At 44.9% G+C, this 144,179-nt stretch overlaps 1 protein-coding gene and 1 long non-coding RNA gene across 2 annotated transcripts; both read left to right on the top strand.

The window, feature by feature from the left end:
* Window positions 1-68,614: 68,614 nt before the first annotated feature.
* Window positions 68,615-72,586, top strand: LOC147115703 (uncharacterized). Its single transcript, XR_015078586.1, has 3 exons — window positions 68,615-68,742; window positions 68,833-69,059; window positions 72,166-72,586. It is a non-coding gene; the product is annotated as an uncharacterized LOC147115703 (long non-coding RNA).
* A 3,471-nt stretch (window positions 72,587-76,057) lies between these two features.
* On the top strand, window positions 76,058-102,301 carry chrd (chordin). The gene is made up of 23 exons (XM_085990184.1): window positions 76,058-77,045; window positions 77,395-77,498; window positions 78,926-79,052; window positions 79,163-79,312; window positions 79,413-79,527; window positions 84,463-84,559; window positions 84,652-84,793; window positions 84,894-85,034; window positions 85,387-85,469; window positions 85,948-86,095; window positions 87,818-87,924; window positions 89,122-89,238; window positions 89,334-89,490; window positions 91,460-91,701; window positions 93,344-93,457; window positions 93,917-94,123; window positions 94,239-94,332; window positions 95,107-95,157; window positions 96,490-96,593; window positions 97,347-97,449; window positions 97,827-97,981; window positions 99,194-99,287; window positions 100,935-102,301. Exons 1-23 carry the CDS (start codon window positions 76,904-76,906, stop codon window positions 101,015-101,017), a joined length of 2,877 nt encoding a protein of 958 aa, XP_085846310.1. The 5' UTR covers window positions 76,058-76,903; the 3' UTR covers window positions 101,018-102,301.
* The last annotated feature ends 41,878 nt before the right edge of the window (window positions 102,302-144,179 follow it).

The following is a 144,179-nucleotide window of genomic DNA, read 5'->3' as shown; positions in this document are numbered from 1 at the left end:
TTTTAGGCCAAAGTTACATTGAAAATATTCATATTAGCATATTTTAATTTAAGGCACTTTTACTAGATTGGAGTGCTTTGGACTGGTGATGCATGGTGCTTGTACTGCCAGTAACATTCCTAAGTGGTAGATATGCTTAATATTCTGCATTCTTGGAAAATGTGATTGACTCTTCATACCTTGCCTAACCTGGTAAGGTTAGTAAAAATTTCTGGCATGGAGTGTTGCTGTGCATGGAGTGGCTGTTTGAACATTGCCTGTCCTGGTCACTTCCTTCATTACCCTGTGTTCATCTTGGTGCTCTCTTGGGACAGTGTCAGCCATGGCTCAGTTGGTAGAACTCTCCACTTGGATTCAAGTCCAGACATTCCAGTGCGGTACTGAGTGCTGCGTTGTCAGAGGTGCCGTCTTTCGGATTAGACGTTAAACCGAGGACCCGTCTGCCCTGTCAGGTGGATGTAAAAGATCCCGTGGCACTAGTTCAAAGAAGAGCAGGGGAGTTATCCCCCAGTACCTTAGCCAACATTTATCCCTCAACCAACATTACTAAAACAGATTATCTGGCCATTATCACATTGCTGTTTGAGGGACATTGCTGTCCGCAAATTGGCTGCCACATTTCCTAGATACAACAGTGACTATGCTTCAAAAGTACTTCATTGGCTGTAAAGTGCTTTGGGAGATCCTAAGGTCATGAAAGGCACTATATAAATGCAAGTCTTTCTACTATTTTTGAGGCAAATAAGCCTTCTGTTCTCTTCCTCACTTGCTCAGCTAAATCCAAGAACCCAGTGTCTCTCTGCCCTCCTGTAGACATGCCAGATATTACTTAGAAAGTGAACTTTCTGCTTTGGTGCAAATCTGTTTACTTGGATGTCTGACCCTTTAAGCTGCTATAAGCCTTTAAATCCTTCAGCACGATATTGTGCCCCCAACAGGCGAGCTCCAAATCCGATGCATGAGCTAGCCCTAAATATGTTAATGACATCCCTGAAACTACAAAGGTGGCAGCTCACTTGACATCGGACATGCATAAAATGCGATCTATCCTACTTCTGCTCAGGACTTAACCCGCATGAAAAATCGAGTCGAATATTTTTATCTTCTCCAGTGTTCTACAAAATATCAAAGCTTCTACCAATCATACAACACTCCTAGGGGGTAAGTTTAACTTGTATTACTGGGCAATAAAAACGTATGATATTAATTCGGCAGCTCATCTCACACCCTTCTGGTGAAGTGTAAAACGAGCTGCCGATTCGCAATCATCTGTTTTTCTCCCGGCGATAAAAGTTAAAATTACATCCCTCCTCCCATTGAAAATGAATCAAACCAGGTTACTCTCTCCTGATGTAGGACCAATATTTTCAGACAATGGATTATAAATAAAATCAATGAGTGGCCACAGATGAAACCAGCCTATGCCACACGTGGAATACCTATTAAAAACCATGGGTGGGGGAGTTTCATTGCATTGTTTTTCCAATTTGAAGTTACGCTTCGTGTTTCCGCCGAAATCATTTGTATAATTGCGACTGTAAAATGTCCCCTGTATCAGCACTATGGAGCAGCGTAAACAAGCGTGACCGGGAACAGAGCCTATCAAAATCACTGAAATAAACTTTCCTTCAGAGTGAGGCAAAAGATAAGGGCCTAGAAATTCACTGGCCTTAGCGCCGCTTTTGAGGCGCTAGAGGGTCTAGCGCCAGAGTTATGGCCAGTTTAAAAATTCCCTGGGGCCCTAAATCGGCGTTGCACCGGTAGCGCTGCGCCGGCACCGATGACGTCATCGGTGTGCGCAGCGTCCCGGTTGCCGTGGTGACGGGCCCCAGCGCCGAAATTCAGTTGCGGCCGCCTCGCCTGTGGCAGCCGCAACTAAGACTCTGGCAACAGAGTCTTACACGACTTTGCGCCGGCGCATAAAGGTGGAGCGGCGGCCGGCCGCTTTCCCGCCGGCCGCCTGCCCGCACCTCCCTCCCCGGACTCCCCCACGGAACAGATGCTTCTCGGCTGCGAGCCCGGCACTTCCCCGAGGAGCCGGGCTCATTTTTGTGGCGATTTAACCGGCCAGCGGGCGGGTGCAGGCAGCTCCTCCTTAACTGAAGGAGGAGGCCTGCACTTCCCGAGCCTGCCGCACCGCATCGGGCGCCGCAGCGCCGGAATAGCGCTGCAATGCGGCGCGTAGCGCCAGTTTTCAGGCACAAACAGCCTTCAGTAGCGCCGGCAGCCGTTTGGGCGCGGCGCTACTGAATTTTTGGCGCGCACAGCGCGACTTAGCACCGGCGCTAAATTTCCGGCGTTAAGCCCCGGCGCAGCGCAAACTCAATTTCTAGGCCCCTATGTTACCTGCACTAGAATACACACCTCCCAGGGTTTTCTGATTCTGTGCTTGCCAGCCAGCAATTTTCCTGCCCATTAAAATGAATAGGTCAAAATTAGGGGCTGATGAGCTCACAAGTAGAAAACCCCAGCCATGATATCCAAACTAAGTGTGAGATAGATTCAGGGGGGGAGAAATTGGGTAAGTAGCATAGAAACATAGGCCTAGAAATTCAGTTGCTTGCGCCAGCCGGTAGCGCCTTAGGAGGAGGAGATGTTGGGCGCTAGGCGGCTAGCGGCCGGGCGCAGCGCGATCTGCGCCTCTCCCCAACTTCACTAGAGATTTTGCGTCAGCGCAAAGTCTTTGCGCGCGCTCAGCTGCGCGCGCAGATCCTGACGTAATTTCATCGTGCAACGCCCTTTGTGCGCCCCAAACTGGAACTTCAGTGGCGCCGCCCTTCTTTGCGCCTGGCGCCCCCAGCGACTGGTAGAGGGGAACGGTTCCCAGTCGCTGTGGGGTGCGGGGGGCGCTATTTAAAGGGGACTCCTCCTGCATTATAAGTGACAGCCATTTTGTGCCAATCCTTCTGTGTGAGAGACAAAGGCAGAGAGCTTTCTGCTTTGACTCAGCGCTCGCACAGGTACTTCTGGCTTCAGGCCAGAGCTTTGCATTCGGATTTCACTTTCAGTGCCATAGCCTTGAGTCGCCACATATACTGCAATGGGGGCTACAATGGGTGGAAACGTTGGCTTTCTGCATTGCATTCAAAGGGATCAGAGACGCCGTGAGAGAGTGCCAGTCATGGCCAGACGGAGAAGGGCCAACAGGTGTCGGCAGAGGAGGCCTTACCCACCCAGGTTATACCGCCAGCAGTTCTCATATCTGAACATGTCTGAGGAGCAGTGTGTTCGGAGGCTGCGATTCAGAAGGGAGGTGGTCACTGAGATCTGCCACCTGCTTCGCAGAGATCTGCAGCCACAGCGGAGGAGCAGGACGTCTCTGTCGGTGGCAGTGAAGGTGACGGTGGCTCTCAACTTCTATGCCACCGGCTCCTTCCAATCCGCTACTGGGGACATTGCCAACATCTCCCAGTTCGTGGTACATTGTTGCATCCGACAGGTGAACAATGCCCTTTTCAGAAGGAGACGTCAGTACATCTCCTTCCCCATGACCCTGGACAAGCAGCAAGAGCGTACAATGGGATTTGGAAGAATAGCAGGCTTCCCCATGGTCCAGGGCGTAGAACTGATGAACCAGCATTGGTCAGGCCTTGCTTCAGGGCTGCAGTGCGCAGGGCATGGCAGCCAGACAAGTCCACCCTCCCCCTTTAAGAGCTGACCGGCGCCAGAGTGTCTGCCGTCAATCAGCAACTCGCCGCACCTGCGCTGCGCCCGCCCTCGGGGGTATCACCCCGGACCGCCAGCTTAGCGCCTAATGATAGTCGTGCATCGCCTGTTTTAGCGCAGCAGCAACCTCTTGGGGCGATGCGACTGAATATCGGCGAAGGTGGCGCGAACTTGCGCCGGGCGCAAACTTTAGCGGCCGCCCGACTGTAGAGCCCTGAACGTGGCTATACTGAATTTCTAGGCCATAGAAACATAGAAGATAGGAGCAGGAGTAGGCCACTCGGCCCTTCGAGCCTGCTCCGCCATTCAATGAGATCATGGCTGATCATCCAATTTCAGTACCCTGTCCCTGCCTTCTCCCCATATCCCTTGATCCCTTTAGCCTTAAGAAATATATCCAACTCTTTCTTGAATATATTTAATGAACTGGCCTCCACCGCCCTCTGTGGCAGAGAATTCCACAGGTTCACCACTCTCTGGGTGAAGAAATTCCTCCTCATTTCAGTCCTAAATGGCTTACCCCTTATCCTTAGACTATGACCCCTGGTTCTGGACTCCCCGGCCATCAGAAACATCCTTCCTGCATCTAGTCTGTCCAGGCCTGACAGAATTTTATAGGTTTCGATGAGATCCCCTCTCAATCTTCTAAACTCCAGTGAGTATAAGCCCAATCGACACAATCTCTCCTCATACGTCATTCCTGCCATCCCAGGTATCAGCCTGGTGAATCTTCGCTGCACTCCTTCCATGGCAAGAATGTCCGTCCTCAGGTAAGGCGACCAAAACTGCACACAATACTCAAGGTGCGGTCTCACCAAGGCCCTGTACAACTGCAGCAAGACATCCTTGTTCCTGTACTCGAACCCTCTTGCTACGAAGGCCAATATACCATTTGCCTTCTTAACCGCCTGCTGCACCTGCATGCTTACCTTCAGCGACTGGTGCACAAGAACACCCAGGTCTCTTTGCACTTCCCCTTCTCCCAATCTATTGCCATTCAAATAATAATCTGCCTTCCTGTTTTAGCCACCAAAGTGGATAACCTCACATTTATCCACATTATAGTGCATTTGCCATGTTTCTGCCCAATAGTGCATTTGACATGTTTCTGCCCAATCACCCAACCTGTCCAAATCGTACTGGAATTTCACGACATCCTCCTCACAGCTTACCCTCCCACCCAGCTTTGTGTCGTCTGAAAATTTGGAGATATTACATCCAATTCCCTCGTCCAGATCATTAATATATATTGTGAACAGCTGGGGTCCTAGGACCGATCCTTGCGGTACCCCACTAGTCACTGCCTGCCACTCAGAAAACGACCCGTTTATTCCAACCCTTTGCTTTCTGTCCGCCAACCAGTTCTCTATCCAAGTCAATACCTTGCCCCCAATCCAATGTGCCTTAATTTTGCACGCTAATCTCTTATGTGGGACCTTATCGAAAGCCTTCTGAAAGTCCAAATACACCACATCCACTGGTTCTCCCTTATCTATTTTACAAGTTACATCCTCAAAAAATTCCAGTAGATTACTCAAGCATGATTTACCTTTTGTAAATCCATGTTGACTTTGTCCGATCCTGCCACTTGTTAGCGCCTAAAGAGGCAGGCAGTGGCTGTAGCGCCACTGGCTGCGCCTCCCGCAATATTGAGTTGGGGCGATAATGGTGGCGTTAGTCTTTTGTGCTGCGCCGCCACCGATGACATCATCGGTGTGCGCAGCACCCCATTCGCGCCCCGTTCGTGATATTTGGTAGCGAACGCCGCAGTTGCACCGTTCGCTACCCACGCCCGGTTCACGGGGCCTTACTGTGCCGGCAGCGGCGCAAGTTAAGGTGGAGGTGCGGGGCGGCCACCTGCCAGCACCTCCATCCCCGGCCTCCTAACCAACCCCCCCCCACCGCGGCATTGCCGGCTGTTTCCCGAGAGCCCGGCACTTCTCCTTGATGCTGGGCTTGTTTGCCGGCACTCGCGATCGGGGTTCGCGCTGTTGCAGGCACCTCCCCCATAACAGTGGGAGGAAGGCCTGCAGTACCACAGCGTGCCGTGCTGCAGCGTGTGGCGCTGCGGCACATTGCACTGCGATATTCAGTTTCAGCGCCCTAAGAGGGACGCGGAGCGCCTCGAGCCTCGCCCCGTGTCCCTTGAGGGGCAATGAAACTGAATATCGGACGATCGCTGAAGCCGCGAACGCTGCACTAAATCCTGCGCTCAGGCGACTTTTGCGCCACTTTGGCGCCCCAACCCAATTTCTAGGCCAGGGTATATTATACGGTGCCTTTGCGCCTCCCGTTAGCGCTGACATCGACTCCTGCCATATTCGGTGGGAGTTTTGCGACATTGCTACAGAGTTGCACCCCAATCTCTTTTGCTCGGAGATCATGATGTCATCGCCATGCGCATCACCCCGGACCCGGAATTGACTTCCGCCCCATGCAGCAGCGCCAATCAAAAACACTGACAGCTGCAGGAGGCGTGCATCGGGCAGCCGGCTGCTTCGGGGGCGATGATTAAAGGTGAGGTGGCCGAGGTAAGTAAAAAAAAAAATTACCTTTCTTGTTCTAGTTTTTTTCGCGGGTTCTTGCCCACGATTGGTCAGCCCGGCACTCTGTTTGAGTTCTGGGCTGATTACACGGGATCGCGGCTGCCTTGATGGTCCAGGTCGGTAATTTTTCCACTGCAAAGCCTGCAGCAATGGCCCTTCCCTTTAAGGGAGGGAAGGAGCCTTTGATTGCGGCAGCGCTGGATGGCCCAGTGTACAGCGCTGCTGAAGTCTCCGCCCTGCCTGCTGCCGACTGTGCTCCAAGAAAGAAATGGAGCGTTTGATTTAGCACTACACTTCCTTCCTGGAGCGCAAACGGCAAATTTTTCAAAAGTTTGAAATCGTTAGCACCTGGTGCTAACTTTTCAAACTTTTAAAAATTAGCATCCCAAATGGTGTGATAGTGGATTTCTCCCCCAAGGTATTTTATATTGTTAATGTATCAATGAGAGAGCTATAAAAAGTCTTTTGTACCAGAAAGCACAATATATCAGAGTTCAACAGTAACATTTCTTGATAAAATTGATAACTAAAGTTTACATGTTGATAACTTGTGATTTGTTAACTAAAGCATTCTGGGAACCTTTCAAATTGTTCCACATGTGAAATATTGCTTTAATCCCTTTGCTGGTTTGTTAATGGACAAATCCTTCTGGTTTTGAGTTATCCCTGCTGTGAAGTAATGTTTGATATACGCAATTATTTTTTGATTGACTGAGCTTTAACAAATGATTACTTATTGAGCCTAATCTGTTTCATATGTATTTTCTTGGCATACAGATGTGAAATTTGATTGTTTGCACAGAAAGGAAGATGGCAGTGCTAAACCATCCTGGAGGCATTCTGTTCTGATCTTGAACCTGTATCGCACTGTCCCTACTCCCTGCCTGCTACTTCCAACCAATTACCAACTCACTCACAAGTTTACCTCCAAATCCGTGCGCATTAATTTTTGCTAATAATCTTGTGCAGAACCTTATCAAATATCTTCTGGATGTCCATATAGACAACATTCATAGACACTCCTCTATCCGCCATGTTAGTGGCTTTCTCAAAAAATTCACCGAGATTAGTCAGCCATGAACCTACCCGTCACAAATCCATTCTGACCCTCGTGATCAGTTGATACTTGTCCAAGGGCTCAGTTACTTTGTCTCTGATGATAGATTCCAGCAACTTCTCCACAATTAATGCTAAACTGACAGGTCTGTAGTTACCTGGTTTCCCCCTTCCTCCCTTCTTAAATAATGGTGGGCTGCTCATAGAAGGCCTTACCCAATCCACAGGGTCTATAGGCCGAGTCACTTTCCTTGATATGCCCCCTTCACCACTCCCTTAATCCCACCATAAAGAAGATCAAAACCATTCAGCTAACAGGAAGGATGTTCCCGATGGCGGGGGAGTTCAGAACCAGGGGACACAGTCTAAAGATAAGGGGTAAGCCATTTAGGACTGAGATGAGGAGGAATTTCTTCACCCAGAGAGTGGTGAACCTGTGGAATTCTCTACCACAGAAGACAGTTGAGGCCAATTCATTAAATATATTCAAGAAGGAGTTAGATATATTTCTTAAGGCTAAGGGGATCAAGGGATATGAGGAGAAAGCAGGGACAGGGTACTTAATTTGGATGATCAGCCATGATCGCATTGAATGGCGGAACAGGCTCGAGGGGCCGAATGGCCTACTCCTGCTCCTATCTTCTATGTTTCTATGTTTCTCTGTTTACGTGACTGACATACCAACAATGCAGACTCAGAAAAGACACTGTTGCTGTGAAAAGACACTGCGGACCAATGTGCGAAATGTGATGAAGGTGCAAAATTGAATGCCAAACACAACAATCTCTCACCCAAGCGCCAACCCATAGTGCTTGTATTAAAAGAAGGTTTTACTAACTTTACGACTTCTATGAGGTGCTCCGGCAGTGGTTTCACTAAAGCATAGTGGAAGGCTGCGGTTACTCATGTTGGCATTCTGAGATGCTTGTGGCTGGCAACTTCTGAGTGCTCGTATCTGTGAGGGCCCCGGGTGCAGACTGCAGCACTAGCCCAGCTGGCTTTCGGACACCATGGCGGGTACTGGCTGAGGGGACGGTGAGGGAGCAGACATGTTGACATCCTGAGAGAGGGCAACATGCACTGCTCCCATTGCGCCAAGGTGGTACCCAGACTCTGGATGGCAGCCGTTTGAAATTTCTCCAAAGCTGCAACGGCTGGTCACATGACCTTCTGCTGCGAGGGCCCAGCTGCAGCGTCCCTGGAGCAGGCCATATGCTCCAAGATAGACTGCAGAGTGGTGAAGCTATGCGAGATGACAGCACACAAGCTGGAATCGGACTCCTCCATACTTTCAGTGATGGAGCTGAAACTCCTTTGCAGACCTTCAAATACCTTGTATAACTGCTTGCAAGTGGTATTTGCGGAGACCTGGCTGATGGTCTCTGCAGCCTTTTCCTTTCCTTTGCACCTGGGGCATTTCCAAGGTGCATGTAAGAGGAATAACCCGTGAGTGGAAGACTTTTCATACTACAGGGTAATTCCTTTTAGCCAGCTCCTGTCAGACTAAACTGAAAAAGAGGATCAGAAATCAGCATGTCGCTGATTGTCTGATATTGCTTGTGATATTCATCCTTTTCCAACTGAGCTGCTAGTTTTACTGCTTAGAAAATCCACCCCATGTTGTCACAGTGGTTCAAGAAGCTGATGCTATACATCAACAGCATGCTAGTCATTTAATTGCTGTTTTATACAGAAATAGATAGCAGATCTGTACTTGCAAAAATACATTTTCATATTCTTTCCTCAGACTGCCACAGCTAGGCTGAATTTTCTTGTAACAATTACTAAACTTACAACAAGCCACTTGAGACAATTTATTTCTTTGAGGATAGTTCATTGAGATTGCACACCTCTTTTTTTTTATCTGGGGGTGCTGGGGAATATAGAACTAGGAAGCTTTCCTCGGAGCAAAGCCAATCAGGACAGTGTGATTACCACCTACCCTTTATACTCAGGTCTATGAGATTTTTGTCATCTATCAGAATAATCTGAACTGCCAACAGGAATATTTATGTTGCATGTAAGTGACTGTCGAATATTTCTTCAGTAATTTAGCCTATAAAGGTGTGTTCATCTGCAAACTTGGAAATGCAATGCAATTCAAAATATATGTAGATACACTGAATATATTTAATTTAGACAGTGGAGAATAGGTAGCAAATATAATTTCCAGGCTTGATTATAAACCTAAATGTTGGTGGCGATTGGGGAGGTGAAAAAAGATGAGACTGACGGTGCATCAGCAGATGTTGTAAATCTCTGCTATCCGTGGAGCTCTCAGAATGACCTGATTGTAGCGGTTCGTGTAGATTGCCACTAAATAAGAGAGTTTGACTTCGACGAACTATAAATAAGTTGTTTATTTACAGGAACAGGCTAATTACAGCAGGTAAGATAGCAGGTAAGATGGCTGACTGTAGGAGCACCGTGGTGTAGGTCTTGCCCCAGCAGGGACTCCACGAGGACTGAGTTCGCAGTCCTGTGGGGAGCGTGATGACGTCATCGCGTTTGTGTTGTGGCATCATCACGTTCGCGTTTCCCACGCTTAGGGCGTCACATGATGCGCGTCATTGCGTCGCTGGCCGTTGAGGCCGAAGTCTGGAGGCCGGGCTGTCCGGTGCTTGCCGCGGGAGCGGAAGATCGCGTCGCTCCCGTCGGCTGGCCGTTGAGGCCGAAGACGCTAGGCCGGGCTGTGCCGGCGCACGCACATCACGTTGTACGTGACGTGACGTCAGCGCGCTAGGGTGCGTCTTAAAGGGGCAATGGCCCCAACAGGTAAGTTAAAAGGGCAACGGCCCCAAAAGGTAAGTTAAACATACAGTAAGGTAAGTTAAAGGGAATTATGTGTCTCAATGTAAGGGACAACCAGTGGTACCGCCACATAGGCCCCCCCAGAATTCGCTTTAACGAAAGTCCAAGGATGAGATGGTCTGACGAGCTGGTGGTCACGGCGGGCGTGCTGTCTCGACTTGGTAGGCGAGGTATGAAGATGCTGCTCGTGAGCGGATCCTTACGCGCGTCGTGGCGAATAAAACGTATCCGTCAGGCGAAGGACCGTGGAGACGTGCGAAACAGCAGGCCTTGTCAGAGTGACAGGCAGGTTGGGCGGACGCGGGCGCTGTCTCCGTTGATGTTGAAACAAGTCCTTGTTCCGACGAAATCTGCAGGAACGCCGGCGGGCGATCCAGGAGGACTTGACTGGTGAGGTCGGTGAACTCACCGACAGGTGAGCGAAACCTTCGGGAGGCTGGAACGCACGGAACGGTGCGTGCCATAGTGCTACGACGATAACACAACAGAGGGTGAAGAGTTGCTGCGTTGATCAGTGATCTGTGAGGCCAGCAACTTTCACGTGGCTGATCACAGCCGCAGGATGCCCGTTGGACCCGTCCTCGATGTGTGCAGCGTCAGTAGATGTTTGCGTTTGTTAAAGGGAAAACTGGAGAAAGGGCGGCAATGGTCCAGGTTGTTGTTGCTTTCGGGTGGGGTAAATTCTGCCTGGAGGGCGGCAACACTTGAAACTGTTGTAGATTTAGGAGAAAACAGCCGGGAGGGCGGCACGCTTTTGTTCACGCCGAATCGTGTAGTAGGTAACACAACCAGCAGGCTGAAGGGCTGGTGCGTCGTCGGCGGAGAAGGAGTCGGCGTTTTTCATGAGGGATGGGTCGTCGTGGTTCGCGAGGGATGGGTCCTCGTGTTTCGCGGGGGTGAGTCCTCGGGGTATCCCCGTGGGGCGCGCTCCGATCTTCTGGGCCCGAACATGCTGTACCCCGTGCTTGGAGAGATGTATATTTGCTGTTGCTTTGGACGTAGAGGCGGACGATCCGTGTGGCGGCAGAAGAGTCGAATACGGAGACCGTGAGCACGTGCGTGGTCTGTGCCGCATCGATGTTCTCGGCGAACGGGGCTTCTACCGTCATAAAGCACGAGGGAGACCGTGGCTCCCTGGATTGCGGTAGCGACAGCAGAACGGCTGATGCTTCCATAGTGTGCTTCGTTTGTGAAAGACGTTCACAAACCCACCAATTGTAGCGCTGGTGGACGACGGTTGCCGTTGGTCGTGCTCTACCTCTGTGAAATCGTTCGTGAAAAACGGGCTCACCTCCAACCTGCGCTTCCTTTGCGAAGACGTTCGCAAAGACGGGGTCGCTTTTGGTGGAATCGGTGTTAGGCGGTTGCTGTTCCGTGGTTGTTCGTCGGTTGTGCGTTGGTCGTCTTGTGGGAAGACAAGGGTCAGGCGCGCGTTGCTACCGTGAAAATCGTTCACGGATACGGGTTCACCAATTGTAGCGTTGGAATTGATGAGCTCCCGTACTCACGTCGTTGGGTCACCAATGTAGCGGTTCGTGTAGATCGCCACTAAATAAGAGAGTTTGACTTCGATGAACTATAAATAAGTTGTTTATTTACAGGAACAGGCTAATTACAGCAGGTAAGATAGCAGGTAAGATGGCTGACTGTAGGAGCACCGTGGTGTAGGTCTTGTCCCAGCGGGGACTCCACGAGGACTGAGTTTGCAGTCCTGTGGGGAGCGTGATGACGTCATCGCGTTTGTGTTGTGGCGTCATCACGTTGTTCGCGTTTCCCGCGCTTAGGGCGTCACGTGATGCGCGTCGTTGCGTCGCTGGCCGTTGAGGCCGAAGTCGGGAGGCCGGACTGTGCCGGTGCTTGCCGCGGGAGCGGAAGATCGCGTCGCTCCCATCGGCTGGTCGTTGAGGCCGAAGACGCTAGGCCGGGCTGTGCCGGCGCACGCACATCACGTTGTACGTGACGTGACGTCAGCGCGCTAGGGCGCGTCTTAAAGGGGCAATGGCCCCAACAGGTAAGTTAAAAGGGCAACGGCCCCAAAAGGTAAGTTAAACATACAGTAAGGTAAGTTAAAGGGAATTATGTGTCTCAATGTAAGGGACAACCAGTGGTACCGCCACATGATTAACATTAATGCGATTTTCCTACGTTTTTGCCTATAACACCATTCTAACTTCCAGTTAAACAAAAAGTGAACGTTAGAATTTTTTGCACAATCATTACTCATGTTTGATTGATCAAGTCTGGGTCAGCAGGGGTCCTTTAATATAGGGAATACTCCGCACTCGAGAAACTGATATATTTCAAATCTCCTGATATTTTTTCTCATTTGTATCAGTTCATTCATTTTTCAAAAACACGTTGTTATAGTGTCTAAGGGAAGTAAGAATGCTGTGTTATGACAGCTGCAGAGAACGTACGTAAACACATGGATAATTAATCCAGAGACCCAAGGGAAAATAAACTGAGCTAGACACAATAGGAATAAATGGTCATAAGCATGTAAAAATGAGGAAAGGGATAAGCAAGTAAAATCAGAGCTGAAACAATTTCACTGAGCAATGCAAAAATATACACGCACAGAATCAATGCATCGACAACAGTGAGAAATCTCAAATATGGAAGTAAAAGGAGGAGGAAGATGGATCAGACAAAAAGAGAAACCAAGGACCCAACAGAGTAAAAAGCCAGAAGAGAAAAACGAATGAAACTGGGAAAGTCCCCCAGGGTCCCTAGGCCTGGAATTGTTCATTAAGGGCTGATCCAGGAAATGACAGGGGCCCCGACTCCTGGAGTGCCTATTCCCTGGCTGACAAGGTTTGTCAAGTCTCTGTTCTCTTTCTATGTTGTCTTGGGATTTCTGGGGTTTCCCTGAGGAGCAGGGCAGCGCCTGCACCAGGCCAAGGGCTGCTATAGAAATGAGGTGGAAGGGGGCATTTCCGGCCCTCCCGCGTCACTTTCCTGTCTTTGTCTTGGAGAGGTGCCCAGATACAGGCGCAGTTGAACAAGCTAACAGTGGGCCTTGTGGCTGGGCCCCCTCAGATCAGTTGGTCTGAGGAGACCAGGCAGTATGACAAAAGAGGCCCAAAAGGTGATTCATCTTTTTTTGTTGCAAGGACCCTTTGATCTTCCAACCTGGAGGCCTTCTGACTGCTGTTTTTCAACAGCAGTCAGAAGGGCAGAGGCTGTCAGCCTGTTCCACTTCTGCAGGACTCTCGGGTCTGCAGCTGTGCTTCTGTTTCTAGGTACAGACCCTGTTGGAATCCCCATCAATTTGGGTTTAACTAATAGCCTTTTATGAGGGACTTTGTCAAATGCCTTTTAGAAGTCTAGGTACGATATGCTGTCAGGATTTCCACTGTCTACTTAGGGCATTACTTCCTCCAAGAAGTTGCGGAGGTTGGTCAAGCACAATCTTCCCCTTCTGAATACAGGTTGGCTACCATTCACTTTTTCCACTTGTTTTTTACTGGAATATATTTTATGCAGGGTAGAATTTGTGGATGTGATTTTAGAATATTGCCCTTTTGGGTTGAATGTTTTTGCGAAATATGCAAAAAAATAAACTGATGCTTGACCTTTTCTTTCAGCCAACTGTGTACCCAACAAAAACCCAGTATAGTGGTCAAAAGTAGAGTATTAGTTTATTACATAATAACATACTTTGTTAAAAGATTATACCGCTGCTGCCCTGGAATACACATTATAGCTATGCAGTTAAATTAGATAGGCATTAAGGTCTGGAGTTAATTGATTTATTCAGTCATTAGATAAGCTAATTCAAATTATCAACAAATGTTTATATTACGGAAAATCCTCTTTACAATACTATGTACTTGGAAGTTTGCTGTAATGTGTTTTGTATGACTTTCAAATATACCATCTTCAGCCAGAAGTGCCGAGTGGTTGATCCATATCGGCCTCCTCCTGAGGTCGTCACCATCACAGAAGCCAGTCTTCAGCCAATTCAAGTCATTCCACGTGATATCAAGAAATGGCTGAACACATTGCATATCGCAAAGGCTGTGGGCCCCGACAGCACCCTGGCTATAGTGCTAAAGACTTGTGCTCTAGAACTAGCCTCACCTCTAGCCAAGCTGTACCAGTACAGCTACAACACTGGCATCTACCCGACAAAGTGGAAAATTACCCAAGTATGTCCTGTCCACAAAAAACAGGACAAATCCAATTGGCCATTTACTGCCCCATCATCCTACTCTCAATCATCAGCAAAGTGATGGGAGGTGTCGTCGATAGTGTTATCAAGCAGCACTTACTCACCAATAACCTGCACACCAATGCCCAGTTTGGGTTCTGTGGTGTATGTAACAGTTCCACCTTTAAGAGAACTATTTTAAGAGATGCACTACTTTATCTTGGCTGCTGTATACTGTAATACCGGTGGTGACCACGCAGGTATATAAGTGCTGTGTAATGATTTATTGGGCGGTTCAGCCTGACCTCCGACTAGTAAAGACCTGTTGAATTTACTCTTGTGGTCTGTGTGCAGTGATTCTTATTAACAATAACTAGAACACACAGACTTAACAGTGGCGACGAGGATGGGATACTGTTAAGTCTGTGTGCTCTAGTTATTGTAAATAAGAATCACTGCACACAGACCACAAGAGTAAATTCAACAGGTCTTTACTAGTCAGAGGTCAGGCTGAACTGCCCAATAAATCATTACACAGCATTTATATACCGGTGTGGTCACCACCGGTATTACAGTATACAGCAGCCAAGATAAAGTAGTGCATCTCTTAAAATAGTTCTCTTAAAGGTGGAACGGTTACATACACCACAGGTTCCACCAGGGTCACTCAACTTGAGACTTCATTACAGCCTTGATCCAAACATGGACAAAAGAGCTGAATTCCAGAGGTGAGGTGAGGGGAGAGTGATGCCCTTGACATCAAGGCAGCATTTGACCGAGTGTGGCATTAAGGAGCCCTAGAAAATTGAAGTCAATGGGAATCAAGGAGAAAACTCTCCACTGGCTGCAGTCATACCTAGCACAAAGGAAGCTGGTTGTGGTTGTTGGAGGCCAATCATCTCAGCTCCAGGACATTGCTGCAGGAGTTCCTGAGGGGAGCGTCCTAGGCCCAACCATCTTCAGCTGCTTCATCAATGACCTTCTCACCATCATAAGTCAGAAGTGGGGATGTTCGCTGATAATTACACAGTGTTCAGTTCCATTCGTAATTCCTCAGATAATGAAGCAGTCTGTGCCCACATGCAGCAAAACAATACCTGAACAATATCCAGGCTTGGGCTGACAAGTGGCTTGGGTTGAGTAACATTCGGGCCACACAAGTGCCTGGCAATGACCATCTCCAACAAGAGAGAGTCTAACCATCTCCCCATGGCATTCAATGGTATTACCATAATTGAATCCCCCACCATTAACATCCTGGGGGTCACCTGTACCAGCCACACAAATACTGTGGCTACAAGAGCAGCTCAGAGGTGGGTAGTCAGTGGCAAGTGACTCACCTCCTGACTCTCCAAAGCCTTTTCACCACCTACTAGTCAGGAGTGTGATGGAATACTCTCCACTTGCCTGGATGGGTGCAGCTCCAACAATACTCAAGGAGCTCGACACCATCCAGGACAAGGCAGCCCGCTTTATCGGCACGCCATCCACCACCTTAAACATTCACTCCCTCCACCACCGGCACAACGTGGCTGCAGTGTGTACCATCTACAAGATGCACTGCAACAACTTGCCATGGCTTCTTCGACAGCACCTCCCAAACCCGCGATCTCTACCACCTAGAAGGACAAGGGCAGCAGGCGCATGGGAACACCACCACCTCCAAATTCCCCTCCAAGTCACACACCATCCTGACTTCGAAATATATCGTGGTTCCTTCATCATCGCTGAGTCAAAATCCTGGAACTCCCTCCCTAACAGCACTGTGGGAGTACCCTCACCACTCGGACTGCAAAGGTTCAAGAAGGCGGCGCACCACCAGCTTCTCAAGGGCAACTAGGGATGGGCAATAAATGCTGGTCATGCCAGCGTCTGCCATATCCTGTGAATGATTTTTTTAAATGACATATTATTGAGAGGTATTATAGCTTATCTACTGATGAAATACCATAAAATGTCTATTATACTGATGTCGTGGTACATCAAAAAGAATAAAGTTGCATTTATAAAGCACCAGGACATTCCAAAGGACTTCACGTTCAATGAATTGCAATTAAAGTAGTCATTGCTGTTATGTGGGCAAATGTGGCACCTAATTTGCATAAAGTAAGGCTCCACAAATAACAAATAAGATGAATGATCATTTAATCTGTTTTAGAGGTGTTGGTTGAGGGAAGAATGTTGGCCAGAAAATCTGGGAGTACTCCCCTGCTCTTTTCAAATTGTGCCATGAGATCTTTTTCTGAGATCTGAATTGGCAGATGAGATCTTGATTTAACATTTCATCTGGAAGAGAGCACTTACAACAAATCCAGCACTCCCTCAATACTGCACTGATGCGACACCACTGATTATGTGCTTGGATGTGCGAATCCCAGAGTGGATCTTGACAGAACAAGGTGACACTTCAGAAAGTATCATAGTGAGGTTCAATTGTAGTTACATTTGAAAGTGAGAAAGAGGATAACATTTTGAAATATAAACCTTTCTTTCTCTTTCTGAAGCTGAATGACCTGCTATGTATTTCCAGCATTTTCTGTTTTAATTTTAGATTTGTAGCACTCCCAATTTTTCCTTTTATCTATTTTATTAAAATTTTCTGAAAAGTTGCATTGTAATTGACACACTGCAGTATTTAGCGTTGAGAACATATGATTCATTAACAAAACAAATTACTTTGTGACATTTTGAAAAATGATGCACTACACACCATGAAATATTGCATTAATCCCTTTGCTGGTCCAATTTGGCAATAGACAAGTTCTGGTATTAGGTTATCCCTGCTGTGAAGTAGGGTTTGAAGTTCACAATTATTTATTGATTGACTGAGGTTTAATAAAGATTCTTTTAAATTACTTATTGAGCTAATCTGTTTTACATTTATTTTCCTGGCACACAGATGTGAAATTTGATTCTGTGCACAGGAAGAAAGATGGCAGTGCTAAACCATCCTGGAGGCATTCTGTTCCAACTTTTATCCTCTATAGCACTGTTGATGAAAGAGTTAATAGAATTTACTTTCGAAAAGACAATGTAAGGAAAACAACAACTGGAACGTTTTAATTAAGTGCAATCCTAATGAGATCAAAGAAAATATTTCATCCAAAAAATATTCATCTTAACAAGGATTCAATTTTATGAGGAAATGGAGTTCAGGATTTGACTTTATTGAAGCTGATTTTAAGCAATCAGCAACTATATTTGCAATTAGTTCAAGGGTGAAGTGGGGATCATTTATTTATAGGGAATAAAGGCAGTTTGAATTTTAAATATATGTGAACAATGCATGTTTACTGTTAAGCGTGGAATATTTTCCACATGGTAAGCTTGGTGAAGCCATACTAATTAAACATTGCATCAAATATGATTTGCAAACCAAAAACCTGTAGATAATGGTCTACTTTTATACGATTCTCTCAAAAATAGCTAGCCAAATCAGTGTTTTAATCAGCATGAAATATTTTATTAAAGTTCAATTTAATATATTGCAGTGGAGTGGTTATTAAATATTGGATTGCATCCATGGCAACAAACTGATGTACAGTAAAACTGTAGTCCAGGAGTTTGTCTCTTATTTCACACAATATCTCTTTTAGTTCTCTGCTAAAGTTCTGATTTCTCAAACCTTTTTTCTCTATCGAAAACTCTTCATGCAATAGTGCACGTTTTAAGCTCATTGATGAATCATTTATTGTAATCTGACAGTATAGCATTGTCTTACATATTACATGAATATATAAGTAGCAGCCTTACAACATGTAGGATGTGGGCTCATATCCTCACTGGGTCAGAAGCCAATTATAGAGACACAGGCATTACAGCAGAGGTGCCCAACCTGCGGCCCATCAGCTGCATGCAACCTTCAGCCCTGGTGATCCAGCCCTTGAAGCTCAGGCCTACATTTCTTATTTGCTGGTTTTCCTGTTTGAGTTCTGAAGGCTAAGGGCTAGAATTTCCCCAGGGCCGTGGAGGCAGGAATGGAGGTGTGTGGGTGTTAAAATCTTGAAATCTGGGGGCACAAACCCTTCCTGTCCCCAACCCGCCTCCATGCCCATTTCCCAGGAGGCGAGTACCCAACCTGTGCTGGGAGCCACCTCTCTGAGGCGGGAAGGGGATTAGTACCAATTAACTGCCAGTTAACAGGTAGTTAACTGGCAGTTTTTGGCCTAATCCCTATTTTTATCCCTGACGTGTGGGCTGCCCGACGGCTCCAAACCACGCCAAGTTAGAGAGGCGGACCGTCGGGCTGAAGGACTTGGAGGGTTCGAGATGTCCGTTGTTCAGGTGAGTGATGGGTGCATGAGTGCAGAGGTAAGTGTGTTTGGTGTGTGTAAAGCATTTAAATAAGTTTTACTTTACTTACTAATGCAGGTTTCCTTCCTTCAGGTCTCAGGAGTCCCTCATCTCACCGGCACAGAAAGCAGAATGGCCGCGAGTTGTCAAAAGTTGCAGCATTCAGCTTTCTGTTCTGGAGAGATTTCTAACTGAGTCTGTGGAGAAGGACTCAAGTTAGAAGTCAGATTGTCAGTGTTTGACAGCTTCACAGAGCTGTCAAACGTTGATATTTCATCTGTCAAAAGCTCTTGACAGATGAAATGTCAATCCCTGACGTCACCTGTAACCGGGTGTCCCTTAATTGGCCTGCTGAGCCCGCTGGGCGGGTTCAACAAGGTCAATCAAGGGAAAATCGCGTGGATTGGCCACAAATCGATGGAGGCGGGAGTCCCGCCTCCATCACGTCCCCATTGACAAAATCCAGCCCATCATGTTTGTGCATGAGTTTTTATTTTAAATTTTTTATTTAAGATTTATATTAACCCTTACACAGGTGAAGGCAGGCCCTATGCCTGCTTTTACCAGGCATAAGGGTTTTGTGGGCATTTGTCGGGCAAATAGCCCAACTCTGCACCTGCGAAAGTGATTTTTGGGTCAGTGCAAGTTCCGGGTTTTCACGCAGGTGCAGCGCATTTGGAAACCCAGAAATTGCGGGGTCTTTTACAAGGCTTACGACAGCATACACTCAGTGTACGCCGTCATGGGGAACACAAAATCCGGGCCATTGTTCTTAGCACTGTTGACTCATTGTTGATAAATGGTAAATTGAACACTAAGATCTGTTAGTATCAACAATTTGAGATAAATGCAAATGAAATAGAAAGTGGGTTTTAAATTTATAGATGTGTCCCCTGAGGCTGCAAGGTATGTGCCTATCTGGTCCACAAAGACTAAAAGTTTGCATACCCCTGCTTCACAGTTTCTCTATTATAGTGGTTACCAATAAATGCTGGGCCTCTTTTTGGTACATCTGTGCGGGGGGGGGGGAAGGGGGAGGTGACACTGAGGTGCCCCAGTGTCACCGAACGGAAACAATAAACATGAATGCGGGCACCACAAATACAATAAATAAACGATAATGTTAGGGTCTAATTGGAGCCTGAGCGGGCCAAGTGATATACGAGGTCGACGCATTACCCAACTTAGACTTACGTGAATAAACTCACACAACCAAATAGTTTGAGAGAAGTAAAAATGCACAGTTTAATGTACAGAGCGCTCTGGGAGAAGAAGAACAGTAGACCCCGTGGTCTCAGCTGCCAGCTTCTCGGTTTTACAATAGTAGCCGAGCTTCTTTTATACAGTTTAAAAACAGGAAAGGTACCATATCAGCAGTTATTACATTAATTCCTTGGCCAATCTGGTACTTTAGCATCCTTCAACTTTGGCCAATCCGATACCTTAGCAACCCTTAATCACATTCTGTCAAAAACAAGTTAATTATGTTATTATACCGTTAGCTAGCTTCTTTCACAAACAACTTAATTATATTACTGTTAGCTAGCTTCTTTCATGTGACATGTTGGTATTTCGCAACCCTATTCTCACAGTGATACCTATGTCCTGCCAGTTGCGTAACCCCGCCCTTAAACACTCTTTACCTCCCTTGTTCTTCCTAAACATAATTTTTCGCTCTTACAGTTTTACCCCAACAGTTGACTAGCCGTTCCTGTCTTACGTCTGTACAAGTGATATCACAAGTTGATGCAAGCAGATCAAGACAGCTGTCTGTTATGCCAGTGTCTGCAAAATGTCAATAAATGTCAAGTATTTCAGCAGGCGCTACGGTGCCATTTTAAATTTTCCTCCAACAGCCCCTCCTTTTGGTCCTGGAGCACGATCCTCTTGCTCCCAGATGACCATCATTCTTCGTTTCTTCACAGGGTTGGTTTACAACCACTGACTCATCTCGTGAGAACCGGCCGTCCTGGCCACGTCATCATACGTTTCTTCTTCTTCACCCGTATTTCTGGGCAGGAGGTCGGTATATTCTTCGACAGAAGCTACTGGCAGCACAGCTTTCACAGCAGTTTGACAGCACATTTTAATGATACTCAATGCACAGCACAGCAGTATACATATCACAACTATGATCAATATCATTTGCATTAGCCAAGCACCCCAGCCTGATCCTCCCAGTAACCAATCAAACCATCTGCCTCCAATATTGGATTGATGGAGCAAAGCTACTTGTTTTTGAATATGGTCCGCTAGGTTGGTAATATTTTCAGAACTGTCTGGGATATATGTACAGCATTCTGCTCCGATCATGGCACATGTACCTCCCTGTGCAGCTAGTAGGTAATCTAGTGCCATTCTATTTTGTAGGGCAACAGTTCTTAGGGCTACCATTTCGGCACTCATCTCTATCATGGATTCAGCCGTGTCATTGGCTACTCCCTCAATTATGGTTGCCAATAACCATATTTCTTGAGAAGTAAACACTATTCCAGCCGTGGGGAACATAGCTCCTGGTACCACCTGCCAGGTGGGAAGTTCTCTTTTAGTACGACTATGCTTGTGGTGGTCTTTCAATTCCTTTATGTGGTGTACGTATGGTATTACACACCCCAAATAGCATGATCCTGCCCAATTCTCTGGTAGCCAGGGGTATGCTCTATGACCGCATATGAAGTATGTCCCATTATAGGCTGTCATTATCTGTCCCAGTTGTTCGGGGTTTATGTTGGCGTGGAAGATGGTAAAACCCATCTGGTTGTCAGTATCTGTTCGCCTGGTCCCATTCCATGGTTTATTATTGGTCAAATTCATCAAATTGGTAGTATTGAACCATCAGCTTTCCATGGAATTTCCTGCATTATATGTGGTAAAATTTTGTATACAATGACTTTTTCCCACATCAATTCTGATCCCTTCAGTCTGTTCTGTACCGCGCTCCCAACATATCTCCCCGATCGGCTGGCCCTTTCCTGACGTATTGGTAAGGACTAAAAAGGGGGGTTCTTTCGTATAATCATAAGTTGGCTTATACCATTCTTTAAAATTTTCTAACGAATATCCTCCCCCCCGGAACTCATTCCTTAGGCTAGTCCATTTCTGTTCCCATGTTTTTCCGAAGGTGGATAAGGTGGTATTTTTCTGTTTCGTATGATTTTTATTAATTATCCATTCTGCAATATCTGTGAGGTTCAAGGGTATTGGTCGCAAGGGTATCCCTCCTTTCGCATGAGTGGGAGTATGGCTACATACCCAACAGGCATCTATCCCACTCAGTTTGGCATACTTATATGACATATATAAAAACGTATTTACATGCAGCTCCCTTTTCTTGCGGGAGTTAAGTATACCTTCCGTGACAATACCAATTAACGCAACTATACATAAAACACTTAACAGCCTCGTGTTGTTTTGGGGCTGTCACTTTTTGCTTGCAGTATTCAATCTGTAGGTTTAAATTACATGGGTTTTTTCTCTCGGGAACAATTTATGGGTTATAGACTTTTAATTGGGTCCAATGTTTCCACTTTCCTACACCCCTTATGTCCAGACAGGCACAGGTGTCTCCACTGATTATAACCTCATAGGGTCCAGACCATTTTGGGGCAAATCCCGGTATTCCAGGTAAGTTTTTTAACATTACCTTAGATCCAGCGGGTGGAACATCGGGGAGCATTTGTAATTTCAGCTCCTCGTCCCTTTCCTGTTGACGGTTCCTAACCCCCGCCCTCATTTCTTTTAGTTGGTTACTTAGTTCCAACACATATTGTTTTAGCCTGTCTTTTAAGGGCCCCACATCTGCTCCACCTGTTATAATGCCTTCTGGTAATTGCATTGCTCGTCCTGTCATTAGTTCATAAGGGGTTAGTCCAGTGGTACGATTGGAAGTTGCTCTCAACTTCATTAATATTATGGGTAACACCTCCACCCATTTTTTCCAGTTTCGGCTATAGCTTTGGCCAGAGCTAATTTCAAAGTTCTGTTCATTCTCTCTACCATCCCGGAGCTTTCGGGGTGGTAGGGTATGTGGAATTTCTGTTTGATTCCCATCAATTTGCAAACGGTTTTTACCACTGTTCCAGTAAAGTGCGTTCCTTGATCAGAATCTATTTGCAATGGTACTCCCCACCTTGGGATAACTTCTTCTGCCAAAAAACGCGCAACTGTTAATGCGGTACAATTTCGGGTAGGAAAAGCCTCTACCCACCTTGTAAACTGATCAATTATTACTAAACAATATATTTTTCCGTGTGATGATGGCAGGGGGCCAGTAAAGTCAATTTGTAAGTGTTCCCAAGGTCCCCTAGGTCGAGGCTGATGTGCCATTCTAATTTTTACAGGCCTGCCTGGATTATATTGTGCACACGTCACACACCGGTGACAGTGTTTTGCTATATCTCTTCCCATTCCAGGCCACCACCAATCTCTTGAGAGAGCTTCCTGCATGGCATCTCGTCCTGAATGCGTCAGGCCATGATGCAGATCCAGTAACGTTAACCTTACACACTCTGGTGCTAATACTTTAGTATCCTTCCTCCAGATTCCATCTGATCCTTGTACTGCCCCTTTCTGTTTCCATTCATCCTTTTCTACTGGCGGGGTATCTTTCTGCAATTTCTGTATTTCAATTTCTTCCATTTGTACGCTCCCTACGGGATAACTGTCTTCCTCTTCCTCTAATTCTAGAGCTGTCTTGGCCGCCAAATCGGCCGCCTGATTACCCTGTTGATTTAGCCAGTCAGGGTTACCCTGTTCTGGGGCCTTCTGGTGTGCCTTTATTTTTATAACGGCTACCTTACTTGGTTTTGCCGCCGCAACTAAAAAGGCTCTTATTCGTTGTTGATGTTTAATAGGTTCCCCAGTAGTGGTTACAAATCCACGTCTTCCCCAGGCTGTCATATAGTCGTGTACTACCCCAAAGGCGTACCGGCTATCTGTATAAATATTGACAGTTTTTCCTTCTGCTAATTCAAGGGCTTTGGTTAGGGCGACTATCTCCGCAACCTGTGCGGATAGTCCTCCTTCTAATCGCCCGGATTTTACTGTTTTAAGAGTATTGTCCACTATTGCCCAGCCTGTTCTAGGTAAGCCGTTAATATATTTGCGGGATCCACCTACATAAAAGACCTCTTCTGTCTGTTCCAAAGCTTCTTCCTTAATCCAACTTTCCTCAGCTTCCTCATCTATATCCCCACACTTATGTGGTTCTCCTTCGTTTAACATTCCTGCGGCTGGGTTAACTCCGGTGTCCCGAATTATTCGTACTGATTTATCCGCTGGTACTAATACGGCTTCCCATCTTGCCCTCCTCATATTTGAAACTGACCTTAATCTTCCGGTATTTAACATTTCTACCAAGGTGTGTTTGGTATGGAGGATAATTTCTCCTGTCATTATGATGGGCTCACTAACCTTTATCGCCCATGCTGCACAATCCAGGGCAGCTACACACCGAGAAAGTCCAGCTGCTGCCGGACATCGTCGTGTGGAATAATAGGCTACCGGTCTATTATCACCCCCGTGGTCTTGAGTGACTACCGCAGCGTAGAAGCCTCCTTCATTTTCACAATAGATGTGAAATGGCTTACCTATATTGGGTAATCCTAATCCTGGAGCTAATGTTAAGGCAGTTTTTAGTTCGGTATACGCATTTTCTTGTTCCGATCCCCATTCTATCTGATCGAGGGCCGCTTTCCCTCCTTTTACTAATCTTTGTATTGGCTCCGCTATTTTAGCAAAGTTGGGGATGAAGTTCCTACTATAGTTAAAGAGTCCTAATACTTTCCTAACTCCTCTAACTGTACTGGGTCTGGGCATAGCCCGTATAGCTGCTTTTCTATCTTCTGGCATTGTTTTAGTTCCTTGCGAAATTTTATGGCCCAAATAGGTTACTTCTGATTTCCCAACTTGCGCTTTTTTGGGGTTCACTTTAAACCCTTTACTATTTAGTGCCCGTAACACCAAATAGAGTGCACAATTGTGGTCTTCCTCCTTCTCTGAAGCAATGAGGAGGTCATCCACATATTGTAGAATAGTACTTCCCTTCGGGAGGTCAATTGTCTCCAGTAGTGACTGCATGACTCTATGGAATATAGCCGGACTGTTATGGAATCCTTGTGGCAAGTGGGTCCATGTGTATTGCGTATCTCCTATAGTGAACGTATATTTCTCCTGGGATTCTGGGTCCAAAGGTAATGACCTTAATCCATTTGCAATATCTAATACCGTGAAAACTTTGTGTTCTGCGCTTAACCCATTTAATATTGTCGCTGGACTTGCTACAATAGGATGTAACTTTGGTGTTACTTTATTTAAAGCGGTATAGTCAATAGTTAATCTCCAAGTTCCGTCGGGTTTTCCTACCGGCCAGGTAGGGGAATTGGTTGTGCTTTCCGTTTTATGCACTACTCCCTGTTCTTGATTTAATCTACTATAACATTTTTCCCATGTGTGACCTCTCTTTTTACAAAATGAGCATTCCTGTCGCAGGGCTCTACATTCTTTAGCAAAGTGTCCTTGTTTCCCACAATTGTGACAATTTTCCTTCGTTTTGGGTCGTGCTTCCTGGCCGTTTCCTTGTACGGCTGCTACCTTTTCTTGCTTGATACGGACCGCGTGGGATTGTTGGGCCTCCAGGGCATCTACAGAGCATGCCCATTGGACAACTGCATCATGGGTATTAGCAGCCACAACTCCCATTTTTAGGATCCTTTGGTGTTCGGTTGTCAACCCATCTTTAAATAATTGTACAAAGGCAGGGTCTTCCATTTGGGGGTTAATTTGGCCCGAACTCTCTTCGTATATCGTAAACAATCGTTCACCAAATTCAGAAGACCCTTCTCCTTTTTGTTGTCTACAAGCTGTGATTTTATTCCAGTTTGTCTGTGCTGCCCCCAACACCCTTTGTACTTCTGCCTTAAATGGTATAAAAATTGCCTGCAATGCATTTACTTCAGTAGTGTGAGGCAATTGAAGTGCCCACTGGCCATCCCTAAATTGGGTAGGTGGTGCGGCTCCCTGCCCCATAAGTCTCCATCTGTCCGCGGGACAGGCTGCTCTCACTAATTGATGTACATCTCTAGTATGTAATTGGTGACTTTGCCATGTTCGTTCTAAGTTTTTCCAGAACTCTGTATTATTGCTACGGGGTTTTAATGATCCCAAAAATTGCATTATCTGTTGTCTATCACCTGGCGTGAATGGTGTCCATTTTGCAGAGGGGGCGGCTATCGTGCCTCCCCGTGCCACAGGGGCCATGGCAAATGTTTCAATTCCTGCCTCTTCCCCCGTAATTGGGGCCGTGGCGGCTGTTTTTTCTTCATAGGGTGGGATGGGTTCTCCCATATCTCCCAATACTGGCATCATTCCATACGTATTTTTACTTGATTCTAAATACTCGAGTTTCTTCTCTAGTTCCCTAATTTTGACGTCTTTGGCTTCTAACTTACTATCTCTTTCTTTTATTCCAATCTTACATTTTTCAACGGCTTCTTGTAAGCCAACCAATTGGTGGACCAAGAGTATTCCTGCCTTTTTAGTCTTGTCCTTTTTCTCCTTTTCCCACCATTCTCTTTGTGCTACCAATGTCTGACTCGTATCCCATCCATCTCTCCGCATTTTTTAAATTAGGGTTCTCCTATCAGCCATATACTGATTACTAAGGGAACCCGAAGGCCCCCATGTTTGACCCTTACCTGTCATCTTGTAAATCCTCTCCTTACCCTGTGTTGTCAGAGGTACGTCCTCCTCACGAAGAGAAGCGAGCGTACGTGCAACCTATGTATCGGTGGTTCCCCGGGACCTTCTGCCGGTCCAACCCCGAAGGTAGTAAGCGACGTCTACGAGTTTTACCTTATGATCCTTATAAATGCCCTACGAGATTCAAACAAACAAAGAATACCACAAACTTTCGGTTAACTGTGAATTCTCACCTCTCGTCAAACCCCTTTCTTGTTCTTTTGATCAGTCAGTGCTCCGGTGTCACCCGTCTAGCATCGCTAATTGATGGATGGTCAAAAATTTGACTACTCGCCCGAGATCACCTCTGGGTGCTCCGGCGCCCTCCGAGCTGATCCTGCCTGACTACGCCAATTTGTTAGGGTCTAATTGGAGCCTGAGCGGGCCAAGTGATATACGAGGTCAACGCGTTACCCAACTTAGACTTATGTGAATAAACTCACACAACCAAATAGTTTGAGAGATGTAAAAATGCACAGTTTAATGTACAGAGCGCTCTGGGAGAAGAAGAACAGTAGACCCCGCGGTCTCAGCTGCCAGCTTCTCTGTTTTACAATAGTAGCCGAGCTTCTTTTATACAGTTTAAAAACAGGAAAGGTACCATATCAGCAGTTATTACATTAATTCCTTGGCCAATCTGGTACTTTAGCATCCTTCAACTTTGGCCAATCCGATACCTTAGCAACCCTTAATCACATTCTGTCAAAAACAAGTTAATTATGTTATTATACCGTTAGCTAGCTTCTTTCACAAACAACTTAATTATATTACTGTTAGCTAGCTTCTTTCATGTGACATGTTGGTATTTCGCAACCCTATTCTCACAGTGATACCTATGTCCTGCCAGTTGTGTAACCACGCCCTTAAACACCCTTTACCTCCCTTGTTCTTCCTAAACATAATTTTTCGCTCTTACAGTTTTACCCCAACAGTTGACTAGCCGTTCCTGTCTTATGTCTGTACAAGTGATATCACAAGTTGGTGCAAGCAGATCAAGTCAGCTGTCTGTTATGCCAGTGTCTGCAAAATGTCAATAAATGTCAAGTATTTCAGCAGGCACTACGGTGCCATTTTCCTCCAACAATAATAACAAAATAAAACTCAAACAATAACTGAATTATAATGTTATTATGAGCATCCGGGATGCAATCTATACCCTGTGGCGCCCACCAATCATGGAAACCAATGTATTCTGGGCCTAGAATGAAAAACAGGATTTCCTCATTTTACATTGTGCCATTCTGAACAAACTGTGCAGACTCCCCCACTGATGAACCAACTTATGACATTCAGTCTGGTCAATTGTCTTATTAGGTGTGTTGTGATTGGCTGTTGCTTTTTCGTAAGTAATAACAACATTGCTTTCTCAGGTATTGCGCTTTTCCAAGCTGCACATTCCAGCAGTTTCATTACAGACCATCAACTACAGGAAAATGGACATTTCTTCTGATTTTTTGAACAGAGGAAAACATTGCTTATTAACAAATTTCTATTGTTTATATAGTGGATTAGGTTTTGCACAAGTTAATGATCTATACAAATAGTACGCCTGTCAGGAAAAGGGAAAGTTGTGTTTAATTATACACAATGGTTTTAAATGGATGGGGACAGTGCAAAGGATTGAACTTCTTGATTAGTTTAATTAAAGGGAATATTGCTTGGGAGTTTTATTTTGTAGCAGTAATGATCTGGCTGGGGATTTGTTCTTTCTGTTTCTGTCTCTTACAGAGTTTTAAGTGACATTGATATCTTGTTTCTGCTTTTACAATGTCATTGGGTTTTATTTTTTCTTTGCTCTGTGGATGTAGAGATTGCTGGCAAGGCTGCATTTATTGCTCATCCCTAATTGCCCTGATAAGGTGGGAGGGGGCCTTTTGCTTGAATAGTGATTATTTGTGCAATGAGTGGCTAAGCTGCTTCAAAGGGCATTAAGAATCAAAAATGTAGGCCGGAATTTTCTGTACCTGGGCTGGTAGGGTGTGGGCGGTTGGCGTGGTGGGTCGTGACCCCGTTGTTGCTTCCATCCAACTGCAGAAATCGACTTTGCGATAATGGGGCCTATTAAGCCTGCCCTGCGCGTTACCCGGCCCTATTAAATGGTGTGGGTTTGATGACATCATCCATGACGTGTTTTCAGCTGGGATATTTAAAGAAGCCATGGCCACATTGCATTTGAAGGTTCATCTAGGAAACATAGAAACATAGAAGATAGGAGTAGGAGTAGGCCATTCGTCCCCTCGAGCCTGCTCCGCCATTCAATGCGATCATGGCTGATCATCCAAATTCAGTACCCGGTCCCTGCTTTCTCCCCATACCCCTTGATCCCTTTAACCTTAAGAAATATATCCAACTCCTTCTTGAATATATTTAATGTATTGGCCTCTACTGCCTTCTGTGGTAGAGAATTCCACAGGTTCACCACTCTCTGGGTGAAGAAATTCCTCCTAATTTCTGTCCTAAATGGCCTACCCCTTATCCTTAGACTGTGACCCCTGGTTCTGGACTCCCCGACCATCGGGAACATCCTTCCTGCATCTAGTCTGTCCAGTCCTGTCAGAATTTTATAAGTTTCAATGAGATCCCCTCTCATTCTTCTAAACTCCAGTGAGTACAAGCCCAATCGACCCAATCTCTCCTCATACGTCATTCCTGCCATCCCAGGTATCAGCCTTGTTGGATCCGTGGTTCAGTGGATATGCTATTATTAAATAATCACACGGATGCTGTACATGAACAATAAACAGGTCTTTACTGGAGGAGGGTAGTCTCTAGACTGGGGGTACAGAGGCATGCGCAAAGCTTATATACCGGTGTGGTCACTGCCGGTACTACAGTATACAGGAGCTGTAAAAGTAGTTCTGACTGAAAGGCACATACATTACAATTCCTCCCCTTTTAGATTAGTAGTACCCCTAATATTCAAATAACAATTAACATTTCAACATGTACATTAAACAACAAAAGTCCATTTATAGATTCAGTCTTTGGGGCGGCTTCCTGACCCTTTCGGGATAGCGCCTTTCCGGAGGTTCTTGTTCTTGGTGCAGAGGCGATTCTGACCCCTTTTCATCGGGTAGTTCATCGGGTTCCACTGCTACTGGGTCTGAAGTAGATGCTACCGGTATGTCGGGTACATCCCCAGGTACTCGATACATGGGGTTGACACGTTCCTATGACGCTAAGATCTGATCGACGTGGCATCTCACAATGTTCTCCCCGACATCCACTGTGTACATTAATGGCCCCTGCCTTGTACATATCGTTCCGGGTTGCCATTTCTCTGTTCGATAGTCATGGGCCAAGACTGGTTGCCCTACATTGAAGCTCCTTGTTGGCTTCTCATTGATGTGCTGGAATTGTTTGTCCTCAACATTTCTTCGCACATTTGGTCTGAGCAAGTCCAGACGAGATCTCAACCTTCGGTTAAAGAACATCATGGCTGGGGTCTGGTTGGTAACTGCATGTGTCGCGTTTCGGTAGGCTAATAAGAAATTGTCCATCTTATGCTGTAGTGGAATTTCATCGTCGCACATGGCCTTGATCGCCTTCTTAAAGGTTTGTACGAACCTCTCAGCCAATCCATTTGTGGCTGGATGATACGGGGCAGATGTGTAATGCCTTACCCCATTCCTTCTCATAAATTTTTGGAACTCGTCGGACACAAACTGTGGTCCATTATCAGAGCAAATCTGCTCTGGCAAACTGTTTCTGGCAAATATGGTCCGTAGGACTGCAATCGTTTTCTCTGTAGTGGTTGAAGACATTTTTATCACCTCAGGCCACTTTGAATGAGCATCCACTGCTATTAAGAACATTGAGTCCATGAATGGACCAGCGAAATCAATATGCACCCATTGCCATGGAGAGGAGGGTCACTCCCATGGGTGTAGAGGGGCATGTGGTGGTGCATTTTGGACCTTCTGGCATCCTAAGCAGCTCTTAGTTAGGTCTTTGATTTGTTGATCGATTCCCGGCCACCACACATAAGCCCTAGCAAGGATTTTCATTTTCACTCCCCCCAGATGACCTTCATGTAGCTCATTTAGCACTCTCTCCCTTAACTTGGGTGGAATCACCACTCTGGATCCACACATCACTGTCCCCTGGCATACTGACAGCTGTTCTCTTCTGGATGAGAATGCTGGCAACAGTGAGTCGCCATGTGTTGGCCATCCCCTCACCATCAATTCATATACCCTCGACAGCGTCGGATCATTGCGGGTCTCCTTCTCTATATCCGCGTTTGTTACTGGCAATCGTTCAATTATTGATGAATAAAATATCTCGATAGGGCCCACTGCTGGTGCTTCCTCCACAGTAGGCAGTGGCAGGCGCGATAGCCCATCAGCGTTCCCATGCTGTTTCGTGCCTTTATATTCTATATTTCATATTGATTCGGCCCTAGAAACAGGGACCATCTTTGTAACCGCTGTGCTGTCATCACTGGAACGCCCTTCTTAGGATTAAAGATGGAGACAAGTGGTTGGTGGTCAGTCAGCAAGGTGAACTTCTGCCCATGCAGATAGTGGTTGAATTTTTTTACTCCCCATACTAGGCTGAGGGCCTCCCTGTCAATTTGGGCGTAGTTGTGCTCGGCTGAGGTTAGTGACCAAGACGCAAAGGCTACTGGCCTCTCCAACCCGTCTGGGAATTTGTGCAACAGCACCGCTCCAATACCATAGGGTGATGCATCACATGCCAAACGAATTGGTAGTGCTGGGTTGAAATGGGCCAACACCTCTTTTGATGTGATCAATTCTTTACACTTCTGGAAAGCTCGTCTACGTTCATCATCCCACTTCCATGGTACCCCTGTTTGCAGTAGGGTGTTCAGCGGGTGTAATACCGTAGACAAATTTGGTAAGAACTTGTGGTAGTAGTTTACCAGCCCGAGAAACGACCTCAGTTGTGACACATTTTCCGGTGCTGGAGCCTTGACTACTGCCTCAATCTTGTCAGGGGACTTATGTAACCCCTCTTCATCGATGACGTGGCCACAATACGAGATCTGTTTCTGGAAAAACTCGCACTTGTGGCGATTAGCTCGTAGCCCATACTCCTTTAATCTGGTGAGCACCTTCTCCAAGTTGGCGAGGTGATCACCGTCATTTTCGCCCGTGACCAAGATGTCGTCCAAATAACACTGGGTCCCTGGAATCCCTTGCAGGACCTGATCCATCGCCCTTTGCCAGATAGCCGGAGCCGAGGCTACTCCAAACACCAGCCGGTTGTATTGATAGAGACCTTTATGAGTGTTGATCGTAAGGTAATGTTTTGAAGCTTCTTCTACCTCCATTTGCAAGTACGCCTGGGCTAGATCAATTTTGGTGAAGCGTTTACCTCCAGACAGCGAGGCGAAAATATCCTCAATTCGTGGAAGCGGATATTGCACCGTGTGAAGGACTGGGTTCACTGTCACCTTAAAATCCCCACAGATGCGGGCCTTCTTTGGTTCCCCAGGCGTATTACTCAACGACCTCTTCATTACAGGAACGATGGGTGTAGCCCACTCGCTCCAGTCCACTTTGGACAGTACTCCTGAACGTTCCAACCCTTCCAGCTCTGCTTCAACAGCTGGTCTGATCGCATAAGGCACTGGTCTGGCCCTCAGAAACTTTGGGCTTGCATTTTCCTCTATTTTAATCGTTGCTGTTATTCCTTTTAGTGTTCCTAGTCCCTCCTGGAACACTTCTTTTGTGTCAGTTAGCATTTTTGACAGTCGTCCAGGTGTGACGTCGTCATCCTTTTTGGCCTCAACCTTTAGTGCCTGTATGGAATGCCAATCTAATTGTATCTTCTGGATCCATTCACGTCCTAGCAGTGGTGGTCCTCCATTTGGCAATACATATATATCCATTTTAGGTATTTCCTGGCCTTTATATGTCACTTTCACCCTTATTTTTCCTTTGGGGTAGACTTTTTGCCCCGTATACGTCTTCAAGACAATCTCTGTAGCTTTCAAGGGTATGTGTGAAAATAGCCGCTTGTAGTCGCTTTGATTTATGACTGTTAGAGCTGACCCTGTGTCCAATTCCATTTTCACTTGGACTCCGTCTATCTTGAGTGTAACCCAGATAGTCTGGTGATCCTCCATTTCTGTTACTTTATGTAGTTTCAGACAACCCAGCTCCTTGCTTCCGGAGTCTGTGTCACTTTTCTGTTCGTCTGAACCACTGTCCATCACCTGGTGTACCTTTTTGTACTGTGGAGATTTCTTACTGTTGGTTTTCTTCCCAGGCCTGCAGACTCTTGCTATGTGTCCTGCTTTCCCACACTGTCTGCACACTTGGTCCTTGAACCAACAATCTTTCTGGTCATGTGTTGTTCTGCCGCAGCGATAGCACTTCCCTGTTCCATAGGACATTTCATTGGTGCCATATTCTTGCGGTCTCCGTTGTATCTCTGCAGCGCCCCTTGCGGCTGCTTCGTGTGATACTGCCATACTGAAAGCTTTGTCCAGCGTAAGGTTCTTTTCTGATAGAAGCCGTTTCTGGGTTCCTTCACTTTGTAGCCCACACACAAACTTGTCCCTTAACGTATCTGCTAGTCCCGCTCCAAACTGGCAGTGTTTCGATAGCTTGCGCAGTTCCGTTAGGTACTCAGCATTGCTTTCGTCTTTGTGTTGGTTCCTTTTATGGAACTTAAATCATTCTGCTATCAGCAGTGGTGTGGGGTTTAAGTGGTCCTGTAGGATTTCTACTATGCTTTCAAAATTTTTGTTCACCGGCTTCTCTGGGGTTATTAGATTTTGCAGTAACCCATAAGTTTTTGCACCCATGGAATTTAACAGAACCAGTGTTTTATTAGCATCTGGCACTTCATTCGCCCTGCAGTACACCTCAATACGTTCCATATATGTCACCCAATCTTCGACTTCATTGTCGAACGTAGAGATACTGCCACTCTTCGGCATCCTTGGGTGTGAGTTAACTGTCACAAATGGCGCCTCCCGCGCTTTCCTTCCTTCCCACGCTCGCCCTTCTTCTCCGCTGCGGCTTCTAAAAATGGCGCCTCCCGCGCTCTTCCTTCTTCTCCGCGGCTCAATGGCATCTCCCCTTTCTTTGCCCCGCGGACCCTGTTCAGCCCGTGAGCCCTGGCTATGCTCTGCGCGTTCTTCTTTTTATATTTTTCAACGCCGCTCAGTCTAGAACCTGGCTGTTTCTTAACCCTCTCTCTCTCCGGTTTGTTTTCTTTTTCTCGACGCCGCTCGGTGTTCAACCCCCGGCTGCACCCTGCGCTCTTCACCCTCTGTCTTACCCCGTCGACGCTGCTCGGCTTTCTCTCCGCCGTCGGTCGGCTCCAGCCGCCGCTGCTCGGGAAGGGTCTGCGCTGAACCTGTCGTCGGTCTCTTACTGCTCATCGTGGTTGGGGAACAAAGCCCGGCTCTCCACAGCCTCCCCTGTGAAGTTCAATCTCTGCCTGACTGCTGGGCGGTTGCTCGTGGTCGACGCCCGTGTTCCTGACCTCGACTATTTTTTTTATTTTTTATGTTGCAGGTAGATTCGAATCGACACTCGTCGCCACTGTTGGATCCGTGGTTCAGTGGATATGCTATTATTAAATAATCACACAGATGCTGTACATGAACAATAAACAGGTCTTTACTGGAGGAGGGTAGTCTCTAGACTGGGGGTACAGAGGCATGCGCAAAGCTTATACACCGGTGTGGTCACTGCCGGTACTACAGTATACAGGAGCTGTAAAAGTAGTTCTGACTGAAAGGCACATACACTACAAGCCTGGTGAATCTTCGCTGAACTCCTTCCATGGCAAGAACATCCTTCCTCAGATAAAGCGACCAAAACTGCACACAATACTCAAGATGTGGTCTCACCAAGGCCCTGTATAACTGCAGCAAGACATCCTTGTTCCTGTACTCAAACCCTCTCGCTACGAAGGCCAACATACCATTTGCCTACTTAACCGCCTGCTGCACCTGCATGCTTAGCTTCAGCGACTGGTGCACAAGGACACCTAGGTCTCGTTGCACTTCCCCTTCTCCCAATCTATTGCCATTCAGATAATAATCTGCCTTCCTGTTTTTGCCACCAAAGTGGATAACCTCACATTTATCCATGTTATATTGCATCTGCCATGCTTTTGCCCAATCACCTAACCTGCCCAAATCATCCTGGGGTTTCACGGCATCCTCCTCACAGCACACACACCCACCCAGCTTTGTGTCATCTGCAAATTTGGAGATATTACATCTAGTTCCCTTGTCTAGATCATTAATATATATTGTGAATAGCTGGGGTCCAAGGACCAATCCCTGCGATACCCCACTAGCCACTGCCTGCCACTCGGAAAAAGACCCGTTTATTCCAACTCTTTGCTTTCTGTCTGCCAACCAGTTCTCTATCCAAGTCAATACCTTGCCCCCAATCCCATGTGCCTTAACTTTACACGCTAATCTCTTATGCGGGACCTTATCGAAAGCCTTCTGAAAGTCCAAATACACCACTTCCACTGGTTCTCCCTTATCTATTTTACCAGTTACATCCTCAAAAAATTCCAGTAGATTAGTCAAGCACGATTTACCTTTTGTAAAACCATGTTGACTTTGTCCGATCCTGTCACTGTTTTCCAAGTGCTCTGCTATTACATCTTTTATAATGGACTCTAGCATTTTCCCCACTACCGATGTCAAGCTTACCGGTCTGTAATTCCCCGTTTTCTCTCTACCACCTTTTTTGTATAGTGGGGTAACATTAGCTACCCTCCAATCCATGGGTACTGTTCCAGATTCCATCGAATGTTGGAAGATGATCAGCAATGCATCTAATATTTCTAGGGCCACCTCCTTAAGTACCCTAGGATGTAGATTATCAGGCCCTGGGGATTTATCGGCCTTCAATCCCATCAATTTCCCTAACACCATTTCCCTAAAAATACTGATTTCTTTCAGTTCCTCCCTTTCATCAGACCCTATGTTCCCCGACATCTCTGGGAGGTTATTTGTGTCCTCCTTTGTGAAGACAGAACCAAAATATGTATTTAATTGGTCTGCCATGTCTTTGTTCCCCATTATAAATTCCCTGATTCTGACTGCAAGGGACATACGCTTGACTTCACCAATCTTTTTCTCTTCACATATCTATAAAAGCTTTTACAGTCAGTTTTTATTTTCCCTGAAAGCTTACTCTCATATTCTATTTTCCCTTTCTTAATTAATCCCTTTGTCCTCCTTTGTTGAATCCTAAACTGCTCCCAATCCTCAGGTTTACTGTTTTTTCTGGCCATTTATATGTCCTCTCCTTGGATCTTATGCTATCCCTAATTTCCCTTGTTAGCCACGGTTGAGTCACCTTTTTTGTTTTATTTTTATGCCAAACTGGGATGAACAAATTCTGTAGTTCATCCATGCGGTCTTTGAATGTTTGCCATTGCCTATCCACCATTAACCCTTTGAGTGACATTCCCCAATCAATCCTACCCAACTCGTGCCTCAGACCATTGTAGTTTCCTTTATTTAAATTTAGGACCCTAGTCTCTGAGTCGACTACTTCATTCTCCATCTTAATGAAGAATTCGATCATATTATGATCGCTCCGACCCAAGGGGCCTCGTACAACAAGATTGCTAATTAATCCTTTCTCATTACATAATACCCAGTCTAAGATGGCCTGATCTCTGGTTGGTTCCTCGGCATATTGGTGCAGGCAGCACACTGGAGGTTTTCATTGCTCCAAACAGCTGGAGAGATGGCTGCACAGAGGTAGAGAGCTGCACCCAGGTTCTCCGATGACTCCCTCCATATGCTTGTGGAGGGAGTCAGATCACGCAGGGAGGTCCTCTTCGCTTTCAATGGGCGAAAGAGACCTCCCTAGGAGACAAAAAGAACCTGGCTCCAAATTGCAGAGGAGGTGAACAGCAGGGATGTATTCAAGAGGACCTGGGTGCAGTGCCACAAATGTTTAAATGATTTCATTAGATCTGGAAAGGTGAATACAAACCACACTTAATTCATCCTGCTGTGTCTCTCATCACATCCCCATCACTCTGCCTTCCCAACCCTACTCCTGCACATCTTTACTCACACCAACATACCTTGCAAGTCCACCCATCCCTCTCTATCTACATTATCACATCCCCATCTCACTAGCCACCTCTCACACTCACCCTCATCCTAATGCAATCATGCCAACTAACAAGACGCAAGGAGGCCACTTGGCAATGGCACCCCACTCCATCATACTCACCCTCTAAAGATGTAACCCATCCATTCCTTACACTCATTCCATCAGTCTCATTCAACCTTTTCTTCTTTCCCTTGCAGGAGAAGAGAGCGCACAACAAGAGGGAGAGGGAGAGAACTGGAGGCGGCCCTCCATCATTTGCCACCCTCACAACAGCAGAGGAGGCTGCGTTGGGAATATCGGGAGTGGCAGAGCAGCTGGAGGTGGGAGACAGAGAGAGGGAGACATCTCAGCAACTTGGTGACAGAAATACATATACAACTACATGGCATACATCAGTCACTCATATGGTGACTGATGTAGTCAGCCATTGAATGGTCATCAAGTGCATAATGGTATCTGTACCCATTCTTGATATGACATATCTAACTCATCTCTTTACTCTCCCACAGGTCCATCAAGAGCACCGCTGCCCCACCGCCACTGTCCAGGAGAAATAACAAGACAACTCCTCAGAGGAGCCTCCAGCATCTGAAGGCACAGCGTCACCAGACATGAGCGCACCCAGCATCAATGCAGGGACGCACACCTCGGTGGGTCCCACGCAAGATAAAGTAGTGTTGTCACCAGGTCCGTCACATGTCACAAGTGAGCAAGAGCAGATGGTGGAGACAGGGACATCAGTGGAGACTCCTCACCGGAGGGTGCAGGACACTCCCAGCTCTGCTCAGCTGCATGTAAACGCTGAGCCTCGGGGGCCGTCCAGAAAGAGGGCGATCCTGGAGGTGCAGGAAGAAGCGTAGGAGGCTCTGACAAGTTTTGCGACCACGATGTCTTCAAATGTTCAAAGAATGGAGGAGTCCATCTCCAACATGAGCACCACCGTGTCGCAGGCGATGGTGACTGTAGGCTCTTCCATAGATAGGGTGGGCACCTGCATGGAGCAGCTAATGCGCCATTCACAGGAGCACATGGTATCTATGGATAATAGATGGCTATCTATGGAGGATAGATGGTAGATGCTCATAGACCTCCTGTCTAGGAGGGACGTCAGCATAGACGTGGGTCCTCATGGCCCCACTGCTGTGTAGCAAGATGCTCTCCAGCTTCTTGCTAGCAGGGAAGTGCGGGTGGCCCATGACAGGGATGACGGCGAGAGGGGAGAGGGAAGTGTGGGCTCTTCTCAAAGTGCTCACACTTCTCCCCTATTGCCACCCCCTCAGAGAGAGCCCCAGATGGCTCCTGGGATCGCGATGGCCGAGTCGGTCCCTGCACGGTTGCAAGAGGAGCAGACTTTGGTTGGGCCATCACTGGCTCCAAAACCCAGAGGACATCTGCCAAGAGTGTCTAAGCAGTCGCAGCAGGGAAGTGAGCAGGCGGCCTCTACCTCTGCTGAAGCTACAGGGGTAGCACTTCATAGAAGCACGCATAAGAGAAAGAGGACACACAAGTAGATTCAATAGGATAGCCACTTGGGTGTTTTGGTCAACGTTAATGGCAAAATTCCGTTAATGTATTGTCAACCATTAAAATCTTTATTTTTACCACTTTCCCATCTTGAACACATTTGTGTGCACTTTTGGAAGTGGCTGAGTGAGTTGCAGTAACTGGTGAGACATAACGGAACCTCCAGCAATGGTGGTCAGTGTGAAAGGAATGGTTTGGTTATTGTAGGGATTCTTTATGGTGTTGCTGTGGGGTGGTGCCAGTCTGGCGCAGCCATATGGGTGTACTGCATAAAGTTAAGTAAATCAGGAAATGATAAGGCCTCTCTGGCAGCAATGTGCTCGGGTGCTGGTGGGATCTGGGCCACAGGTTCCTCCAGCTCCTGCTCCTCCTCGTCTTCCAGCTGATGCCCCTCCTCTTTCTCCTCTGAAGAGTTTGTGCGCTCAGTGCCTTGCTCCTCAGGCAGTGTTAACCCTCGCTGCTGTGCTATGTTGTGCAGGGCGCAGCAGACCATGATGATTCTGAAGGCCCTGGCTGGTGCGTACTGAAGGGCTCCTCCAAATCTGTCAAGGCATCTGAAACACATTTCGAGCATGCCTATTGTCTGCTCTATGACACATCTGGTGGAAATGTGGCTTTTATTATATCTCTCCTCGGCCTCCTCAAGGGTATCATGAGCAACGTCTTCAGTGGATAGCCCTTGTCTCCAAACAGCCAGCTGGAAAGTCTGTTTAGAGCAGCGAAGAGCTGAGGGAGGGTGGACTGGCACAGGATGAAAGAGTCATGACAGCTGCCAGGGAATTTGGCACAAACATGCATGATGATCTTCGTATGGTTGGAGACGAGCTGCACATTGAGGGGGTGGAAGTCCTTGCGGTTCACAAAAACTCCTGGGTGATGATGGGGTGCCCTGATGGCCACATGTGTGCAGTCGATGATGCCCTACATCCGTGGGAAGCCAACTAGAGTGGCAAAGCCAAGCACCTGCTCAGTAACACTGGCTTCATCAGTGGCAAAGTTGATATAATTGGCTGACTTGTCAAACAGGGCACCAGTGACTTGTGTGATGCATCTGTGGGCAGCCAACTGCGAGATGCTGCAAATGTCTGCTGCAGATCCCTGGAAGGAGCCTGAGGCAAAGAAGTTGAGGGCGCTGGTGACTTTGACAGCCATTGGAAAGGCATGTCCACCCGCTCATCTGGGCTGCAAGACTTGCAAGAACAATCTGCAAATATCTGCAACAACCTGGCGCAATAGCCTGAGCCAACTTTGGCACTGCTGTTGAGGAAGCTCCTCCTCTGCCTGTATACCCTGTATTGGGGGTATTGCCTCTGGTGCAGTGATGCCCTCTGTCCTGTGCAGCATCAGGTGGTTGAGGAGAAGGTTAGTGGTGTTGTTGCTGGTGTGTCTGTTGCTGCTGGTGTTGGGGCTCATCGTGGTCTGATTCTGAGGACCAAGGTGAGACAGTATAAATGGCACCCATGCTGATGGAATAGATGGCAGATCAAGTAGAGATCAGAGAAGCAAACTGTCAATGGAGTGATAGGTTGTAACAATGAGGTGAGACTGGATGGCAACTTTGCTGGAAGCGCTTGCAGCCTGTAGAAAGCAAAGTCTGTGCTGCCAATGCAGTCAACAACTTCTGCCTGAGGAAAGTGATCAGCTGTGAGGTGGGAGGTTTTATAGTACATTTCATGCTGACATCTAATCAGCTGGAGCAATGGCTAGACAACTCCCGTCTCAGGCTGACAGACGTGGTTCCCGAGCGGCCTGATTCCCGTGGGCAGCCAGGGAAATTCGAAAGGTAGGCTCAAAAAGGCTCTTAAGGGTCTGACAACCACCTCTTAATGATTTGAATTAGGTGACCCGCCCCGTCGGGTCACTGCCACACCGACAAACACGCCCGAGGGAAATGCGTATGGGGGTGGGATGATGGTGGGTACCCGACTGCTGCAACTTTTTTCAAATTTCCCACCCGACCCACCTCCGATCGCTCCCGTACAGACTCCAGCCATATGCCCCAATATTCACGGGATGCATATTCGGTGCAGTGGGGGGAGAACATTAGATTAGGAGCAGGAGTAGGCCATAAGGCCCCCCGAGCCTGCTCCACCATTCAATAAGAACATGGCTGATCATCGAACTCAACTCCACTTTCCCACCCGATCTCCATATCCCTTGATTCCCCTGGAGTCCAAAAATCTGTCTCAGCCTTGAATATACTCAACGATTCAGCATCCACAGCCCTTTGGGGTAGAGAATTCCAAAGATTCACAACCCTCTGAGTGAAGAAATTCTTCCTCATCTCAGTCTTAAATGGCTGACCCCTTATCCTGAGACTATGCCCCCAGTTCTAGATTCTCCAGCCAGGGGGAACAATGTCTCAGCATCTACCCTGTCAATCCCCCACAGAATCTTATATGTTTCAATGAGATCACCTCTCATTCTTCTAAACTCCAGAGAGTATAGGCCCAATCTACTCAATCTCTCCTCATAGGACAACCCTCTCATCCCAGGAATCAAATCCAGTAAATCTTCATTGCACCACCTCTAAGGCAAATATATCCTTCCTCAGATAAGGAGACCAAAACATGTGCACGGTACTCCAGGTGTGGCCTTACCAAGGCCCTGTACAATTGTAGCAAGACTTCCTTACTCTTATACTCCAACCCCCTTACAAATAAAGGCCAACGTGCCATTTGCCTTTCTAATTGCTTGCTGTACCTGGATGCTAACTTTCTGTGTTTCCTGTACGAGGACACTTAAATCTCTCTGAACACCAACATTTAATAGTTTCTCACCATTTAAAAAATATTCTGTTTTTCTATTCTTCCTACCAAAGTGAATAACCTCACATTTCCCCACATTATACTCCATCTGCCACCTTACTGCCCACTCACTTACCCTATCTATATCTCTTTGCAGGCGCTTTGGCCGGGATCTTACCTGAGGAGGTGCATTGGGGGCAGGACTGCAGGTTTCTGGGTTCTAGTCCCGCCCCTGACAACCTGACGCTATTTTCCCCTGATTGGCCTTGTTAAGCCCGCCCTGCGGGCTTGCCGGCCAATTAAGAGAAAGCCAGTGTCAGACAGTTAACAGGTAGTTAATTGGCTCTAATCCCCTCCCCGCCACTAAGAGACGGGTCCCTGCGCGAGTCGGGGACCCGCCTCCCGGGAAGATGGTTTGGAGGCAGGTTGGGAGCAGGGTTGGGACCCGCTCCCAATTTTTTCCATTTTTCCAGCAGTCCTGCCTCCATACTCGCCTCCTCAGGGCTGGTAAAATCCAGCCCTTTGTGTCCTCCTCACAACCTGGGCTTCAACTACACAATTACAACCTGACTCGATTGGAAAATCCAGGCCTAGTGTATGTCAGTATCTGAATATTATGCAAATGTTCTATTTAAGGATGGGATATCCACCGCAATCTTTGGTCATTTTGTTGTCTTCTTGTAAGGAATGAAGTAAATGTTGGAAGTTGCTTTCGCGTCCAAATCACTATCACAATACATATAACGTGTTGTAGTTAACTACATAGGATTAGATAAGATTACATAGGATATACGGCACCAAAACAGGCCATTCGGCCCAACCAGTCCATGCCGTCGTTTATGCTCCACTCAAGCCTCCTCCTGTCTTTCCTCATCTAACTCTATCAGCATAACCCTCTATTCCCTTCTCCCTCATATGCTTGTCTAGCCTCCCCTTAAATGCATCTATACTATTTGCTTCAACCACTCCCTGTGGTAGCAAGTTCCACATTCTCACCACTCTTTGAGTAAAGACTTTTTTTTACTGAATTCCCTATTGGATTTCCTGTTTACAGCCTTTATATTATTGGGTGGAGTAGTGGATTGCTTAATATTTGATTCCCAGAGAAAGTTGACAATTTATGTTCAATGTTCCCAGTCAATTATTCAAGCGCCATTTAGTGTAGGAGTAGGAACTCCTTCTGAATTCCTCACTTTTCCTGCTTATATGACTTTGGCCCTCTTTAAGTGAATACAGGGGAGTTTCGTCTCCCAAAGTTCCAGGTTTTGTTTCATCTTCTGTTTGGCTTTATCACTTAAACCACATGGTTGGGATTAGACTTGCCAAAGTGTGCAAATCCTAGTTTTTATTGGGGGGTGCTTTTGAATGCAGTGTTCCTTTTGATTTTACAAGAATGGTTGAAGAATTGATGGGGTACTTTATATCAGAAATATCTCCTTTCCTAATTCAAAATCAAGTGGTGCAGGCATTGCGTCAGAAGTTCCAATTGCAGTGCATGCTGTGAAATTTACTGGTTTGGGTAATTCACCCCTTGCATCTCTGATTGTGGGTATTTTGAAATGACTTACATGCAGCTTCCCCTCCCCCGCCATCAGCTCTATAGCTTGGCAGTAGTATTTCTGTGAATGATTTCTCTCTCTCTGTTGCTGTGATTGAGCTTCTAATATTCCTTTCCTTTCACAAAATGTGTCTCTAATTTTATATATTTTTTAAAAATATGATAGCTGATGGGGGTTTATCAAACAAATCTCCACAATTCAACAAAATTCAATCTTGATTAAATTGGTTCCACCATTGAGTAGACAGGTACTCTCTAAGCATATTGTTATCCCTCATATATGGCTGAATCCTGAGTTGAACTAGGAAATGCGCCATGGTAAAGAAAACCAACCTTGATGAACCTGCAAAACATCAGGAAATGAGTTGTGGAACAAGAAAATATCCTGGTTTTGTCTTATTAATCCAATGATCTTGATTATGCACAAGAGAAACATTTTTACACAGAGAGTTGTAAGGGTGTGTTTAAGATTAGTTGCTCACATGGAGGATAAATGCCAAGGCCGACTGATTGGGCTGAATGGTTTGTTTCCATGCTGTAACTTTTGTGTATTTCTATATTTTCCAGGGACAAACTGGACTGCATTAATTAGGTATGTGCATGTTCAGAATAATGGTTATGGTTGGATTATATGCAGTTACAGCATTCAGTTCATATATAATATTGTACAAAAGATTTACACTCAAGATGTGTTCAACATGCATACTATTTTGTTTCTATGTATGTGGGGGTTTCATGTGTTTTGCATTAGATGTTATGTTGTGGTGTTGATCATTTATTCCCCACATCTAGGGCTGTTGGTATGTTAAAACACCTTTTATGCCTCTGACCTTTGGCTTTTGTGGCTTGGCAGGCAGCCATAAATTTACTTCTCCAAACCAGTTGTTTACATCTACGTGTTTCTGAAATTCTACCTTTGTCTCAGAAATTAATTAAATGGGTTATTTATGATTGTACAGTTTTTACTTGAAAAAGTCCCTCATAATAATAGATATAATTAATTAATTTCGATTGAGTATTTGTTATTTTGTGGCGGTACCCATCCCAAAATCCTTTGATGTTTTGAAGAAATTGGCTGAGAATGAAGACATCCTGTGCAAGTTGATAACTTTCCAATCTTCCCTAGATGCGGGGGAGGTGCCTAAGGATTGGAAAGTAGCAAATGTGACACCATTGTTCAAGAAAGTGTGTAAGGACAATCCTTGTAACTACATGCCGGTCAGTTTAAAATCAGCGGTGGGTAAAGTTTTAGAAACAATAATCAAGGAAAGAACTAACGGGCACTTGGAGAATTTAAGCTAATTAAGGAGAGCCAACATGGATTTGTAAAAGGCAGATTGTGTTTGACTAATCTAATTGAATTTTTTGATGAAGTAACAGGGAGGATCGATGAAGGGAATGCAATGGATGTTGTCTACATGGATTTTCAGAAGGCGTTTGACAAAGTACCACATAGAAGGCTGGTTAACAAAATTGAGGCTCATGGAATAGGTGGGTCAGTGGCAGCTTGGATAAGGAATTGGCTTAAGGACAGAAAACAGGGAGTTGTGGTAAATGGCTGTTTTTCAGACTGGAGGAGTGTAGACAGTAGTGTTCCCCAAGGGTCAGTGCTGGGGCCACTGCATTTTTTGATATATATAAATGACCTGGATATTGGAATACAGAGTGGAATTTCTAAATTTGCCGATGACACGAAACTTGGGGGTGTGGCAAACAGTGAGGATGATATCAATCGACTGCCTCAGGACATAGAAAGGCTAGCAGAATGGGCAGACAAGTGGCTGATGGAATTTAATACAGAGAAGTGTGAGGTGATGCATTTTGGCAGAAAGAACAGGGAGAGGCAATATACACTTAATGGCACATTTTTAAAGAGTGTGCAGGGACAGAGGGACCTGGGAGTTAATGGGGGAAAAATTCAGTTGGTTGCGCCTCCCATTAGCGCCTTAAGAGGGCGCTAATGGGACGCAAAGCAACTAGCGCCCGGGCGCGGCACTGCCCATGCCTCCCGCAAAATTCAGCGGGAGATTAGTGGTGGCGCTAGCCGGTAGTGCCCTGCGGTGCTGCGCCGCTGGCGATGACGTAATTGGCGTGCGCAGCACCCTGCTCACGCCCCGGCCACGATCTTCGGGAGCGCCTCCTGAATTACCGCCGGACGCTATGTCCGACGGGGTCAGGGGGGCGTACCTGCAGCCGGGGAGGCGCAATTTAAAGGCGAGGTGCAGGGCAGCCATTTTTGTTGCTGGCCGCCTGCCAGCACCTGCCTGCGCTCCCGTCCCAGACCTCCTGAAACGCCCCCCCCCCCCCACCCCCCGCGGAGTGCTTGCTGCGCTCCAAGAGCCCGGCACTTCTCTTGCGTGCCGGGCTCTTTTGCCTGCACTCCCGATCCCCGGGGCCCAGCTGGGCCCCAGATCGCGCTGCACAAGGCCCCTCCCCTTTAAGAAGGTGCAACATGCCGCAGCGTGTGGCACAATGGCACATAACACCGCAATATTGACTCACAGCGCCCCAAGAGGGATGCGGTGCGCTTCCAGTAGCGCCCCGCTTCCCTCTTGGGGCGCAACCACTCAATTTCCGGCGAGGGGACACTAATTTTTCTGGGGCGCTACTTTTAGCGTCCCGGTGAAGTTAGCGCCCAAGGGGCGCTACTCAATTTTTAGCCCAATGTGCTTGGGTCCCTGAAGGTGGCAGGACATATTGAGAGAGTGGTTAATGAAGCATATGGGATCTTGGGCTTCATAAATAGAGGTATTGAGTACAAAAGTAGAGAAGTTACGCTGAACCTTTATAAAGCACTGGTTAGGCCACAACTGGAGTATTGTGTCCAGTTCTGGTCACCACACTTTAGGAAGGATGTGAAGGCCCTTGAGCGGGTGCAGAGGAGATTTACCAGAATGGCTCCGGGAATGGGCGATCTTAGCTACAAGGACAGGTTGGAGAAGTTGGATTTGTTTTCATTAGAGCAAAGGAGGTTGAGGGGTGATTTGATAGAGGTGTACAAGATTATGATGGGTTTGAATAGGCTAGACGGGGAAAGGCTGTTCCCACTAGTTGATGGTACAAGGACTAGGGGACACAGATTTAAGGTTTTGGGCAAGAGATACAGGGGGGGCGTGAGGAAAAACATTTTTATGCAGTGAGTGGTGAGGACCTGGAATTCGCTGCCGACGGAAGTGGTGGAAGCGGAGACACTCAATGTTTTCAAGGGGAGACTGGATAGGCACTTGAGGGAAATAAACTTGCAGGGCTACGGGGATAGAACGGGGGAGAATGGGACTGACTGGATTGCTCTACAGAGAGCCGGCACGGACTCGATGGGCCGAATGGCCTCCTTCTGTGCCGTAAGACTCTATGAAGCCCCAATTTTTTCATCCAATCATTGTGTGAATAATGTTTTGAAAAATATTTAAAGCTGATTTTTCAAACTGCTGCGTTAGTGTGAAGTTTTGCAGCAGTGCCGATTTTATGTAAACAATTGAATATGCTTGTTGGATCGCACAATAGCTTTATCTGGTGAGTAGCAAAGCCATATAGATTAGAAAGGCGGCAGGTTAGATGCCCAGACTATGATGAATTAGCTCAGCTCAGCCAGGTGATGATAACACTTCTACAGCTGGCTTCAGTGGTCCTGGGCAAGGTGTGGTGGGGTGGGGGGGAGGGAAGGAATTAGCCAGGATTTCTGCTACGGATTGCTGCCCAGTGACGCCTGGAGAAAGCGCACATATCTGGACATCTGGTGAGGTCAGGATAGGGCCCGGTTGTGATGCCCCTCGATGGTCAGACAGCTCACCCACTGTCAAAGCTAACAAGAGAATACGAGAATAATGGTCATATGGATGAGATGAAGAGTGACAGCGTATTCCAGAACGGAGGCAACTCCCTGAGGAGAGATGGGGAGAAAATTTGAGGGGAAAATACTTGTATGTCCTTTTTTTATTTTTAAGGGGCAAATATTGCACCCACGTCTTTGTAAAATCAAAATTGTAGAATCTGTAACTGATTTAAGACAATACAAAGCTTGCCATGTCTCATACTAAGCTTTCTGAGGAGTAAAATAAACATTTAGGCCGTGATTTTGCCATCGGAGGTGAGTTTGCGTTGGGTTCGCTGCTCAGCGGTTTCTGGTCCCACCGCCGGCTTCAGCCGCACTACGATAAGGATTTTGAGTTAACTGGGCTTATTAAGCCCGCCATGCACGTTACCCGGCCCAATCAGTGGGTTCGGGTCTGCTGCTCGCCTCTGCTGATGTCTTTGATTCAGCTGCATTTAAGGGGCCCATGCAGCCTTGGTGTTTCATTCACATTCTGATGCTTCTCAGTGTTACTGTTAGCGAGACGACTGCTGCAAGAACCAAGGTTTCTCCCCGATTTGATGATGTCTCTCTCCATGCTCTTGTGGAGGGAGTAAGTGGGCACAAGGAGGTTCTGTTCCCCTCCAATGGACGTAGGAAGCCTCCTCAGCAAACCAAGGCAGCCTGGCTGCAAATTGCTGAGGAGGTTAGCGCCAGGTCTTTGTGCTCACACACCTGGGTTCAGTGCAGGAAAAGGTTCAATGATCTGCTATGCTCAGCAAAAGTGAGTATAACATCACACTTACCTTCAATCTGCTCCCCACCTCTTCTCATCACCAGCACTCTGCATTGTCAACCTACTCCTGCACACCCCAACTTACCCTTACATCGATTGCACGCTTAACCATCCCTCTCTATGTACAGAATCACTGTACCATTCTACGATGCACCCCTCACACTCGCTCTCACAGTTATGCAATGGCAACAACTAACAATGCACAGGGAGGGCCTTTGGTATTGGCACCTCACTCCATCATTGTCTCCCTCTAAGCATCTATGCTATGGATTCTCTACACTCACTCCAACATTCTCATTCAAACTCCACTTGTCTCCCTCATTGCAGGAAAAGACAGCCCACAATAAGAGGGAGAGGGGGAGGACAGGAGGAGGGCGACCTTCCATGGCGCACTTAACCAACACTGAGGAGGCTGCTATCGAGATCGTCGGAAGTGCAGAGGAGCTGGAAGTGGGTGACGGAGAGGTGGGCGCAGTAGAGCAAGCTGGTGACAAAATCCTCTGATTTAGATTTCATGAATGACTGATATGGCATCTGATGTTCATACAGATTGAGTTCTGATCATCTACACAATGGGATGTGTCTGCTACGTTAATAACACACGCCTAACTCATGTCTTTACTCCCCCACAGGACCATCGAGAGCCCCCCTCCCCATTGTCCAGAAGGAAGAGCCAGAAGACTCCTCAGAGGAAGCTACAATCTCTGAGGGCACAGTGTCAGCAGAAATGATCGCACCCAGCACCAGCGCAGAGACACACACCTCGGTGGGTCATTTGCGAGATAGATTAGTGTTGTCACCTGGTGTATCACAGCTCACAAGTGAGCATCAGCAGATGGTGGAGACAGCGATAGCAGAGGAGAGTCCTCGTCAGAAGGCACTGGATGCTCCTGGCTCTGCTCAGCTGCATGTGGACCCTATGCCTCTGGGGCCATCCAGAAAGAGAGCGATGCTGGAACTTCAGGAACAAGTGCAGGAGGTTCTGACAGGGTTTGCAACCACTGTAACTGCGAGTGTGCAGAGAATGGTGAAGTCCATCTCAAACATGAGCAATGCCGTGGTGCACACAATGGCAAATGTAGGTGCCACCATGGAAAGGATGGCAACCTCCGTGGAGGACATAAATCACCAAAGGAACATGGTGACTCTTCTAAATAGATTGTCTGCTATGGAGGATAGATAAGCATCTATTGAGAAGAGGTACCAGAGGTACATGGACGTCATCGTTATGAGGACTGTCAGTACAGAGACGAGTCCTTATGGCCCCACTGATGTGCAGCAAGATGCTCTCAAGCTACTTGCTAGCAGTGAAGTGTGGGTATCCCATGAGAGGGATGTTGGTGGTCGACAACAAGGAAGTGTGGGCTCCTCTCCAAGTGCGCTCACTCCCATGCCACTGCGAAGCCCTGGGTCAGAGCACCAGATTCCTCACCCAACTGAGATGGTCATCTCAGCCCCTGCACAGCTGCAGGAGGAGTAGACTGTTGCGGAGCCCTCCCAGGCTCCCAAACCCAGAGGACACCCATCAAAGGTGTCTAAGCAGGCGCAGCATAGAAGTGAGCAAGCTGCCTCTACATCTGCTGAAGCCACAGGGGAAGCACCATATAAAAGCTCACGTAAGAGAAAGTTAACACACAAATAGTCACAAGGGTAGTCACTTGGGTGTTTGGATCTAATACAAAGTTACGTTTCTCATCGTTATTTCAATTGTATTAAAGAAATGCGATGTCAAAGATTCAAAGAGTTGGCCTATGTGTGCTGAGGAATGGAAGTTACAGTGAGGGGTCAGGGTGCCTTTCATCTGTAATGATGTTGGGGAGAGTGATAGGAACCCACAGTTTATTGTACAGATGCTGTATGGTGTATTAAGAAGGTCGGGCAGCCACAGGTGTTTGCTGCATAAACTTACGCGAATCTGGCATGGATTAGTGCATCCCTTGCCTCAAGGCCAGCAATGTGCTCATGTGCTGGTGGAACTGGCATAGCCGCCTCCGCAAGGTCTTCCTCATCTGCCGCCTCCTCCTTCTCCTCCTCCTCTTCTGAAGAGGCTGTGCACTGAGCCACTTGTTCCTCAGGGAGTGGTAAGGCACGCTACTGTGCAATGTTGTGCAGGGCACAGCGGACCACGATGATTCTGGACACCCTGGCTGGTGCGGACTGTAGGGCTCCATCAGATCAGTCGAGGCATCTGAATCGCATTTTGAGCAAGCCGATGGTTTGATCTATGATGCTTCTGGCGGAAATGCGGCTCACATTGTAGCGATCCTCAGCTTCATTTGATGATCTCCTCATCGGGGTCATTAGCCATGTCTTCAGAGGATAGCCCTTGTCTCCAAGGAGCCATCCAGAAAGTTGGGTTGGCGGATTGAACAGCTGAGGCACAGTGGGCTGCTGCAGGACGAACGAGTCATGGCAACTGCCTGGGAACTTGGCGCAAACATGCATAATATTCTTCCTGTGGTTACACACCAGCTGGACATTAAGGGAGTGGAAGCCCTTGCGGTTCACAAATACAGCTGGGTTGTGATGGGGTGCCCTAATGACCACATGTATGCAGTCTACGATGTCCTGCACCCTTGGGAAGCCTGCCATATTTGCAAAGCCAACCGCATGCGCGGTAACACTCGCTTCATCTGTGGAGAAGTGGATGTAATTGTGCGACTTGGCAAAGAGGGCATTGGCAACCTGCGTGATGCAAGTGTGTGCAGCCGACTGGGAGATGTCGCTGATGTCTGCTGATGATCCCTGGAAGGACCCTGAAGCAAAGAAGTTGAGTGCGGTGGTGACTTTGACAGCCACTGGTAAGGAGTGTCCACCCGCTCCTCTGGGCTCCAGGTGTTGGTGCAGCATTGTGCAGATGTCAGCGACTACCTCTCATGAAAGTCTCAGCTTCCTTTGGCACTGCTGCTCACTCATGTTGAGGAAGCTCATCCTCTGCCTGTAAACACTGTGTTGGGGGTATCTCCTGCGGCGCGGTGCAGCCCTGCGCTGACTCCCTCTGCCCTGTGCAGCATCAGGTGGGTGAGGAGAAGGTGGGCGCTCCTGTTATTGGTGCTGCTGTTGTGCCTGCTTCTGCTGCTGCTGCAGCTGCTCTTCCTCCGATTCTGAGGACCAGGATGAGAGGGTATAAATGGTTCCCATTCTGCTGCTATATATCTCAGTTGAGGAAGAGATGTTATAAACGCTCAGTCAATGTGGGAAGAGGGTTTTCCAAAGAGGTCACAGTGCATATGGATCTCAGAATAAACACTTACAAGCTCAATAGACCTCCAAAATGTGTTCCAAAACCTCAAAACACAAAGGCCTAGAAATTCAGTGGGCTTTGCGCCCAGTTACCGCCCAAAGAGGGCTTCTGCGCCAGTCTGCAAACTTCGGGCGAACTTCATTGACACGCTAATTGCGGCGGTAGCCGTTAGCGCTGCGCCGCCACCGATGACGTCATCGGTGTGCGCAGTGCCCCGGTACCGCCCCAACACCGGCCCGACCCCCATCTTCAGTAGCGGCCGCCTCTTCTGTGGCGGCCGCTAATAACATTCGGAGACCGGGTCCGTACAGCAGCCTTAGTGGGGCGCTTTAAGGTGGAGGTGCGGCCGGCCACTTTTTCGGCGGCCGCCTGCCCGCACCTCCTTCCCCGGCCTCCTCCACCCCGCGGCATTGCCGGCTGGTTTCCGGGAGCCCGGCACTTCTCCGTTGTGCCGGGCTCTTTTGCCGGCACTCGCGATCAGGGCCCCTTAAGAGAGGGAGGAAGGCCTGCAGTACCGCAGCCTGCCGCTCCGCTGCGGGTGGCGCTGCGGCCACTAGCACGCCGATATTCAGTTTCAGCGCCCCAAGCGGGGGCGGCCACACCCTTGAACAGTGGCCGTCCTCAACTTTGGGCGCTGAAACTGAATATCGGCTGGGCGCGAGTGGCTCCGCGCCCAGCGGTAAATTCTGGCCGCCAGCGAGCTGGCGGGGCTATAGCTAATTTCTAGGCCAAAGTTCTGGCATCTGAAAGAGAGCAATATTACAGGTCCGCTTTTATGCTGCAGGTGCAACTGTCAAGTATTCAGCTAGTTGCTGAACACGGCAAAATCAGCTGGCGTGTTTGGTGCATGATGTGCAACACGCTGAAAATGTTGCAAAATGGGAACAGCCTCTCAAAATCGGATTATCCAGGTAGTTAACAAGCTCTCTGAATGCCACCAAAATTACAGCCTTAGCTTCAGATCTTTTTTGTTTGAGAATATATTGAATATAACATTTTCTAAACACCTTCTGAAGAATATAGGATAAATTAAGCCGCATCTGTGAGATGGCTTCAAAATATTACAGCAAATGTATTTTGTGCTGCTGTCTCGCTTAAATTCTGCGTGCAAATTTTCGTTATACGATTTTGCTGAAATTTTGTGTTCATCAAGTTACTGGGAAATGGAATAGCTTTTCCATATTTTACACCCACTGTTGGATTCTATGTAGTGCAGCCTGGCGAATAAAGTTCCCTCTATTCTGCCCCAACAATGTGCATTCACCCAACTTCAGAAAATCTTTCTTTCTAAAACGAGTCCTATGCAGACAGGAGCTTTAGTGGCAGTGAGGGTAAAGGCCCATCTAGTTCTCCAGCCTTTAGTTACTGTAGACCTGCTTCCAGGTTTGGATCGCTTGTCTCAGAATTCATTGTGCAATGATGCAATGACTTGGCAGGGGGATGGGATACAGAGTGGAGCTATAGTAGGGGGTGATTTGCAGCCAAATACAGAGGAAAAAACAAGTCAGCTGGGAAGGCAGAGAAAATATGTGAAGGCAAAAGGGAATATGGCAAGGCTGGAAGGCATTTATTTTAATGCAAGGAGTCTTGCAAATAAGGTGGATGAACTGAAGTTGTTGTTGAACACATGGGAGTACGATATTGTTGCTATCACGGAGACATGATTGAGGGAGGGTCAGGACTGGCAGCTCAATATTCCGGGGTATAGAATCTTCAGGAGAGACAGAGGGGGGTGTAGAAGGGGAGGGGGTGTTGCAATATTAATTAAGGAGTCAATTACTGCTGTAAGGAGGGATGATATATTAGCGGGTTCCTCTAATGAGGCCATATGGGTAGAACTTAAAAACAAAAAGGGGGCAAGCACCTTGCTGGGAGTGTACTATAGGCCCCCAAACAGTCAGGGGGAGATAGAGGAACAGATATGTAGGCAAATCTCAGAGAAGTGCGAAAATAATAGGGTAATAATAGTGTGGGATTTCAACTTCCCCAATATTAATTGGGATAGTCAGAGTGTGAAAGGCTTAGAGGGTGCAGAATTCTTAAAGTGCATCCAGGAGAGCTTTTTGAGCCAACATGTAGAAAGTCCTACAAGAGAGGGGGCGGTACTGGACCTAATTCTAGGGAATGTAGCCGGGCAAGTGGTGGAAGTGTCAGTAGGAGAGCATTTTGGCGACAGTGACCATAATTCGGTGAGATTTAAGGTGGTCATGGAAAAAGACACTGACGGCCCGGAAATAAGGGTTCTAAATTGGGGGATGGCCGATTTTAATATGATAAGGCAGGATCTGGCCAAAGTGGACTGGGAGCAGCTACTTATAGGAAAATCCACATCAAAGCAGTGGGAGGCTTTCAGAGGGGAAATAGAGAGAGTACAACGCCAACATGCTCCTGTAAAGGTCAAGGGTGGGACCAACAAGCAAAGGGAACCTTGGATGACAAGGGATATACAAAAATGCATTAGGAAAAAAAGGGGGGCTTTTGGCAGTTACAAAAGACTAAAGACGAAGGAAGCCCTAGAGGAGTATAAAAAGTGCAGGGGCATACTTAAAAAAGAAATTAGGAGGGCGAGGAGGGGCCATGAAATAACACTGGCGAGCAAAATAAAGGAAAATCCTAAGATGTTTTATAAGTATATTAAGGGCAAGAGGATAACCAGGGAAAGGGTTAGGGCCCATTAGGGACCAAAGTGGCAATCTGTGTGTAGAGCCAGATGATGTAGGCGGGGTTTTAAATGAATTTTTTGCATCTGTGTTCACTATGGAGAAAGATGATGTAGACATAGAAATCGGGCAAGGGGACTGTGACATACTTGAACATATTAGCATCGAGAGGGAGGAGGTACTAGCGGTTTTAGCAGGCCAAAAAGTGGATAAATCCCCAGGCCCGGACGAGATGTATCCCAGGCTGTTGTGTGAGGCAAGGGAGGAGATTGCAGGGGCTCTGACACAAATTTTCAGAACCTCTCTGGCCACAGGGGATGTACCAGAGGACTGAAGAACAGCTAACGTAGTACCATTATTCAAGAAGGGTAGCAGGGATAAACCAGGGAATTACAGGCCAGTGAGCCTAACATCTGTGGTAGGGAAATTATTGGAAAAAATTCTGAGGGACAAAATTAGTCTCCACTTGGAGAGGCAAGGATTAATTGGGGATAGTCAGCATGGCTTTGTCAAGGGTAAATCATGTCTGACAAATCTGATTGAATTTTTCGAGGGGGTGACTAGGTGTGTGGATGAGGGAAATGCTGTGGATGTGGTTTACATGGACTTCAGTAAAGCTTTTGACAAAGTCCCGCATAGGAGACTGGTCAAGAAGGTAAGAGCCCATGGGATCCAGGGCGCCTTGGCGCGTTGGATCCTAAACTGGCTGAGTGGCAGGAGGCAGAAGATGATGGTCGAAGGTTGCTTTTGTGACTGGAAGCCTGTGTCTAGTGGGGTACCTCAGGGATCGGTGCTGGGTCCCTTGCTGTTTGTGATCTACATAAATGATTTGGATGAGAATGTAAAAGGTATGATCAGTAAGTTCGCAGATGACACAAAAATTGGTGGGGTGGTAAATTGTGAGGAGGAAAGCCTCAGGCTACAGGAAGATATAAACGAGTTGGTCAGATGGGCGGAAAAGTGGCAAATGGAATTTAACCCTGAAAAGTGCGAGGTGATGCATTTTGGACGGACAAATAAGGCAAGGGAGTACACAATGAGTGGTAGGACCCTAGGAAGTACAGAGGGTCAGAGGGACCTTGGTGTGCATATACATAGATCCCTGAAGGCAGCGGAACAGGTAGATAAGGTGGTTAAAAAGGCATATGGGATACTTGCCTTCATTAGCCGAGGCATAGAATATAAGAGCAGGGAGGTTATGATGGAGCTGTACAAAACGCTGGTGAGGCCACAGCTGGAGTACTGTGTGCAGTTCTGGTCGCCTCACTATAGGAAGGATGTGATTGCTTTAGAGAGGGTGCAGAGAAGATTCACCAGGATGTTACCTGGGATGGAGCGCCTCAGCTATGAAGAAAGACTAAACAGGCTGGGGTTGTTTTCATTGGAGCAAAGAAGGCTGAGGGGGGACCTGATTGAGGTGTACAAAATGATGAGGGGCATAGGTAGGGTAGATAAAGAGGAACTTTTCCCCTTAGTAGGGGGGTCAATAACAAGGGGGCATAGATTCAAGGTAAGGGGCAGGAGATTTAGAGGGGATTTGAGGAGGAACTTTTTCACCCAGAGGGTGGTTGGAATCTGGAACTCTCTGCCTGAAAGGGCGGTGGAGGCAGGAACCCTCACAACATTCAAGAAGCATTTGGATGAGCACTTGAAATGCCATTGCATACAAGGCTATGGACCAAATGCTGGAAAATGGGATTAGACTGGCCAGGGATTGATGGACGGCGCAGACACGATGGGCCGAAGGGCCTCTTTCTGTGCTGTAAAACTCTATGACTCTATGACTTGTGGTGGTGTATTATGCAGTGATTTAGTAGAAGTCCACAGGTTTGTGACATTGTGTGACAATCCACATATGTGGCCGATTTCTGAAATCTGTTTTTCTCAATTCAGAACCAGAAAGCAGATGAGGTTTGAAACATGAATCGCAGAATTGGCATTAGTGAGATTGCAAAGATAGTGCCAATATATGAGTAGTTTGTTTTGCTCACTTGAAATGGATTGAGACTTTCTGCTTCATTTTCATGGAGGTCTTTTACAGCTCCTGGAAGAAGCCTTTCACTGCATCGGATTGGGTTTGATTCAAATCTGGGTACAAAGGTGAAAAGATGCTCTTCTTAACCCACTGTGCCACCCAGTCCCCACCAATAACGTTTTGTAAAACGTAAAGCCGAATACTTTTTAAGAGTTATTTAAATTTATTCGAACATATGTTTTGTGTTGCCCAGATTTCTTTTCATTGTACTATACACTATGGCCCAGTAATTCGGGTCCCAACGCATGAGTAAGCACCATGTACTCACACGTGGGCCTGTTGGAAGTGCCGGTTTTCAGCATGCACAGCGCATGCGCGGAAAACTGGCATTTCCTTTCCTCTGAACAAAGGGGTTCAGAGGTGGAACGCGTGCGTGCAGGAGTCTGCGCGTGCGCGCTGAAATTCTTTTTTTTTTACAGGGTTGCCCGTGCGATAAGGCCTCCAGTTTTTACACGAGAAAAAAGCAGACGTAAGTACTTAGTTTTAAAAGGAAGTGGTCTATCAATTAAAGTTAGAATTTTTTTTCCACAAGTTTATTATTTTTAAAGACTTTACAGTAAGGTAAGTGTATTTTTAGACCCAATTTGTTAAAAAATTATTTTTTTCAAAAATTTGAATAATTGTTTAAATTAGTTTTTTACAGTTATTAATAGTTCATTTAATTAGTGGGATTTTAAAAAACTTTTATTTGAAGTTTAAGTACTGTTTTGGGCGCCTGGAGTTTTCATGAGTTTGACAGTTCTTACTATCAAACTCATGAATGAACTTTTGCAACCTCCCATTGGTTGCCCAGTGCTCACGTGATCCCAGCCGGCTCATCGAACTAACTATGCCGCTGGATCACACAAGTACAGCGCGCCGGGAGCTGAACCGGGCCACTGACAGGAAATCCACGCAGGGCCAGGCTTCAACTGTCGGCGCGCTATGTAAGTGTAGGTCGGGGGCTTGCACCCGCGGGGAGCCCCTGACACCAATTTCTGGGCCATTATGCTGGAGTCTCCGATCATGTCACTCCTAAAATTAACTCATTCATTATTTGCCTGACAGAACTACCTGTCACAGCACTAATAATTCTTATTCAACAGGGTTTCTGTTCCAAGCAGTGGTTAACTTGCTGATCATAGATTAATTGTTTTATCCAGAATCCCAATCTCTCGCTGCAGGATTATATATCATGTGCACCAATGCATTATAGTTATCAGCTTGACAGAAATTCTGTGGCTTTTATTGTCTGTTTGTTCACTCATTGAGAGCAGTTAGTCTTTTTACTGTTGTACTGTCTTCCACATTTACAGACAGCTATATCAGTATGGCAATTCCTTGTTAATGCATGTGTGACTGCCCTCTGGTGGAAATAAATATTGAGATATTCATTCGAGTCTACATTCAAAGCCGGGGACAAAATTCCATAGCCCTTCTGGCGAACTCCCACTGTAATTCAGGGCCGAGTGCAGCGAAAGTTCTGCAAAACAGTCCTGGGCCTGAATACACTGGGTCTCGGTGTATGCTGCCAGTATTTCTGGGGTTTTGTAATGGTTAGAAACTTTGTCCACCACTTACAAGGACAGAAATGTCAGAGGAAAAAGAGCTTCATGACTTCAGCCACTCAGACGCTTAATATAACTTCAGACGCTGGTACACCTGGAATAAAAAAGGCAGACCAGTCTCAGGATTGGTGGAAGTGGAGGACGACCTTGGGGATCTCAGTCAGGGAAGTGACCAGCCCTCCAAAAATAATGGGCAATTCCTGTACTTTTTAATTGAAAGTGATCCAAGGGGGCACCACATTAATTCTTTCTGTTGGGGGCGGCAATGCCACACCTAGCTTGGCACCGAGGCCGCCTTTTGCGGCATCCGGAATTTGTGGGTGCCCATTGACATAAGAAAACTACTAGGCACTTGGTCTGAGTATTAATCAAGGCTTTAATCAACTGTTTTTCAACATGGAGACCTAGTTGTGTCCTTCACTAGTTCCTGTTAAAGAATGTCCTGAGCAAGCTGGGCCCATGCCCGAGTATTTATACTCTCCCTGGACAGCGCCACCAGCAGGCCACCCAGTATTATTTCATAAGTCATTTCCACATGAATGACAAGATTCATGTCACCCATGATGCACCCAAGTGAGGTGGCACCTCCCACCTATATGCTAATTAGGGTAACAACAGAAAGTGCTGGAAACACTCAGCATCGAGGAGAGAAAAACAGAGTCAGTGTTTTTAAGCAAGAATCTCTCCTCCCTAACCTCTTCCAGTTCTGATGAAGGGTTCGACCCGAAACGTTGACTCTGTTTCTCTCTCCTCGATGTTGCCTGACCTGCTGAGTATTTCCAGCATTTTCTGTATTAGTGCTAATTAGGGGTCCTTCCTTGACCCTGCATGTTCCAGTGGGGTCAGCAGTGGCGAGCACGAGCAGATTCAATCTCCGCATAAGTGCCAGGATTGTTGGCCGACACAATTTCAGGTTCAATGTCTTGTTACACCCTTTAATAACTAACAAAACAATGCTTAGAAATGTAATGTTTGGTGCTCATTACTGCTGCCACAGAGATTTTTTGTTGCTTATGAGACCATATAGATTGACATTCCAGTACAGCGGTGAAGGAGTGTGCATTTTCGAAAACACCAGCCTTTGGGTGAAACATTAAACCAAGGTCCTAGATGGAAGTTAAAGATCCCAGAATGCTTTTCAAAGAAGAGCAGATAGTTTTCCTGAGTTCACAGACAATATTCCTCCCATGACTGATAGCATAAAAAACAGACCAACTGGTCATTAATCCCATTACTGGTTGTGGGTCATTTCTGGCATTGAATGGCTGCTGTATTTACCTAAATAACAGTCAATGCATTCCAAGCTGGAAGTATTCCCTTAAAGGAGGCAATCCTGTGGGGCGGGGTTGGGGGAGGGGGGAGGGGTTTCCACTGATCAACTGGGAAACGGTGACCAGGTTTTTGTGGGGTGAGAAAGAGCAATTGTGTTCCTCCAGGCCTCCCAAAAATCAGTAGCATCGCATTTTCTTTTGCCATTTTCAGTGCGGCTGCAACAGAACAGGAGGAAAGAACAAAAGGGAAGGTCTGCAATAAGGTGGAAGGCAGGAGAGATTAAAAGACAAAAGGGATGATGGAGCAAGGCAAAAGGAGATGGTAATGGGACAAGTTAAGAAGCAAAATATGACTCTAGATGAGGTATAAATAGGAATGGCAGAATCATCAACAGCTACCATGTGAAAAAAAATGGGGGCAGAGGTTATGGTCTGAAATTGTTGAAACCGATGTTGAGCCCAGAAGGCTGTAAAGTGCCTGATCGAAAGATGAGGTGCTGTTCCTCAAGTTTACGTTGCGCTTCATTGGAACAGTGCAAGAGGCTGAGGACGGAGAGCTCAGAGTGGGAGTGGAGCGGAGAATTAAAGTGACAGGCAACCGGAAGCTCAGGGTCACCCTTGCGGACTGGACGGAGGTGTTCCGCAAAGCGGTCACCCAACCTGCGTTTGGTCTCCCCAGTGTAGAGGAGACCGCATCGTGAGCAGCGAATACAGTATACTAAATTGCAAGAAGCACAAGTAAATTGCTGTTTCACCTGGAAGGAATGTTTGGGGCCCTGGACAGTGGGAAGGGTGGAGGTAAAAGGGCAGGTGTTGCATCTCCTGCGCTTACACGGGAAGGTGCCGTGGGAAGGGGAATGGGAGTTGGGGGTGATTGTGGAGTGGACCAGGGTGTCGCGGAGGAATGCTGAAAGAGGAGGGGAAGATGTGTTTGGTGGTGGGATCATGCTGGAGGTGGTGGAAATGGTGCAGGATGATCTGTTGAATGTGGAGGCTGGTGGGGTGAGGACACGGGGAACCCTATCATGGTTCTGGGAGGGAGGGGAAGAGGTGAGAGCAGAGGTGCGGGAAATGGAACGGACACGGTTAAGGGCCATGTCAACCACGGTAGAGGGGAATCCTCATTTGAGGAAAAAGGAAGACATATCGGAATCACTAGTATGGAAGGCGACATCGTCGGAACAGATGCAATGGAGACGGAGAAATTGGGAGAATAGAATAAAGCTCCTGTCTGTTTTGGGTGCGAGCGCTGACTATCCATTTCAAGGCCCATTTGAACATTGTGTTGTGCGGGCCTCAGGCGGGCAGTGGGAGAGGTTATTTTTTTAATTGTCTGCCCAGTGCCCTGTTTTTCAGTGTGACCAGGGTGGTAGGCAGATGAACATTGCTCCCTCCTCACCCCCTCCAATGTATAAGAGAGAAGAGTACAGTGATAGAAGGAGACAAAAACCTCTCTGATGCCACATAATGGAATGCCCAGATGTTCCTCTCACATATTTGTCATATAAATATATTCAGTGGTCTGTTCACAGCTGGATTGAAACTGGATTTAAACAGGTTATGATGCACAGGATTCAAATTAGCCTAAAGAAGATGAACCCCACCATGCTATATCTGTATTTTTCTCATCTTCAGGGATCTGTCTATTCCTCATGGGAATCAACCTTGTTATGACTTGAGATACTGCAATTATTTCTACTGGCACAGAGAAGGCTTACAGGAGATTTAATAAGATTCTGAAAATTATGAAGGATTTTAATAAAGTGAAAAGGGAAAGACTTTTTCCTAAGGTTGAGGAGTCAATGATGAGAGAGAGTCAATTTAAAATTGTCACTTAAGAGAGTGAGGAGAGAGGTTAGGAGAAACTATGAGTGGAATTGTTGGAGCATGTAATGTTTTGCCATGGGGAATAGGTAAAGCAGAGGCCATTGTATCATTTAAAGTAATGGTAATAACATTTGCAGCAGAGGAAGGTATGGGGTAATAGGGAGAAGGCAGGGGGAAAGGTTATTCAGTTAGGTATCAGCTTGGCTCAGCTGTATGCACTCTCACCTTCTCACACAAGGTTGCAAATTCAAACTCCACACAAGTAAAACCAAAGTCCTATCTGGTTGTTCAGGTGGAAAACGACACAAAGCTCTCCAGTGTCCTGGCCAACATGCTTCCCTCGACCAACAACATCAAAAGGCAGGCTATCTGGTTATTCATCTCACTTGCTGTTTGTCCAACTTTGCTGTGTGCAAAATGGCTGCTGAATTTACCCACGTAACAGTTACTGTACTTCTACAGTAATTCATTGGTTGTGAAGCACTTTGGGATATAGTAAGGATGTGATGAGGCATAATGGGGATATTTACTGCTTCAGCATTCCCAGCACATGCTAGGAGCTCATATTGGGAAATTAAAGACCCCATCTTGTGATTATCTGTCCATTAAAATTAATGAGTGGAAAATCATAGGCTAGTTATTTGCAATTTCATGGCATATGCTGGAAGCGGTAATGTCGAAAATATCTCTTGCTATCGATTTTTTTACTGAAACTGCAATATCTAGCAAATAATTTACACCTGATCATTTGGGGTTAGGATCTGGAAAAGCCAAATTAAGGAGCAGCAAAAATAAAAGTTAATCAACCAAGTTGTAACGTAACGGTTGTGTTACAACCATGAAACGATAGCTAGAGTGAGTGGGGTTTTGGGGTGCATTTATAGGACAATTGACTATAAGACAAAGTATACTATTTTGTCCTTGTACAAGACCTTGGTCAGACCTCAGTTAGAATACTGTGCCCAGACTTAGTCTTCTCACATGGTGGGTGATATTGAGGCTTTGGAAAGGGTGCAGAGAAGGGCCGCTAGATTAATTCCCAGTTTGAACCATCTTAGTTATCAAGATAGGCTAAAAGAGCTGGGACTCTACACTTTAGAGAAGGGTAGACTTTGGGGTGATTTGATCGAGGCTTATGAGATGATGAGAGGAATAGATTGTGTTTGAGTTGACAGTTTGCTCCAATTAAAAAGGCTAGGGAGGACCAGGGGTCACAATTTGTATAAGGCCGGATCTAGGTTAGACGTCAGGAGATGGTTCTTTTCCCAGAGAATAGCGGACCTCTGGAACAGGCTATTGGCTCACACGGTGGATGCTGATTTGCTGAATTCCTTCAAGTGAGAGGTGGACCTGTTTCTGGCTGGGGGCAGAAATCACCTCCTACAAAAGGTAGATACTGCATAGAATTATCAGAGCCAGATGATCTCCTGGACTTGTTTTGATTGCCGAAGGGGTTCGGAGAGGAATTTCCCAGATTTTTCCCCCCAAAATTTGCCTGGGTTTTTATCTGTTTTTTCGCCTCTCCCGGGAGGTCACATGGTTTTGAGTGGGGTGGGGCGTGTGTATATTGTGACGCACAAGGTATCACAATTGTGCAGAACAGGCTGGATGGACCAGAGGGTCTTTTCCTGTCCACCATTGTTTGTATTACCAGTTATCTGTTATCTTCTAATAGATGGATCAGGAGTCTAAATGGTAAGAAATGTTTAGCAAAATTAATTTTGGGAGTCTAGGACTAAAAAGGGGAAGGCAATTTGAATGTCCCCTTTGTACCCAAAGAACAAATTCAGTTATTATGCTAGTGTATGGTATAGCAGCTGTTGTGTGATTGGTGGGATGATATGGTCTTAATTGGTAAAAGGCTACCCATCAGCGAAGCTTCAATCATTTACCTCAGTGCCTCCTCAGACCATCTGATAATGAATTTTCCTCTGGAAATATGCTTATTTTTGGGCAGCCCTGGAATTGCTGCTCCTCAGAACAGTATCTATATATATAAAAGGATCCGTCCATCTGTTTGTCTGTCTGTCTGTATGTCTGTCTGTCTGTCCGCTATACACTCAAAAGTTATAGAGCGTACCTACACATATGTTATATCAAAAGAAAGCTTATGATTAGGGGAGTTTCATAGGTGTATCTACTTTTTGGTCGGACAAAAATTGTTCGGACAGTATACAAAAAACGTTCAAAAATCCGCTCATTAGCGGTTGACCAATCCTACCGCTCATTAGCATTGAGTGACATGATGGTTGACCAATCCTACAGTTCAGTGACCTGATGGTTGACCAATCGGTGCGTCACAGGGGGCGTTTCATTCCATGTGTGGGCGGGACCTAATCCTGCAGCCTCCCGAAACGTAGCCGCCATTTTGTTCACTGCTTTTACTCAACAGCGAGCGGGGCAGCTGCGGTGGTCCGCCGGAGCAGGAGGTGAGTTGGGGTCACTCGGTCCGGGCCTGACAACCGCTTGGCCCGAGACACAGAGCGGGGGAGCGGCAGCGGCCAGCCGTAAACCACGCGGCCCTGTAAACTGCCGTTTTACAAAAAAGCCCTGGCAATGCCGGGGCCCCCCAGCTAGTCATTTAATACATTAGCACAATAGCAAAATACTGCGGATGCTGGAAATCAGAAATGACAACAGAAAATGCTGGAAACACTCAGCAGAACACTCAGCAGGTCAGGCAGCACCGTGGAGAGAGAAACAAAGTTAACGTTTCGGGTCGATGACCCTTCGTCAGAACTGGAAAAGGTTAGAGAAGTAACAGATTTTTAAGCAAGTGTGGGGCAGGGAAAGGGAGGGGGGAGGAAAGAAAAAAGGGAAGGTCTGTGATAGGCTGGAAGGCAGGAGAGATTAAAAGACAAAAGGGAAGATGGCGCAAGGCAAAAGGAGATGGTAATGGGACAAGAAAAGAAACAAAAGATGAATCTAGATGAGGTGTAAATGGCAATGGCAGAATTATCAACAGCTGCCATGTGAGAGAGAAAAAAAAGGGGAAAAAATAATTTAATATATCCTTGCTTTGATACTCAATGACATACTATGATCTCTATTATAGTGGGGTCTTTCTGTGGTTATTCTCTTTTGCAATTTTGTTTAATATTCACATCACAGTTAAGGTGTATATGTTTGCTATGGCCACTTGTATATAGTAATTGGTTGATTTAAAGCCGTTTGTTCAACTGATTCCCCCTTCTAAAGCACTGCAGTATTTTTGAATATCTTGTTTCTAATATCTAGAGTTACCTATGTAACTTTCTCTTCCTCTTTTGAGCTGCAGCATCATTATAACTGATGCTCCTGTGACTATTTTAGAATGAATAAAAGGGCTGATTTTCCTTCCCCCCTCTCCCCCACATTGGGTGGGAATGGGGCGGTCGCGCAATGAAAATGGTGTTGCAGCACCTACAGCCTCATTCCTGCTGACGCCTGGGCCACCATGATTTTGGTGGATGCCTTGAAATGGGCAGTCTGAGTGCCTGCCAGAAGGAGGTGGGCATCTCATTACCCGTGCAAATGTGTCAATAAGACCCTGATACAATTTAGCTCCGGAGGTGCAAGCAGCTCGCCAATGGAATTCTAATGAAGCTAGATCGTGAAAATGGTTCGGGACTCCGACTGCTTCCATTGAGCTGGCGGCTGGCTTGTCCACCCGCCTCCCAATCAATGGAAGCAGTCACTTCAAAATCCACCGCTGTGTGTTCCACTGCAAATCTCTTGTAGCTTAGAAGCCACAATTTTTGATTTGGACAAATTTACTTTTACAAAAAGCTACAACATATTTCTTCTCAGTTTTAAACCTATTAGGCTCTTGAAGCTACAAGCCAGGCTGAATTGTTTCTTTGGACAGAAAAGTCAAGCTCTTCAAAAAAAAAATTGGAATTCAAAACAAATATTGGGACTTTGGTGCCAATTTTTCACTGTTTTATTTGAATTTTTTAAGTTCCTTTCCCTCTGCTTTCTTTCGCTCTCCCGCACCCCCCCCCCCCACAAGTATCAAATATACCCAAAGGTAAGACTTACTTCACAAAGTTGGCACTATTTTCCTATTGGCCAGAATTATCCTCTGGAGCTCTTCACCTCACCGCCTTAGCTTTGGCAGTTCGGTGGAAATCCCATGTACCCATCAACAAGGTTTCCGTCACACTTCTGGCAAACTTACAGTGATGGAGTGGGAGAGGCCTTGAGGAAAATCTCAGCCACAGAGTTCTGAACACTATCTATACAGACGAGAGGTTACATCAGGCTAGCTCCCAAATGCCAAGTTATAACAAAGGCTTCCGTCTAATTCCTAATATTTCTGTGGCTTTCAGGGATTCTGATGTCTGAAATTACAAATTACATTTACTTTGCTTTGTGCACATTTCTGAAATAATTTTTTTTATTCACTTATGGCATCTGGGCGTCGCTGGCAAGGCCAGCATTTATTGCCCATCCCTAGTTGCCCTCGAGAAGGTGGTGGTGAGCCGCCTTCTTAAACCGCTGCAGCCCGTGTGGTGAAGGTACTCCCACGGTGCTGTTAGGTAGGGAGTTCCAGGATTTTGACCCAGCGACGATGAAGGATCGGCGATATACTTCTAAGTCAGGATGGTGTGTGACTTGGAGGGGAACTTGGAGGTGGTGGTGTTCCCATGTGCCTGCTGCCCTTGTCCTTCTAGGTGGAAGAGGTCGCGGGTTTGGAAGGTGCTGCCGAAGAAACCTTGGCGAGTTGCTGCAGTGCATCTTGTAGATGGTACACACTGCAGCCACAGTGCGAGGGTGGTGGAGGGAGTGAATGTTTAAGGTGGTGGATGGGGTGTCAATCAAGCGGGCTGCTTTGTCCTGGATGGTGTCGAGCTTCTTGAGTGTTGTTGCAGCTGCACTCATCCATTACTTATATTAGTTTGAGGGAAAATATTTATAGTATATTACAGGAAAATCACAATTGATTGAATGAATTTTTTTTTTCTACAGTAGCTGGAAAGGGAAACCAGGATAGTTTTTTTCCAGATGTCAGTAAATTCTCAGTCTTAGTTCTGATTGATGGAAATTCTATTTAAGCAGATTTCCTGCCAGTCTAATGTTGGCCAGTAAATGTTTCTCATGCAGCTTCGAAAACCATCAATTTAGTCAATTATTAGGGACATGTTCATGAATTTTGTGGTTGTCATTTTCCAATATAACTATTTACTAGCCTTAACTGGGATTGCAATCAACACTTTAACATCTGTCTGCAATGGAGAATTCCAGTCTCTCCCAGCTAGCCATTTTGGACTTAAAGTTTTTGACTTGAATGCTGCGAAGCTGAACCAAACACCAAATATTACTGCAATAAAAGTTATTTGGGTATCAGGAATAGTTTTATTACAGTAAAAACCTACTTAACTGAAACATTTTAAAATTGAATTTTATAAAATGTATTTCTGTTTGCCCTGTTTTCCCTTCTCCCCCCACACTATCTTTTAATTTTAATTTTAATGTTATTTTACCAATTTTATTACACACCCCATTCTAACTGGGGTTGAATTTCCACGAGGGTTCTCTCAGTTGTCTGCCATAACTACAGCAATCGATCAGTGGAAACTTCGGAGAAATGGCTCAAATGCCATTTATGCCACGTCTCTAACGTTTCTGCCAATATTTCGCTGAAGTTATGGCGGACGATTGGGAGAACCCGAATGGAAATTTCAACCCCGCTCTTCTTTTTAAAGTTGATGGACTATATTCTCCTCCATTGGCTAATGTTAGCAAAAATATAGATGCTACTAAAATCCAGAAGACATCGGAAATTACTGAAAGGAGGACAATATACAGCTCAGACACTCATTTGAATGTATCTCTGCTCTGTCTCTCTGTCCATTTTGAAGGTGGAACAATCATTGGTGGGAAAAATTGCCCAGGGCTTAAAGTTGGCTGTGAAGACCAGTTTTCAGCCAATTGAGGCCGAGAAGTTTCATTTTGTCTTTAGTGCTCTAAGGGTTAAGGGTCAATGAATGGAATTATAGCATTCTACAAGACAGACAATATGTATTTTTTTCTTTTAAATTTAGCATTAGACTTATAGTATAATGCATTTTATAACTTTTCATTAAATAGTAAACCAAAGAATATTTCATAAATTGAGTGATGAAATTTATACCAAATCTTGTCAGTACTACTTTATAATTGCATTTCAAGGATTTGACATATATATAAAATTTGCAGGTATAATAGAATCTAAATATCTATAAAATGGTACAATCCAACCCTAAATTGATGAAGAAAGAATAATAATATAAAACATGGAACTAATGGAGGGAATTTTAACCCCCAAAAATGGGTGAGTTGGGATCAGGTGGGAGGTTAAAGAGTTAAAAAATTGAATCCCGACCAGAACCCGCCTCCAACCCACCCACTTCCAGTTTTAATGGAGTTGGGATGGGGGGTGGCAAGCCAAGCTGCTCCCAGGAGGCAAGACTCCCATTTAAATATTATAATGAGGCTGGCGTGCCTCATGGTGATCCACCATTTTAAATTTAATTCTGGCTGGTTGGGTTTCCTGGGCCTTGGGGAACCCGTCAGATAAAGGGAGGCAAGGACTGCTGGATCCAGGAGGTAAGTGCATTTCCACTTACCTCCTGGATCCAGCATCCCTGCCTCACCCACCCCCACGATCGGACAACCCCTGACACTTCCGCTATCCCCCCGACCTCCGATCTCCCCCCACAAGGTCTCAGATCCCCTCTCCAGCCTCTGACCTCCCCCTCGGCCCCCAATCGCCTTCCCGGCCTTCCGACCTCCGACCTCCTCCCTCCGGCTCCTGATTGGCTTCCTGGCCTCCCGCCTCCAGCCTCAATGATCCTCCAGCGTCTATCCTCTGGCCCCGATCCTCCTCCGGCCTACAACCACCCTCCCCGATCCTCCTCCAGCCCCGATTCACCTCGCTCCCCCCCACCCCACTGATACCTCCCTCCCTCCTCTCTGCAGCTTAGTGCCTATGCCTACCCGCACGACGGCCAGCCAGCCTCTCCATCTGGCTGGCTGCGGGCGGGAAACAGAGCTTTGAAATGTTAATCAGGCCCTGCTGTTAAATTCGGCAGGGCCTGTGGGAAACCATTCTCCCGGGTTTCCCGCCCGCTTTCTAGCCCCGCCCCACTCCCTACCCATCTCCAGGTTAAAATTCCGGCCAATGATTCTCAGGGAGTGTTCAACAGGTGCATATTAAATTGCAATATCAGCTGATCTATTCATTCTATATGAAAGTGAAAGAGATGTCATAATGGTGAAAAATAAAAATCATGGAACAAGGGAGTGATGGATACAAACCTGTAATGCCAAAAAACATAGAAATATTTTGTGCAGTTAAAGAAAAATGAAGTGAATGTTAAGTAAAGTTGCATTCCTAACCGGCTTAACACTAAATACATGAATATCAACAATAAATCTTGGGTAAATTACTTTTTCCCTTTAAACTAATGAAATGAACTAAATATTGACATAATATGCCATTCATTAAAAAAAAAGTATAATAGACCAATTAGGCTGCACATTTTGCATTGATGTGAAATGATTTCAGCTTTGCAGGGTATATTGTGACTCAGATACACCGCAAAGTGGAAATTATTTTGCATCAACAGAGTGTGTAATATAGTTTTAGAGTGAAATTCCTGGGATCGTCTTTCAGAAAGTAGTGTGAAATCACCTTTAGGAAATAGTTTGACATTCCTTCAGTTTTGCACCAGTTATAGAATAACTGCAACTAGTGCAAAGCAAACTTTAAAAAATTCCCTGACAACCCAATGGATCCATGCCAATTGTGTGCATGGATTTGTGTACTCATATACTGAGTATTGGTGCCCGTTACTGTACAGTAACATCAGTGGGCAATGTTATTTTTCCACACATAATGTTGAATTTTCCTCCATTTGACTGCCCAGTTTTGAATATTTTCTGGGTAGCTGGAAGAGGAAAATGGGTCAGTGAAGTATTCAACATTAGCAGCTGGCTGCCAACAGCCAAATTATATTTAAGGGCAACTCCCCTAACATCATTAAATTACTAAAAGTTTTCTTCTATGTCAGCTTGGCTCAGCAATAGCATTTTCACCTCTGAATGAGAAGGTTGTAAGTCCCCTGGCTGGAGAGTCTAGAACTAGGGTTCATAGTCTCAGGATAAGGGGTCGGCCATTTAGATCTGAGATGAGGAGAAATTTCTTCACTCAGAGGGTTATGAATCTTTGGAATTCTCTGCCCCAGCGGGCTATGGATGCTCAGTCATTGAACATATTTAAGACTGAGATTGGTAGATTTTTGGGCACTAAGGGAATCAAGGGATATGGGGATAGGACGGGAATGTGGAGCTGATGTAGATCAGCCATGATCTTATTGAGTGGCGGAGCAGGCTCGAGGGGCCGTATAGTGGAGCAGGCTCGAGGGGCTGAATGGCGGAGCAGGCTCGAGTGGCCGTATGGTGGAGCAGGCTCGAGGGCCCGTATGGCAGCGCAGGCTCGAGTGGCCGTATGGCAGAGCAGGCTCGAGGGGCCGTATGGAGGAGCAGGCTCGAGGGGCCGTATGGCGGAGCAGGCTCGAGGGGCCGAATGGCGGAGCAGGCTCGAGTGGCCGTATGGTGGAGCAGGCTCGAGGGCCCGTATGGCAGCGCAGGCTCGAGTGGCCGTATGGCAGAGCAGGCTCGAGGGGCCATATGGAGGAGCAGGCTCGAGGGGCCGTATGGCGGAGCAGGCTCGAGGGGCCATATGGCAGAGCAGGCTCCAGGGGCCGTATGGAGGAGCAGGCTCCAGGGGCCGTATGGCAGAGCAGGCTCCAGGAGCCGTATGGAGGAGCAGGCTCCAGGGACCGTATGGAGGAGCAGGCTCGAGGGGCCGTATGGCAGAGCAGGCTCGAGTGGCCGTATGGAGGAGCAGGCTCCAGGGACCGTATGGAGGAGCAGGCTCGAGGGGCCGTATGGTGGAGCAGGCTCGAGTGGCCGTATGGAGGAGCAGGCTCCAGGGGCCGTATGGAGGAGCAGGCTTGAGGGGCCGTATGGAGGAGCAGGCTCCAGGGGCCGTATGGAGGAGCAGGCTTGAGGGGCCGTATGGCGGAGCAGGCTCGAGGGGCCGTATGGCAGAGCAGGCTCGAGGGGCCGTATGGCAGAGCAGGTGCGAGGGGCCGTATGGCGGAGCAGGCTCGAGGGGCCGTATGGCAGAGCAGGTGCGAGGGGCTGTATGGCCTCCTCCTGTTTCTATTTCTTATGTTCTTCTGTTCAAGGCCCACTCCAGGATTAACCACCAGGAGTTTGAATTTCTGCAGGGATTCTCTGATCTCTTGCCATAACTTATATGGAAGGTCAATGGAAACCCGAGAAAAATGACATTTCTGCCGATCTTCTGCTGACTTTACGATGGATGATTGGAAAAATCCCCCATGGAAATTCCAGGCACTTATCTAGGTAACACTTCTGTGCACTGCTTGAGAGTTGCATTGCCGGCAGTGCTGTTTTTCCCATGAGATGATAAACCAGACCCTGTCTCCTGTTCAGGTGAATGTAAAGGATTCCACGGCACTTTTGAAGAAGAACCAGGATTCTCCCAGTGTCCTGGCCAACATTCATCCATCAACCGACACCATAAAGAAACCGATTCACTGCTCATTTATCTCATTACTGGGTAGAAATTGGCTGCTGTGTTTGCCTACAAAACAGTGACTACGCTTCAAAATAACTAATTGGCTATGAAGGACAATTGAAACATCCTGAGGACATGAAAGGTGCTATATAAACACAAAGTTATTTCTTTCTAATTACTGGGAGTATTTTTGTTTAAAATCAAAATCTTGCTGTTAGTTTCAGCATTGTTTCTTGTGCGCTGCGCCTTCCTTTTTTGTATCTTGTGTCTTCCTCTCACTATTTGTGCTATTCAGTAGAAGAATAGGATGAACTGAGGGTCGCCAGGCTGATAAGGAATTATAAGAATCGTTCGGCACCCACCTGCAGGTACACAGACATCTACAGAGCAAGATGCTCCTGTCTGAATGATGCTTAAGCAGGACCTACTTCACTTTTTAAGCTATGCAGGAGTTCTATTAGCAGATTGTAGGTGCCTTTGGGTCCATTGGCTTAAATTCTGTAAGGGGCTTCCTGTGAGGCATTTAGGGAACATTGCAGGAGCTGAACGACAGGGCAAGTGAGCCAAATGATCAATAGTCTGAACAAGGTTTTGGATACGCCTTTTTAAATACATTTTCTATTCCCTTTCACACATTAGGTTTTTTTATTTGTTCATGGGATGTGGGCGGTGCTGGCAAAACCAGCATTCATTGCCCACCCCTAATTGTCACCTTCTTGAACTGCTGCAGACCTTGTGGTGAAGGTACTTCCACAGTAGCAGTTTGGTACAACTGAGTGGCTTGCTAGGCCATATTATCAGTCCAGACTAGTAAGGACGGCAGATATCCTTCCTCGAAAGGACATTAGTGAACCACATGTACCAAACTGCTACTGCTGGACTACCTTCACCACAAGGTCTGCAGCAGTTCAAGAAGGCGACAATTAGGGGTGGGCAATGAATGCTGGTTTTGCCAGCAATGCCCACATCCCATGAACAAATAAAAAAACCTAATGACAATCTGGGTATCATTACTGATGGTAGCTTTTTAATTCCAGATTTATTTAATTAACTGAATTATAAATTCCCCAGCTGCCGTGGATGGGATTTGAATTCAAGAGTTTTATGGGTCATTAGTCCAGGTTTTTGGATTACTAGTCTAGTAACATAACCACTATGCCACCGTTCCCGGTGTTGTGTCTATCGCGTTCTAGTTGGAAAGAGGGAAAGATAAGAACCAACTAGTCATAAAGGCTTTGGATTTAGTGGAAGTGTTTAATCAGAATATGAGTATATTGGCCATTTGTTGAAAGTTCCTTTGAATGTGGATTTGACAATGTGATTTCCTCTCCCCCATCCCGAACAATACGCGCACCAAACCACAAATGATTCCTAATTACAATCAATAAACACCTCGTTACCCCGGAGGAAAGTGTTGGAAGTGTCGGCATCAAGGAAGGGCAGCTGTAGGAAATTAATTTTGGAGATGTGTAATTGGCGGTTGTATGTCAGCGATTCACACGTTTTACTAATACGAGTCACTTTTAGCATTTGCAAATTAATAATAAACATCTATTAGTAGAACATATTTGCTTTTAGACAAGTTTTACATTTAATTTGCAAGTTTAAGCCGAGTCCATCCTGTTCCACTTTGCAAGCAGCAAACTTCACAAAACAAGAATGATCCAGGACATTAAATGTTACTTTTGATCATTTTTAAAAATGAAAATGTAATACAAATGTGTTTTAAGGTTTGCTAATAGCTTGGGACTCGTTCGTTCATGTGTCAGTCTTTGCCGAACTAGCAGATAATTTATTGTAATAAATTCAACGATAAAGCGAGAAAATAACATAACAAAAAGCGTACACAGACAGTCCAGATAACTGTTGTATCAACCTGCATCATGGCACATTACAAATATTATTGATAATTAAAATATTTGTAATTTAACGAAGTGTTTCCCTGAAGATTCCGTTCAAAGGTTTCAGCCGATTTTTTGCAATGTAGCCTTGAAATATTGGCTGTATTCGACCCATTTGTTGATTTTACATTGATCATTTAAACTGGAATGTGACAATAAAATAACTCCAAAATGTCATGCTTATATCGAAAGAGTGCAGGAGAACCGCTGTAGCAGTCTGGATTCCAATAGTTTCAAGGTTTTCACACAACCAGTAAAGGATAAAAATGCAGTTCTTCAATGTTTCCATTAATTGGATTGCTTTAACATCGTTATCTTTATAATTTCACAAACCTGTATACGAGGATTGTGAGGTGGATATTGACCTTATAGCTGGAGTTGCTGTATATGATTTTCAAAATGTGAGCACAGCATGGAGCCTGTTTTTGTTAATCACTCATCCCTGCTCATTTATTTTTCTAACTGCCCTATGAATTTTAAAACATCCCTTTCAAAGTTATATGTAAGATAACAGATGTGATGTCGACTTGCTTTTCGTGTTGGCCCTGAACAGCTCACCCACAGATCTCCGTCAGTTACATAGAGTGCGATATCAGATGAACAGTTTGTAAACATTTATTTAAGTACAGACCTTTAAAATGTATAAGGACAAGATGAACAGAACAAAATGTGCTGTCTAAGCCTGCAATATGTTATGGGGAAAGACGCGGGGATGAAAATAAACACATTCAATAAGTAATCAAAGCCACAATAGCCATTCCTGTAACTGTCTCGGTTCGTTGTTACAATTATTGCTTCTGACAGATCAGTGATGATATATCAGCCCTGTAATCGGAATCTGTTTCTTAATAACTTTTGTCTAATCTTTTGCGTCTAACATGATTTCACTGCACGTTATCTGATGTTATTTCTCCATTCCTCGTATGGAAGGGAACAGTGATAGCCTTAAGAGACTTTACTGAATAATTGTATTTTTTAAAGTATTCTAAGCTCTTGGGTTGACCCACACGCGCTTCTAGCATCCTTTGTGTTGTAATGAAGGCCTTTAGTGATGCATTTATAGTGTATAGACACTCGCTTTGATGGACACGTTATCACTTAATGTTTGAAAGGTTTAAAGCTGGTTTGTGTTCTGCATTTATCTCAAGCCAGTAACTGAGCCCCAATAACGTCTGTATATTGAAAGCAGGCTCGAAGTGGCAACAACTAATAGACGGAGAAAATGCAACCCTTAAAACATCTGTTTTCTCTTCGTGACCTTATAAGTCGAACATGTTTGAGTACAGTTTGTAAAACAATGTGAGAGTTGAATCGCACGCAGAATTTCACCCTATTATTTATTAACAGGCTCTTACAAACAGCGCTGGAGCCTCGGAACTGAATTTCAAAGAGCACTGGTCGGATTTGTCATCGTGGCTTCTTGGACTGGGCCTGTCTCAAACAAAGGAGACGTCTCTTTCTAATTCAGCATAAAAGATGAAGGCAAGTCGTGCTGTTGTCAGGCCGGGGTGGATTCCTGCCACTGTACTGTGAAGTTCTGGAACAAATATTTGTCGTCGCGCTCTGTCTACTTGTGTGGCGCTGTGTGTCCCACATCAGGGGCTCACAGCTGGCCGCAAATACCCCCGAACCCCGAGAAACACTCTCATTTACACCTCAGCACATCTACAGTCTTGGCATTGTGTGCGCGGAGCCGAGCGTGTGTAACTAAACAGGATGTTTAAAAAAGAACAATTCGACAGTGGAAAAATATTGTTAGACACCAGAAATAACACCGAATTAAAATCAATTCAAACTTTTAATGAAACATCTCATTTCTGCCACTGCTTTAATCGCACACACCGTGCCGGCGAATGGCCCATGTACTGGACACCAAGTGCTCACTTCACACGGCCCCCAGCTATGTTAGATTTATCAGTGCGCTCTCGGCACTGCCTGTCAGCGGCGATGTCCTTATCCTTCACTTTAGCGGCTGTAAACGAATCTCTTTAAATTAACAAATAGTGACCTGTATTAGAATTTAAAATATTGGCGGGAATCGCCGAATAGCGAGTGGATTTTGGGAGGAAGGTGTTTTGGTGTGGAGAACATTTCAGCCGCCTGATTCGTGTTTGGGACCCGTCCATCACAGGGGCGCTGCGGCATCCTCTGAACCAGGATTTCCCATCTAATGAACGGCTTCTCAGCGCCCGTTCCGCTAGCCGTTGCTTCCCAGGACCTTGACCTGCATGCGGCAGTTATACTGGAGAGGCGTTCGCTCTGTAATATCCTCGACATTTCTCTGTTCCCAAGTTCCTATCTGCATTGATATTACAGCAAGGTCCATAATTACAACCACATGAGGTCCACCGCTGTCGACGAATGGCAAATGGTTGAAATAGCATGTTGGGGCATTGTTGTCCCATAAGATGACACGATTGACCTAAAACAATTCTAAACAATACACCTATCGAACGACGTAAATTTTCTAGCCACAGAGTGTTACAAGTAGGCAATCGAGAAAACATATAAACTGTCTTTACAAACGATATCTTGCGTCGTTGGTGAGTTCGAGTGAAATAGATTGAGCCAGTCAAACGTGACAGTTGAAGATAGTGCGCAAGGTGTACAGAGTCTGCCAGGTTACAGTGACATTGGCGGGTTTGTAAATGACATCTGGTTTGAGTGGAAACCCTGAAAATGTTCTTGGAAGTAAGCACTCATTTATTCGTTTAGAAGAGGTTCTTCTCCCCAAATCCAATTGTCCCTCAGATTCTCAGATTGATTTAGTCCTTGAGGAACCTGAGTGAAGGGTCAGGCCATAGTGCAGGGCCAACCACTGGTTAGGAGAGACAGCACGAGAGAGGGCTACAGATACGAGTCTGGCAGCTATATCAGTAAACTGGCACAGTCTTGTGGGACTAAGAGTGCAGTTAGGCTACAGGTGCTGATCTAAGACTGTGCGCACAGGTGGGATAGACCAATGTCCGACTATTATCTAAATGGAGAGAAACTGCAAAGTGCTACAGTACAAAGGGATCTGGGGGTCCTGGTGCATGAAACACAAAAAGTTAGTATGCAGGTGCAGCAGGTGATCAGGAAGGCCAATGGAATCTTGGCTTTTATTGCAAGGGGGATGGAGTATAAAAACAGGGAAGTCTTGCTGCAGTTATACAGTGTATTGGTGAGGCCACACCTGGAATACTGCGTGCAGTTTTCGTTTCCATATTTAAGAAAAGATATACTTGCTCTCGAGGCGGTTCAGAGAAGGTTCACTCGGTTGATTCCGGAGATGAGGGGGTTGAAGTATGAGGAAATGTTGAGTAGATTGGGCCTCTACTCATTGGAGTTCAGAAGAATGAGAGGCGATCTTATTGAAACATATAAGATTGTGAGGGGGCTTGATTGGGTGGATGCAGGGAGGATGTTTCCACTGATGGGTGAGACTAGAACTAGGGGGCATAATCTTAGAATAAGGGGCTGCCCTTTCAAAACTGAGATGAGGAGAAACTTCTTCACTCAGAGGGTAGTAAATCTATGGAATTTGCTACCCCAGAGAGCTGTGGAAGCTGCAACATTAAATAAATTTAAAACGGAGATAGACAGTTTCCTAGCAGATAAGGGAATTAGGGGTTACGGGGAGAGGGCAGGGAAGTGGACGTGAGTCTAGATTCGGATCAGCCATGATCCTATTGAATGGCGGAGCAGGCCTGAGGGGCCGTATGGCCTACTCCTGCTCCTACTTCTTATGTTCTTATCTCTCTGCGCAGGTGAATTTATTTGGTGCTGTGAAGTTGTTTCTGGCTTCCTGACCATGTGCGTGTAATTGACGTCTGGATATTGACTGGCACAGCCAACTTCACAAGATGTGATGCAGATTGGAGTGGGTAATAGTAACAACTCGCAGTAAAACAGTGGGCCTGTTTTTTTGCGGGGGGCGGGGGATCACTATTCCCGTATCATTTCCTTTGCTTCGATCTCTCCAAGCTATGGGCTCCAGCCGACAACAGAAGGGAGATTTGATTCCTCGAGCTGTAATGGGCTCCGAGGTCAGACCGCTGAAGGGACTCCCGAGTTAAAAACTTACACGTTTACATTCGAGGCCAAGCTTGGTGTGCGATGCAAAAGTGCGTAACTGCGCGTGGGAAGAAGCGGAAGTGAGCTACAGGAATGTTACAATTTATGTCAGCCTTCAGAATTGTAAGGTTGACATAAATTGTCAGTTTACAATTCTGGCATTGGCTGAGGAAAATGATCCGGGGAGGGGAGACACAATCTTCCTTTGAAGAATTAACTGACTGAATAAAGTTATGACTGACACTGATCAAAATTATGATTGAAAACGGGCAGGTGATCAGGCAGGTTTCCAAGAAGATGCTGGGTTGCGGGTAAATGTCAAGCCTTGTGCTTATGATGGATTATTATTTATGATTCATCTATTTATAACATTCAGAGATTATATAATTGTCACACTGGGCAGGACTATCTGTTGCCCTCCAATTCCACGTTTTCGGAGTCCTGGGCATCAGTGAGCAAAGATGGGATGAGACAAAGATTGGAATTCTGTTCAGGTATTTTGGAGTGAAAAAAATGGTGTTTAAATTGAACGAAATCAACATAACTTTTAAGGTTCGCTGGAGTTCATTGATTATATAAAAGGTTCCTTGAGACAAATGACAAAGGGTAAAAAAAAATTTTTATATGATACTTGAATTATAGCCGGCCTGTTAAACATGTAATATATCCAGTTAGTTGTTTGATTTTGTGGGGTAATTTACCCCATATTATTCCTAGGGTTTCTTAGTGATGTCAACCAAACGCATTTCATATCGTAATACATTTCTACTGACTGACAATTCGTTAAAATGTATAGAATGATTATTTGTAACTCTCTGAGCGGACAATTTCTGAAGGGGGAAATGTTACTTTGCCCAAGTTGCTTGGAACATTGGATTGAGGAAGAAACCTCCTGCAATCTGATTGCCTCAGAGTCCAGCCCATCGGATCCCACTGCAACTCGCTATTGTCTTGGGTTCAGCTCTGGTTCACAAGGATTTCTAATTGGAAATAGGATTTCTAATTGGAAATATTTGTCGATGCAGTTGATATTTGTCCCAATCTAGAATATTTTATATCTAAATATCTCCCACGTCGCTACCGTACAGATTTGAGCAGGCGAAAAACATTGGGTAATATTCCGAGAACGGAAGGGACTGATTTTAAAATGAAAGAATCTGTTCTGTGGGACTGAAACCCCCAACAGCGTCGGCACAATACGACTTAATTTAAGCTTAAGTCAAGTAAAAAGGAATACGAAAATAGGCCTGAACTCAAATTTCTGCCACCGTACACTTTGAATAAATGGTATAGTAATCTAGCCAATGGGCCATCCTCTGACGTGGAGACTAAAATTCGGATCTAATAGTATAGGGACATGTAATCAGAGCAGGGTGGTTGTCCGTATTTCAATGACTAAACTCTACACCTTCCCATGAGTACCAATTCTTCCTGTTTAGCATCAGGTACATCGAAAAAGCTACATGGATAAGAGCAGACACCCTGTACAGTAACACAATCAAACAAAATGTACTTTGCAACTTTCTGGACTTGATTTCACAGACAATTTACAGTGTTCACCCAGTCTTGCTCCGGTTTAGACAAATGCAAACACCGCCTAGGGCTTTGTAAAAGTGTATTTCACTGCTGATTCAATCTCACAGTGATAGTTCTCAGTTTTAAAATACACACTTGGTTCTCGGCTCCTAGTCGACCCACGTCTGTTTTTCATTGTTTTAACACTTTCCCAGTGAGTTTGAAGAGAGTCTCACGCTGTGTCTGCTAATCATCTTTCTATGAGTCGATTTGAATATTCCAGTGATTAAGGCTTTGTTGACTTTGATGCATGTTCGGGGCTTTGTTAAGAGTATATAAAAACAGAGAGTCCGTGCACAGGGCAGTATTGGAAGGGTTGGATTTCTTGTAGCCACAACAGACTGACGCGGCTTTGGAGAACTTCCCAAGGCCTCTCAACTGGCTGTTGTTAGTTGGAAGGAACGGTTGCCCAGTGAGAAAGTGAATTGTCATTTCGTTGGATACAATAGACACAATGAAAACAGTTTATCTAGTTTATGTGTTACAGCTAGCTTTTATTTTTAAGTTGATGTCTGAAGCAGCCGGTTTCCGACCGAAGATTCCTTCTTTACCCATTCAAGCAGAAGATGACCTCGTCCATTCTAAAGGAGCTGCAGGTAATTCTCCCTCACTGAAATCGTTTCTTTACCTGGCCATCTTCCCTGGCACTTCGGGGGTGGGGGGGGGGGGGGGGCAGAGAAAATAACGAATCACATTTTGTTTTCCGAATGATCGTTTTTTTTTCTCTCTCCAGGAAATATCCCCCATATTCGAACATCAAATGTAACCCTGGAGTTTATTTTTAAAAAGCATTTGCACCTTTTCTTAGCCAATCTCTCTGAATTCGAACTAATAGTTGCTACATTTACATTAAAAGGAAAGAGGAGTCATTCTGGAGATTTGCGGGAAGTATTTAGGTTAGCGGAAGGCCGGGATTACAGATGCTGTCTTTGTGTCTCTTTGTAGGCTGCTCTTTCGGTGGGAAACTGTACGCGCTCGAGGATACCTGGCACCCAGACCTGGGACAGCCCTTCGGAGTCATGCATTGTGTCGTTTGCCACTGCGAACCGGTATGTTTAGCGTGGCCCCTGTATATTAAAACTTGATGCCATTTTGTTTGTATTTTGGCTTTATTTTCTTTGAAGAAAAATGCATTCCTTGAGTTTACGTAACCAGTGCGATCCTCTACGGCGTGTTGCGCCAACTGGGAATTCAGTCCACGTATTGCACCGTCTCCAGAGAATATGTTGGGATCTTCATCAGAGTATTCCCATCATGATATCTCCTTCGCACTATTCATTGTATGAAGCGGTCACGACAACAACAACTTGCATTTATATAGCGCCTTTAACGCAGTAAAACGTCCCAAGCGGCACAGGATTATTATACGACTAAAAAAAAAACCACATTAAAGTTGTGGGCCTCCTTTACCATATTTATCCAATAGGGTCTACTTTATTGCTACAAGATCTCCTTTACAGTATTCCTAAGTATTTTACGGTATTCCTGCTCTGGAATCTCCTTCACGGTGTTCATGTTATGAGGTTTTTTTTCACGTTTATGATATGAGATCTCCATTACAGTATCCAGAGATTCCCTTCACGGGATTCATTCTGGGCGGTCTGGAGTTTACTTCACAGCATTCGTGGTATGGGGTCCGCTTAGGAAAAAAAGTCAAGTGCCTGGATTGAGTTTTCTGTGAATCAACAGAAGGAAGTGTATAGTGGGTCTGAACGTTCCTTCGTCATTCTATTTTATCAGGTCCAACTGTAGGATTTTACAGTAGATCGTTTCTGTAGTTAATATGCGACACAAACGTTGGTATTTTGAAGTTTGTTCAGTAGTGAGAGGGTTAAACCACTATCCACAGTCATGCCCATGTCCCCGCCGAGGCCACGAATTAACAAACCCTAATTTTCCACTACATTTAACATAAGCCAATCTTACTCAACGACCTTTCAGACCAGTCTTGCAAATTATCCACAAACAATTACACAATGTATTATTTCCCCATTAGCAAGGGATTATGAGCTGTTTGGAGAGCAATACACATTTCAGTTTTTCGGAAGACGCCCACCTCTCCAATTTCCACTCACCTCGCTAATTAGGTGCTGTCTGATTGCATTTTTCTCCCAAGATGAGTGTGTATTTGATGAACGAGCGTTTACTGTATTGCTGCTAATCAGGGCTGATAGTTATGTGTTGGGTAAATCTTGTCATCTTGAATTATGGAACATGAAAACAAAATAATTATTAGATATAGTAACACAAACATTGGTTAAGCAAGGAAGGCTAGTTTCTCTTTTTGATAATGAGGGGGAATGCTATAGTTGTCCAGTGGGATCTGACCAGACGATACGGCACTGTCAGTAGATATTGCGAGTATTTCAGTATTTGTAACAGATTTATTTCAGGCTATTGATGCTACTTTATGTTCTGTACATATCTAATCTGCTTTCAAATATAAGATTTAAAAACAAATCTTCGCCCTTTACAGCAACGAAATCGAAGAGGTAAAGTTAATGGCAAAGTAAGCTGCAGAAATATTAAACACGACTGTCCCGAGCCCCCCTGTCGTGCCCCCATCTTACTGCCCGGACACTGCTGCAAAACCTGCCCGAAAGGTGAGAATAATTCGCTATGGTGATCAATTTACAACTACCCGAATCTTAAAAAAATTAATACAACGCCCTAAGTTTCCAGACAGGTCTAACAGTCCTTTTCTAACTTGTAGAGAGCGCCAGCAGTTCAGAGAAGAAGCCCGAGCACATATTCGATGGATTTGAATATTTTCCTCTTGAAAAAGACGACGATCTGCAGAAAAGTCACAACGATCGCTCTTACATCAGCTCCGAGGACATTTCAATGGACGACAGCAGAACAGGTACACATTAAACATTCATGTTCAGAAGACAGCACTTGTGTGTAATAATCGCTTGATGTTTGTGGCGGAGGATTCACCAGGCTTTGTGCTTTCTGTGTAGATTTTGTAGCCTTGCTCACGAAAACATCTGTACAATCGTCAGCATCCAAAGGAGTGGCCAAAGCTCGATTTACTCTGGTCAGATCCAACCTCATATTCGCCATTCACTATGAAAGGTATTTTAAATGGGGACGAGGCGGGAGAAGAGAGCGGGATATTCTAGAAAATAACGAGGAAATATACGATACAATTGTCCTCCAGTAGGCATCCTCACACAACAGATGTGGTGTAACTCCGCAGGGTGCCAACATTAATGCAAAATGTGCCTAGGCTGTCCTTGGACTGATCCAGGTACTTGAAAAAAACTTAGCAGGGTACCTTCTTAATGTTAGGAATACATGGATGCTCCCCCTCCCTCCCCGTCTCATAACGTTAAAACTGAACTGTCGAGGGAGCTGAGCGCTGGGTACCTGTGCAAACATGCATGTGCCGAGCTCCTTCTGGCTGTGTGCGTGTATTCGGTCGTGAACTTGCGTTTGTGGTCTGCAGATAGCGTCATACAGATATCAGTCTCACTAAAAGAACAGACGAGGGAATTGTCTAGTCCAATGGGTCAGCACGCAGCTCTTTCCCTTCTCATAACCAACTGAACATCGGGAAGACTGAAGCTATCATTCCAACGCCGCCCCCCCCCCCCCAATAGATTCTGCTCCCATTCCACCGACTCCAACCCCTCCCTGGCTAACTGCTCAAACTCAACTAGACCATGTAAAACCTTTCCGTTCTGTTCATTTCAGAGCTGACTTGAAAACCAGCAACTTGTCCATCACCAAGACTGCTTACTTCCACCTCAGGACCTCTGGGGCCAGGGAAGGCTGTGTAGACGGGTTGGTCTTAACGAGAGAGGCGCCTTTGTGGCTCACTGAATGGGCAAATAAGGCAGTAGGACAGAGAGACACGAAGGAAGTGGAGGGCTTGATTTAGCGCTCCACCTCCCTCTTGAAGCGAGAAAACCGAATTTTTTAAAAGTTAGAAAAACATAGCGCCTGTCGCTAATTTTCCAGACTTTTAAAAGTTATTGCCCCAAACAATTTCATCCCCAGAGTTAGTAGGGAGTGAGAGGGGAAAATCTTCATCATGTCAAAAAGTTTGAGGAAAAGCCCGGCATCACATGTAGGCAGGGTGGTGACAGTTACCCAAATAAGAGTTCTGTACACAAATGCCCATAGTGTAAGAAATTAAACAAGTGAGTTTGATGCACAAATTAAACTTAAAGATGAAGACTACCCTTTAAATTAAACTTAAAGGGTCTGGTGTAGTAGCCATTACAGAAATCTGGCTATAAGTGGGGCATAATTAGAAGCTAAATATTTCAGGTTATATGATCTTTAAAAAGGACAGGGAAATCGGAAAAGGAGGGGGCGAAGCAATACTGATATAAGACACAATTACAGCAGTGGAAAGAAAGGGCTTCTGTAAGGGTAATTTTAATTTACACATAGACTGGGAAAGGCAGAGTAACTCAAGTAGTATAGGCAACGGATTTCTAGAATGTATTCAGGACAGTTTTCTAGATCAATCTGTTTTAAAACTGACAAGAGAACTACTAGATTTAGTGATGAGTAGAACAAAGCAAATTAGTTATCAATCTGACCATAATGGCCACCATAATATGTTTGAATTTGCAAATAGTGACCATAATATATTTGAATTGCAAACTTCAAAGGGATGAGAAATGAATTGACCACAGTAAACTATGCTGAACTGTTAATGGGTAAATCTACAGACACGCAATGGGAAGTATTCAAAGAAATACTTGGTACGATACAAAACCATGACATACCCTTAAAAGGCAAAAACTTCACTTGTACAGTTAAGCAACCATGGGCAACAATCAGTTGTGGGGAAGTTACTGGAATCTATTCCCAGAGACAAAGTGACTGAGCACTTGGACAAATATGAGCTGATCAAAGAGAACCAGCGTGGATTTGTGAAGGGTAGGTCATGTCTGACTAATCTAATTGATTTTTTTGAGGAGGTCACGAGCATGGTGGATAGGGGTGTGTCGATAGTTATTGTCTATATGGACTTCCAGAAGACATTTGATAAGGTTCTGCACATGCAATTATTAGCAAAAATGAGAGTGCACAGTATTGGAGGTAACCTTGTGACATGATTGGTAATTAGTTGGGAGATAGGAGACAGAGAGTAGGGATAAAGGATTTGTTCTTTGATTGGTGGGATGTGTGAAGTGGTGTGCCCCAGTGATATGTACTGGGATCTCAGCATTTCACTATATATATTAATGATTTGGATGAAGGAATAGAGAGTTGCTTACCCAAGTTTTCAGATGCTACTAATTTAGGAGGCACAGTAAGTTGTGAAGAAGTTGTAAAGGGACATAAACAGACATAAGTGAGTGGGCAAAACTATGACAGATGGAGTTCAATGTGGGGAAGTGTGAGGTTTTCCATTTTGAATCTGTGAAAGGCAAATCAAAATATTTTCTTATTGGGAAGAAACTAGAAGATGTGCAGGAGCAAGGGGATTTAAATGTTCATGTACACAAATCATTAAAAGCTAGTGTACAAAAAATGGCAAAACAGTCTAATGGAATGTCAGTCTTTATTTCAAGGGGCTTGGAATACAAAAGTGAGTAAGTGATTCTTCAGTTATACAGCGCTTTGGTCAGATCTCATCTGGAGGACTGCATTCAGTTCTGGGCACTGCACATCAGGAAAGCTATACTGGTCTTGGAGGGGGTACAGCATACATTCATCAGAATGATACCAGGGCTTAAAAAGAGAAAAAAAGAGAAAGACTTGCATTTATGTAGCGCCTTTCATGACCTCGGGACACCCCAAAGCGCTTTACAGCCAATGAAGTACTTTTTTGAAATGTCGACACTGTTGTAATAAAGTGTTAAATTCTGAGAACACAGCCTTCAGCTGCCTTGTCTCCTTTCTCTGGAATTTCCTCCGTAAACCCCTTCACCCTTCTACTACTCTCTCTGCCTTCAAATAACTTCTCAAAACCCATTTTTTGAACAAAGCTTTTGGTCACCTCTCTACTCAATACCACGAATCAGATGGATCAGAGTCTGCTCCTATACTCATTTGTTCTACTTTTTCTTTCCCCTCATGTAAAGCACTGTTGGAAATGTTCTATGTTAAAGCTGCTATATAAATACAAGTTGTTGTAACCCAGTTTGAGACAGATTAGCTAAAGTCTCCTTTCTATGCTGGCTGTAAGGGTTCGATGTGAAATGAGTTTCAGCAGCTTTAAACCAATTCCCTATGGAACAAAACTGACCAGAATTTAGCAAAAAATTGGCAATCTCATAAGAGCGGGATTAAAATAATAGTTTGTACCATTGTTCTTTTATGATTTCACTCCTATCTGTCCCGATATAGTCACTACATCTCACTCAAATTGTTTCTCTTTCTGTGCCCATACAGCCACCTTTTGTATGCTCCAGGGACCCATCCTTGGTCCTGTTCAGTATCATTTATCCACAGTGACACCACCCACAAGCACAAGCTCAGTTTCACATGTATGCTGATGATACTCAACTCCACCCCACTCCTTGTGCCATTGACTCTAAGGCTATCACTATCATTTTTAATTGCCTGCCTGACATCCATTCCTGGGTGAGTCAAATGACCATAACTTAGCTTTTCACCCCGCTTCCAGTCCATCACTAAGCATTCATTCATCTCCAGCACACTGTTTGCTTATATGCCTTCTACTCTCCTCTGCTGCCAAAACCCTAATCTATACCTTCTTCACCTTCAGGATTTTTTTGTCAGGAGCTCTCTTCACTGACCTCCTCAACTCCACTTTTCACAAGGGCTTCAGGAGATCCAGACCTCCACAATTCCTGCTCGCTTTGCACCAAATCCCCCACATCTATCATCCCTGTTCTTGCCAAGCTCCATTGACTCCCTGCACTCCATCAAATTGACTTTGATATCTTTGTTCTCATTTTCAATTCGCTCCACAGCCTTACTCCCCACTATTTGAGTTATCCGCTCCAGCTATATGTCCCTGCCCCAATCCCAGAACCATAGAAGTTTACACACAGGAGGCCATTCAGCCCATCATGTCTGTGCTGGTTCTTTGGTGAGCGATCCAAAACTAATCCCACTGCTCTGCTCCCTCCCCATAGCCCTGCATCTTAACGCTGCTTCAAATATTTATCCAATTTTCCCTTAAAAGATGCTATTCCCTGTGTCAAAACATTCCATGCTCCATCAAGCCTCGGTGTAAAGAAATATCTCCTAATCTCTCTCCTCACTCTCTTAATTAGCTTTTAATTGATGACTTTTCATTACCCAATCAGAGGAAAGCAGTCTTTCTCTATTTGTTCTATCAATATCCTTCATTCGCTGCCTCTGGAGATAAAGTGCTTCCAGTTGCAAAGGCTGTTTGCTTGCATTTTATTCTGGCTGCTGCCAGCCAGAGCTCTTATCCTGTCTATACAGGCCCATGATGTGATGATCCACACTGGGGAAAAGTCCACACAGAAAATGGTGAAGTGGGAAATGTGAATTTGTAGCAGCTCTGCATGCACAGATTTTGCATTTGTTACAGTTTTGCCCTACAGTGTAAACTGGGTGAAATGGGTAGAACATAAACCGGATACTACACAAACGGGGTATTGAGGGTCTTTGAGTTTGTTTGCAGTAATGTGTATGTTTTACATTTGCTTTCAATTTAATAAAATTGATTTCTCAGTAAGTGCTTCAGCACATGCCTGTCTTGCAGACATTCCACCATTGAGTATCTGGTCATTTTAAAAAGTGTAATCTCGTGTATTGGACCCCTCAAACAATGTCAGGAGTTCAGTAACACCCCCTGATACATATCCATGTTTAAAAAGGATAAACATTTCCAAAAAAAGTTATGTTTGATGTTCCAGAGATGGATACAAATTTGTATTTCATTAATTTCTAAAGGTTTGGCTCAGTATCTCAGACTAAAAGCAAAACAGTAGAGATTAGGGGAACCAGGTCAATATGATGTTGTTGTTAACTAATGGATAGAAAATTGGTTGTTGGGGAAATCCTCCCCATTAATCTGAAAATTATCTTTTGTTCTCTGTCCTGTAGACTCAGCCGTCCTATCAGGGTAAGCTTTCGGGACCGTGATGGTACTGTTTTATTTGAACATCCAGTCCACAAGACATCTTCACCTCAAAACAACCTGGTAAGCCACATGTCATCTTTCACCCATTACCAAATTGATACTATATGTTCTGATGTTCACTCTCTAACTTGTGCATCTGGCTTCATTTGTAGATCTGTGGCATGTGGAGGAATGTGCATAAACCTTACATCAAACTCCTCAAGTCTGATCAGCTCCACGTTGCTCTGATGACACAGCCCCGGCCAGATGCTGGCATCCAAGGCAAGATCGTCAAACACAGGGCACTCTTCGCTGGTAAGTTTATAACACTCAAAACAAACCTCTTTCATGCACTTAATCAAACTATGGGTAAGTCTGAGGGACATGGTGTGCTGAACTATTTCTATTTCCCCAGAAACATTCAGTTCTGTTCTGACCTCGCCTGACCTTGATCGCTCAGGACTGGGTGGTATTGCCATGCTGACGCTCAGCGATGTTGAGAATAACTTGCACTTCATCATTATGTTTGAGGGGTTGCTGAAGAAGAGTGAAAAAGGTAAAACCATTTACCAAACTGTTGGGTTATTTATTGAATTCAAATACTAGCTCAAAAAGACTAACAGGGGGCTTTATAAACCTCCATCATAATATAATCCAACATCATAGCATCCTAACATGGTAGAATGTACAAGTGATATCTGGCAACACTATTGCAGTTTTTGAAGACAGTAATGCTCTACATGTTAAGATTTTCAGAACTCTATTTAGGTTTTGATAGATATATTTTATTTACTAGTTTTCCATGTTGTGGCTTTGGCCAATAGATAAAGCACAGTGCAAGCAACCCCTTTATCTCCACATAACCTTGTGGTGCATTGCCTGCTGACAGTTCTGTTGTTCCCTTGCAGATCGCAGCCTGGTCCCAGTGCGAGTGCAGTTACTGTACAGGAACCGACTGCTGAGAGAAGTCAGAGCCAACATAACCACCCATGTAAGACTTTGTTTTCCCAAACTTTACAGTGCGGCAGGTTGTACAGTTAGAACTAAACACGCAAGGCTTGGGCTCAAGGGTGGGTTAACCCACAAATTATAAATGCCTTGCCTGAGCCCTAATACACTTGAGAAGCTTTTCACTGTACTTGCAGTCCCATTGGAGGTTTTGGACACATCACCAATTCGATTTTAATGACTGTTCTCACTGTTGTAATCATAATCCTAACTCTGTAACCCTAAAATTTACCTTGAGGTTGAACCTGGTTCTAGTACTGCACTGCACAGGCAGAATCCTAACTTTGATAACAAATATGAGGTAATTTTTAGTATGAACTGTTATCTGACAAGATATTTAAAACTTTTGCTACTTTACTGATACTTAGAAACTTAATCCCTTTTAATAGCAAAGACCTAACACACAATGATGTTATTAGTTTATATGAAGTTGGAAAAAATACCTTTTACCTTTTGCCCAGGACTCTGATTTTGCTGAAGTGCTGACTGATCTCAATAACAAGGAGATGTTCTTGCTTTCACGTGGCCAGTTAGAAATTGCCCTCGAGACTGAGGGCAGAAATCCAGATCGTATTTCAGGAATCATCACAGGCAAGAAAACATGTGATAGTAAGTGGAAAATCTAGTTAACTGGAAACTACTTTAATACATGAGAGTTTGGGGTGAATTTCTGCAGGGATTGTCCCGCTAGTCCACTGTAACTTAGGCGGACGAGCCATGAAAACACCGGTAAAATGGTGCAAATGCAATTTACCCTATTTTCCCAGAGTTTCTGAGGCTCTTCAGTTGAAGTTACAGCAGCCGAGCAAAAGAATCCCCTTAGTCTTAGATTACTATTTAAACTACAAGTGTAAAAGGGGTTTGAAGCAATTTCACTTTGCACTAATGGCAAATGTTGTAATATAAATTTGGAGTCAGAGCTGACACAAACACTTGAAAGGAAGGGTGAGAAAAGACCATCAGGCCTATCACGCTTATTCAATCCGGTAGTTAGTGTAACCTCATGCACCAGCCACCACCCACCGAGCAATGCTGTCTCCTGGGAGTGAGACAAAAACCTATGGCTAATTTGAGAAAACTCTCAGAAATTCTGCTCCAACTTTCTAAGGCAATCAAGTACACTCCAGGAGACATTGATTGCCCATGACACATCACAATGTAAACTAATCACTTACATCCTATAAACTGCAATGTCCTCTTCTTTCAGGAACTTCTCAAGTTCCCTTTCAAAGAACTATAGCAATTGCATACTCACCATATTCTGCAGAAGTTTGTTCCAGAGGGCTGGAAAAAGAAATCATTCCTGGCACCTAACATAACTCTTTGCCTATGGACTTCATAGGCATGACCTCTCATCTTACCATCCCTATCCATTTCAAATAGTGTACCTACTGGACTGAACCAATCCCATTAATAAACCTCAATCAAAAAACCCGCTGTCTGAACCTTTCTAGAGTAAATAACCCTAACTCTCAGAGCCTGTCCTTATAATGAAGAGCAGTAAGATTTCATATCATTCTTGTCATCCTCCTCTGTTTACTCTCCAGAGTTTGACTTTCGTATGTGAGGATTCTTCAATGAAGGGAGTCTTGCACGACTTCTCACCGGAACTAGGTCAGGCCCTGCCTCTGGATTGGCACTACAACAATAGTTGCTTTAATATTGCACTTAGTGAGATACTCGGGTCAGCAGTTCCTGATGCATCTGTTTCACAAGCTGGCATTAACTTCAGAGCATACCTGCTGGATTTGCCCACCAGATGACCCGATAAAAAGAAAAAAATGCACCAATGCTTCAATGTAAATGCACCCTTAAAGAAAATAAGTCAAGTAGTGTGCCCACCACTAAGAAGAAACTTACATTTATATAGTGCCTTTCACATCCTAATGCGCTTCATAGCTAATGAATTACTTTTTAAATGTAGTCACTGTTGTTTTGCAGGCAAATAAACTGGCAATTAGTGCAAAAGTGGCTATTGAGCTTGAATCCTAGCTTTGATTGTCATTCAAAATCTTACTCCTTTCCTCTGGGAAAGTTTGCTGAGTTTTTGGCCAAATTGCTGGATGGATCACTCTATCAGAACTGAACACTTTAGGAATGTGGTGAGGGTTGGCAGAAGAGCAAAAATTGGAAAAACCAGTCCTGCCTCACAGAAGTGCGTCAATTATTGGTTAATACTCGAGTGGCATTAATGTTAATATTCTTCCATGACTCAGACTATCCCACTGTTTTTTTTAACCAATCCTCTATTGCAATACTGTTGTATATAATCCAACTTTGTTGAATATATTAAATCTGATTTACAAAGCTCATTTTCCTTCTATCCATTAGCTATTCAAAGTGTGCTATCAGGTGGAAACGCTCTTACACCAACCAAAACTGGCGCTGTTGGCTCAGCAAAATTTATTTTGCATGATAATGGCACCCTAGAATTCCAGGTAAAACTTTTACATTTTGTACCAGTTTATTGTGTAAGAAACTGCACAAGGAACCATTAAAAAACTGTTTATCTAATAACATGGATTCTTCCTTTAATATACAATACTAGCTGGGGGTGCCCGGCGTTGCCAAGGCTTTTTTGGGCCGTGCGGTTTACGGCTGGGCGCTGCCACTCCTGCGCTCTGTGTCACTCTTTCCCTCCCTGACCCTTTCTCTGTCCGTGCCCCTCTCTCTCCCTGCCCCTCTCTCTCCCTGCCCCCTCTCTCTCCCTGCCCCCTCTCTCTCTCCCCCCCTCTCTCTCCCTGCCCCTGTCTGTCCCCTCTCTCTCTCTCTCCCTCTCCCCCTCTCCTCTCCCTCCCTCCCCGTCTTTTAGCACCCGGGGAAGGGCTTTGAAAATTGAGGCCGGCCGCGGTGGCCGTGCGGGGCCTAGCGCTGAAGGCCCGGCCGGGCTCTCGGGCTGAGGCGGACCCCAGCTGAGCTCCCGGTGCGTGCGGCCGCCGCGCCGCGGGTGGCGCGGTTTACGGCCGGCCGCTGATGCTCCCCCGCCCGCTCTGTGTCTCGGGCCGAGCGGTTGTGAGGCCCGGCCCGAGTGACTCCAACTCACCTCCCGCTCCCGGAGCCGCAATGTGGGGGTTTGTTTGGCTGGTGCTGTCGCTGTGGGGATGAAAAAAATGGCGGGGAAGTTTCGGGAGGCTGCAGGATTAGGCCCGCCCACAGACGGCGGATTGGTCAACCATCAGGTCACTGAACTGTAGGATTGGTCAACCATCACGTCACTCAACGCTAATGAGTGGTAGGATTGGTCAACCGGTAATGAGCGGATTTTTGAGGATTTTTGAAAGTTTTTTGTATAGTGTCCGAACAATTTTTGTCTGACCGAAAAGTAAATATGCCTATTAGACTCCCCTAATGATAAGCTTTCTTTTGATATAACATGCGTGTAGGTACGCTCTATAACTTTTGAGTGTATAGCAGACAGACAAACAGACAGACAAACAGACAGACAAACCAACCGCTTTATATATATATAGATAGATAGATATTTTCTACATTGTCTGTCTAACTCTATGTTTCAGAGTTTGTATTCATTTATTTTATACTTTGAAATGTAATTGCAGAGGATTCTAAATATTTGATTATAGCCAATTGCAAACATTACTGGGAAATAATCATGGCAAATGGCTATTTTGCTACAGGTACAAGTAGCTGGCACAGCCAGTGAAGTCATAGGACTCACAATTGAAACTAAACCTCGGCGCAGGAACAGACGGAATATTTTGCACAACATAACTTCTGACTACAGGAATAATTTTGTAAGTACGAGCATCTCTTCTGAAAAGAAAGTGCACAGCCATTGATAAACAACTATTTGTGTTTTAAATTCTAACTTTCTCTTTTGTAATTGTAGGCAATTGGAGTTAGCGATAGGCTAAATGCCAGAGACATTCATATGCTGCTGCAGAATGAGCTTTTTATCAATATTGCAACAAAGGAGTATGAAGAGGGAGAGTTAAGAGGACAAATCAGTTCTTTACTCTATAGTGGTCTTCAAGCAAGATACTATGGTAAGGAAAATGGAGTCATATCTTATAATAAGTCGACAACTGTTCAGCTGAGAGTGGGAAGCTCGATGCCCATTTAATGGCTGCCATTAATTCACAACGATAAATGTATTGTTAGAAATTTTATACAAAATTATATTTAATACAGTAATTCTGTGATTTCATTTGTTCAATTTTATTTTATGTAATCAAAACAAAAAATGCTGCAATCAGGTACCTTCTGAATGTGACTCCTATCTTTTAAAAAAAAGTAGCAAGAAGTGTGCCCTCAAATTGGAGAGCTGTGAGTCTTCCTTCGATTATGGGAAAAACTTTGATGAGGGATCACATGAAAGGACAGGGGCTGGTTAGCATGGGTTCAGAAGGGGCAGATTGCCTTTGACCAATTTACTGGATTTCTTATGAGGAGGTTGCAAATCTGCTGAATACGAGGTACTGGTTGTTATTTCCACCAATTTGGATTTCATAAATGCATTCTACACTATCCCACATAACATACTAATTCATGTTATGTGCCCACGGGGTACATGGCAAAGTATTATGCTGGAATGGCAATGGCTGGAAGGTAGACAGCAAAAGGGTGATGGTACATGGGGAGGTATCAGAGTGGTAACCAGTTGCCACAGGAGTCCCATAGGTCCGTGTTGCTGTATTTGTTGTTTATAACTTTTATAAATAAATTGGAGGATGGAGTATTGTCCAAGTTTACGGATGTCATGATATCCGGTGCTGTGGCCAGTAACACTAACCAATGAGCAATAATCCAAAGGGATCGGGGCAGGCTAGGTAAATGGGCAGAGAGGTGGCAGAAAGAGTTCAAGACAAATAAGTGTAAAATTCTGAGATTGAGTAAAAGAAATGAGAATGTGGACTGTACATTAAATGGTAACATGCTTCAAATAACAGAACAGGAAAGGGAACTTGGGGCTTTGGTGATTGGGTCATTAAAACAACAACAAAAAGAATAACTTGTATTTATCTAGCACTTTTAATGTAGAAAAATGTCCCAACTTAAGGCACTTGACTATCAGCTCAGTTTTCCAGGAAAAAGCAAAGAAACTGTTGGGCTCTATAGCTGGGGTCTTATAAATCAAAGGAGATGATTTTGAAGTTATATCTGTCCTTGGTGAGATGGAAAAATGTGTTCAGTTTTGGTCTCTGTATTACAGAACAAATATAAAGTTAATAAAGGTAATCCAGGGAAGGGCTACAATACTGATTCCTGAATTTAGAGGGCTAAGTTATGAGAAATGATTGGCTGCCCTGAGACTTTACTCTTTTGAGAAGTGGAGAGCAAGGGGGTCTTTTGAGGTCTTTAAAATTTTCAGTGGTAAGGAGAAACTAAATTCAGAAAAGTTCTCCTGTTGGGCAGAACACTTTGGGGCACAGTTCAAAGTTAAGGATCTCAAAAGAAAACAAGGAATTTAGGCAAAATATTTTTCATTTGGAAGCTGATAGAAATGTGGAATAGATTACCAGTGGTGCAACAAAACAACATGATAGATTAAAAAAAGGACTGGATGAATTCTTGTTAGTAAATAGTTTTCAGGACTATTAGTTCACAGTAAGGAACCAGATAAGAAGATATGGCGGCTCATTGAGTATATCGTCTTTTCCTGCTCAAAATATCACTGTGTTGCACAGTGGTTCAGTCAGCTCCTAAAAGAGGACAGTCATGTGAGCCCCTTTATTGGACTTATAAAGGGGTTCTCTTGACCATATCAGTTCTGATTGAGGTCACAGCCAAAAACATTAGCTGTGTTTTTCTTTCAGATGCTGACTAACCTATGGTGTATTTCCAGCATTTTCTTGTTTTCATTTTGTCTCTTTTATGTAGTTGTGCTTACTGATTGCGTCCTCTGTTGTCAACTCTTGTGACAGGCCCTGGTCTCTATATTACAACTGCAAAATTCAACCTGTTTGGGATTAAGCTCAACATGAAATACTAACACAAGAAATTTCTCCTCCACAGAGCTGCCAATCCCTCTAGCCGGACAGTTTGTGGTGCCCCCTATAAAGACTGGTTCAGCAGGGCATGCGTGGGTGTCCTTGGATGAGCATTGCCACCTGCATTATGAGATAGCTGTGGCTGGGCTTAGCAAAGCTGAAGATATTACCATTAATGCACATCTCCACGGATTTGCTGAGATTGGGGAAATGGATGATAACAGTGGGGAACACAAGCGCCTCCTTAAAGGCTTTTATGGATCAGAGGTACGATGCTGTTTAAATAGCACTTCAATTTTGAAAGCAAAATCATTGCAACCATATGGGTGGGGGGGGGGGGGGGAATTCGACTAGAGGCAGCATTTTCAGGAGGTCACCTTCAGAAAGTTATTTATCGACAACTGACATGTTGTTGCATAACTGAGAAGCTAATCTATTCCTTCGATTCCTGATTTGTTCTGAGCTTGCTGATCTTGGGCAGCAGTCGGAATGTTAATATTGACTGAGCATCGATGGACTAGAGAAGAGGGAAATCAGCTGGGGTTCCAACACTGGATCCAGTGGCTGCAAAGTGCTCATGTGTAGATGGCGGGTGAGAACAGATTGGACTGCGATGCACTCCATGCTAAAACAGCCTGCCAACACTCTCTATGTAGGCTCTCACATGAGGAATCACCACTAGATTGAGGATCTGAAGGTCTACAGGTGCTTGAGGAATTGAACCCCAGCAAGATGGGAGAAAATGTGAATAAAAAAACATAAACTGTTCTGCTTCAAAAACAAATGTCTGCATACCCCATTCTCATTATAACACTAAGGGCTAGAAATTGGGTTGCTTTGTGCCTCTCATTAGCACCCCCGGGGGGCGCTAATGGGGCGCAAATGCCCTAGCACCCGGGCATGGCGCCGCTAACACCTCCCACGAAATTCAGTGGGAGGTTAGCGGCAGCGGTAGCCGGTAGCACCCCGCTCTGCTGCGCTGGCAATGATGACGTCATCACCATGTGCAGCGCCCCGTTTGCACCCCAGCCACAAACTTGCCTTACGCTCCCTGACCTAACACCGGGCGATATGTGCGACAGGATCAGGGAGCGGTTTTGCAGCGGCGGTAATGGGCGGCAGCACAATTTAAAGGGTAGGTGTTGGGTGGCCATTTTTATTTTGGCCGACGGCCAGCACCTGCCCCCTTTTACATTTGTATGCGGGATGCCAGCCGCGATCGTTCAACCCGGCACTCCTCTTGCGTGCCGGGCTGTTTCCATGGCACCCCGCTCCCCGGTGGTCTAGCAGGGCCCCGGTGTGCGTAGTGCTAGGCCCCTCCCCTTTAATCAGGGGAGGAGGCCTGTAATGACGCGGCGTGACGTGCCGACGCACGTGGTGTTGCTGCACATAGCACTGCGACATTGAGTAGCAGCGCCCCACGTAGGAGGTGGTGTGCTTCCAGTAGCGCGCCACCTCCTTCTTGGGGCATTACTACTGAATTTATGAGGTGGGGTGCTAACTTTTTCGGGACTCTAAAATGATAAAGCCTTTGGACCTGGCCATTTCCATATAGTATTTTACCCTATGCAAACAGGATGTTCACTCCATTTCACACCCCATTTTAATGATCAAAACTTCTGGCTCCCTGTGATTGTGTTCGACTGAGATATGAATGATTAAGAACATAAGAAATAGGAGCAGGAGCAGGCCATTCGGCTACTAAACAATTACTAAACAAGCTAATGTTATTAGTTGCATTGGCTTTCTGCAAAATAATACTTCCAGGAATCTTATGGTTTGTAAAGTTAATTAGTGATTTTTTAAAAATTCCAATAATATCTCAGCAAATCATTAGTCCTTTTATGATACACTGATACTTTGATTTTCACATTAGACCTAATGAACTTACTTTGTAATGGTCTTTTAGGCTCAAGGAATATTAAAGGATATCAGCACAGAACTTCTGAGGCATCTTAACAGAGGAACTGCATTTATTCAAGTTAGCACAAAACTTAATCCCAAAGGAGAGATACGAGGGCCGGTATGTATAAGTGTCTTTATTAATGAAAGCTCTCTTGTAGAACAGTGTAAATAAGGGCATTGAGAAAGATCAGTTAAAGAAATAGCCACTATGTTTAATAAACTGCTGAACACTCCTTCAACTCCAGCATTTTCCTGTATTAAACGGTAGTTTTGTTTGGAGCTAATTCACTTGAATCTTGGTTAATAGGATTTGTAAAGAGCCACTGGTTTGTGAATGATGGGTAATAAGGCACTACAGAAATGTTTTACAAACACTCTGTTTCATAACATAGTCATTGAAATATCTCACCATGGAAACCTGCACTTAAATGAAGTATTCAGCTGGATAAAGCCCAGGTAATCAATCCAAGTAGCTGAAACGTTCCTTGCAGGCTATGATTTTGTACAGTATCCATTATTAACAGGGCCCCGAATTCAAAATCACTGTTGGTCTTATTAAAACTGTCATCCTCTTCAGGTGCTGATTCAAAACCAGTGCGAGTCGAAAGGATTTGTTATACCTAAAGAACCCGAGTATGAAGATGGTCTCTTACAGGAAATTAAACCTGATCCAGAGGAGTTGAAGAAAGATCCAAATTCTTGTTTCTTTGAAGGGCAACAGAGAGCCCACGGGTCTCGATGGGCACCAGACTATGACCGGAAATGCTCCATCTGTAGTTGCCAGGTGACATAATGAAAGCCAGCCTGAGCGATGAGACGTGTTAGTTGGATTTATTTTACTAATTCTTTTTAGCATGACCCGATTTACTCAAATTCCGCACATTTTCTTTCTGTTTCAGAAAAGGACCGTAATATGTGACCCTATCATATGTCTCCCTCTGAACTGTTCAGAAATTGTTCATGTTGAAGATAAGTGCTGCCCTGTTTGCAAAGGTATGTTTTTAATCCGTGGGAAGCGATGGGCAATGCAAATAACAGTAACTGTCAAAACCCATCACTGCTGATCTCAGTAGAGAAAATGAAGCAGATGGACTCTTGTAATCTACACATTTATTTAAATATTGATCGATTGCTACAGCCATTAGTCAAATTGATGGAGATTTTTCATTAGTTACTCCAAGAACCTTTTAATGCAATGGTTTATTTAGTGCTTTGCTTAAATTACATATTAAGTGAGAGTGAAATTATTTTAGAAAACAAATCTGAACTGTATTTGCCAAACTGAGTTAGTTAGGCTGTATAATTTTAAATAAAGCGTCATAACATATTTTGTGAGAAATTGAGAGGCTGCATGCTTGTACTGAAGCAATCGTCATGCACTCAGGAGAACAAGCAGAAAGTCAGTGAAAGACCGGTTTATCAAACGAATGGACCATTTGGTGGGTTACTTAGGTTCTAAATCAAGTATTCATTTCCTATCTCTGCAAAGCCCCAGATTACAAGTTTGTTATATGGTTTATATATTGCACACTATTGCGTTTCGGTTTTCAAACGTTCAGCTGCTGTATGTGATGCCACATCATTTGTCCCAGTCAACTCACATATGGTCTAAATATGGAACCTACATGAGTACAGAATGATGACAATCAGAAAAAACATCTAATTCATTTCATCGCCACTGAAAAGATTTTTTTTTTAGGTATTTACTACTGCACTGTTAACTTTGATTTTTATTTGCTTTTGATATTTTGAATATAATTTTAACAGATAAAATAGAAGCAAAAGATGAAAAGAAAACAGAAGTAGACCAGGTTGAAGGTAAGCTTATATAATATAATTTCATTAGAAAATAATGCTGTTAATAGCCCAATCAGGGGTGAGCTGTTGTTAAGTAAATATTTAATATTTATCGAGGCAATGCTCAAAACTGTGATAGGCAAATTAGAGGGAAGAGTTCAGCTGTTTATTATTTATAACAAAATCATAAATATGAGGATACATTTTTGAAGCAGAGAAAGATACAGGGCTATGGGGAGGGTGGGTCAGTGGGATTAGTTTTTGAATTGTTCTATCGAAAATGCTGGCACAGGTATGATAGCCCCTTTCTCTTCTGTAAACTCCTATGGCTCTTTGACATTTGTTTCTGATTTTACTTTCAATGCCAAACCGAAGTCTTCTCCCTTACTCTTTTGTTTTGTTTAAGTGAATATTTTTTCTGATGTGCTGTTTTAATTTGTTGATTGTATCCGATCAAGTAATTTGACTCAATTCTTATTGATCCACGTTGTGGTTCATAACATTAGGACAGTGCATGCAGATGGCTTCTTTGTGTAGGCATCTGCCACTCGCAGGCAGCACTCTCCTCTACACTGACCGAGGGAGACTCGGTGTGCAGCACAAATTTGGAAACAAGCATTATTTTGCCATATGTCATGAGTTAGGTCAAAAACAATGATTAATTGCAGTATGATCTTATTTTTTCATTATTTCAGCTTCCTAATTCCTAACATCACAATTTTCTTCTGTAGTGAGATGGTTTCATTGTTGATTTAAAAAAAAAGAAAATTCTGATGATTACTCAAAATAAAACATTTTACCTATGAGCAATCAAAGAGAAAAGAAAAACGAATCTTAGATTAATAAGTGGCAGAAAGGTGCAACATATCCCAAAGTGCAGTGCCATGGATTAGTAGATTGGGGGCTTTAGGCTGCAGTTTCTTAGATGGGGAGTCCCTTAGCTTTGCCAACAGGGAGGTGCAGCCCACTCTTTTCCCCTTCTCTGAGCGATGAGGAGCAAGACTCCAAGGGCAAATTACCCTGGGATGCTCTCTAGCATTCTCCCAGTGGCTCAATCACTGACAGAGGGCTGGGAACAGGCCTGGCATTACATCCAAGCAATGACACGTGGCCCTGGGAATGCTGTACAAGAAAGGGGAAAGTTAAATACATTTACAAAAATGGGAGAGGAATCTCAATTAAATTATAGAAAATTTCAGCAACCATTTCTAGGAGGATTTTTTTTTAAATTCTACAATTGGGATAGTAAGGTATTAGTAACTATTATTATTGGATACAGTTTTGCAGTGATCATGGGGAGAGCAAATGAAGCCACAATTATTCTAATGAACTATCCATCTCATTATATTTCAGGCTGCTATTTTGATGGGGACAGGAAATGGCATCCTGCTGGGACAACCTGGCATCCATTTGTACCACCCTTTGGTTATGTGAAATGTGCAGTGTGCACTTGTAAGGTAGGAACCCCCTTCAGACTCTTTTAAACTTTTCGAATCTGATAAACATTTTCTTGAAAAATGTGATTTCTACTGTTAGTTTGAAGGAGGAAGTGAATAAAATGAACAATTATTTTCACTTCAGCAACACCCAATTACTGAACACAATGGCCGGCAAGTTCCTTGGAGCTGCTCCCGCTCCACTGCCGTAACTTTTCTGGAAGTGCAGCGGGAACTCCGTTTACACGTGTAAATTGGGCTCGGCCTTCTTCTGAAAGTGAAGGATATCGGCGATGAGTGAATCCTGAAGAGGTTGAGCGATATTGAGCGATATTGTGATGGATAAAAGGAACATTTTAGTTAAGTTAGTTAAGCTAAGGGAAGACAAAGCGCCAGGACCCGACAGGATACACCCTGGGACCCTGAAGGAGTTGAAGGAATTGCAGAGGCCCGAGAAATTATGTCTCGGGGCTTGATTATGTGCGATGTGTGTTGGAGGACTGGAAAGTGGCTAATACAGTATCGATTTTTAAAAAGGGTGACTACAGGTAATTACAGGCCAGTTAACTTAACATCTGGGGTAGGGAAAATCTTGGAGTCTTTAATTAAGGATGAAATTATCATGTATCTAGATAGAGAATGCAATAATTTTACTGAAAAGCAGCAAAATTATCAATTGCATAAATATTTCCAATACGATATGTAGTCATAGTTTACAATGATCTAGGTTATGTATAATTTAATATCAAGGCATTTCTTATATTTCACTCATAGGGGGCAACTGGGGAGGTTCACTGTGAGAAGGTTCAATGCCCTCTTCTGCCTTGTAGCCAACCTGTTAGAAGAAATGCATCAAACTGCTGCAAGGAGTGCCCAGGTTAGTAATTTGTACTGTTTTAATTTTCTACTATCTTGTATGTAAGAGAAAGAAAGACTTGCATTTATATAGCGTCTTTCATGACCTCAGTACGTCCCAAAGCGCTCTACAGCCAATGAGGTACTTTTGAAGTGTAGTCACTGTTGTAATGTAGGAGATCTTTAAAGGATCTATCTACTGAGGTCCAAATTAATTAGTTGGAATTGTTTAGCAAATACTGAAGGGGCATTTGCTCAACTATTAATGTCAGGCAACATCAGCAACATATCAAAATGTACCCCAGAGTACCCAACGTACATTGCCCATCAGAAATAGACTGTACATAGTTGTGGATAGATACCCTGAACTTGCTTCTGAAATTTGCTTTTTTACCACAGTTACAGAGATTACCCCTTTTGACCATACAGACATGATGCAGGCTGATGGGCCCAGGCCCTGCAAATTTGGGCGTCATATATACATGAACAATAATAAATGGCATCCTGAAGTCCCTCCGTTTGGGGAAATGAAATGCATTACTTGCTGGTGTGATGTAGGTATTCTATTTAACATTAAGAATCATATACCTCAGACCACATCAAAAGTGCTGATATTGCTTGAAATGTTATTATTTAAAGAGTGACCAAGTTGCTGCCATCAAAGGCATAATTTGTTCAACTGGTTTGCAAATTAAGAACGTTAAACCCAGTTCTAAGGTTTTCTGTGAGATTTATGAATAATTATATTGACAGCTCCATACAATAAGCAATGAATGTATTTTTTTGTTAGTTCACTTAAGAAAGTATCACCATATGGAATGGCACATTAGAGCACCAGTGCACAGTCGGACTGGATTGATGGGACATTGTTTCAGTCCCCACTTTATTGAGTTTCAGAGCTTAGCCACACTGATGTCAGGAGGCATTAACAGATGGCAAAGCCTCTTCACTGAGAGGGAGGGGCAATCAGAGACAGCAGCTCCTGTACCTCCTTCTAGCTGATTCAGAGCAGTGTTGGTGGAAGCCTTGGAGAACTATGGTCCCCTGTCCTCTTGGTTTTAGCTGGTGTATATCTTCGGGAGATCAGGGGGAAGAAAACCAGAGGGTAATTACCCTCTAAAAGTATGACTGTTTATGAAATAGTCAAAATGTAATACATTATACATCATATTTGAGACTTATTTAGAAAGAAAATAAAGAAAGAACTTGCATATATATAGTGCCTTTCAGGACCTCTGGACACCCAAAGCACTTCACAGCCAATGAAGTACTTTTGAAGTGTAGTCACTGTTGTAATATAGGGAAACACGGCAGCCAATTTGCGCACAGCAAGGTCCCTCAAACAACAATGAGATAATGACCAGTTAATCTGATTTACTGATGTTGGTTGAGTGATAAATATTGGCCAAGATACCAGGGCAGAACTCCGTTACTCTTCTTTGAATAGTGCCATGGGATCTTTTATGTCCACTTGAGAGGGCAGACGTGGCCTCAGATTAACATCTTATCTGAAAGACGGCACCTCCGACAGTTCAGCACTCCCTGAGTACTGCACTGAACTGTCAGCCTAGATTATGTGCTCAAGTCTCTGGAGTGGGACTTAAACCCACAACTTTCTGACTCAGAGGCAAGAGTGCTACTGCTGAGCCAAGGCTGACACCAATTTAGCTAGAATTGGAACTAAGAATAATGTAACAGTGACTTACCAAACAGGGCAAGAATGCTGTAGCCAACTTCTATAATTGTGTTTTGATTTGAAATTTCAGGAAGGATCCACAAAGTGTCAACGAGAGAAGTGTCCAGTACTAACCTGTGAGAATATTGTGAAGCGACAGCATAAGTGTTGTCCAGAGTGTGAAGGTAAAACTCAGCAGATTTACTTTAAAATAACTTAGCTAAGAGTTCCTGACATATTTCAAACATTTAAAAACAATTGCGTTCTGTTAAACATTTCTGAGGCTGGATGTTGAGGGAGTAGAATCCCTTCGATTGAGGAAGGTGCCAGGCTGGAGGTGGGCAGCACGCAAGGCAATGTGGGTGCAGTCTACGGAACCTTGCACCCTGGAGAAGCCTGCAATGCGTGCAAAGGCTAGTGCTCTCTCATCCTGATTCGCCACTCTTTCCATGGGGAATGTGATGTAGGGGTTCCTCCTGGCATAGAGAGCCTCGGTGACCTCCCTGAAACAGCGGTGGACTGCAAACTGCGAGATGTCACTGATCTCACCTGCTGCAGCCTGGAGGGAGCCTGTTGCATAAGATTAAGGGCCCACAGTGACCTTGACAGCCGTAAGCAGTGCTGTCCATGCCCTGGTTTGAGGCTCAAGTTGTGGCTGCAGCAGCTGACATAGCTCAGCGATGGTCTCCTTTGTGAAGTGAAGGTATTTGAGACAGTGCTCCTCCGCGATGCTCATGTAGGAAGTGCTCCCTGGAGACTTGCTGTGGGTGTCACCTCCTGCCTCGTCCCCCAGCTGCTCCTGCTCTCCCCTTTCTTCCTTGTTGCTCCTCCTAGTCCTCTAGCCCCAAAGGCACCCATGACTGCAGTCAAATTGTTCCGAAGGCAGACAAAAGCAGTCCAGCAAAAACTTTTCTCAGAAGTCAGAATTCAATTTTATAAGCCAGAATATAAGCCAAATAACATCAGAAGTTAACAAGCAGCCTAAAAGGATAAGCCAGTAACTAACCTCCATGTAGTGATAAGCTATTTAAATAGTGCCTCTGAAGGGTCCTTCCTGCCTGTTAACATCATGAGTTGCTGAGTGAGTTTATTACGTGCCGAATGAGGCACTGAGGCAGATCAATATCACAAAAGGAACCTACACGAGCATAGGGCCCTTGTTTAAATATTTTAATCATTGTTCAACATCGTTCTGGCACATGCCTTGGAAGCCTATGGAGCAGCAACATAGCAAAATGTACCCCATGGTACCCAACATACACTGCCCATCAGAAATAGGCATAGCCCAACAGATTTGTAGGCTAATAAATCTAAGAATACACTGCAGATGTGATCTGTCATCTTGCTAATTGCTGAGTTTACAATATTTTGCTTCTTAGAATAGAAGGAAGAAGTTCAAAGGAAGAAATGGATCTACAGTTAGTTGCAACTTGTAGGTTAGCTTTGCAGACTACCTGCAGAATATACCACAGTGCTATTTCTCAGTTTGGTTATATGTGAGATATCTAAGCTGTTGTTTTGTAGACTGACCAGGACTGACAATTCATCTCATCCATATATACCTTTCAAGTAGTGGGTTGCTTCCGACTAGTGAACAACCAAAGTTGCATGATCATCAAAATAGTGCAAGAGGCAGTAGTTTTTAAGGTGGCGTATTGGGTGGAACATAAGAAAAGAATCCTCTTAAAGAGTTAAAGTGCAAACAATGAACTCTGTTTGCTTCTGTATGTGTTATAAATGGTGGTGTGCTTAATGGTTTCTGTTTAGCCACCTTTAAAATATTGCCTCCAATGGGGTTGTTCCAAAACACTAAATACCTTTTATATCTTTAGATCTGACTTCGTATTATGATGAAGGTGGAGAGAAATTAAAAGGCCAAAAGAAGGGAAAGAGCAGCTGGGGCTCTAAACCATAACCGGACTGAATTTGTATGAATGCACTCCACACATGCAATGGACAGAGTATGCATGTGATATATGCTATGATGTCTTCTTCAGTTCATCAAGCTGGGATTTTGAGAACTTCATTTGAAAGATAGATGAAAAATCATTAATTTAAATGCACTCAGTAGATTCAGCACTCAGTGCAGTTAATGAAAGGAAAACAAAGATGTTGAACACCATTGGCAAATCCGTGATTTGCTCTTTGTGCTGAATTCTTAAGTGCGTACTTCGTGTTCCATTCCTGGTGTGAAGGAAGATCGTCATAACCTGCAAGAATCCTATCAGTTACACGAAGGCAAGGTTTGAAGAGCTTTCAGAAGTTGGATGGATAGGCTAAAGATGACATATTCGTTCCTAAAGAGGCTCGGTGAACCATTATCACCAATTCTTTCTTCTATTCAAAGGACATTGATGACATGGGGAGTGAATTTATTTCATATTGTTAGACATTTTTATTTTAAAATGACTAAACATTGTGCTTCTCGGCCACATGTTAAATGTTTCTTGAAGTGCAAATCCACAATCATGTTATTAAAGCCAAGAAAATCACATGGAAGTGTGAACTCCATCCAGTGAGGGACTTCCTGAGAAGGAAGCTCAGAACACAGCTGAATGAATGAAGATGATATCTTTCGTTTTCTTTTAACAATTTGCTGTTAAGTTTCTGTTGCAAATTCCAAGTGGGAGAAGCTGCTTGCTTCACGTGACTTGATCTCCATTACAATTGACCTTTTTTATCCTCACTGTGAATGGGATGCTGCTTCTGTGATTGCCATTTGCGTATGTGAAACCCCAGGGATGAAAGTGTCAGATAATTGATGTGTTAGATTATGTGTACGAGGTGATTCACATGCATACCATCAGCAAGCACCAGCTGCATTCTTCATAAATTCCTCATAGAGACTTCATTTGTAAACCTCTGGAAGGAGGCTTTTGTTGAGGGGTTTAAGTCTTACTATGAAATAAATTGAGTACGGTGAAAATAAAGAAGGATGGGTGCAGGACTGTGCCCGAGGACCACCTGCCAACATTCACTGTAAATCACAAGGTATAAATCGAAGTATGTCCTCCCTGTCTGTACTGTATGTAGTTGTGTTAATGTGAAAAACAGCCTGGAGTCTGCTGCAGGTGAAGTTGTGGAATGTAAATAATGTAAGTGCTTCAGTTTCATCGTTTGCATCAATATTTTGCTATTTAACAGAAGAATGCAATGATATACTTGTTAGTAAAATAGTAAACAAATCACAACTCAGTGCTGGAACATGCTTGAATGGTTACTTGCTTGCTTGTTAACCTTTACTTTCAATTAGTCATAAATAAAATAAAAAATCTACCTTTAGTTTTGAGACAGAGGTTGTCAGTGAAAAAGGGAAGAGACACAACAAGCAACAGAGGAACAAATATGATAATGAAGATATAGTGATAAATGGAACACCGAAGGTTTCCCCCCATCCCAATAGTTCAGTGGGTAAATGTACACAGTGATGTGGTGCTGAACCATAGGAATGAGGCAGGAACCATAGGGATGAGGCAGGTTCCAGGTTTGCTCCTGGTCTACGCTGAACAGTGTAGCCAGAGAATATCTGATTACTTGGTGAGTTGAGTTCTCCAGCATTGTCACACTTCCTTTATTAGTGTTCTTTGATTAACAAGTAATTGGCCTCAGTGTCCTTGAGTTAAAGAGGAGAAAAATCAAATAAGAGTTTCTGCTCCTGATCATTATGCAGTGATCCTTGCTAAAAAAAAAAAATACCTATATGTGGATGCCAAGGGAGGAGAGGATCAGGATGAGCTGTGATACTTGAATACCCTAAATAACTTCACACATGAAGAAAGGCTACTAGGACAGATAACCAAGGGCCCACTCTAACCCACTTTGAGTTACCATGTTCAGGAGAGGATGGGTAAGGAGAGAAACTCAGAGAGGAAAAAAATACAGTGTTGCTTGAAAGCTGGTGAGTTACAACAACAACAACTTGTATTTATATAGCACCTTTAACGTAGTAAGACATCCCAGGATGTGAAAGGTGCTACATAAATGCAAGTTCTTTCATTTTTTAACATACAAGCCCTGATACATTTGTCTGCACCTTCTCTCTCCGCTATTTTGCCAGAGGAGTTAATCTGTTTAAAATAAACTTCTCCATTAAAACAGCTGAGAGATAAATTTCAGACAGACGCAATAAGGGTTTGTACACTATTATCCCACAGATTCATCTTGGGGTCAAGAGTAAAGAATGGAGATGGAACTAACTTCTGCTATTTTTAACATTAGACTATGGTAGTCATTGTCCATTATAAAATTAGTTAAACTTCACTAAATAAAGTCTTTATCATCTTTTTATTTAAGAATATTTGAAAATCTTAAAAGTGGTTTTCACAAGGCTTCATACTTTAATGATTTTATGATAAATGTAATTTCCCCCTCATTTAAATGTTCTTTTCATAATGATTGGAATTGAACCTTTAGCCAAGTAATATAAATTGGTAATCAATCAAAGTTCTGGATATTCCTTTTAAACAATTTCATATGATAATTATTTTGAGGATATGAATTATCTAGTCACAAATGAAATATTCTATTTTATTCTAACTTAATATTCTGACAGTGACAATAACATTTATTGACCCTGAATACAATCAGGTTAGGCTTGATGTTAGTTATAGGCGTCAGCTATAATTCAACTTGAGGTCTTCAAGTAGCATTTGTGGACCACATCTGATCAAATAATGAGAATAAAAGCACCACATTCCTCAGAGTACACAATAAATGACAGCATGTTCCAAACATTGTGCACCTTATTTTTAATAATGCAAGGCATAGAGAAAGAGAGATATGCAAATAATTGCCCTGACTTTCCGTGAGTGCACCACTTCTCAGCCCAGATGTATATGTGTGCGGGGGAGACCTGATGTTCCTATCAGGGTTCTGTATGGCAATAAACTGTGTCTGAAGAAAGTAAAGGAGAAAAATAGTAGAATTAACTTTTATAACATTTTGTCCAAGTGTCTGTACTGAGCATGGAATAGTACAGGAATTCATACTCCTATCGTGAACAACACCCATCTCTGTTATAGGCTTACAAAGCTGTCAAGTTCACCAATGGAATATTGTGAGGAAGAAAGCCATGAAGAGGTTTAAACATGAAGATGAGAATTTGAAATTTGAGGCATTGGGGGTGGGGTGGGGGGATGCTGGGAGCCAATGTAGGTCACTAAGGACAGAGGTGATGGGTGAGTGGGATGGTGCGGGATATGATACGAGCAGCAGAGTTTTGGATGAGCTAAAGTTTATGGAGGGTGGAGAATGGGAAGCCGTCAAGAGCGCATTGGAATGGTCGAGTCTGGAGGTGATGGATGAGGGTTTCAGTAGTAGATGGGCTGAGGCAGGGGTGGATGCGGGCGATGTTACGGAGGTGGAAGGAGGCAGTCTTTCCGATGAAATGTATATGGGAGTCAGAAACTTAGCCCGGGGTCGAATAGGACGCTGAGATTGCGAGCAGTTTGGTTCAGCATGAGACAATGGCTGGGGAGGAGGATGAAATTGGTGGTGAGCATACAGAGTATGTGGTGGGGGATGAGACGATGGTTTCAGTCTTCCTGATGTTTAACTGGAGGAAATTGCAACTCATCCAAGACTGGATATTGGACAAGCAATCTTACAACACAGAGGCAATGGTGGGAAGGGTGCCAGATTTTATGGTCACATGGGGCAGGTAAACGCTGGCGATGCAACCATAATGGAGCTTGCAAATTAGCTGCCCTCCCACTGACCCCACAAACTTCAGTGAGGTCAGCACTGGAAATTACTGGTGCATGCGATCCCGGCATAACCACAGAATTTGCATCCCAAGGAATTTCGGGACCAATGCATACAAAAATGTTAGAATTTATGAGTATTGAGAAGACTGAGTGGGCTGTTCCCCATTGAAACTTACGCACAAAATAATTAAACTGTGATACGTAAAAAATGTAACCCCCTTCACAGCACAAAAACTCCAGCCTCATTTGCAAAAGAAATTGCTGGCCTGCCTCCACCTTTTCAACTTCTCACCCATCATCACTTGTTCTCCATCACTTGCTGCATACTTTACCTCGATCAGCTGCCTGCAGCCACCATGCTCAATCTCTCTGAGTACTAACATGGACAAGCTTTTTGAATCGCCCAGCCCATAGAACTGCTAGATCCCTGATTGCTCTAAATCCATAAGTCATGGCGTAGGCCTTCACAGTCCCCCAGACCTTTGCAGTTTAAAGATAACGAGCAGCAGAAGGTTATATGTACAGGTACATAAAGAGGAAAACCTGATAGAGGCTTCCCAGGCCAGGTAGTGGATGGTCCTGGGCTGGATCTGTTACACAATCCACAGCTTTGACCCCTGCTGTACTAAGTCCTGCTCACCCATCGCCCCTATTTTCACAGACTTACACTGGTTTCCTGACCCCCAGTGTATTAATTTCAGAATCCTTATTCTTATTTACAAATGCCTCTATGCCTCACTCTGCCCGATCTTGGCATCCTTCTCCAGCTCTACATCTCAGCTCACGCCCACTGCCCTTCAGCTGCTGTGTGTCTCCCTTCCCTCGGCTCCACCATCAGTGACAGATCCATAGGGCATTACACCCCTCCATGCTGGAATTCTATTCCTCAACCCTTTTACTACATCTCTCTCACCTTCAAAGCCTCCCCAAGGCTACCTCTTCAACCACGCCTTCAGTCACCTGCCCTAACTCTTTTCCCAACTCGGTGTTTGTATGCCCCCCTTCTTTACCTACCTCCGCCCCAGGTGAAATGCCTTGGCATATTTGCTACATTAAAATTGCTCTCGAAGTGCAAGCTGTGGTTTTTGTTGCAGGAAAATATAACTACTGTCAATTCAAAAGCTTTTACCATTTGTTAAATGAGGCTTAAATATTGAATAAGGAGGCTGTTAACCACAATATCTGTTTAAAATCCGAGCATAAAATCTAGTTACTGCTATGCCAATACAAAATAAATGCCGCAGTCTCATTCTGGATAAAGCCAATCTTATACCAATGATTCTGATCACTTCAAAATCTGGCGGTGGGTACTTAATTTTCAGCATATACCAACATTGCTGTTCCTAACAGGGGCCAGACTCGGACACAATAATCCTCCCTGTAATGTTTATGTGAAGGAAAATGGAATAATTTGAGCTCAATGCTATCACATTCATTTCACAATCAAAGCAGATTCCTAAAGAAAAGAACATAACTCCAAACAGTAGGGAAGAACAAAACTGAAGCTGAGAAAGGAAACATTTTCAGTTTTACAAGTCAATCAACAGAAGCATTCCCAGGGAACGCAAGACTACTTGAAAAGCAATTATTTTCTGGACATTGACTGTAAAGTGTAATTATCATTGTTAATATTCTCTATAATAGTCATCAAAATGCCCAGATTTATGTATTGAAACAATAGCCCCAGCTGCTCAAATGTACTTGCTTTTCTTTAGCACACAGCTAATTACTGAATGAGGGATCCTAAAACAATAAATGGAAGCATGGGAATATTAAACCTTTAGTGAAAGGACGGGTTCCTTTTATCAGTACAGAGAAACAGAGTGGAATTAGAAACAATACTTACATAGAAGTTACAATGTGGATGATAAAGGTTAACCAGAATGAATTGCCTTGCCAGGGAATCTACAAACTATGATTGAGATTTCATTTCAGTTTGAAATTTATATTCTGTTTTCCACCCTGCTGTTTGAACTATTATTTGCTTTCTCTATATGTTTTATATATATATAATGTAAAATGTTTATTTACGCATGTGTAAATGTGTATTTTTATAGTTGTTTCCTCTATTTTCTCCTGATTAGCCCCCTCTATATTTACATCACAGTTGTTAGGTAGGTGGAAGGATGGTCCCACCCTCATTTGATCATTTCTGTTCCATGGTTAACCCTGCAACAGATGCATGATGTAGAATGGGATTTCTCCCTAATCAGTTTTCTCTCTCCAAGATACAAAGCTGGAAAAATCATCATAATGGGAATCCTGTGATTTTGTGCCAGTCAAAATTAGGATTTCACGTTCACCCCTGTTCTTCCAGTGCCATGTAAATTCTATCAGATGTCAAATTTTAACCTCACCAGGTCTGTCAGAACATCTCGTTTTGCTCGTTGAACTTTGGTAAGACCTCTGTCCTGATGATTGTATGCATGGTTACATCGTCAGCTGGATGGGATGAGCTTGTTGGGCCTCGTGGTCTTTCCTTGCCCTTCTTTTCATATGTTTGTATCTCTCCACTATATTTTACTCCCAGTCCACTTTCCCTTTTCCTTTGGAAATTTGCTTGTGTTCATCCCTTTCACCCTTCGAATTACTGCCCTATTGCTGTTACAATATTATTTTCTAAAGTTATGTTAACTTTCAAATTATCCATTGCATTGGAAGTTCTGCCCTAATCCATGGCCGTCAGTATAGTTTATGGCAAATCTACTGGCAAACTGGTTGTTTATATTATACATCTGCAGGTGTTCACTTTTCGATGCTTTGATGAATCACCTGTAATTGTCTTGGACCTCCCTCAAATGTTTGACAAGGTCTGGCACTATATTCTTCTGAACAAGTTAACATTGTATCACCAGAAGCTACATTTATTCAATCTAATTTTCTCTCAAATCGCTTTATCAGTGCTATAGTTGATGGCTTATCCTCTGAATCTTTTCCCATTAACTCAAGGGTTCCTAAGAGACATCCTCTCTCCCAGTCTGTTCCTCTTTAATATAAATGATCTGCTCCAGTCATCATCCAACACTATCAACTCTGTTTCTGATTATTCCATTTTATATTAATTAATTTCTTCAATATTCACCACCTCCGCAGCTCTCAGTGCAATGGCTGAATTGTTATATCTTAATCGCCTCTGTGACCTTCAATGCGGAATGAATTTTTTTTTTAATTCTTCAAAGAAAGTTTCTTAACTTTGATGTGATTATCCTTGGTTCTTCCTCACCTATCGGTATTCTTCATCTTGGTATCTTCTTTGGCTTCAAATAGAATTTCCGCATCTTCTCCATTGCTGAAGCTGCCTTCAAGAAGCTTGGTTTCCTATGGATCTCCTTTCTTCCCTGGGTCCTTCTTTCCTTCTACAACTTTCAGGCTTTTAAAACCTAATCAATACTTTCTGATTTATTTCAGCTTCTCATTTACTCTTTTCAACCTTGATAGTGGCCTGCGCTATGAACCTTGGCTTTACAATAAAACAAAATATAACTTTAATATAATAATGTAACAATCGCTTCCCATTTTTCTATTTAGGACAGTTCAATAGATGCACATATGTTTCAGTAATTTCTCTATATACAGCAGGTTAAGACCAAAGGAACAGAAACTGACTCAAGTCCTGAAATAAAGTATGAACTTTGCAAAGATTTTGACAGCAATGTTGCTTATTGCTAAAGCAGCAGCAGGCATTCCTGTTGTATAGTGAATCTCTGTGCTCCCAAGATTAATTGCCATGAAGTATTTACATAATTACCAATAAAGTACTGCTAAAACCCATCACCATTACGCTCTGTGGCTGATCTATTAGACAGCTGTGGAAATTTTAAATCACGGAAACAGTTGAAAAGCATCCATTTCAAATGCTGCGCTACTTTGAGGTTTTAACCCTTTGGGGAACTCCAGTTTCCCTGAGCTGGCTATTTTTCGAAATGTTTCTAGCACACACACTAGAAAATTAAAACTAACACCGATATTACATTAATAAAGCTATTTTGATGTTGGTAGCTCTATTACCATTATATTAATTGTATACTACTGAAATACTCCAGAAATGTACTTTTATTTAAAAATCATATTTTAACATTTTATATCTCAACACCTCTCTTTCCCCAATTTTCTCTCCTTCCTCCTTTTCTCAGTTCTATTTCTTTCCTCTGGTTTATTTTCATCTGTACTTTTCTTTAATAAATAAACAGCTAAAACAAAATGTTTCTTACCTATTTTACCTTTGGCTCTCTGGTCACAGAAAAAATATTTATTCAGGCAATCAAGGCCTTTAAGTGTGAACATTGATAAATTCATATGAGTAGGTTAAAATTTTGATGCTATTTTCCATCCTCATTGTACACACAGGAGCACAAACACTCCACAATTTAGATGGTCTTTGGGTGAACATTGTCCATCTTGGTTAAGTTTATTTGAGGCTAACTCATCAAAGTCCATGTCTACAGCAGCACACAACCCAGTTGTGACTTGTAAAGTGTCACTGAAGGCATTGCAAGAGTAATGACACAACTGCTACCAGCACAGATGCTATTGTGGCAGAAATGTTGTTGGAAGGAGAATGGAAGAAGTGATGTATGAAATTTGAATTCTATAGAAAGAAAGAAAGAACTTGCATCTATATAGCGCCTTTCACAACCTCAGGACACCCCAAAGCACTTTATAGCCAATGAAGTACTTTTGAAGTGTAGTCATTGCTGTAATGTAGGAAACGTGACAGCCAATTTGTGCACAGCAAGGTCCCACAAACAGCCATGAGATAATGACCAGCTAATCTGTTTTTTTTAGTGAAGTTGGTCGAAGGATAAATATCGGCCAGAAAACCAGGGAGGACTCCCTTGCTCTTCTTCTACATACATAGAAACATAGAAGATAGGAGCAGGAGTAGGCCATTCGAGCCTGCTCCGCCATTCAACAAGATCATGGCTGATCATCCAAACCCTAACACCCGGTCCCTACACCAACAGCCATCCCACCCAAGCCCTATCCCCGTAACCCCACGTATTTAATCCCCCCTAACACTGAGGGTCAATTTTTATCATGGCCAATCAACCTAACCCGCACATCTTTGGACTGTGGGAGGAAACCGGAGCACCCGGAGAAAACCCACGCAAACACGGGGAGAATGTGCAAACTCCACACAGACAGTCACCTGAGGCCGGATTTGAACCCGGGTCCCTGGCGCTGTGAGGTAACAGTGCTAACCACTATGCCACTATGCTAACCTTAGTTTAATGCTACATCCAAAAGATGGCACCTCCAACAGTGCAGCAGTTCCTCTTCCTCCGCACTGCACTGGAGTGTCAGCCTAGATGATGTGCTCAAGTCTCTGTGGTGGGACTTGACCCTACAATCTTCCAACTCTGAGGCGAGAGTGCTACCACTGAACTAAAATAAGTGAAAATATTCTGAGGAATGGGGAAGGGCGATCTTTGTACCGATTTACAAAAAGCATAGAATGAACTATGCAACTATAAGTGAATCAGATTGATCAGCCGAGTGTTTCCCTGATGTATTCAATGAAGATTAGTGGCCAAGGTGAAAGTGATCTTGTGAGAACAAGCAGGGTTCAGAAATGACCACAGCATGAGTGATCAATTATTCACATTTCCACAACTGAGTGGAAGGTACAATTGTGCTTCATCAATTTTATTGACTTTAAGCAGTCCTTTGACTTGGTTTGGCAAAAGCCTCTGTTTAGAGTAATAAGGGCTGGAACACTCATCTGCCTCACTGAAAAGCTATACAGTATTTCCTGAAATACAGTACAGGCAGGAAAAGAAAGACTTGCATTTATATAGCGCCTTTCACGACCACCAGACGCCTCAAAGCGCTTTACAGCCAATTAAATACTTTTGAAGTCACTGTTGTAATGTGGGAAGCGCGGCAACCAATTTGTGGACAGCAAGCTCCCACAAACAGTAATGTGCTAATGACCAGATAATCTGTTTTTTTTTGTTATGTTGGTTGAGGGATAAATATTGGCCAGGACACCGGGGATAACTCCCCTGCTCTTCTTCGAAATAGTGCCATGGGATCTTTTACGTCCACCTGAGAGAGCAGACAGGGACTCGGTTTTAACGTTTCATCTGAAAGACGACACCTCCGACAGTGCTATAGGTTGACTGACTGGTTTAAAGCAAAATGTCAGGGTAAAGCCTGCCTGAGCGTTATCACTTTTGTTTTTCAATAGAAAAAGTTAATAAACACAGTGATGAGTGACATAAATCTTGGTTCATTGCCCAAACAAATGTCCAAATAACTTTCACTTTGCAGACACTGTAACACTGACTACAGATGATGATGGTGACGACAGCAGTAGGTACTGTAGGTCGAACTTTCAGGCTCTGTATCAATAGCATAAACACTGAAATCATATGGTTGCTAAAGGCAGAAATTGCAGAATCCAGTACAAGCGAGCATTTGATTTAATCAGATAGACAACAGATGTTAGACAGCTGAGACTGCAGATTGTACCGGGCAGAGATGACTGGTTCTGGGTTATCATGGTGGCAGAGTTAAATCAAAACTCGATGAGAGGTGATGATGATGACATGTGTTTTACTCCAACTCCATGCACTTGCCTTAGTTAGAAATTGCAGAGCTTGATACACTGTAGGCAGGTGGAGTAAATGTTTAATTGAATGTGATTGTCACAAGCTTGTCCAGTTATCCAAAAGGAGATTTGGCACCTTATTTGAGAAGGGGATAATTGTAATGACATGGCAATGACAGCTGAATCAAATCTACTGACAGGCAAACAGAATTACATAATTTGTACTGATTGCTGGAGAAGACCTACCCTCAGCTGCGCCTAGGCTTGTCCTTCAGTTCTACTGTGACTGTGAGTGTTAAGGCTTTATTTAGTCTAAGATGACAACATGCCACTTTTCACAATATGACTTTGGTGCTAGCATCTTTTACTCAATCCCTGCTGTGCATGCTCTTTAACACGCTTCTCTATTACAATTATCATCCTTAGCCTTTGCTTTCATCCACCATGTGTAGACTGGATGTGACCACAAGGTGGTGCTCTAAACAAGTTGGTTTGAATTGTTTCATTACAGCTACAGTATTGCCTTTATTAAAAGATAAAAAATATGTACACTGGCTTATCTATTGACACTTGCGTAAAGAAAATGTACAGCAATTACAGGAGGATAGATCTGATATAATGAGTCAGACACAATAATTATGTTTATTGATATAGTTTTACATGCTTCAGCAAGAAATGAACCTGCGTTTGTATAGCAAATGTCCTCAGGCTATGCCAAAGCACTTGGGGGGAAAAATTGGGTGGCGCCCATTTTGGGGCGTTAACGTCGCCAGGGCACTAATTTTAGCACCCCGAAAAAGTTAGCGCCCCTCCGCTGTAAATTCAGTAGTAACGCCCCAAGCAGGAGGTGGTGTGCTACTGGAAAGCACTCCACCTCCCGCTTGGGGCGATACTACTGAATTTTGCAGCGCTATGTGCAGCATGCCATGCGCAGCGGCACGTAGTGCCATGTCATTCCAGGCCTCCTCCCCTGATTAAAGGGGAGGAGCCTAGCGCCACGCGCACCGGGGCCCTGCTGGACCACCAGGGAGCGGGGTGCCAGGAAAACAGCCCGGTACTCAAGAGGAGTACCGGGCTGAGTGATTGCAGCCGGCACCCCGCATAAAAAAGTGAAAGGGGGGCAGGTGTTGGCAGTCGGCCAAAATAAAAATAGCCACCTAACACCTGCCCTTTAAGTAGCACTGCCGCCGCTCCAAAAACTCCCCCTGATCCTGCCGGACATATCGTCCGGTGATAGGTCAGGGGACGCAAGGGAAGTTTGCAGCCGGGGCACAAGCGGGGTGCTGCGCACGACGATGACGTCATCGCCGGCAGCGCAGGGCGCTAACAGCTACTGCCGCCGCTAAGCTCCCACTGAATTTCGTGGGAGGTGTTAGCGGTGTCGCGTCCGAGCGCTAGGGGATTTGTGCCCCGTTAGCGCCCCCCAGAGGCGCTAACGAGAGGCGCAAACCAACCCAATGTTTCCCCCATGGTGTCCAGGGAAGTTCAATCGCTTGTCATTGTGGATCAGGTTGGCCAGGTTGGGGGAGGGGAAAAATCAGCATTTGCCCTTCCCAGATTTTGCTGCCACTGTTTTCTGAAGGATCTGTGGATCCTTTTCATATTTCCTGGGGGTCACAGCAAAAAATTAATTGACTTGTTAGGATTTCATTGTAGAGCAGTTCTTTTTGAATACTTCAGTAAGGAAACCTGCATCATTTTGCAATTAAATGGTATTTCTCATGTCACACTCAAACTGTTGGACTGCGAGATTTAAAATGATAACAATAACCCACTGCAGTCCCTGTCAGTCCCGCCAACTTCAACTGAAAAGAAGTGTCTGATGTAGTAAAACTATGCTGATGTCTGTCTGTCTATCATGAAGTAACTCCTCCTTGATCTAATGCAATTTAAAAAATAACATACGCTTGCCTACTTCAGTGCCATGAATGAAATCATAGGAAAATGAAATCTGGAAAAATGAAGCATGAAAGTGGATTATTAATTAGGGAAAAATAGTTACATTCCTTACTTTCATTAAAAAAGGATTTTTTTACCGTTAAGTTTATTAAATTCTAAATTGCATTAAAAAATGGCCAATAAGCAGAAGAAAAGTGAATAGAATGCTATGCATACTTACATGTTTGCTGTGGCTACAGGGTTTGTCAGTCTCTGTAATTGTGGTCAATCTGGTTCTAGAAAAATTCAAGGAATGAGTTCTCCTGATGATACTCATCCTACCTACCTGCTGAATACTGCATGTTAACATATTTAACATCAACTGGGATTTCATAGAGACCCTCCACTACTGTCCTCTCTGGATTGCCTGGTGAGGTGCGTCAATTGCACTCTCATTATGAAGATTATAAGAAGCTACCCATATTATTCTACCTAATACAATCCACTGACACTTAAGAGCAGTGATTTATATACATTAGTATCAAGAGTCTGAATCATTCCATTAGTCTGCAGTATACTAGATGTTCCATACAGATGACACCAACATTTAGACAGGAGGTGAGTCATTCGTAGATTCCAAAGACCTAGATCTAGCATGGATTCTACCTCTCAAACCATACGTACTGAGAATGTCAGAGTAGGGTAGTCACATCCTTGGGAAGAGAGACATTAGTATTCTCCTACAACCTATCTAAACCTCATGACTAGCACTCAGCTGGGGGAAAGACTGTGTCACTGAATGGCAATTAAAAAGCAACACTGTTTGATATCCAATATGTCAGATGGCCAATGGGACACCAAATACAGGCTAAAATATTAAATTGGCTAAAGATTATGTTGAAATAGAAGGACACAAGGTGTGGAGTAGGTATGGAACAGGACAAGGAACAATCTAACGTGAAAATATTCAAATGGAGGAGGGCTAATTTCAATGAGTTGAAAGGGGATCTGGCCCAGCTGGATTGGAATCAAAGATTGTCAGGTAAAACAGTTAATGAGCAATGGGAGGCCATTAAATGCAGTTTGGGTAGAGACGAGGCACATTCCCACGAGGGAGAAAGAAAGGGTGTCCAAAGTTAGAGCTCCCCGGATGATTAAAGATATAGGGGGGAATTTTTGGAGGGTCATCAGGCGCGTTTGGTGGCGGGTCGGGTGGGAATTTAAAAAAAAATGACAGCGGGTAGGGAACCCGCTGTCAACCCGTCACCACACTAGTTTCCCAGATGTCAGGTCTGTCATCGCTGAACAGACCCGACACCAAGCAGCGGGGGAGGCAATTTAGATTATTAAGAACTTGTTAACAGGCACTTAAAAACTATTTTAAGCTCACCTTTAGATCTTAAGAGTTCGCCCACGGCTTCCCCACTGCTCCGGGATCACGTCAGGTAAGGATGTCGGGTGTTGTTTCACCATGGGATCATTTCTTAACTTGACAGCTGCAAATGTGCTATAAAAGGTCCCATTTCATAGGTGTTCACTTTCCAAGGTTAGAAGCTGTTATTTACTGCCATTTGGAAGGTAGATTGACCTTTATGCTGCTTGCGAGTGTTTGGAGCAAATTCTCTATCCAGTGTCACCTCATTGGAACAACCTTTCTCACCATTGACAGTTCGTTTCTGTCATCTCAACCTTACCTGCCATCTATTCCATCAGCCCTTGAAACTATCTCACCTTGGTCCTCAGAATCCCATCACGATCAGCCCCAACACCAGCATCACCGGGCACACCAGCAGCACCAACAATAACAGCAACCTTCTCCGCAATCACCTGATGCTGCACAGGACACAGAGCATCAGCACCTGAGCACATTGCTGCCCGGGACACCAGTGATGGCCTCACCATGGCCAGATTTATTTCACCCTGGCTGCCACATGATATGCCAGGTTGGCACCACCCCACACCAACACCATAAAGCACCCCTACAATGCCCAAGCCATTCCCTTCACAGGCATTACCATTGCGGGGGATACCGTTATGTCTCACCATTTACTGCAACTCACTAAGCCACTTCCAAAGGTGCACACAAATCTGTCCAAGAACGCAAAGCATTGGAAATAAAGATTTCAATGTTTGACAGCACATTAGCAGAAACTTCACATGAACATTGGCTAAAACACCCAAGTGCCTACCCTTGTGTGTTGTTACTTGGTATGATTCGACTAGGATGAGGGTGAGTGTGAGGGGTAGCTAGTGAGATGGGGAAATGATAATGTAGATAGAGAGGGATGGGTGGAGTTGCAAGGTAAGTTGGTGTGTGTAAGGATGTGCAGGAGTAGGGTCGGGAAGGCAGAGTGATGGAGATATGATGAGTGGCACAGCAGGGTGAGGTTGAGTGTGGCTTTGCAGTAACGTTTCATGATCTACTGAGATCATTGAAAGGTTTGCGCCACTGCAGCCAGGTCCTCCTGACGACATCCCTGCTTGTGTCCTCCTGTGCTATGTGCAACCAGACTGTGTTGGTCTCCTGGGGAGGTCTCTTCTGCCCATGGGAAGGGAAGAGAACCTCCCTGCATGCAGTGTCTCCCTCCATAAGCATATGGAGGGAGTGATGGGAGAGCCTGGGTGCAGCCCTGCACCTCTGTACAGTGCTTGTCAGTGTTTGCAGCACCTCAATGCTGTTGAACACTGAGAGCACAAACGCCAAAATCAATTTGCACATGGTCCCTTTAAGGAAACCGGCTGATGACACGTCATCAAGTGACGTCACCAGACCCGCTTCCTTCAATTGGCTGGAAAAGGTGCTGGGCGGGCTTAACAAGCCCAATCAGCATAAGATCACTTTGGACAGCGGGCTGGAGCCAGCAGCGGGGTCGCACCCCACCACCAACCCCGGCCGCACCGGACCTGCCGAGATAGGGGAAATCGCAGCCATAGAGATTAAAATGAGACAGAAAAAGGAGCCTTCTGATAAATATCATCTCATAATGCAGTAGAGAGCCAAGATGTAGAAAGTGCAGAGGAGAACTAATAAAGGAAATATGAGGGGCAAAGAGAGTGTATGAGAATAGACTTGCAGCTAACATAAAAGAGAACCCAAAAGTCTTTTATAAACAAACAAATAGTGTAATGGCAGTCAAAGGAAGGGTGGGGCTGATTAGGGGCCAAAAAGGAGATCTTCTTGTGGAAGCAGAGGGCATGGTAGAGGTACTAAATTAGTACTTTGCATCTGTCTTCACTAAAGACGAGGATGCTACCAATATCACAGTAAAGGAGGAGTAGTAAAAGAGAAATTGGATAGGATAAAAATAAAGAGGTACTTAACAGGTTGGCAGCGCTCAAGGTAGAAAATTCACTCAGTCTGGATGGGATGCATCCTAGATTGCTGAGGGAAGTAAGGGTGAGATAGCAGAGGCTCTGGCCACAATCTTCCTTAAATATGGGAGCGGTGCCAGAGGACTGGAGGATTGCAAATGTTACACACCTGTTCAAAAAAGGGAGAGGGATAAACATGGCAACTATGACCTAATGTTGGTGGTGGGGAAACTTTTAGAGATAATAATGCAAGACAACATTAACTGTCACTTGGGAAGAAAAAGTTAATAAATGACAGCCAGCACAGATTTGTTAAAGGCAAATCGTCTTTCACTAACTTGATTGAATTCTATGATGAAGTAACGGAAAGGGCTGACGAATGTAATGCGGTTGATGTTGTGTATATGGACTTTCAAAAAGCATTTGATAAAGTACCACATAATAGATTTTTTAGAAAAATTGAAGCCCATGGGATTAAAGGGGCAGTGACAGCAGGGATACAAAATTGGCTAAGAGACAGAAAACAGCGCGCTGTTTTTTTTCAGACTGGAGGGAAGTATACAGTGGTGTCTCCCAGGGGTCAGTATTAGGACCACTGCTCCTTGTGATTATCTATTAGTGACCTGGACTTGCGTATACAGGGCATAATTTCAAAGTTTGCAGATGACACACAACTCAAAACTCAGTAAACAGTGAGGAGGATACTAATAGACTCCAGGAGGACACAGGCAGATGAAATTTAAAGCGAGGAAGTCTGAAGTGATTCATTTTTGTAGGAAGAATGAGGAGAGGAAATATAAACTAAATGGTACAATTTTAAAGGGGGTGCAGGAACAGAAAGACCTGGGGGTGTATGTACACAAATCTTTGAAGGTGGCAGAACAAGTTGAGAAGGCTCTTAAAAAACATACGGAATCCTTGGCTTTTATAAATAGAGGCATAGAGTACAAAAGCAAGAACATTAGGCTAAACCTTTATAAATCACTGGTTAGGCCCCAGCTGAAGTACTGAGTGCAACTTTGATCACCACACTTTAGGAAGGATGTCAAGGCCTGAGAGAAGACACAGAGGAGATTTACTAGAATGGTACCAGGGATGCGAGACTTCTGTTACGTGGAGAGACTAGAGAAGCAGGGGTTGTTCTCCTTAGAGCAGAGAAGGTTAAGGGGAGATTTAATAGAGGTATTCAAAATCATGAAGGGTTTTGATAGAATAAATAAGGAGTAACTGTTTCCAGTGGCAGAAGGGTCGGGAACCAGAGGACACAGATTTAAGGTATTTGGCAAAAGAACCAGAGGCGAGATGAGGAGAATTTTTTTCTGCCGCAAGTTGTTATGATCTGGAATGCTCTGCTTGAAAGGGCGGTGGAAGCTGATTCAATAATAACTTTCAAAAGGGAATTAGATAATTACTTGAAGGGGGGAAATTTCCAGGCTGTGGGGAAAGGGCCGGAGCTGGGACCAATTGGAGAGCTGTTTCAACGAGCCAGCACAAGCACATGGGCCAAATGGCCTCCTGCTGTGCTGTATGATGCAATGACAGAAAACTCCAGAACACAAGGAAACTACGTAGTGATCGATGTTGTTGTGTATGTAATATGTGTGCTACTTTGAACCTATGGACAGGACTGCACTACTTGTTGGGCGTAGTGATACGCAGTACCACTCCTGGCCATAGGGGTATAAATAGTACTGTGGGTACTGATCCCCCTCAGTTCCCGCCTGTGGGCATGAAGTAAAGACCTATGTATAGTCCCTACCTCCAACCAGTAAAGACCTGTTTGAGTTATACGTTTAAGTCTTTGTGTTAATTGTTCAATACAATACACATACTTAACACTGGCGACGAGTCGGTTCGAACCCTGCGGCAGTTATTCCACAGCGGCTTCGTCCAAAGACAGGACGTTGAAGAGAGGTTCCAATCCTCAACACCCCACTGAAAACTGAAGGCCAGCAGAAATCCTGACAGCTTCCAGCGACTGGCATTAGGACCCTGAAGCCTCCATAACCTCGTGGGTAAGCCAGAGCCCGGGAGGGCGTGAGCGGGTAAGCCAGAGCCCGGGAGGGAGCGAGCAAGAGCCGCCGAGCGGGTGAGCCAGAGGCCGGGAGCCGCTTCAAGTGGGAGGCGCTTAGCGGGCCAGCGATCGCACCGGTGATAAGGGCTGAGAACCGTTTCGGGCGGGCGGCGCACCAGCGATCGCACAGGAGATAAGAGCCGCAGTCGGGCTGAAAGTCAGCGACGAGAAGCGCGGGAAAACCGCCATTGAAGTGGGCGGGGAGAGCGAGAAGCGCGGGAAAGCCGCCATTTTTCGCGGGAAAACCGCTGGGGAAGAAGGCAGAAGCGGGAAAACCGCCATTTTGTGGGCGGAGGACGACGGCAAGAGCGGGAAGCCGCCATCTTGGATAACAGTAAAAAAAAAAAATCTGAGAAATTGCAAATCTGATAAAGTACTACAATGCCTAAACACGGGAATATTAGCAACTTTGATAGTGACATCGAAGATTGGGCCATATATGTTGAACGAGTTAAAAATTATTGTAAGGCCAATAAAATTCGTGAGGCTGATAAAGCACTAACATTATTAAATTTAATGGGTGCGAAGACATACGGGCAATTGAAACACCTGTTATCACCAGATGAACCGGCGGATAAGACGTTCGATGAGATTGTTACTGTCCTGAAAGATCATCTAAACCCCACGCCGCTGATGCTAGCGGAACGATTTAAATTTTATGACAGAAGGCAGCTACAGCATGAAAGCAATGCTGATTATTTGCTGGAATTGCGTAAATTAGCGAAATATTGCCAGTTTGGAACGGGACTGACAGAGGCACTTCGAGACAAATTTGTGTGTGGTTTATTTAAACAGGATACACAAAAGCGACTGCTCGAGGAGAATGAGCTGACGCTTGAGAAGGCAGTCACTATGGCAGCAGCACACGAAGCCGCAGCGAGAGGCACGGCAGTAATGCAGCTACGGTCACCGGAGCTCAGTGCACACAAATTGGGTGTGAGTTCTGGCAAATGTTATCGTTGTGGAAAGACAACGCATGATCAGAACCAGTGTTGGTTTAAAAACCAAGAATGTAGAACTTGTGGTAGGCTTGGACATATAGCTAGAGTATGCAGGTCAGGGAAGAAGACCAGCAACAAGAATTCACCGCAAGGAAAATACGCAAAGGTACACAAGGTGACCGAACAGGAGTCCGATTCAGACGCTAGCAGTAATGAACTGGCTAGCTTAAGCTGTAATGAACTGGCTAGCTTAAGAGTACTCAACGCTGGTAAGGGTGCAGACCTCCAGACAATTTGGGTCACTCTTCAGATAGAAGGAGTCCAAGTAAAACTGGAATTGGACACTGGATCGGCATTGACGGTCATAAATAAGAAAGATTACGGAAAGTTATTCCAACATATTCCCCTACAGGATACGGGGATTATATTGAAAACATACACGGGGCAAAGAGTGTACCCCATCGGGAAAATAGAGGTTGCAGTGGTCCACAAGGGCGAAGACAGTCAAATAATGGACTTATATGTGATATCTGAAGGAGGTCCTCCACTACTAGGACGGGAGTGGATTAGGAAAATGAATATGGACTGGCATTTCCTACAAACAATAACGAGTGAGAACTCGGTGAAGATAGTCGGCCCAGACTCTGGAACGGATGATGGTAAGCCCAACTCAGGTGCAAAAGACAAAGTTTCAGCACAGAATTCCACTGAGCAACAACAACATAGTTTAACTGTGGATTCTGAGTCTGGCAAGTCTACTGATGTGCCCATTTCTGAGGGACACCGGGCTCGAACTCAACTCCATTTCAAACTACAACAGCAATTAGAACAAATGCTTCGCCGTTTTGAGCAAGAGTTGAATGCAACGAAAGAGTTCTTTGATATAGAGTTGGAGAATCTGGAAAGACAACAGAAGCAGCTGATGGAGAAAATGGAGCAGGATCACACAAAACGTCTGATGTCAGAGGAGTTAACGGTCAGCCAACTCCTGCATATGCTGAAGGACAGGACTCTGAAATGGGAAAAACTTGAACATGAACTTCAATATTCAAACGAAAGGGGTTCGGAGCTCTCAAAGGTTATTGGAAGAGCTGAGGTGGCAACACAGACTGAGATGACTGCAACAGAGCAGCCCTTGGATGCCAAAAGTACGCTGACTCACGTCAACGTAGAACAACAGACCGCTGAAACAGCTGCTCCGGTAGAGGGATTGCATAGTCCGATCAATCAATCTCCAAAGGAAGTTGAAGTATTAAAATCACAAATGAGGTCACTAGTAAACGACTTGCTGAAAGCCCAGAAAAAGCTGGATGCAGAGGTACACATGAAGAAGTCTCTTCAGGAAAGATGTCTGGATTTGGAACAAGAGCTGGCTAACGTCCAGCTGGGTATGGAGGAAATAGACGACCCTCTCACTGGTCTAGCTCAGGACGACACCGAATATTACGATGTCCTGTCCTGCCCAGCTTGTAACTTCGACTCCCAAAGTGCAGAAATCATGGAGGAGCACCAAAAGTCTACGGAACATCGGGAGAAGCTGGCTCTACGACGGAAACAGGAGGAAGAGAAGGAGGAACTGCGCATGCAGCTGGCAGCTGTGGCAGCTGACAATGGAGCCCAGAGAGTCTCCAAGAAGCAGAAAAGGAAAAGTAAAAACAGAAGATGACCCATCTGAACCATTATCACCTCTACCAGATCACACACGTGGTCCCTCCGAATGGAGCCAATTCAGTTCGGAAGTTCAAACTGTTAAATCCATGGAAGGACTATTGAATGAGTCACTCCAGCAACGTGAACCGACTACACCACAGAGATTGAATCTGTGAACTGTTTTCCGCAGAGACTGAATCTGTGATCTGTTTTGACATGAAGTTATCTATGTATCTATGTTATTCTGTTATGTAAACCTGAAGTTATATATGTATATATGTTATTACGTTATGTTAAATGGGGAGATGACTGTAAAGCTAGGAAGGGAGGAATGTTGTGTATGTAATATGTGTGCTACTTCGAACCTATGGACAGGACTGCACTACTTGTTGGGCGTAGTGATACGCAGTACCACTCCTGGCCATAGGGGTATAAATAGTACTGTGGGTACTGATCCCCCTCAGTTCCCGCCTGTGGGCATGAAGTAAAGACCTATGTATAGTCCCTACCTCCAACCAGTAAAGACCTGTTTGAGTTATACGTTTAAGTCTTTGTGTTAATTGTTCAATACAATACACATACTTAACAGATGTGACCTGGAAGAAATTAAAAAGCCAGCAGTATGATATCCCCTATAGCGAATGCACACTGGAGAAATTTGAAAATGTGTTTACATCACAGTGAGAGTGGCAGTTTCTATTTCCCTTCTTTTTTATTCCTTTCAGTGAGCCTTGGTGGAAAATGTGCATGTAGGATGAAGACAGGCTTGGGCTTATTGTTCAGGCAGCCTGCCAGCACTAATTGTCTAGGCTCACACATGAGGAGTGGGTAACTAGGTAAGGTCATGGAAAACATCTGGTGCCCATAGAATCATACCAGAGTCAGTGGCACCAGGAGAAGAGGGGAGAAAAGTCAATGGGAATCGGAGGGAAAACTTTGGCTGGAGTCATACCTAGCACAAAGGAAGATCATTATGGTGGTTGGAGGTCAAACATCACAGCCCCAGGACATTGTTGCAGGGGCTCCTCAGGGCAGTGTCCTAGGCCTAACCATCTTCAGCTGCTTCATCAATGACCTTCCCTCCATCATAAGGTCAGAAGTCGGGATGTTCGCTGATGACTGCACAGAGTTCAGTGCCATTCGCAACTCCTCAGCTAATGAAGCAGTCCATGCCCGCATGCAGCAAGACCTGGACGACATGGAGGCTTGGGCTGATAAGTGGCAAGTAACATTCGTGCCACACAAGTACCAGGCAATGACCATCTCCAACAAGCGAGCGTCTAACCACCGCCCCTTGACATTCGCCGAATCCCCCATCAACATCCTGGGGGTCACCATTGACCAGAAACTTAACTGGACCAGCCACATAAATACTGTGGCAACAAGAGCAGGTCAGAGGCTGGGTATTCTGTGGCGAATGTCTCACCTCCTGACTCCCCAAAGCCTTTCCACCATCTACAAGGCACAAGTAAGGAGCGTGATGGAATACTCTCCACTTGTCTAGATGAATGCAGCTCCAACAACACTCAAGAAGCTCGACACCATCCAAGACAAAGCTGCCCGCTTGATTGGCACTCCATCCACCACCTTAAACATTCACTCCCTCCACCACCGGCGTACCATGGCAGTGTGTACCATCTACAAGATGCACTGCAGCAACTCGCCAAGGCATCTTCGGCAGCACCTCCCAAACCCGTGACCTCTACCACCTAGATGGACAAGGGCAGCAGGCGCATGGGAACACCACCACCTCCAAGTTCCCCTCCAAGTCACACACCATCCTGACTTGGAAGTATATCGCTGTTCCTTCATCGTCGCTGGGTCAAAATCCTGCAACTCCCTCCCTAACAGCACTGTGGGAGTACCTTCACCACACGGACTGCAGCAGTTCAAGAAGGCGGCTCACCACCACCTTCTCAAGGGCAACTAGGGATGGGCAATAAATGCTGGCCTTGCCAGTGACGCCCACATCCCATGAATAAATAAAAAGATTATTACAACCAGAAACAAATTGTTCATCAGTCTTTCTCCATGACATCCTGAAAAGGCTGCAGCATTTAGCTGCTTTGTATCAGTAGTATTGGAATGCTGACTTATCGAAGGACACGTTGAACCAAATCTAAAAACCATTTGTCTTGTGGCAATTTGAAACACTAATATCCTATTTCATTCAGATGCTGCAATGTTGCCAAACTACGTCAAAGCAGTAACAACACAGACATCTGGAGGCACTGGAATACGAGAAGGTTTCAATTCGTCAGGGGAAAAAATCTTAGATAGGATTTTTCCAAAGAAATCCTAGAGAAAATGTAGAGACAATAATAATTAAAAGCCACAGTACAATGTATTGACACTAGAGGTTGCTGATGGGCTTTTTAAATACAGCAGTTTACAAATTGATAAACCTGATCAGGAATGTTAGCAACTATAAATCATGTGAATCCTCAATCAAAGTATTACTGATCTTTACGAGGTAGAATACACTGAAATCAGTTCACAATATTGTGCAAGAACTGTGTACTGATAAACACTAAACTTAAGGGTATATTTTCCATATCTGTGGTTGGTGCCACAGGAGTAAAATTGGCACTGATGAAGTTCAAAATGTGGCTCAGATCCATATAACACAATCTTCCACAGCCTTTTAGACTGACCTGAAGTGACCTCGCCAAAAGGAGCCATTGCTTCATTTAAATAATACATGAAATTTAAATGAAGTGTGATTTCCCATCTGTTTAGGAGGAGATTGGGCCTGTCCTCTCTTTACCCATCTGGAGTAGGCCTAAGGGAAGCACAATGAACAATGGAACTCTGAAAGGATGAGGAGCTTTTCAGCTATTTTTATATTTTCTGGTTTTTTTTGTTAATTCTTGTTGGCATTTTTTTTCAAAAATGTTTTTGAGAATTTCTTTTTTTCACCTAACGGTGCAGTATATGTTTATGTGGAACCAAAATTAGCTGAATTGTCTGCTAGTTCGCCAGAAAGCCATTGTAATTGGAGCATTTATAAGAATTCAGCAGAACAGGAAGAGCTGAAAACAATAGGGGACATAAAAAAAGAGCTCTTGCAATACAAACACTCACAGGAGCTCAGGGAGAAGCAAGGCATCTGTGTGAAGAGTTCTATGAAAGTTGGCAAGTCGCGATTACATTGATGATGCAGGTTGGTTTTGAAGCATCAGAAAAACAGTATTTCAAAGTTGAAGTAAAGTGACACAAGATGAAGGAAGACATGCACAGCAGGCACAAAGTGGGATGGCTGCACCTGGTATTATGCCACCAACCTTATCTGCAGCCCCTGACACACCTAACTGGCAATGACCATGGAGAACTGGCAAGAGAAGCCTAGCAGTGTTTTGATTTTGCCTAAAGTGAATGCATCACACAGTCTTCACATGCTGGTCTGCAATATGAACAATGGACAATTAGTCGTAAACTGCAGCACTGTTGTTTTGGAGTCACATGCTCAGATCTGAAAACAGGCACCAGCATCATAAGGGAGTTGGGAAATGGTCCACTTACTCTTTCTATTCTTCCAGCTTTTATATATTACAGTTCATTCTGTATCAGTGTAAATATTTTACTCCAGAATGATTCTGTGAAATCCTTCTAGACACACTGGCCTAGAAATTGAGTTTGCGCTGCGCCAGGGCTTTAGCGCCAGAAGTTAGCGCCGGCGCTAAGTCCCTTTGCGTGCGCTAAAAATTCAGTAGCGCCGCGCCCAAACGGCTGCCGGCGCTACTGAAGGGTTTTAGCGCCTGAAAACTGGCGCAACGCGCCGCATTGCGGCGCTATTCCGGTGCTGCGGCGCCCGCTGCGGTGCGGCAGGCTCGGGAAGTGCAGGCCTCCTCCTTCCGTTAAGGAGGAGCTGCCTGCACCCGGCCGCGGCCCGCGCAAATCTCTTCAAAAATGAGCCCGGCACCTCGGACAAGTGCCGGGCTTGCATCTGTTCCGGGGGGGCGGGGGGGAGAAGTCCGGGGAGGGAGCTGCGGGCAGGCGGCCGGCGGGAAAGCGGCCGGCCGCCGCGGGGCCTTTAATGCACTGGCGCAAACACATGTTGGACTCTGTTGCCAGAGTCTTAGTTGCGGCTGCCACGGGCGAGGCGGCCGCAACTGAATTTCGGCGCTGGGGCCCGTCGGCATGGCAACCGGGACGCTGCGCACACCGATGACGTCATCGGTGCCGGCGCAGCGCTACCGGTGCAACGCCGCTTTAGGGCCCCAGGGAATTTTTGAACTGGCCATAACTCTGGCGTTAGTCCCTCTAGCGCCTCAAAAGCGGCGCTAAGGCTAGTGAATTTCTAGGCCACTAGCTTTTGCCATAGGCTTTTAAGAAGCAGCTTTAACAATATTTGTTTTTAAAATAAGCACGCCAAATGTCAGCCTGGAATAGAATAGATAAAAATTAAACATTTTAGATAAAACTATTTTCAACATTGTACTGTGGTCAGTTTGATTATTTCTGGCAAACTGCGGTGCACAGATAATTATGTATGCTGATTGAAATAAAATTGTTGGGAACTTATAAATGAAGCTATAGTTATGGTACAGAAATATGTTCAAAATGATCATTCATGTTGTGCATCTTTTAATTTAGTCAAATCCTTGAAACAAAATATAATTTCAATTCAGTTAGCAAAGTAGAATAAAGGACGGTACAGTTAATAGTTTGATTTATGCATGCAACACAGAAACTGAATGTCAATGTTGTATAATAAGAATAATAATCAACTTTATTGTCATTGTTAGTGCACAAGTGCAGTACAACGAAATGTAGGCTTGCGGCTCCCGAGAGTGTACATTTAGATTAAGACATTTAAACATTCAACATTCATTTGGCTTGTAATACATTAACATAAACATAGTAAAGTGCATTGGCAGATGTGCAGGCTTTAGAGTTTATTTGTGGAGTTCAGTAGGATGACAGCCCTGGGAAAGAAGCTGTTCCTAAATCTGGTCGTTCGGGTGCGAATGCATCTGTAGCGTCTCCCAGATGGCAGGAGGGCGAACAGACTGTGGCTGGGGTGGGTAGGGTCTTTAATGATGGTCCGTGACCTCCGTAAACAGCGTTTCTGGTATATGTGCTCTATGGTCGGTAGCCGGGTGCCGGTAATGCGTTGGGCAGTTTTGACTACCCGCTGCAGGGCTTTCCGGTCATAGTAGCTACAGCTACCATACCATACTGTGATACAGTTCGTCAGGATGCTCTCTATTGTGCAGCGGTAAAAGTTAGAGAGGATCAGGGGTGACAGGTTACATCCCTTCAGCCTCCTTAGGAAATACAGGTATCCCAAAGAAAAACTTACATTATCCTACATCAAAACATTTCTTAAAGGAGCTATCCAACAGAACTGATCATTGTAACACTTGATTAGCAATAAGTGCTTCGCGTGTTCTTACTCCCTAATAGCTCAGCAGGCTTATTCAGTGAGTAGCTGACCTATGCACAACAGAAAGATTCCAGGTGTGATTCCCAACCTTTGCTGAGTTATCACTTAGCACTTCTGAGCTCGAGGGGGGATATCCCACTGCTGATTACTGTCCCATGACTGACCCCTGCCAGAACTGCACTTTACTGGAAATCAGATGAAGACAGGAATGGGCTGAACTATGATTCCTCCCTCACCCCACTCTCTACACACCCTGTGGTCAAAAGTCCTGTAACACCCACAGTCAAGACTTATACTGGGAGAGCAAGCACTTGGTTGGGGTACTGGAGAGTAATCAGCACCTGTGGAACTGTACCCCAGCAAGGACTCATATCTTCAGAAAATCGCAAGAAAAATACGTACAGGTGTTATGGTATGCACTTTACTGTCCACTTCATCTCTGTCACTTGCCTCCACCCTCTCCCCCCCCCCACCCCCACATACACACACCATATACATCTACGCCAACCATTCTTTTCAGCTCTAACTTTCTTCTCTTTTCATTAGAATCCAGCGTCCACTTCTCATTATTTTCCCCATATTGACAATCCTCTATGGCAGGTATTTTGCTTGTTGTGCCTTCTATAAAGCAAATGTTGTAAGTTGTTTTACTGCACAGGGGGGGACAGCAAAGCATAGAAATGCAGTCGTTATAGGAGATTCCATAGTTAGGGGGACAGACAGGCGTTTCTGTAACTGTCACCGTGAGTCCCACATGGTGTGTTGCCCTACCTGGTGCCAGGGTAAAGGACATCACGGAGAGGGTGCAGAATATTCTGCAGGGAGAAGGGAGTGAGCCAGAAGTTGTGGTACACGTCGGTACCAATGACATAGAGAGGGCAGATATTGAAGTCCTACAGTCAGACTTTCAGGAGCTGGGGAGGAAGTTAAAAAGTAGGACCTCAAAGATAGTAATCTCTGGATTACTCTTAATGCCACACGCCAGTGAGAGTAGAAATAGGAAGATAGGGAGGATCAATGTGTGGCTTGAGGCATGGTGCAGGAGGGAGGGCTTCAGATTCTTGGGGCACTGGGACCAGTTCTGAGGCAGGAGGCGCCGATTCAAAAGGGACGGGTTGCACCTCAACAGGACTGGGACCAATGTCCTCGCGGGGAGGTTCATTAGTGTGGTTGGGGAGGATTTAAACTAAATTGCCAGGGGGGTGAGCACCAGCATATAGAAGTAGAAAAGAGAAATAAGGTGCATAAAGGAGGGAGAATGTTAGATAGTACTAGAGAAGGAAGTAGTACCATATTAGATAGGAGCAGACTAAGTAGGACTACGAGGAATACAAAGACAGGTTTGGAATGTATGTATGTAAATGCACAAAGTGTGGTGAATAAGGTTGGTGAGCTACAAGCGCAATTAGCCGTGTGAGAATATGATGTAGTGGCAATAACGGAAACATGGCTTAAAAATGGTGAGAACTGGGTGCTTAATATTCACGGATACAAAAGGTGTTCAGAAAAGATAGGGAAGGAAAAAAGGGAGATGGGGTGGCAGTACTGATTAGGGAAGACATTGTAGTGTTGGAACGAGAGGATGTCCTTGAGGGGGCAAGGACAGAATCCATTTGGTAAGAGCTGAGAAGCAAAAAGGGTATGATCATGCTATTGGAGGTATCCTATAGGCCTCCAAATAGTGAGAGAGAGATAGAGGAGCAAATCTGCAGGGAAATCACAGAGATGTGCAAGAACTATAGAGTGGTGATATTGGGGGACTTTAATTACCCAAATATCGATTGGGATAACGTTAGAGTAAAGGGAAAGGAGGGGGAGTAATTTCTGAAATGTGTTCAGGATAATTTCCTTGACCAGTATGTTCTCGGCCCAAATAGGAAGGAGGCATTGCTGGATCTGGTGCTGGGGAATGAGGTGGGCCAGGTCGACCAAGTGTCTGTGGGAGAACAGTTGGGTAAGAGTGATCATCGTATCATAAGGTTTAGATTAGTAATAGAGAAGAGCAAGGAACAATCTAAAGTAGAACTTCTAAATTGGAAGAGTGCTAACTTCAATGGGATGAGAGGGGATCTAGCCAGGGTAAAATGGAACCAAAGATTGACAGGAAATCTGTAACGGAACAATGTGTGATCTTTAAGGAGGAGATGTTTCAGGTACAGGCTAGGTACATTCCAACAAGAGGGAAAGGTCGGGGAAACAAAGCCAGGGCTCCTTGGATGATGAGGAAGATAGAGAATATGATGAAACAAAAAAAGAGGGTGTATGATGCATGTCAGGTGAATTCTTCAAGTGAGAACCAGGCCAAATACAATAAGTTGAGAGGGGAAGTGAAGAGGAAAATAAGACTGACAAAGAGAGAATATGAGAATAGAATGGCAGTTAACATAAAAGGGAACCCAAAAATCTTCTACCGGCATGTAAATAGTAAGCGGGTAGTAAGAGGCAGGGTGGAGCCTATTAGGGACAAAGAAGGTGATATATGCTTAGAGGCGCAGGGCAAGGCTAGAATACTTGAGTACATTGTATCGGTGTTTACTAAGGAAGAGGATGCTGACAAAATATCGGTAGAAGCGGAGATGGTAGAGGTAATGGATGGGGTGGAAATTGATAGGCAGGATGTACTGGAAAAGCTGGATATGCTTAGAGTGGATAAGTCACCTGGTCCGGATGGCTTGCATTCCAGGTTGCTAAGGGAAGTGGGGATGGAGATAGTGAAAGGGCTTGCCATAATCTTCCAATCTTCCCTAGATACAGGGGAGGTGCCAGAGGATTGGAAAGTGGAAAATGTGACACCCTAGTTTTAGAAAGGGGGTAAGGACAATCCTAGTAACTACAGGCTGGTCAGTTTAACATCAGTGGTTGGTAAGAATTTAGAAACAATAATCAGGGAAAAAATTAATAGGCACTTGGAGAGGTTTAAGTTAATTAAGGAGAATCAGCATGGATTTGTAAAAGGCAGATCGTGTTTGACTAATCTAATAAACAAGTGAGGAGGATACCAATCGACTGCAACAGGACATAGATAGGCTAGCAGAATGGGCAGACAAGTGGCAGATGGAATTTAATACAGAGAAGTGTGAGGTGATGCATTTTGGCAGAAGGGATAGGGAGAGGCAATATAGACTTAATGGCACAGTTCTAAAGAGTGTGCATGGACAGAGGGTCCTGGGGGTCTATGTGCATAGATCTTTGAAGGTGGCAGGACATATTGAGAGAGTAGTTAGTAAAGCATATGGGATCTTGGGCTTGATAAATAGAGGTATTGAGTACAAAAGCAGGGAAGGTATGCTGAACCTTTATAAAGCTCTGTTTAGGCGACAACTAGAGTATTGCGTCCAGTTCGGTCACCACATTTTCGGAAGGATGTGAAGGTCCTTGAGAGGGTGCAGAGGAGATTTACCAGAATGGTTCCGGGGATGAGGGATTTTAGCTACAAGTTTAGGTTGGAGAAGCTGGGGTTGTTCTCCTTGGAGCAAATGAGGTTGAGGGGAGATTTGATAGAGGTGTACAAGATTATGACGGGTTTGGATAAGGTAGACAGAGAAAGGCTGTTCCCATTAGCTGATGGTAAAAGGACCAGTGGACACAGATTTAAGGTTTTGGGCAAGAGATACAGGGGGGATGTGAGGAAGAACCTTTTTTACGCAGCGAGTGGTAATGACCTGGAACTCACTGCCGATGAGGGTGGTGGAAGCGGAGATGATCAATGATTTCAAAAAGAAATTGGAGAGGCACTTGAGGGAAATAAACTTGCAGGGCTATGGGGATAGAGCGGGGGAATGGGACTGGATTGCTCCTCCGAGAGCCAGCACGGACTCGATGGGCCGAATGGCCTCCTTCTGTGCCGTAATGACACTAAATATTTCTAAAGGTTATTATGGAGAATTTAGCTATCTGCCCATTCTTCTTTTGATGCCATTTCCCACTCCTTGCTACCACTGCAGAGTGAGAAATGTTATTTGCATCGAAAAGTGGCATACTTCCAGTAGTTAAGATGGTACTTTTCTGTAAAAGGAATTCTGGTCAGATCTCTTGTCTTTTCACTTTTCTGTTGGCGGAACATTTTTGTTGTAGTGGACAATTCAGTGGAGATTAACAAACAGATCTTTCCCTCTCTCAAAACAGATCCAAGATCTGCCCAGTGTTATTCTGTCTGCAGCATAGAAGAAAGTTACACCCCACTCCCACCCCAACGCTCTGTGTTTAAACTTAACACTTTAAAGGTGGACCCACAGTTTACCTCAGTGCTTGATACGACAAACAAAGATCTAATCCTTTCAGTCATTTCAGAAATTTCTCAGCTTCATGAGCCTAATGTATAATGCAATGCAACGTGTCGAATAATGCTCTAATTATTTGATTTGGGGAATAGGTTTTCTTCCAGTAAATTTGAATTCCTTTAAGTGGGACTGCCTTTATGGGAAAAAAACTGCTCGGAGCCTTATTTGTTGTTTAGGGATGGAGAAGAGCCAGAAGAACCATCATCATAATGGAGTGTACACCTCACGCAATGATGCATTTCAATTCAATTTATGTCATTAGATCACATGCTTGTAAACAAAGAAAAACCTTTGCCAAGAGCTTTTTCATGAAGGTGGGAGGATTTTAAACTCCTCCCCGCCTAGTGGAAACCAGGCGGAGGGCAGGTAGCGGGTCAATTACCTACCCCGTTCTTGCTCCGTGAGGGTTCTAACACCACTCTTTTGGTGGCGGATGAGGCACCTGTCTAAATGAGGCAAGAACCTCATACATGTTTGTAAATCGGGGTCCTATTGATATCAATAACCTTTTTAACCGCGGTCTGAGTGGAGTGCCCGCTGTGGCCGCCCCACTCAGTGAAAGCAGCTCTGAAGACTGACGAAGCCACAAAAGAAAAGTTTCAGCTTAGGCGGCCTCGGGCAACCCTCCCCACTGCCCCCCCCCGACCTTCCCACCCGCGAGAACCTGTCGAAACCCCCTCCCCAGCACATCTTCCTACCAGTGGGTGGCCTCCGGGCTGTGCAATTTTAGCCAGCTGGCTGCCAGCCATCTGCCTCATTCTGGTGGTAACCGGTTATTACTATGATAGTTGAGCACAGTACGCTGCATTACTGCTGATAGTGATGTTGGGCCTGTAATAGGTTGTTACTACAACAGTTAATATGTCCGTGTGATAGCCGATTATATGATCACATACTTCTATTAACCGTACCCGTCATAATCTTGTACACCTCTATCAAATCACCCCTCAACCTCATTTGGCTCTAATGAAAACAAATCCAGCTACAAGGACAGGTTGGAGAAGCTGGATTTGTTTTCATTAGAGCAAAGGAGGTTCAGGGGTGATTTGATCGAGGTGTACAAGATTATGATGGGTTTGGATAGGCTAGATGGGGAAAGGCTGTTCCCACTAGTTAATGGTACAAGGACTAGGGGACACAGATTTAAGGTTTTGGACAAGAGATACAGGGGGGATGTGAAGAAAAACTTTTTTACACAGCGATTGGTGATGACCTGGAATTCGCTGCCGACGGAAGTGGTGGAAGCGGAGACACTCAATGTTTTCAAGGGGAGACTGGATAGGCACTTGAGGGAAATAAATTTGCACGGCTACGGGGATAGAACGGGGGAATGGGACTGACTGGACTGCTCTACAGAGAGCCGGCACGGACTCGATGGGCCGAATGGCCTCCTTCTGTGCCGTTATGACTCTATGGGCTGGATTTTCAATGGGCCGTGGAGGCGTGATTGGAGGCGTGTGGGGGGTTAAAATCGCGAAAACTGGCGGGCCTGGTTCCCGACTCCGAGCAACCTTAACTCAGTCGTGTCTAATGGTCCTGACTCCGTCCCGCCTCCAACAGGCAGGATAGGTCGTTAAGGCCCTTAACAAGCACTAAATAGCCTCTATAATCCTATTTTGAAAGGCCCTTGTGAATTTAACCCTTTTCCCAAGTGAAACATGCCTGGTGGGAAACACGATGGTGAAACCTGGCGGGAGCACTATTGGATTGCTGACTATCAGCTGCAGGTCAACCATTAAAGAGGAGATTTGATCAGCCATCATTTGCAGGTGGCAGGACTTAGTGGTCTCAGGTCTGGGGGAACTTTTAGAAGGCATAACCACAGCTGTGGAAGTTTGGAGCCTGACACCCATCTCCAGTGTGACCTCCTGGGAAACCGCTCTCACCACCCTCACTGAGCACTTCCTCAACTGAGGCATATACCAGAAGCATGGGAGCCATTTATTTCCTTCCCTTCTGGGCAATAGAGGAACTCGAGCACCAGCCGCGGCACCAGCAGAACCAGGAACAACAGCAGCATCAACAGCAGCAGCAGCAACAGAAGCGCCAGGCTGCTGCTCACCCACCTGAAGCTGCACAGGCCAGAAGGGGCCAGCGCTTGGGAGCCCGTTGGCGCAGGAGATACCCCCCAAACAGGGTCTACAGACACCGGGTCAGCTACCTCAACATGTCTGAGCAGCAGTGCCAAAGGCAGCTCCGACTTTCGTGAGAGGTAGTGAGTGACATCTGTGCAATGCTGCAACAATACCTGCAGCCCAGAGGACCAGGTGGACAAGCCTTACCAGTGGCCGTCAAAGTCACCACCGCACTCAACTTTTTTGCCTCAGGCTCATTCCAGGGATCAGCAGCAGACATCAGCAGCATCTCGCCGGTGGCCGCACACACTTGCATCACACAGGTAACCGATGCCCTCTTTGCCATCGCGCACAATCACATCCATTTCACCAAGGATCAAGCGTCACGGCGCGAGTGGTTGGATTAGCTCATCTGGCACACTTTCCAAGGGTGCAGGACGTCATTGACTGCACTCATGTGGCCCTTAAGGCACCCCATCACAATCCAGGTATGTTTGTCAACCGCAAGGGCTTCCACTCCCTTAACGTTCAGCTGGTGTGTGACCACAAGAAGGACATTTTGCATGTTTGTGCCAAGTACCCTGGCAGTTGCCATGACTCCTTCATACTGCGCCAGTCTAGTGTGCCTCCGCTATTCAGTCCGCCAGACCAACTTAACGGATGGCTAATTGGAGACAAGGACTATCCCCTGAGGACATGGCAAATGACGCCGTTGAGGAGCCAATCCAACAAAGCTGAGGAGCGCTACAACTCCAGCCATATGTCCACCAGAGCCATAATCGAGCAAACCATCGCTTTGCTGAAGATGCGCTTCAGATGCCTGGCTAGATCCGGTGGAGCCCTGCAGTACTCAGCAGCCAGGGTCTCCAGAATCGTCGTGGTTTGCTGTGCACTTCACAACATGGCACAGCGTCATGGCTTGCAGATTCCTGAGGACCAAGTGGCTCCTCACATACCCTCCTCAGATGAGGAGGAGGAGGAGGAGGAGGAGGAGGAGTGTGAAAACGCACATCCTGCAGAGGCCCATCAACCAGCGGCAGCATTACGTGAGAACATTGCTGCCCAGGATGCAAGGAACGCATTCATCTTGGCCAGGTTTGCCTAGCCTAGCCGATCAGTCACTTTTGCCTTGCAGCTTCTTGCCTGAGCATCAACAATGGCCAAGACCCTGCTGATTCCTAGCTATTTGACCAGCATACTGACATTTGCAAGTAATCCTAAGCCCTCAATGTGAAAGTCCCATTCGCAAAATGACACATGCCACAGTTGCCATCAGAATTTTTATGTACAAGAACCAACTGATGGCATTTTTACAATAAACACAACATTTCACCCAAGTGACTACTCTTGTGACTATTTGTGCAGAATTTTTCTCTTACGCGTGCTGCTACGTGGTGCCTCCCCTGTGGCTTCAGCAGATGTGGAGGCCCCTTGCTCACTTTGCTGCTGCTCCTTTCTCAACACCTTTGGCGTGCATCCTCTGGGGGCTTGTCAACAGTCTGCTGCTCCTGCGACTGTGCAGGGGTTGAGACGTCTATCTCACTTGGGTGTGGACTCTGGTGGGGCTCTGACCGAGGGCTCTGCAGTGGTATGGAAGTGTGAGTGCTTGGAGAGGAGCCCCCACTTCCTTGATGTCTGCCACCAACTTCCCTCTCATGGGTCAGGTCCCCCTCAGCGCCTGCAAGTGGCTGGAGAACACCTTGCTGCACATCAGGGGGGCCATGGGGACCCGTATCTGCAATGGCAGTCCTACTCAGAAGGACTTCCATGAAGGTCTGGATTCTCAGTTCAATAGATGACCATCGCTCCTCCAGAGATTTTATTCTATTATGAACACTCACCATGTTTTCAGCACTCTGGCGACTTATCTCCTCCATGGCCGAAGCCATCCTCTTATCTACTGTTGCCATCTGTTCGAGGGAGGTTGCCATCCTTTCTGTCGTGATGCGTTCATGCGCCAATGACTCCACAAAGGCTCTGCTCATGGTCGCTATGGACTCCTCCATTCGCTCCACACTCGCAGCGACCCTGGGGACAAAACCTGCCAGAGACTCCTGCATCTGTTCCTGGAGTTCCAGCACCACTGTTCTTATGGATAGACCCAGAGGCAGAGTCCTGCGCCCTCTGACTAGGACTCTCCACTGCTGTCCCCGTCTCCACAATCTGCTGATGCTCACTTGTGTGCTGTGATACACCAGGTGACAACACTACTCTATGTCCCGAAGGTCCCACCGAGGTGTGAGTGTCTGCGCTGGTGCTGGGTGCGCTGAATTCTGGTGACACTGCGCCCTCAGAGGTTGCAGCTTCCTCTGAGGAGTCTGGCTGCTCAGCCTGTTCTTCCTGGCTAGTGGGGACGGATGCTTGCGATGGTCCTGTGGGGGAGTAAAGGAGTCAGAGATGTGATGCAAAGGTTAGATGCACATTGCATATTGCAGATGCTCATAAGTCCATCTGTTAGAGCTTCAAAATCATTATCAGCGACTCATGCAATGCCAATGAGAGAGATGGGAAACTTTTCTGTCACCAGCTTGCTGTGTTGCACCCGTCTGTCCGTCCCCCACTTGCGCATCCTCCTCTACTCCCATGATTTCCAGGACCGCCTCCTCCCAGGGGGTCAGGTGGGCTAATGAGGCTGTCCCTCCTGCTGTCCTCGCTCGCTCTCTTTTATTGTGAGCTCTCTTTTCCTGCAATGAGGGAGACAAGTGGAGGTTGAGTGAGAATGAAGGAGTGAGTGTAGCGATTCCATTGCATCAGTACTTAGAAAGAGACAAAGATGGAGTGAGGTGGCAAGACCAAGGGCCCTCCCTGTGTGTTGTCAGTTGTTTGCATAGCATCACAGTGATGTGGAGTGTGAGGGCTGCATAGTCGAATAGTTATGTGAATGTGACAGCAGCAGCAGTGGCGGTGGCAGTGCGGACCTGGGAGGAGCGGCGAGGCAGCAATAAAAGAAGAGCCCGAGGCGCAGGTAGGCCCCACAGCAGCAGCAGCGGTGGCGGCAGTGTGGACCTGGGAGGAGCGGCGAGGAAGCAATAAAAGGAGAGCCTGAGGTGCAGGTAGGTTTACCAATCTCAGAGCTCTGAGAGCGGGAGAGAGAAGTAAAAAGTAATCGAAGTGTGACGTCACCAGAAAGCAGGTAAGTGATTGGTTGATGAGTATTTCTCTCTTTCTCGTTTTTTCCAAACTTAAATTTTGTGGTTTATTGTTTCTAGGGTCTCTGTTGTGTAGCGGGTACTGCTGTTAAGCAAGGGCCCTTGAGTATATCATTTAATTGTAGTGTAATTGGTGGGATTGATTTGATTTAATTTCATTTGAATTAATTAAAGGGTAAGTCATGGCAGCACAGCTTGGCGCCGTGATATGCTCCTCCTGCACTATGTGGGACATCAGGGACACTTCCTGTGTCCCTGGCGACCATGTGTGTGGGAAGTGTATCCAGCTGCAGCTACTGGCAGACCGCATTGCGGCACTGGAGCGGCGAATGGATGCATACTGGAGCATTCGCGATGCTGAGGACGCGTGGATAGCACGTTTAGGGAGTTGGTCACACCGCAGGTAAAGGCTGCACAGGCAGGAAGAGAATGGGTGACCACCAGGCAGAGTAGTAGGCGCAGGCAGGTAGTGCAGGGGTCCCCTGTGGCCATCCCCCTCTCAAACAGATATTCCACTTTGGATATTGGTGAGGGAGATGGCTTATCAGAGGAAGGCAGCAGCAGCCAACTTCCTGGCACCGTGGGTGGTTCTGCTGCACAGGATGGGAGGAAAAAGAGTGGGAGAGCTATAGTGATAGGGGATTCTATTGTAAGGGGAATAGATAGGCGCTTCTGTGGCCGCAAATGAGACTCCAGGATGGTATGTTGCCTCCCTGGTGCAAGGGTCAAGGATGTCTTGGAGCAGCTACAGAGCATTTTGGAAGGGGAGGGTGAACAGCCAGTTGTCGTGGCGCATATAGGTAAACCTTGGGATGAGGTCCTAAAAGCTGAAAATAAGGAGTTAGGATGTAAATTTAAAAATAGGACCTCAAAGGTAGTAATCTCAGGATTGCTACCAGTGCCACGTGCTAGTCAGAGTAGAAATAGAAGGATATTTCAGATGAATATGTGGCTAGAGGAATGGTGCAAGGGGGAGGGATTCAAATTCCTGGGACATTGGAACCAGTTCTGGGGGAGGTGGGACCAGTACAAAATGGACGGTTTGCACCTGGGCAGGACTGGGACCAATGTCCTAGGGGGAGTGTTTGCTAGTGCTGTGGGGGAGGGTTTAAACTAAAATGGCAGGGAGTTAGGAACCTGTGCAGGGAGACAGAGGAAAGGGAAACAAGGATAGAAGCAAAAGATAGGAAGGAGAAAAGCAAAAGTGGCAGTCAGAGTAATCAAGGGTTTAAATCAAACATGGCCACAGTAAATAATAATTCTAAAAGGTCTAAGAGTGTTAAAAAAACAAGCCTGAAGGCTTTGTGTCTTAATGCGAGGAGCATTCGTAATAAGGTGGATGAATTAGCTGTGCAAATAGATGTAAACAGATATGATATGATTGGGATTACGGAAACATGGCTCCAGGGTGACCAGGGCTGGGAACTCAACATCCAGGGGTATTCAATATTCAGGAAAGACAGGCAAAAAGGAAAAGGAAGTGGGGTAGCATTGCTGGTTAAAGATAAGATTAACACAATTGTAAGGAAGGATATTAGCTCTGATGATGTAGAATCTGTATGGGTAGAGCTGAGAAATACCAAGGAACAGAAAACGTTAGTGGGAGTTATATACAGACCCCCAAACAGTAATGCGGAGGTTGGGGATGGCATTAAACGGGAAATTAGAGACGCATGCAATAAGGGCACAGCAGTTATCATGGGTGGCTTTAATCTACATATAGATTGGGCTAACCAAACTAATAACAATACTGCGGAGGAGGAATTCCTGGAGTGTATATGGGATGGTTTCCTGGACCAATATGTCGAGGAACCAACTAGAGATCAGGCCATCTTAGACTGGGTATTATGTAATGAGAAAGGAATAATTAGCAATCTTGTTGTGCGAGGCCCCTTGGGGCGGAGCGATCATAATATGATCGAATTCTTCATTAAGATGGAGAATGAAGTAATTGACTCAGAGACTAGGGTCCTGAATTTAAATAAAGGAAACTATGATGGTATGAGGCGCGAGTTGGGTAGGATTGATTGGGGAATGTTACTCAAAGGGTTGACGGTGGATAGGCAATGGCAAACATTTAAAGATCGCATGGATGAACTATAGAATTTGTTCATCCCTGTTTGGCATAAAAATAAAACAAAAAAGGTGAATCAACCGTGGCTAACAAGGGAAATTAGGGATAGCATAAGATCCAAGGAGAGGACATATAAATTGGCCAGAAAAAGCAGCAAACCTGAGGATTGGAGCAGTTTAGGATTCAACAAAGGAGGACCAAGGGATTAATTCAGAGGGGGAAAATAGAGTATGAGAGTAAGCTTGCAGGGAACATAAAAACTGACTGTAAAAGCTTCTATAGATATGTGAAGAGAAAAAGATTGGTGAAGTCAAGCGTAGGTCCCTTGCAGTCAGAATCAGGGGAATTTATAATAGGGAACAAAGAAATGGCAGACCAATTAAATACATACTTTGGTTCTGTCTTCACAAAGGAGGACACAAATAATCTCCCAGAGATGTCGGGGAACATAGGGTCTAATGAGAGGGAGGAACTGAAAGTAATCAGTATTTGTAGGGAAATGGTGTTCGGGAAATTGACGGGATTGAAAGCCGATAAATCCCCAGGGCCTGATAATCTACATCCTAGGGTACTTAAGGAAGTGGCCCTAGAAATAGTAGATGCATTGCTGGTCATCTTCCAAAATTCTAGAGATTCTGGAACAGTTCCCATGGATAGGAGGGTAGCTAATGTTACCCCACTATTCAAAAAAGGTGGTAGAGAGAAAACAGGGAATTATAGACCGGTAAGCCTGACATCGGTAGTGGGGAAAATGCTAGAATCCATTATAAAAGATGTAATAGCAGAGCACTTGGAAAACAGTGACAGGATCGGACAAAGTCAACATGGATTTACAAAAGGTAAATCGTGCTTGACTAATCTACTGGAATTTTTTGAGGATGTAACTGGTAAAATACATAAGGGAGAACCAGTGGATGTGGTGCATTTGGACTTTCAAAAGGCTTTCGATAAGGTCCCGCATAAGAGATTAGCGTGTAAAGTTAAGGCACATGGGATTGGGGGCAAGGTACTGACTTGGATAAAGAACTGGTTGGCAGACAGGAAGCAAAGAGTTGGAATAAACATCTCTTTTTCCTAGTGGCAAGCAGTGACTAGTGGGGTACCGCAGGGATCGGTCCTAGGACCCCAGCTATTCACAATATATATTAATGATCTAGACAAGGGGACTAGATGTAATATCTCCAAGTTTGCAGACGACACAAAGGTGGGTGGGTGGGTGTGCTGTGAAGAGGATGCCGAGAGACTCCAGTATGATTTGGACAGGTTGGGTGATTGGGCAGATGCATGGCAGATGCAGTATAATGTGGATAAATGCAAGGTTATCCATTTTGGTGGCAAAAACAGGAAGGCAGATTATTATCTGAACGGCAATAGATTGGGAGAAGGGGAAGTGCAACGAGACCTGGGTGTCCTTGTGCACCAATCGCTGAAGCTAAGCATGCAGGTGCAACAGGCGGTTAAGAAGGCAAATGGTATGTTGGCCTTCATAGCGAGAGGGTTCAAGTACAGGAACAAGGATGTCTTGCTGCAGTTGTACAGGGTCTTGGTGAGACCACATCTTGAGTATTGTGTGCAGTTTTGGTCACCTTATCTGAGGAAGGATATTCTTGCCATGGAGGGAGTGCAGCGAAGATTCACCAGGCTGATACCTGGGATGGCAGGAATGACGTATGAGGAGAGATTGGGTCGATTGGGCCTATACTCGCTGGAGTTTAGAAGAATGAGAGGGGATCTCATTGAAACTTATAAAATTCTAACAGGACTAGACAGACTAGATGCAAGAAGGATGTTCCCGATGGCCGGGGAGTCCAGAACCAGGGGTCACAGTCTAAGGATAAGGGGTAAGACATTTAGGACAGAGATGTGGAGGAATTTCTTCACCCAGAGAGTGGTGAATCTGAGGAATTCTCTACCACAGAAGGCAGTTGAGGCCAATTCATTAAATATATTCAAGAAGGAGTTAGATATATTTCTTAAGGCTAAAGGGATCAAGGGATATGGGGAGAAGGCAGGGACAGGGTACTGAACTTGGATGATCAGCCATGATCTCGTTGAATGGAGGAGCAGGCTCGAGGGGCTGAATGGCCTACTCCTGCTCCTATCTTCTATGTTTCTATGTGACCATAGAGAGAAAGGGAATGGGTAAGGGTGAATGGATGTCAGTGTCAAGTGGGATGTGGAAGAAGAGATTGATGAAGCTGAGTGCTGGTGAGGAAAGGCAATGGGGATCATATTGAGGGTGATGGGAAAATCATACTCAATTTTGCAGTGCGGAGAAGGTCATGAAATCTCTTGCGGCACTGTATCCAGGTTCTGCGGGTGACTCCCAAGGAGTTGACCTCCTCAGCCATCTGCATCCACACTGCCTTGGTTTGCTTGGGAGGCCTCTTCCTCCCTGTAGAAGGGAAGAGCCCCTCCCTGTTTGCTGTAGCCCCATCTACTAATGCCTGCAGGGCCACCTCGTCAAAATGAAGAGCTGATCTGGGTCTCCCGCTAGTCATCTTTCCTGCAGGTCTCTCACACTCCACAGGCAAAAAGCTTGGCAGTCTGCAGAAGAAGCAAGGCTTGCAGTAGACCTTAAATGCAACAGCAACGATGACATCATCGGAGGCGACTTTCAGTCAGGAGAAACCCATTTGCCAAGGGTTCCCACACGTTGAAAATCAATTGGACACTTAAGTTAAAATTGCATCAATCTCCCACATCCATTTAGATTCGGGTGGATAACACGAAATGCGGATAACATGACACCATCCCGCACCTGAGTTAAAATCCAGCCCAATGCCTCTGACTGTATATGATCTTGAGACCATATTATCCAGATAAGAGAAGTAGACCATTTCGGAACATATTTGTAATACAGATACTGGTCTCAGGCCAGCGCACCACACTGAAAAAAGAAAGACTTCCATTTATATAATACCTTATCACATCTCTCACAGATGTTTCAAAGTACTTCATATGCAATGAATTACTTTGAAGCACAGTGACTGTTGTTATGTAGACGAATGCAGCAGTCATTGGATTATAGCAAGATCAAACAGCAATCAGATGATTGACCAGTTCATCTGTTTTTGGTGGTGTTGGTTGAGGGAGGGATGCTGGCCAGGAAGATTGATTATGTAAGCTGATTATCACACATGGACTAACTTTCTCATAATTTTTGTAAAGTATTTTCCTCCAGACCAGCATAACATGTGATTTATTATCAGGGTTTACTATCTCTTTACTTGAGCATTTTACAGTTTATTTTCTGATTACTTTCCAGCCTGAGGAGCCGAAAGCTCAATCAATAACTTTTTGATTTTCATCCAATTTAATAATTCCTGTGACCTAATTTCCACTGTAAATTCAATGCACACTGTGTCCTCTACATGGATTATCATAATTATCACATGTTAGCGGTTTGAAGCAGTAATTCTGTTTGCAGTCTGCTCACTTCAAAATTTAGCAGATGGGACTTCCAATTCAGATAATTTAGATGAGATCTTTTCTTAGAAAGAAATGAATAAACATGTTTTATCAAACAAAATATTTGGCTGCTCAGATGGGATGAGTTCAAGCATTTCTTCTACTCTCGCAAAGCAGTTTTCCATTTGCAAAACCATTGAATTAAATGAGATGGTGCAAGTGCTCCTGGAAATAGTGTAAACCACCAAAGGAGGTAATTTGGACTCATGCCTCTGATGACAAAGCCGAGTGCCATCAAAGGTGATCACATTTTAGATGTTGTTTAAAGTGCTCATAAGTTTGCTGCCTCCCTATTCTGGATAATGAATTAGTTTTATTCCTGCTCACTGGTATAAGGCAAGACAGCTTTCCCGTAGGAAATATTTGCAAACAGAAGACTTTGAAACAACCACGCAGAACCACTACTATTAATAGCAATCCTCTGCCTGCAAAAATGCAACCAATTCCTTATCCACTCCAGCATCTGCCCTCCAATCCCACAGAACTTTTTCTTATCAATTAGCCTATTGTGCAGCAGCTTGTCAAAAAGTCTTTTTGAAAATCCAAATATATTATGTTGGCTGGGCTACCTTCATCCACCAACCCAGTAACTTCCTCAAAAAATTCCAAGTTGGTAAGACATGACTTTATTTTCCAGAGACCATGGGCTGGATTTTGATACTGGAGGCGTGTAGGAGGCGGGACTACAACTTTCGGGGTTGTAGTCCCGCCTCCATCGAGTTGTGGCCAACCCACTCGATTTTCACTTGATTGACCTTGCGGGCTCAGCAGGCCAATTAAGGGCCACCTGGCAACAGGTGACATCATATATTGACATTTCATCTGTCAAGAGCTTTTGACAGATGAAATATCAGCGTTTGACAGCTCTTTGAAGCAGTCAAACACTGACAATCTATACTCCAAGTTAATTCCTTCCTCTCAGGCTGATTTAGAGACCTCTCCAGAACAGAAAGTTGAATGCTGCAACTTTTGACAACTCGCGGCCATTCTGCTTTCTGTGCCGATGAGATGAGGGACTCCCGAGACCTGAAGGAAGGAAGGCTGTAAAGGTAAGTAAAGGTAAGTAAAACTTCTTTAAACACTTTACACACACCAAACACACTTACCTCTGCACTCATGCACCCATCACTCACCTGAACACCGGACATCTCGAACCCTCCAAGCCCTTCAGCCCGACGGTCCACCTCGCTAACTTGGCATGGTTTGGAGCTGTCGGGAATCCCACACTTCAGGAATAAAAATAGGGATTAGGCTAAAAACTGCCTGTTAACTACCTATTAACAGGCAGTTAATTGGCACTAATCCCCTTCCAGCCTCGGGGAGGCGGGTCCCAGTGTGGGTTGGGTACCCGCCTCCTTTGAAACTGGCATGGAGGCGGGTTGGGGGCGGGATGGGTTTCTTCCCCCCCGATTTTGAGATTTTAACCCCCCACATGCCTCCAATCCCGCCTCCACGGCCCAATGAAAATCCTGCCCCATGTTACTAGTCTCTAATAATCCCTTTTCCATCCAGGTGATCATACTGTGTATCTCTAATGATCCCTTCTAGCAATTTGAGTAGAACTGAACTCAAGCTAATGAGCCTCTAATTTCCTGGTTGTACTTTGTTGCCCTTATTGAATATTTGAATATTGGCACAGTAGCCTCCCTCCAGTCCATGGGAACAATCCAGGATTCTAGATTCTAGCAAGAAAAAGGCTCACTGAGCACAGCTTCCACCTATCTGAGCACCCGCGGGTGAATGCTGTCAGGACTGGCAGCCCTATCTCATTTAAGACCCCTTATTCTTTCCAGGCTTACATCTGCATCCACTTTGACATTTGCAAATTTTCTGCCCTGAAGAATGCTTTAATGGGCCTATGCAGTCTTTTATTGCCATTTGAATCTTAACCTGGCTAAAAAGGACTTTACCATTGCTACCACAGTTATCTACTATCTTCTGTTCTATTTACCTTTTGGCCACACTGATAATAGCTTTTGTTGCCTTTAACTGAGCTCGATAACTACCCCTGTTCTCTTGAGAGTTAGTTTCCTTTAGTCTGTACAAGTATTTCTGCTTAGATCTGATTTGTCCTTACAAATGGCCAATTAGCCGCTTTGGCTTTGTTCTACATGTGCCCTTCTTCTAATTTCTAAGGGCATACATGGCTTTCTTTTGCATCAGAATCGTTTTAAAAGTATTGCATTTTTCTTCTGTGTTGGTAATTTCCCTCCTAGATGGGTTGCCCAATCCACCTAATTCACGTCCTTTGCCAGTTTTACAAATTTAGCCCTCTTCAAATCTGGAACTAGCAGTACATTTTTGGCAACTTTAATTTGACTGATCAATTGAATCAAATTATATTGTGGTCACTTTTTCCCAGGTGTTCCCCCACATGGAGGTCTGATACTGTATCAGGATCACTACTAAAAACTAGGACCAGTACCTGATTGCCCCTAGTTTCTTCCCTAACATGTTGTGTAAGGAAATCATTATTTATAATATCTGCAAATTAACTAATTCAACACAGACTGGGAATCAAACCTA

The sequence above is a fragment of the Somniosus microcephalus genome, chromosome 6, assembly GCF_052327205.1.
Source record: "Somniosus microcephalus isolate GS21.2 chromosome 6, FLI_Smic_1.0, whole genome shotgun sequence".
NCBI classification, from domain to species: Eukaryota; Metazoa; Chordata; class Chondrichthyes; order Squaliformes; family Somniosidae; genus Somniosus; species Somniosus microcephalus.
This window is presented reverse-complemented; position numbering and strand designations above follow the sequence as displayed.

Coding starts and splice junctions, on each gene's coding strand:
- chrd (XM_085990184.1), top strand. CDS start 76,904: ATGAAAACAGTTTATCTAGTTTATGTGTTACAGCTAGCTTTTATTTTT. Junction 84,560..84,651: donor CTTCACCTCAAAACAACCTG/GTAAGCCACATG, acceptor CTTCATTTGTAG/ATCTGTGGCATGTGGAGGAA. Junction 94,333..95,106: donor GTGCTGCCCTGTTTGCAAAG/GTATGTTTTTAA, acceptor TAATTTTAACAG/ATAAAATAGAAGCAAAAGAT.